General features: G+C 35.4%; 11 protein-coding genes across 19 annotated transcripts; 7 read left to right on the forward strand and 4 right to left on the reverse strand.

The window, feature by feature from the left end:
• Window positions 1-24,202: 24,202 nt before the first annotated feature.
• On the forward strand, window positions 24,203-26,641 carry LOC141815202 (uncharacterized). Its single transcript, XM_074703120.1, has 2 exons — window positions 24,203-25,040; window positions 25,644-26,641. Exons 1-2 carry the CDS (start codon window positions 24,203-24,205, stop codon window positions 26,639-26,641), a joined length of 1,836 nt encoding a protein of 611 aa, XP_074559221.1.
• A 25,864-nt stretch (window positions 26,642-52,505) lies between these two features.
• On the forward strand, window positions 52,506-56,109 carry LOC141814773 (VAN3-binding protein-like). Of its 2 annotated transcripts, none has more exons than XM_074702721.1 (7): window positions 52,506-52,829; window positions 53,015-53,128; window positions 54,552-54,945; window positions 55,034-55,285; window positions 55,367-55,416; window positions 55,496-55,553; window positions 55,631-56,109. In XM_074702721.1, the coding sequence occupies exons 1-7, from the start codon at window positions 52,557-52,559 to the stop codon at window positions 55,837-55,839; spliced, it is 1,350 nt and encodes a 449-aa protein (XP_074558822.1). In that variant the 5' UTR covers window positions 52,506-52,556; the 3' UTR covers window positions 55,840-56,109. The 2 variants fall into 2 exon arrangements, with proteins under 2 accessions (XP_074558822.1, XP_074558823.1); XM_074702722.1 differs by having other exon boundaries at window positions 54,561-54,945.
• A 152-nt stretch (window positions 56,110-56,261) lies between these two features.
• On the reverse strand, window positions 56,262-57,007 carry LOC141814430 (calmodulin-like). The gene is made up of 4 exons (XM_074702393.1): window positions 56,935-57,007; window positions 56,667-56,824; window positions 56,486-56,566; window positions 56,262-56,410 (listed from the first exon to the last, which is right to left on the reverse strand). The coding sequence occupies exons 1-4, from the start codon at window positions 57,005-57,007 to the stop codon at window positions 56,276-56,278; spliced, it is 447 nt and encodes a 148-aa protein (XP_074558494.1). The 3' UTR covers window positions 56,262-56,275.
• Window positions 57,008-65,863: 8,856 nt separating this feature from the next.
• Window positions 65,864-77,969, forward strand: LOC141815403 (uncharacterized). Of its 2 annotated transcripts, none has more exons than XM_074703352.1 (12): window positions 65,864-67,092; window positions 70,715-70,804; window positions 70,892-71,128; window positions 72,004-72,222; window positions 72,287-72,389; window positions 75,572-75,730; window positions 76,815-76,873; window positions 76,949-77,028; window positions 77,106-77,179; window positions 77,247-77,287; window positions 77,457-77,499; window positions 77,598-77,969. In XM_074703352.1, the coding sequence occupies exons 1-12, from the start codon at window positions 65,878-65,880 to the stop codon at window positions 77,609-77,611; spliced, it is 2,334 nt and encodes a 777-aa protein (XP_074559453.1). In that variant the 5' UTR covers window positions 65,864-65,877; the 3' UTR covers window positions 77,612-77,969. The 2 variants fall into 2 exon arrangements, with proteins under 2 accessions (XP_074559453.1, XP_074559454.1); XM_074703353.1 differs by having other exon boundaries at window positions 77,250-77,287.
• A 1,264-nt stretch (window positions 77,970-79,233) lies between these two features.
• LOC141814802 (E3 ubiquitin protein ligase DRIP2-like) lies at window positions 79,234-88,998 on the reverse strand. Of its 3 annotated transcripts, none has more exons than XM_074702751.1 (7): window positions 88,547-88,998; window positions 87,486-87,585; window positions 84,186-84,519; window positions 83,682-84,082; window positions 83,510-83,560; window positions 82,024-82,096; window positions 79,234-79,570 (listed from the first exon to the last, which is right to left on the reverse strand). In XM_074702751.1, the coding sequence occupies exons 1-7, from the start codon at window positions 88,686-88,688 to the stop codon at window positions 79,391-79,393; spliced, it is 1,281 nt and encodes a 426-aa protein (XP_074558852.1). In that variant the 5' UTR covers window positions 88,689-88,998; the 3' UTR covers window positions 79,234-79,390. The 3 variants fall into 3 exon arrangements, with proteins under 3 accessions (XP_074558852.1, XP_074558851.1, XP_074558850.1); XM_074702750.1 differs by having other exon boundaries at window positions 83,655-84,082; XM_074702749.1 differs by having other exon boundaries at window positions 83,649-84,082.
• A 455-nt stretch (window positions 88,999-89,453) lies between these two features.
• On the forward strand, window positions 89,454-93,550 carry LOC141815355 (uncharacterized). Of its 4 annotated transcripts, XM_074703301.1 has the most exons (6): window positions 89,454-89,758; window positions 89,929-90,051; window positions 90,392-90,514; window positions 91,972-92,124; window positions 92,207-92,251; window positions 93,205-93,550. In XM_074703301.1, the coding sequence occupies exons 4-6, from the start codon at window positions 92,005-92,007 to the stop codon at window positions 93,304-93,306; spliced, it is 267 nt and encodes an 88-aa protein (XP_074559402.1). In that variant the 5' UTR covers window positions 89,454-89,758; window positions 89,929-90,051; window positions 90,392-90,514; window positions 91,972-92,004; the 3' UTR covers window positions 93,307-93,550. The 4 variants fall into 4 exon arrangements, with proteins under 4 accessions (XP_074559402.1, XP_074559399.1, XP_074559400.1 ...); XM_074703298.1 differs by having other exon boundaries at window positions 91,972-92,251; XM_074703299.1 differs by lacking the exon at window positions 90,392-90,514 and having other exon boundaries at window positions 91,972-92,251.
• A 622-nt stretch (window positions 93,551-94,172) lies between these two features.
• On the forward strand, window positions 94,173-105,302 carry LOC141815049 (uncharacterized). Its single transcript, XM_074703013.1, has 6 exons — window positions 94,173-94,710; window positions 98,911-99,070; window positions 99,289-99,465; window positions 99,557-99,640; window positions 102,838-102,919; window positions 104,726-105,302. The coding sequence occupies exons 1-6, from the start codon at window positions 94,331-94,333 to the stop codon at window positions 105,154-105,156; spliced, it is 1,314 nt and encodes a 437-aa protein (XP_074559114.1). The 5' UTR covers window positions 94,173-94,330; the 3' UTR covers window positions 105,157-105,302.
• A 1,090-nt stretch (window positions 105,303-106,392) lies between these two features.
• On the forward strand, window positions 106,393-109,413 carry LOC141815466 (protein RTE1-HOMOLOG-like). 2 transcript variants are annotated; one of them, XM_074703409.1, is made up of 3 exons: window positions 106,393-106,489; window positions 106,751-107,033; window positions 108,848-109,413. In XM_074703409.1, exons 2-3 carry the CDS (start codon window positions 106,764-106,766, stop codon window positions 109,226-109,228), a joined length of 651 nt encoding a protein of 216 aa, XP_074559510.1. In that variant the 5' UTR covers window positions 106,393-106,489; window positions 106,751-106,763; the 3' UTR covers window positions 109,229-109,413. The 2 variants fall into 2 exon arrangements, with proteins under 2 accessions (XP_074559510.1, XP_074559512.1); XM_074703411.1 differs by lacking the exon at window positions 106,393-106,489 and adding an exon at window positions 106,522-106,607.
• Window positions 109,414-109,603: 190 nt separating this feature from the next.
• On the reverse strand, window positions 109,604-113,340 carry LOC141815327 (putative pyridoxal 5'-phosphate synthase subunit PDX2). The gene is made up of 7 exons (XM_074703265.1): window positions 113,157-113,340; window positions 112,936-113,063; window positions 111,390-111,477; window positions 111,240-111,313; window positions 110,947-111,138; window positions 109,973-110,067; window positions 109,604-109,894 (listed from the first exon to the last, which is right to left on the reverse strand). Exons 1-7 carry the CDS (start codon window positions 113,206-113,208, stop codon window positions 109,774-109,776), a joined length of 750 nt encoding a protein of 249 aa, XP_074559366.1. The 5' UTR covers window positions 113,209-113,340; the 3' UTR covers window positions 109,604-109,773.
• A 1,683-nt stretch (window positions 113,341-115,023) lies between these two features.
• Window positions 115,024-120,203, reverse strand: LOC141815703 (zinc finger AN1 and C2H2 domain-containing stress-associated protein 16-like). Its single transcript, XM_074703655.1, has 3 exons — window positions 119,983-120,203; window positions 117,450-118,207; window positions 115,024-115,399 (listed from the first exon to the last, which is right to left on the reverse strand). The coding sequence occupies exons 1-2, from the start codon at window positions 120,079-120,081 to the stop codon at window positions 117,452-117,454; spliced, it is 855 nt and encodes a 284-aa protein (XP_074559756.1). The 5' UTR covers window positions 120,082-120,203; the 3' UTR covers window positions 115,024-115,399; window positions 117,450-117,451.
• An 822-nt stretch (window positions 120,204-121,025) lies between these two features.
• On the forward strand, window positions 121,026-143,229 carry LOC141814935 (uncharacterized). The gene is made up of 11 exons (XM_074702895.1): window positions 121,026-121,287; window positions 123,685-123,715; window positions 123,812-123,825; window positions 123,924-123,974; window positions 125,784-125,853; window positions 127,340-127,406; window positions 127,498-127,565; window positions 137,289-137,412; window positions 140,484-140,523; window positions 142,621-142,688; window positions 143,001-143,229. Exons 1-11 carry the CDS (start codon window positions 121,099-121,101, stop codon window positions 143,005-143,007), a joined length of 729 nt encoding a protein of 242 aa, XP_074558996.1. The 5' UTR covers window positions 121,026-121,098; the 3' UTR covers window positions 143,008-143,229.
• The last annotated feature ends 950 nt before the right edge of the window (window positions 143,230-144,179 follow it).

The raw sequence follows: 144,179 nt of genomic DNA on the forward strand, positions 1-144,179 counted from the left end.
ATATATATATATCACAGTTACTTTTCACGTGTATTATTATTAGAGTAAATAATTAAGAGCATGCATGTATATATATCACAGTTACTTTTTAAAGTTATACTATAATAGCTCATACATCGTTTTTCTAATGTGACGCAGGGAGCATTTGGAGTCTATTTGATGATATTGCTAGAGGTCAATTATGTCAAGAAAAAGAATTTCTATCATGGTTTATAATCAAAATGGACGGTTTGAGAAAGGAAGCAGGATCTGAGTTGATAAATATATGAATTGTATTCATTATCATATATGCTTGATTTTTATGTATGCACCACAGATGTAGCTAGATCTGAGAGTTGATAAATGAATTGTATTCATTATCATGTATGCTTGATTTTTTTTCGGTGGATAATTGAGTTGGTTACGATAGAATAGAGTTATTGAAGTAGACAAGGGTTGAATCTCGACATTAATGCTCTTCTCCATCGTGGCCAACTGTAAATTTTTGATTTACTTTCTAGCTCACAATGGTCGTGGGGCCAACCGTGTGGAGCCGTTGGGATGGTGGAATCCACCTTTATTGCTGAAATGTATGCTTGATTTTCACGTATGCACCGTATATGTAGCTATAGTTGAAGGTATTCGACATCATTCTTTTTGTAGAAGATAGAGGTAGAATAACACAAAATTATGGGATTGCAATGGCATCATCTCAAAATAAAGAAAACATGGATTTTTTTTGGTGTGTCGACGGAAGTTGAGTTGAGTTATATATTTGAGTATAATGTATATTTATTCAATTGCAAGTCATATGAATGTGCCATAACAAAGAAGTCTTTAAAGATAGACTACTTGCATTAATACCCCGAAGTATTTAAAGATGTATATTTTTGAAAAAAAAATACATATAGTTACGTACACTCAATCAAACTTGAATTTCAATTAAACATCAATATTTTAAAAACAATTTTAAGAGAATATTTCTATAAGTTTTGAAAATCTTTTCAAAATCTATCTAATTAATTAATCTTATATCTCATCAATTTTATGTGTCTCATTACACAAAGTACACAGTAATTTTATGACTTCGTGTGAGATAATTTTTTTATTTTACGTGATTAATATTAAGTTTGATTTGGAAGGAGATTTGGCTTTGGATTAGATATATGTTTAGCTTTGGATCTATAAATAGATGATAAATTCTAGTTAGCCTCATTGACTATCTCTATATATAGCTTCATGATCTCTTTGATCCACAAAGTTACTCACCCCGTTTGCACAACTAAATAATCCATAAATAAATTTGCATTAACCAATAGTACAATAATCTCAAAGAAATTACAACGTTGACATTAAGACAAAAACACAATGCACAACAAAATAATCCATAAATAAATTTGCATTAACCAATGGTACGTCCGTACAACCTCAAGGGAATTACAACGTTGACATTAAGACAGAAACACAAACAAATAATTAATTAAAACCCCAACCAACAAACCACATAATGGCTGTTTATTTTTGAAAATCCAAATTATTAATTATTTAAAACCCCAACCAACAAACAACATATATAATTGTTGTTGTTTATTTTTGCAAATCCAAATTTATTAATTTAATTCCCTGAGACTACTACCGATTCTTTTTTGGTGGTGGTGGTGGTGGTGGTGGTAGTGGTGGTGGTGGCAGCGTCGGGGCAGGGAGGAGGGGTTTTGGTGGTAGTAGTGGTGGTGGGGAGTGTGGTTGGAGAGAGATTTGATGATAGATTCTTAACTGATTATATGTTAAGAGTCTCCATTCTCTCCAACCTGGACATGTGGTTTTGATATAAAAGAGTTTATTGACTACAATGACTTGTTTATTATTAATATCAGATGCATAGTCTTTGATTATTTGCTGATATTCAGATTCTAAATCCAATGCATTACTCATGATATATAGATACTTTGCTTATCAGTGTGGCTCTGATACTATTTGGTTCACGGCGATCTGCTCTGATATCACGGCGATCTCGAAGCTGTGTTCATTCAACACACATATATATAGTAGTTAAAGAAAAACAAGTTAGTAATTAAGAGCTTAATTGAATTAACTTCAGGCTTTCTGAATATATACATACTTGAGCAGCTGGAGGAGCTTGGAGGTACGTAGAAGCTGACTTCCTTCTAGCTAGAATGAGCTTTGATGATCCTTTTGGGATTGTTAGGGCTTCTGATCCTTGCTCTGGATATGATCTGCCTTCTTTTATAGCTGAGAGGCTCAGACTTTATTTATTATCGATCGGAGTCTTACGTGAGTGCTTACGTTTTCTCGTCTTTATTATTGAAGTTCTCGTCTTTATTAATTAGTGAAGTCCTCGTAGTCATGGCTGACACGATTCTTCCACGATTCTGGCATTTCGATCGGGCTTTGAGTTTGAGATGGCTGAAGTTGATAGCATGCCATTTGTTTCTTTCTTTCTTTGTTTTACAAAAATAAGAAACGCATGCACCATGTGTTGTCATAAACAAAACGTATTCTTCGGATCAAGTTTGCATGTGAAGCATTTTTTAGGACCGTTCAGTTGAACGTGCTGAGGGATGAATCACACATTTCAAATTTTATTTTATTTTTTGCTCTAGTCTGTTATATTCCTTTTTTTTCTATCAGATTAATTGCAATAGACATCTAATTAAAATAACACAGACAACAAAGAAAGAAAGAGGATATATTATTGGGATACAATCAAAGTCTCATATTAAAAATATATAAAAAAGATCATAAGTTAGTTTATAAGATGGAAAATATTTCTATTGCATTAAAAATATCTTCACAATGGTATGATATTGTCCACTTTGGGTCTAAACCCTCATGGCTTTGTTCTTATTTCTATTGCATTAAAAATATCTTCACAATGATATGATATTGTCCACTTTGGGTCTAAACCCTCATGGCTTTGTTCTTGGGCTCTCCCCAAAAGACCTCATGCCAATGGAGATATTTTTCATCCTTTTAACCCCATGATCTTTTCCATGTACTTTAGATGTGGGACTATGTTTGCACCCTTGCAACCCAACAATCTCCCCCTCAAACAAAGGACCACAGGCCCCCAACGTCGTTTTTGATGTCTGAATCCTCGACCCACCATGACTTTTTATCCCTCGGTCCACCCGACCTACTAGGACTTCCCACATAGCCGTAGCTAGGACTTTTTGTCCTTCGGTCCACCCGACCTATTAGGACTTCCCACCTAGTCGCAACTAGGACTTTTTGTCCCTCGGTCCACCCGACCTACTAGGACTTCTCACCTAGTGTCTGGTCCTCTTGATTCAGATATGGGAGTACCCACTTCCTTTGTTTTAAGGTTTAAACCACATGGTTAGATCTGGATCATGGCTCATCCGGCGGTTAGTCCGGTGAAGAGTGGTCTCGCTCTAATACCACTTATTAGTACCGATGGAATCAAAATATCTCCAATGGTATGATATTGTCCACTTTAGGCCTAAACCCTCATGGTTTTGTTCTTGGGCTCTCCTCAAAAGGTCTCATACCAATGAAGATACTTTCCATCCTTTTAACCTCATGATCTTTTTCATGTACTTTAGATGTGGGACTATATTTGCACCCTTGCAACCCAACAATCTTCTCCTCAAACAAAGGACCACAGGCCCTCCCTCAACGTCGTTTTTGATGTCTGAATCCTCAACCTACCAGGACTTTTTGCCCCTCGGTCCACCCGACCTACTAGGACTTCCCACCTAGTCGCAACTAGAACTTTTTGCCCCTCGGTTCACCCGACCTAGGACTTCCTACCTAGTCGCAGCTAGGACTTTTTGCCCCTCGGTTCACCCGACCTACTAGGACTTCCCACCTAGTCGCAACTAGGATTTTTTGCCCCTCGGTTCACCCGACCTACTAGGATTTCTCACCTGATGTCTGGTCCTCTTGATTCAGACACGAGAGCATCCACTTCCTTTATTTAAGCTAGGTTCAAACCACATGGTTAGATCTGGATCATGGCTCATCCGGTGATTAGTCCGGTGAAGAGCGGTCTCGCTCTGATACCACTTGTTAAAATCGATGGAATTAAAATATCTCCACAATGATATGATATTGTCCACTTTGGGTCTAAACCCTCATGATTTTGTTCTTGGGCTCTCCCCAAAAGGTCTCATACTAATAGAGATACTTTCCATCCTTTTAACTCCATAATCTTTTCCATGTACTTTAGATGTGGGACTGTGTTTGCACCCTTGCAACCCAACACTTGTTGCTTTAAATAGCCTTTTGACGATAGGAAATGACTTTGCCTCTAACCCTTCAAGAACTGATCACTTTAAATCTCCACAAAACCCTCTTTTAAAGGGTGTTCTTTGAGCTAATTAATTTTTGCCAATCAATCGATTAATCGATTATCATATCAAATCCAACTATTTAAACCTACAAAACTACTATTTTTGCCTGGTCAATTAATTCCAACACGTTCTGTTTGCTAACCAATAAGCTATTAATCAATTGTCCCAATAGATTACACTAATCGATTGCTCAAGCAGTAAATCTAGATTTTTGAATTTAGGATTTGTCAATTGTTAACTCTAATTTCAGCATTTTCAAAGTTGAATTTGCATCTTGTCTGGTATACAGTTGACCTCAACCTACCAAATCTTCTTTTGCCCAACATTTAGTCATCTATGACCCGCTGGAATTTCCCATTGCTTAAGTTAATTCTGATCAACCTTTATCTATTAGGACTTCTTTTGCCCAACATTCAATCATCAATAACATTATAGGACTTTTCGTTATCAAACATCTAGTCAACATTGACCTGTCGAGAGTACTTCCCTCATCACTAAGTGTCCGGTCCTCTATGACCTACTTGGACTTCCTGTCTCGTACCAAGTGTCCAGTTCTCCATGACTCACTTGGACTTTCCATTACATGTCAAATGTCCCGTCCTCAATGATCTACTTGGGCTTTTCTCTTACCAACTTTTCATTAGACTTCCTATCACCAAATATCCAATCAACTATAATCCACTTGAACTTTTCTCTTACCAACTTTCCGTTGGACTTCTGAAATCGTTAAATATCCAGTCAACCTTAACTTATCTGACTTCTTTCTAATATATTGATCAAACATATTCAAAATCCAAACTCGAGTCAATCCGAACTTGATCAACCTGATCAACTTTAATTTGAGATCGATTGCACAAGAGATACTTGAAGTACTTAAGGTCACGATCTCTACAAAAATTAAGGATCATCCGTCATTAATTTTGATCCCATGATCATTAATTAATTCCCGTTGTTTGTATCAATGTTAACTGTTCAAGTGTCTCTATTAGCGTGAAAGGAGTTAACTTATAAGTCTTCAAATATTCCTTCATTAATATTTTGTGCTTAAAAAAACCTCTCTAAATTATGTAATAATAAGAAGAATATAATTATCTCTTCGACCATTTCTTTCTATTTCTGTTGTAGAATCCTAATTTCACAACAATTTTTTTAAAAAAAATATTATAAATTGACATAATTAAGGTTATTAATGAAATTAGAAGGACCTGCCATTTAATTAATAAAAAATCAAGGGATGAAATTATAACGTTTGAGACATAGATTGTGTCATCCTCCTATCAATCTTTATGTTTCTTGATTCCCAAGTAGACTCACTCATATTGAGATATTGAGCTCATTTGAGTATGGTCATGCATTTCGTGGTTCTACTCAATCATGAAGTCTCAAGATATCACTCCCGTTATATGGGAAGGATATATCCTATTTACATCACTTACATTCCTATACATAATTTGTTACATACCCAGTGATTGTCTTTATAGTCCACTTTGTTAAGGATGACGTTTGACGATACCTAAGTACATAACTCCTTAGGTAGGGAATCGTAGTGACTTCAGGTCTAAGGACTATTCATACCAATAGTCACATAAGAAAGTTTATAACACTCATATAACAATCCATGAAATTTTCTCATGGCAGGTCAATTCAGTATACATTCTCTAATGTATACTCATGTGTCAACTCGATATCACATATCCATGACTTGTGAGATCAAGTCATCTAGTTAACCTACATGTTAGTCTCAATGTATTAATATCGTCCATGAATATTAATGCTTAACTAGGAATGATTAAGAGTAGTGTTCTCTATATCATCTCACTATCGACTCAAACAATCGATATGATATAGATTAGAACTAGCTACCCAAGGACATTATTATACTTAGTTATTTAACACAAACAAAAAGTAAGTATAATAACCAAAAACTTTATCTTTATTAATAATAGAATATGATACAAAATTCTTTAGTCAATCATCATATAATTGACTCTAGGGCTACTACTAACATAATCTTATAAGTCTATAAGATTCACTCTTTTAGAATTGTTTTCTTTATCAAGCATCTGATCTTCTTGACCTATTTGGACTTGCCATTTGTCAGACATTAAGACATCCTTGATTTACTTGAACTTTTCCTTTATCAAATATCTAATTCTATTTGGATCAATCCAAAACAAATATCTTATCAAACATCAAAATCTTAGAGGTTGATTGTATCAATAATTCTTGTTGCTGTTGAAAATCAACAACCTTGTTTCAAGCGTCCGAATTTTGTATTGTCCAGTAGGATAATAAATCCCTAAAATTGGTAGTATGTAGGTTAATTCGATTACCAGATATATAGGTTCCTTCCAGGGGCGGATGTATTAAGGGGCCCGGGGGGGTCATGGCCCCCCAGCCTAAGTTGAACCTTTAATGTATTTAGATTAAACCCTTAGGGTTACTGGTTAATAGATTTTAGGGTTAATGGGTTATTGATCTATTGGATCCTAAACCAACCCGATAAGCCGATAAGGAAACCTAGAAATCGCGAGTCTGCCTTCGTTGGGTCCCGATCGCGCCTCCGTCTTCTTCGTGTCTTCGTCGGGCGCGGCGGCAACAACTTCAACTTGGATTGCCGGTGATCTGCAAGGTGGCTGAGGACGCCGGTGAGTGAAGTGTGGATTGGGCAGTGCCGGTAACAGGGTCAATCGGCGGCGGCAGTGGCGTGAAGGGCAGACCGGAAGAGTCGAAGAGAAGAAGTAAATCGGGTGAGTTTCAGCCGAATATGTAAGTTTGTACTTAGGTCCTTGATATGTATCTTTGGGCAATTCTTTTGTTCAAATGAGTATATCGTTTTCATTATATGGCCCCCCCAAATATGAAATCCTGGATCCGCCCCTGGTTCCTTCAAGTTCTGTAAGCATACATTTTAAGACAAGTTTCCAAGTCTTAAAATATTGTACAACATGTTTTATTGCCTTTTTCATAGGCTCTGGTAGCAATTCCGCTTCTGGACCAAAAGTTGCTAAATATAGCATTTTTAAGTAACCAATTTGGAAATATCGTTGCACTAGTTTAGCGGAGCATCCTGTCCTAGGTAAGCTACTTCGTAATTATTCTTTCCTGTCGTCATATGTTGTAGGAAAGTATCTTGTTGTGGCTTTCTGGCCACTTGAAGCGCATAACCTAATTAACTAAATCAGTATGTTCTTCTACTTCTATTATAGAGAACCAGTCACTCTTAGTTCTAGATGGTTCTGCTGTAGAATCAACTATCGATCAGTTGTCAGCCATAAACGGATTGTTTGGCCTTTACCATGAGCCATTTGTTATGGGTTAACTAGTTCAATTTTAGAAGAAATAGTTCCCTTTTGTAGGATTTTTGGCAAAGAATATAAGAGGATAATCTGGAGTAAGAATAAGAAACCTATAAAATTTAGTGGCACCCCTCAAATTAAATGAAATCAAATGCCTCTGTAGAAAATACTAAAATTGGATGCGGAGATAAAGATGAAGAATGAGGTGGAGCTCCAGTTGCCTGCATTGAGATTGCTATAAGATTTTGTCACGATTTTAGCAAGGGGCGACAAGATTGGGTATTTATACTACTTCTAGTTCCTTTGGTCCTTGGTCCAAAAAAAATCAACCCTATCACGATCTAACACCTACCTCTAGACGTGATCGACTCATCATTGACCATTGGCTTCTACTACTGCAGAGACAAGGATGATTTTGAAGGTTTTTATTCACATTCCATCCAGTTAACCGACAAATCAAGTGGAGCATCATTATTCACAGTTATTACTGTCAAGTTGCACCCTCTTAGTCACTTGAAGACTTTTGATGTCTTTAATGCAAAGTATTTGACTCCTTTCCATGATGATTCTTCTGCTAATAATATGGCTAACAATTCGAAGATCGATGAATTTTCTCTATCATGGAGAGAATGATACAGGAAACAGAAGCAATTTTAATCTTTTTGACTATTTATCGAGTTAGGATTTTAGGAATATTTTCATTTTTCACAAGGTTAGGATTTGAGTCCATTTAAACTATATATTTAGTTGTTTTGAAAATAATTTTTATCAATAATATTTGTGATCGTGGCATTCCTCTTCAAACATCGAGTTTGATTGTCTATCTATTAGTATTCTATCAAATTAATAGATTATAAAAAATTATTTTATTCATATACAAATCAACAGATCCAGTAATTATCCGCTGCGTCTTCCAGCATTCCTCCATTAATGCTTAAAAGATCTTCTCTAAATTATGTAATAATAAGAAGATTATAATTTACCTATCTTCCTAGGTCTCTTTGACCTTCTTTGTAGACATCTTTTTGAAATAAAATCTTTATATGAGTCTATTTGTGTTGCATAAGATTTTAATTTCGCAATAATTTTTTTCTACAATATTATAATTAAATTTATAAATTGATGCAAGGTTGTTGGAATTAGAATGACCTGACATTTAATTAATAAAAAATCAAGGGATAAAATTATTCATGATCTCTTCCATAGAGTTGACTCACCCCATTTGCACAATAAAATAAGAGTTATGAATAATGTCAGCATGAATGCAGCATGACACTCACATTGGCAATGGATTCCACTGCATGTCAGTGGGACCCACTACATACAGTTGTGAGTGTCATGCTGCATTCATGCTGGCATTCTTCATGCTATGAATCATTACTCATAAAATAATCTATAAATAAATTTACATTAACTGCACAGAGTTGACCTCAAGGAAATTACAACAACATTAAGACAGCCACAGAGTTGACTAAATTCAACTGGTCGGGTTTCATATGCGTTTTTACGTAACGAAGACTTGGACCGGACCGGTCAGGAACCGGCTGATTTAGGATCAAAATTGCGTGGGGCGAAGAGCGGTCTAACCCAAACGCCGGGCGAGAATTATATATCGCGTCCATGCATAAAATCGTAACATCGACGGCAGAAATCTGTCGGGAAATATCGTGGATGGCCAAATGAACGAAGGATTAAATTAAATCTTAATATAATATATAAAAATGATATTTCAGGAGTTGAATTGGATTAATTAATTCAGCTACGATTATTTTTTTGCTCCCCTTGTGTCTTTCTACTTCGCGTGTACGGAAGGCGCCGCAGAGGAATTAAGGAGAATTTAATCGAGTCGTTTAAATTGTAAAAAAAAAAAAAAAAGAGAATGTATTCCACGGTGACTTTCCACGTGTATTTTTATTAGAGTCGATATTTTGACGATTTTTCTTAATAATATTAACGATTTGTATTAAAACTGAGTATTCATTAATGTTTTATTTAATCATCGTTAAAATAATGGCCTCATATTTATAATTTGCATTAATGCAATGTTACAAGAACAACTAAATGAATCTTTGTTTTCTGATATCCTAATTTCCTGGAGTTTGTTATTTCTTTCCCTAATTATATTATCAAACTCCCTGAAACCTCTCCTAGACATGCACGTTAACAACCAAATTAATGTTTAATTATTTTCTCTGATCATATTCATGGATTCAATATTTATTTTGTTGTTCATCTGAGGGGAGCGAAACAGTACACTTGTCACCAGGATTTTCATGAGTAGACTCATCCCGTTTGCACAACAATGTTGATAACTTCATGATCTCTAATTCGCGTCCATCAATGTTGATAACTTCATGATCTCTAATTCACAGGATTTTCATGGATTCTACTTCGCGTCCATCATTCATCAATGTTGATAACTTCATGATCTCTAATTCACAGGAGTTGACTCACCCCATTTACACAATAACAAAACAATCCATAAATAATTAAATTTGCATTAATTAACCAATATTACAGTCTCAAGGAAATTACAACGACATTAAGACAGAAACACAAATAATTAATTAATTAGTTAAAAATCCTAGCGACGAACAACAAATATAATATAATATTGATGTTTATTTTTGCAAATCCAAATTAATAATTCAATTCCTTGAGACTACGTACTCTTCCTAGCTAGCTAGTTCCTACTAATTGATATTCTCATGCAAATCCCATGCAACTTCTTCTTCGATGCATGTACTCCTTTAATTTAATAGATTAATTAATGTTTAATTGCTTTTGCTGGGTGGGGGTGGGCAAACGCCGCCGGGATTATCGGGAGTATTGGTGCAGCCCGATGACCCAGAGCCAGGCGTCGTGCTTTTCTTGAGCTCTAGTATCAGCACTCCACCAGCTGCTTCTCCAGGGGCAGGGAACGTCGCCAAGCGGCGACCATGGTTCGGTGACGGCGACATGGCAAGGAGGAGGAGGAGGAAGAGCATGAGCAAGCAGTAGTTCATCTTCATGATCTAATTTATCGACTGGATCGATCGGATCTCTCTCAATGCCTAATTGAAATATTATGGGTGTTGATGGCATGCAATGGAATGGAAGGAGGTTTAGGCGTTCATATTTATACACTAAAATTCAAACTGGTCGATCGATCGGGTTTCATGTGCCAGTTCTTTTACGTAACGATCGAAGACTTGGACCGGGACGGCTGACTACTAAACTATTTGGAGTCAAAATCGAACCCACGCACCCGTAATTAAAATCGTATGTGGAATCACATGGACGGTGGAAATCTGTCGGGAAATCTCGTGGATGGCTGAGATGAACGAACGGTCAAACTATAAAGCGAGTTTTCTCGTATCGAAGAATAATTCTCCCAAATGACGCGTGTAGAAGAAATGAGAAATTTTTAATATAATATAATTAATTTAACTACGATTATATTATTTTTGCTCCCCTTGTAGTATCTTTTCTACTTCTCATGTGCGTCAAGGCGATCGAGAAGAATTAAGGAGAATTTGAATCGAGCCACTTAAATTGTAATAAATTAAATAAGAGAATGTATATAACATAACGTGTATTAATTAAATAACGTCAATATATTACAACATATAGCCCTGCATAATTGATCAAACTATCCAAGAACAAAATGAACCTTAATTTGTTTTCTGATATCATAATTTTTGAACTTTATTATTTCTTTCCCTAATTATGTACCTAAAATTTCTTCCAACACGTCAATGACCAAATTAATGTTTAATTATTTTCTCTGTTTTTCATTCATTCGATATTTAATTTGTTGTAATTAGTCTGTGGGGTGAAGCATTTGGGATTATCATGAGTACTTGAACCTTTCTTGAGCTCGGGAGCGACATCGAACCACACCAAACAACTACCATGGCTCGAAGATGGAGACACTGCAAGGAGGAGGAGGAGGAGGAGGAGGAGGAGGAAGAAGAAGAAGAAGAAGAAGAAGGAGAAAAAGAAGAGCCCCTAGTTCTTTAATTTTTTATTCACTTGTCTCTTTGACCCTTTTTTCCAAAAAAAAACTTTTTGATATAAAATCTCTAATGAGTTTGAGTAACAAGAAAATAAATTATTTTTAATTTCTATTGTAGGATCCTATAATTTTATAGTAATTTTTTTCTAAAATAATATACGCTGAAGAATGATTTAAGGAGGTTGAAATAATTATAATGTTGATAACTTCATGATCTCTAGCTTACAGAGAGTTCACTCACCCCGGTGCATTTGCATAACAAAACAATCCATAAATAAATTTGCATTAACCAATATTACAACCTCAAGGAAATTACAACATTCATTAAGAAACAAACACAAAATTAAAACCCTACCAACAAACACCATATTGATCTTTATTTTTGCAAATCCAAATTAATTCCCTAGCTAAGACTACTCTTCTACTACGGACTCTCAAATCCCATGCAATTTCTTCAATGTCCTCCTTTAACTTACAGTTCGATAGTTGATTATGTTGTGAAATGGATCGATCAATGTTGTCTTTTGCTGGGTGAGGGTGGGCAAAAGCCACCACCTGAATTACCGGGAGCACCAGTGCAGTTTGATGATACAGATCCAGGCGTTGTACTTCTCTTGAGCTCCAGTATCAATCCACCAGCTGCTTGGCCGGCGACATTGAACCATGCCAAGCGGCAACCATGGCTCCGTGATGGCGACATTGCAAGGAGGAGGAAGAGCATGAGCAAGCAGTAGTTCATCTTCATGATCTTTCTTTATCGACTTATATCTTTCAATGCCTAATTGAGATGAGATGGTTGTGGATGGCAAGCAATGCAATGGAATCGAAGGAGCTGGCTTTCGTGACCAATTACAGTTTCTCGATTTACCTCCTCACAGATGGTCGTGGGACTGACCGTGTGGGGCCGCTAAGGTGGCGGATCCACCTTTTTGCAGAAGAAGGAGGTTTAGGCCTTTATATATACATCCAGATTCAATTGGACGGGTTTCATGTGTTTTAACGGAGACTTGGACCGGATCCGTCCGAACTGTTTGAAATCAAAATCGCGTGGGACAAGGAGAGGTCCAGCCCAAACGTCGGGCGTGAATAGTAAGCGACGTCACATGGACGGTGGAAATTGTCGCGCAATCCGATAGATGGCTGAGACGAACGGTCAGATTAAAGCGAGTTTTCTCATATGCAAGAATAATTCCCACAATTTCAAAATAATTCCCGTACGTGCAAAAAAATTTAAATATAATTTATATAAATTATATATATTTCAAGAGTTGAAAAAACTTAATTTCAAGGATTTGGATGTAGATTTTATTAATAAATTTAATCATCAAAATAAACGTAGATAATACAGTTCGAGCCGTTCCTTTAAATAATTTAGTTGTACTGTGATTTATTTTCTTCCCATGCACGAAGGCATACATACATGAATTAATTAAGGAGAATCTGAATCAACTTTTCACGTGTATTAATATAAACAATTAGTATTAAAACTCATCCGGTCCTTCATTAACTTGACGTTTATTCATGGTTAAAATGAATTGATGGCTAACCACATTTTTAATATATATTCTCTTCGTGGATTTGGCTCATGCATCATAATTAATTACCTTAAATAATCCATAAATAAATTTGTATTATTGATTAATTGCAATGCTACAATATCCAGAATATTACAACGCATAGCTGTGCCTGGCTAACAGAAACAGTATTAAAGAACAACCAAATGAATATTTGTTTTCTTTTCTGATATATATCCTAAATTACTCGAGTTTATTGTTCCCCCCTAATTAATTATATCATTAAACTCCTTAAAACTTCTTAATCTAAGCATCTCAACAACCAAATTAATGATTCAATATTTATTTTGTTGGTGGTTTGCTTGGCGGGGTGGGGCACACGCCATCGGGGTTATTTGGAGTACTGGTGCAGCCCGATGGAGTAGAGCCAGGACTAGGAGATGAGCCTTTCTTGAGCTCCATTACCAGCCCACCAGCTGCTTCTCCGGCGACATCGAACGGAACCAAAAGACGACCATGGCTCGGTGATGGGGACATCGCGAGGAGGAGGAGGAAGAGCATGAGCAAGCAGTAGCTCGTCTTCATTGTCTGCAGGAAGAAATTTTTGTAGTTGAGATCGTTGTTGATGGAATGCAATGCCTAGAAACTTCAAGAACTCCGATGTGCGGCCGGACAAACTGACGGCGGAGATGTGTTGAGCGACCTTGTTGATGGCTGAGATGAGCCGGCCGCTATAGCGGATGGATGTGGGCCATATGGCGTTGGCTCTGTGGTAATTAATAAGCAGCTTGGATTGGGTGGAATCAAGAATTGGAATTTGAAAATGAATTTGACTTGAAAAAACATTTTGACATTGAATTAGCAAGGTTAATTTCAAAGAAATTTCATTGTATTAAAAATATATTATGGATATTTATGATCTTATCTATTAATTTTGGATATATAATAATTGTATAATTAATTTTTATTTTTACAATTGATTGAAATTAAAATATATATTAAATTTTTTAATTTTAACTTTTAAAAATTAAATTAATGTCAATATTATAATTTCTGAAACAATGTCAAGTGATATCTTTGGGTAGCATATGTTGTCCCCGGAGCAATGGTGCCGCGGTAGGACATCCAAGTTGTCACCTAGACATCTGTCACAGGCATCTGTCATCTGTGGTTCGATCCCCAGCTATGGCGTATTTGTAGGAATTTTTCTCCAAATGGGAAGCGCAATTAAAGGATGCTAGACGTCTGGGTTGGTCGCTGCGTGCACTTCTCGATTTACTCTGGTGGCCGGTGGAAAACTTCCATGGGGCTGGGCCGATCACCCCCAGAGATAGTCAATGGGGTTAACTGAGATTTATCATTTTTTGGTAGCATATCTTGTTAGGACCGTATGAGTTAGAAGGAGGTTGAATAGCTTAAATCATTTAGTCTTGAACTAGGACAGTAGAAACTTTTTGCGAACCAATTACACCACATACACAACGCTAACTCGGATGATTTTATTTGGAGTCTGTCTCCTTGAGACGACTAATCTAAAGATCCACCATTATAAAAATAATCATATTTAACGATCAAAATTTCATTCACTAATTAGTTGTTAAACTCGTTTAGCGATCAAACAAGATCCGAAAAAAAGTTGTAAAAAATTTCATCATAATTCGACTATGTCTGATTGCGTTTGTATATTCTCTATTTTACTTCTAAGTCTAGGTTCCTGTAAAATTGTCATACAAACACAAACAAACATACATGTATAATCTGTAGGGAATCCTATGCGATAAATGACAAATCGTAGCAGAAAAAAGATCCCTTGAGCGATCCATGTGAAAAAAAAACTCATACAAGTTTAGCTCTACAAAATCCTATCTAATAGGGTATACCTTTGGAGCGTGCCCTTCGCTTATCCCGCTCATCCAAAGTTTGTCGGATCTCTTGCACGTTCAAGTGTCCATGCCTCTATACGTATCCACACGAACACTCATTTTTGTAGAAAATTTTGATTGTGCTAGCAACCCTTTGGTGGTGTGTTCGGCCAAGAAGAAGAGGAGGAAGAAGATGAACATCCAACATTGAGTTTTGGGAAGAAAAAACTCTTTTATACTCAAATCATGAACACCAAAGGTTTTTAAGTTTTTGGTATTCCCTCATCAATGCATGATTAATCTTTATTAATCATACATGATGAATTTAACTTCATCTTCTTCAATACATGATTAATCCACATTAATCATACATGATGAATTTAACTTCATCTTTTTCAATGCATGATTAATCCACATTAATCATGCATGATGAATCAAATTCATCAACTTGGTTTAATTTGAGTCTAACTCAAATTCAACTAACTTGAGTCTAACTCAAGTCTTGGTCATTCAATGAGTTTAATTGTTCCTTTAGTCAAAATAAAATGAACTCATCTCCAAAATAGAATGTTATTTATGTGTGACCCAATAGAAACATAAGCAATGAGTGACATTTAACAATGCATCATTGCTACCCAAGTGACAAGAATGTCGAGATCTGATATAATCTTTGTGACTATGATAATGTATGACTATGTCCTTCTATTCTCAATATCTAAATTGATCAATGAGACATTGTGTCATCCTCCTATCAATCTTTATATTTCTTGATTCCCAAGTAGACTCACTCAAGCAATTGAGATATTGAGCTCATTTGAGCATGGTCATGCATTTCGTGGTCTCAAGATATCACTCCCGTCATATGGGAGGGATAAATCCTATATATACATCACTTACAGCCCTATACATAATTTATTACATACACAGTGATCGTCTTTATAGTCTACTCTGTTACGAGTGATGTTTGACGATACCAAAGTACATAACTCCTTATGTAGGGAACCGTATAAGTGACTTCAGGTCTGAAGACTATTCATACCAATAGTCACATGAGAAAGTTTATGACACTCATATAATAATTCATGAAACTTTCTCATGGCAGGTCAATTTAGTATACATTCTCTAATGTATATTCACGTGTCAACTCGATATCACATATCTATGACTTGTGAGATCAAGTCATCCAGCTGACTTATATGCTAGGCTCAATGCATTAATATCGTCCCTGAATATTAATGATTAACTAGGAATGATTAAGAGTAGTGTTCTCTACATCATCTCACTGTCGACTCAAACAATTGATATGATGTATATTAGAACTAGCTATCCAAGGACATTATTATACTTAGTTATTTGACACAAACATAAAGTAAATATAATAACAAAAAATCTTATCTTTATTGATATAAAAATTCTTAGTCAATCATCATATAATTGACTCTAGGACTATTACTAACATAATCTTGTAAGTTTATAAAATTCACTCGTTTAGAATTTTTTTTCTTTATCAAGCATCCGATCTTCTTGACCTATTTGGACTTGCCATTTGTCAGACATTAAGTCATCCTTGATTTACTTGAACTTTTCCTTTGTCAAATATTTAGTTATATTTGGATCAATCCAAACACAAATATCTGGTTAAACATTAAAATCCTAGAGAATGATTATATCAATAATTTTTGTTTGCTGTTGCAAATCAACAACCTTGTTTCAAGCGTCCGGATTTTGTATTGTCCAGTAGGATAATAAATCCTTGAAATTGGTAGTATGTAGGTTAATTCGATTACCATATATATAGGTTTCTTCAAGTTCCGTAAGCATACATTTTAAGACAAGTTTTCAGGGATCTTAAAATATTGTACAACATGTTTTATTGCCTTTTTCATAGGCTCTGGTAGCAATTCTGCTTCTGGACCAAAAGCTGATAAATATAACATTTTTAAGTAACTAATTTGGAAATATCGTTGCACCATGGCAGAGCTTCCTATCCTAGGTAAGCTACTTCGTAATTATTCTTTCCTGTCATCATATGTTGTAGGAAAGTATCCTGTTGTGGCTTTCTAGCCACTTGAATTGCAGAACCTAATTAACTAAATCAGTATGTTCTTCTACTTCTATTATAGAGAACCAGTCACTACTCTTGGTTCCAGATGGTTCAACTGTAGAATCAACTATTGGTCAGTTGTCAGCCATCAACGAATTTGTTTGGTCTTTACCACGAGTCGTTTGTTGTGAGTTAACTATTTCAATTTTAGAAGAAATAGTTCCCTTTTGTAGGATTTTTGGCAAAGATTAAGAGGATAATCTGGAGTAAGAATAAGAAACCTTCTGCAAAATTCAGTGGCACCCCTCAAATTAAATGAAATCAAATGCCTCTGTAGAAAATACTAAAATTGGATGTGGTGATAAAGATGAAGAACGAGGTGGAGCTCCAATTGTCTGCATTGAGGTTGCTATAAGATTTTGTCATGATTTTAGCAAGGGGCAACAAGATTGGGCATTTATACTACTTCTAGTTCCCTTGGTCCTTAGTCTAAAAAAAATCAATCCCATCACGATCTAACACCTACCTCTAGACTCGATTGACTCATCATTGACCATTGGCTTCTACTACTGCAGAGACAAGGATGATTTTGAAGGTTTTTATTTACATTCCATCTAGTTAAGTGTTAACCGACAAATCAAGTGGAGCATCATTGTTCACAGTCATCGCTGTCAAGTTGCACCCTCTTAGTCACTTGAAGACTTTTGATGTCTTTAATGTGAAGTATTTGACTCCTTTCCATGATGATTCTTCTGCTAATAATATGGCTAACAATTCAAATTAAGATCGATGAATTTTCTCTATCATGGAGAGAATGATACAAGAAATAGAAGCAATTTTAATCTTTTTGACTATTTATCGAGTTAGAATTTTAGGAATATTTTCATGTTTCACAAGGTTAGGATTTGAGTCCATTTAAACTATATATTTAGTTGTTTTAGAAATAATTTTTATCAATAATACTTGTGATCATGTCATTTCTCTTCAAATGTCAATTTTGATGGTCTATCTACTAGTATTCTATCCAATTAATAGGTTATAAATGATTATTTTATTCAGGTGCAAATCAACAGATTCAGCGCCTTCAAACATTCCTCCATTAATATTTTAGGCTTAAAAGATCCTCTCTAATTAATTATATAATAATAAGAAGAATATAATTTACCTCTCTTCCTAGGTCTCTTTGACATTCTTTCTAGACATCTTTTTGAAACAAAATCTCTATATGAGTCTATTTGTGTTGCATAAAATTTTAATTTCGCAATAGTTTTTTCTATAATATTAATTATAAATTGATGTAATGTTGTTGAAATTAGAATGACCTGACATTTAATTAATAAAAAACCAAGGGATAAAATTATTCATGATCTCTTCCACAGAGTTTACTCACCCCATTTGCACAATAAAATAATCTATAAATAAATTTAGATTAACTGCACAGAGTTGACCGCAAGGAAATTACAACAACATTAAGACAGCCACAGAGTTGACTAAATTCAACTGGTCGGGTTTCATATGCGTTTTTACGTAACAAAGACTTGGACCGGACCGGTCAGGAACCGGCTGATTTAGGAGCAAAATTGCGTGGGGCGAAGAGCGGTCTAACCCAAACGCCGGGCGAGAATTATATAACGCGTCCATGCATAAAATCGTAACATCGACGGCGGAAATCTGTTGGGAAATATCGTAGATGGCCAAGATGAATTAAATTTTAATATAATATATAAAATGATATTTCAGGAGTTGACATTTTCAAGGAGTTGGATTAATTAATTTAGCTACGATTATTTTTTTTTTGCTCCCCTTCTACTTCTCGTGTACGGAAGGCGCAGAAGAATGTATACCACGGTGACTTTCCACTTGTTATTTCTTTCCCTAATTATATTATCAAACTCCCTGAAACCTCTCTTAGACATGCACGTTAACAACCAAATTAATGTTTAATTATTTTCTCTGATCATATTCATGGATTCGATATTTATTTTGTTGTTCATCTCAGAGGAGCGAAACAGTCCACTTGTCACACCCAGATTATCATGATCATGATAGTACTTGAACCTTTCTTGAGCTCGATCCAGTATCAATCCATCGATTGCTTCTCTGACGACATTGAACGGCAACCACCAAACTGCGGCCATGGCTCGACGACAGGGACACCGCGGGGAAGAGGGAGAGCACCTCTCTTTTTGTCATGACTTGTCTCTTTGAGCACCCTTTCTACCCTTTCTTAATTTTCAAACATTTTTGATATAATATCTCTAATGAGTTTGAGTCACAACAAACTAAATTATATATTTTTAATTTCTATTGTAGGATCCCATATGTAATCTTGTCGTAGTAATTTTTTTCTAAAATAATATGCTGAAGAATGATTTAAGGTTAATGTTGAAACAATTATATATAATGTTGATAACTTCATGATCTCTAATTCGCAGAGTTGACTCACACCATTTGCACAACAAAACAATCCATAAATAATTAAATTTGCATTAATTAACCAATTCTACAGCTAGCCTCAAGGAAATTACAACGACATTAAGACAGAAACACAAATAATTTTAATTAATTAGTTAAAAATCCTAGCGACAAACAACAAATATAATATAATATTGATGTTTCTTTTTGCAAATCCAAATTATTAATTCAATCCCCTGAGACTACGTACTCTTTCTAGCTATAGTTCCTACTAACTGATCTCATGCAAATCACATGCAACTTCTTCTTCGATGCATGTCCTCCTTAAATTTAATTTCTTTTGCTGGGTGGGGGTGGACAAACGCCGCCGGGATTACCGGGAGTATTGGTGCAGCCCGATGACCCAGAGCCAGGCGTCGTGCTTTGCTTGAGCTCAAGTATCAGCACTCCACCAGCTGCTTCTCCAGCGGCAGCGAACGTCGCCAAGCGGCGACCATGGTTCGGTGACGGCGACATGGCAAGGAGGAGGAGGAAGAGCATGAACAAGCAGTAGTTCATCTTCATGATCTAATTTATATATCGACTGGATGAGTCTGGATCGGATCTCTCTCAATGCCTAATTGATCGAAATGGGTGTGGATGACATGCAATGGAATGGAAGGAGGTTAATTCAGGCCTTCATATTTATACACCGAAATTCAAACTGGTCGATCGATCGGGTTTCATGTGCCAGTTCTTTTACGTAACAATCGAAGACTTGGACCGGACTGGCTGCCTACCAAACTATTTGGAGTCAAAATCGAACGGGGCGAAGAGCGGTCGAGCCCCAAACGCCGGGCGAGAATCAACGCACCCGTAAAATCGTATGTGGAATGACATGGACGGTGGAAATCTGTCGGGATATCTCGTGGATATGGCTGAGATCGATGAACGAACGGTCAAATTAATTAAATCGAGTTTTCTCGTATCCAAGAATAATTCCCAAATGACGCGTGGAGAAGAAAGGAGGAAATTTTAATATTGTTTGGGTCTCTGGGATCGTCTCAAAATGAGTCATCGAATAACTGACTTCGGTGTTGATAGAGTCGCTCGATATCCAAATGTAGTTGGACCAACTGAAGATCTTATAATGCTTCAAAAATAAAAAGAATTGAAATGGAGGTCAGGAGTACTCTGATTTAACTACCCGAATGCTCAAATATATTAGATCACAGGCCAGAGGTTAGGAAGAAGAATAGGAGAAGAGAGTAGATATACATATAGATGTAAAGAATAATGTGTGTGTACCTCGGTTAGAAAAGGTGGATTTCTTTGATATAGTGTAATAGGAGTGAGATATCACATCCGCTGTAAAGAAAATATCTCATCATTGTAGAGGAAGGTCCCATCACTCATAGTCATATCTCGCAATATAAAAGACTATGTTGTATTAATCACGCATTAGGTTACCATGTTGTTCTACGTGCTATGTCATCTTACGTGTTATGTCTATCCATGTATTATAACTATTAAGCAGGCTAAAGCGGTTGGGGTGGAGGGTTTGACATGTTAAGTGAGGGGTGTCGAGTCAGTGGAGCTGAGCCAACTGGGCAAGAGTGTTAATTCGGTAAGACTTAGAAGCCAATTGGAAAGTCAACTTTTGTCGGGACGATTGGTCAGTCGATCTTCGAGCTAGTCAGTCTTTGGGCCAGCCGATCTTCAAGTCAATCAGTCTTTGAGCTAGTCGGTCTTTGGGTCAGTCGGTCTTCAAGTCAGTTTGTCTTTGAATTAGTCGATCTTCAAGTCAGTTGGTCTTCAACTCAATCGGTCTTTAAGTCAGTTAGTCTTCAAGTTAGCCGGTGTTTGAGTCAGTTGGAAGGTTATTTCCATTTCTTTCGTTCGACGTGTCTCTTCCCCATAGATGAGCTTTGACTTTCTTGACCGGGGTAAGACCACCTATAACAAATAAAATATAAATAATTTAGCTACATACAAGAGGATTAAATTATGGATAATAAACTTAAATTAAGTCTGTGATGAAATTAATTAAAGTATGGGATCTTTAATTAAAACATCACTAATGCGGCCCATGAACATTTTGAATGTGACTGTCTTATCCGGACCGTTGATGTGGAGACATCTAGCTGGGGGCATTTATATATAATGAGATTATGTAAGACTTGGACCGATTTAATTAGAAATTTCATAATAAATTCCGTTATACTATGAAATTCAAATTAAATCATAAAGATGATCATATATGGATAGATCTTAATCCTGAAGTAATTATAAACTCCTATTTATTTCTATGTAATTCTTAATTTGCTTGTTTAAAGTTTGCAATTACGCATTCTCAACACTTGCATTTTAGATTTACATTTGAAATGAATGGCTGGGAATATAAATTTACAGATATGGAATCCATTCCTTCTTGCGGGAAGCAGAAAGATAATTCCCTTATTTGTTAATTCTGGAACTGAGTGTTGGGCCCAATCGATTTATAATGGAATTATAAATTGAACCACTCACTAGTGGATTAATGGTAAATGAGGTTTAAAAATAATTGGAGAGGTAAACGGAAAATTTCCTAGCTCCAATTATGAATTATCTATGGAGGATTAATCCGTATGTAATGATTATATCAATGGACGACTCTTTTCATAGAGTAAGATATTCTATAATAAAGAAGAGTGCAATTCCATATTTTTAGTGGAGTAATAATGGAATTAATAAATTGAATAAATTAATTAAAGAGTTTAATTATTTATCCAATTTATTGAAGCTTCTTATTATAGGTCCATGGTCCCCAGTACGCCTTCTTTATCAATGACGAGCTAAAAATGCAATTTAGAAATCAAAGGTGAAAATGGAAATTTGTTTCCATAATTCCAACGGCTTGGAAATAAATTAAATATGAGATTTAATTAAAATTATAATTATGTGATAATTATAATTTGTGAATTATTATGGTAATATCCAAAAGGATATTAATAATATCTTTAATATATTTGGAATATATTAAATATTATAAAATAAAAGGATATTAATAATATCTTTAATATATTTGAATATATTAAATATTATGAAAGGTCTTTTGATTTTACCGTGAAAAACCAATTAAAAGGGAAAAAGAATTTTGGAAATTCTTGAAATAAATCGGTAAAACAAAACGAAAAAGGAAGAAGAAAAATCTTTGATTGATCTTTCTTTTAATAAAGGATCTTCCCTTGTTTTCCATAGCCACTCTCTCCCTATATATGTTTTCATGAGTTGGAAACAAAAAAGAGAGAGAGAGGAGAGAAAGAAAAAAAAATAATTGATTTCTGAGATTTGTATTTTGGAGTGCCCACACACTACCGTCAATAGAAGGATCGTACTGGAAGGCTGTGGTTTCTACGCACCCAGAATTTACGAAAGAGGAAAACTACAAAGAGGTTAGTTTTCTATAAAACACTTTCTTTTTGTAAATTTAAATTCTTCATTGATTTATATTCATGTGTTGATTAATAATTTGTGAAATTATATAATCGCTTCCGCTATATTTCGATCGGATCGAGAATTGATAATCTGTATCACCGGAATAGTTTCGGAGGCTCACCGATTTTTCCTACAAAATGGTATCAGAGCCAGGTTATCATGTGAATATTAAATCATGAACCTTTGCTATTTACTGTCTTTGTCTTTGCAATTTACTGTTGATAGTCATTTACGTAATTCAATTGTTGATAAGGAATTATTTGATTAAAATTAGTTTTAATCTTGTGTGGCTTCTGTTAATTTTGTAAATGTTAAAAAGTGATTATTTGATTATGATTTGTTTTAATCAAATTAAAAGTCCTTTTTATGTGATCCAAATTTTAAGGAAATTAATTAATTAAAAATTTGTTTTAATCAAATCTCTTGTACGTGCTTTAATTTCAAGAGATTCCAAATTAATTTGAATTAAATAAAATTGTTTTATTTAATTTGTTAATTTTATACTTTCAATTAAAATGTGATTGAAAGGACACGGTTGAAATTATGACATTGTCTTTATGTCATTCCTATGTTTATTTTGTTATATCATGCATCATGTTTAAATTAGATTTAAAAATTGTGATGTTTAATTATGTGGTGTTTATTATGTGATACCATAATTACGAGAACCCAATGAGATTGAACTTTTAATAATTACTAAATCATAAGATGATATTAAATAATTAGGGTTTGAGAAATCTTAATTATATAATAATGAGTGGGAGAAGGATATATGACAATAAATCCTACGGCCTCCACTATTAACCAAAGCAACGTGAGATTCAAATGGCGCCTAGTGACGCATAGGACGTCCTCCCTAAGGAAGGTTTTCATTTGAATCAAAATTCAAGGCTTAGTTTCCGAAAGGATAAGATTTTTTAATTTGATTCATAATTTACCTACCCTAAGGCGGCGATTATGAATTGGGTTTTAAAATCGAAATAGTGGGTCACATTCATAAGGGTGCAATTAAATTGTTTAAGTGCATCTAGGCTAAATTAAATGGTAATCAATAAATAAAAGTGAAGATATGAGATATCTTAGTGTTTTATTTATTAATAAAGATTGTCTTAATTTAATCGTCATTTAATTTGTTCGACCCTAAGGCGGCATATTAAATGTGAGATTAAATTTCCATGGAATTGGTAGGATAAATAAATTTGTATCATGCACTTTGTTTATGATTCCTAAATTAATTTATTTGTTGCCTATGATATTCGTTCAATTAATTAAATGTTGCTTTGTGATATAATTTCAGCAATCATGTCTTCTGCTCCTATTCTTACTTTACTTAATGAGAAGTTGACTGGTGAAAATTTTATAAAATGGAAGAGTAACATTAACATTGCCCTCGTCTGTGAGAATCTCAAGTTTGTCTTGACGGAGGAATGTCCTTCTGAGCCTCCTTCGAGTGCTTCTCGTAGTGTACGAGAAATATATGACAAATGGGTCATTGCTAACAACAAAGCTAAAGGCTACATGTTGGCCGGTATGAGCGATGTGCTTAGGCTGAAGCACGAGCATGTGGAGAATGCTTATCAGATAATGGATTCCCTACAAGCTATGTTTGGTCAGCAGTCTAGTCAATCTAAGCATGAGGCCATTAAGAATGCCATGAATGCTAAGATGAAGAAAGGACAATCAGTTGGAGCACATGTTTTGAACATGGTTAACTACTTCACTGAAGCTGAGACCCATGGTGCGACCATAGATGATGGTACGCAAGTGAGTATGATTTTGGAATCATTGCCTCCAGCTTTCCTGCAATTCAAGAGCAACTATGTCATGAATAAGCTTAGCTATAACATGACACAGCTACTCAATGAGTTGCAAACCTTTGAGGCCATTTCCATTGGAAAGGTCCAAGAAGGTGAGGCAAATGTTGTCGAGAATAAGCCATCATCCTCCAAAGCTAGTTTGAAAAGGAAGAATAATGGGAAAGCAAAGGGAGCTCAGAAAAAGCAAAAGAAATGGAATTCTAATGGCAAAAAGAAGGTTGACACTGCAAAGCCTAAGGGAAAATGTTTCCACTGTGAGGTAGATGGTCACTGGAAGAGAAACTGTCCCAAGTATCTCGCTGACCTAAAGGAGAAGAAGAAAGGTAAATATGATTTACTTGTTCTAGAATCTTGTTTAGTAACTATTGATTCTTCTATATGGATAGTGGATTCGGGAGCTACTAATCATGTTTGTTCTTCTTTGCAGCTACTTAATTCTTATGAAGAACTTGCCGAGGGATCCGTCACGATGAGAGTTGGCAATGGAGCAGTGGTTTCGGCAAGAGCAGTGGGAGTCATTAAACTTAGTTTTAATAATAGACATTTGGTTTTGAACAATGTTTATTTTATTCCTAGTTTTCGTAGAAATTTGATTTCTGTTTCAAAGTTGCATGAACAATCTTATTCGCTTTCTTTTAATAATAATGAGATTGTTATTTTGAGAAATGGGCGTATTATTTGTACTGCGATGATGGAAAATGGACTATATATTCTAAGACCACATGAACAACCACTGCTTAATGCCGAAATGTTTAAAGTAGAACATCCAAAACCTAAAAGGCAAAAAGTTTCTCATGTAGATAAAACATATCTATGGCACCTAAGGTTAGGGCATATTTCCTTAGAAAGATTAAACAGACTTGTAAAGGATGGTCCTTTAGGAGAGCTAAATATTGGTACTCTCCCTGTTTGTGAATCTTGTCTAGAAGGAAAAATGACTAAGAGACCTTTCTCTGCAAAGGGCAATAGGGCCAAAGAACCACTAGAGCTTGTACATAGTGATGTATGTGGTCCTATGACTACACAAGCTAGAGGTGGTTATGAGTACTTCGTCACATTCATTGATGATTACTCAAGGTATGGATATGTTTATCTCATGCATAGAAAATCCGAGACTTTTGGAAAGTTCAAGGAGTTTCATGCAGAAGCCGAAAGGCAACTAGGTAAATCTTTGAAGTGCATTCGATCTGATCGAGGTGGCGAGTATCTTGATACTGAATTCAAAGATTATATGCTAGAGCATGGTATTTTGTACCAACTCACTGCACCTGGTACACCTCAGCAAAATGGTGTTGCTGAGAGGAGAAATCGCACTTTGCTTGATATGGTGAGGTCCATGATGAGCTACTCATCACTGCCAAACTCATTTTGGGGTTATGCAATAGAGACGGCCACTTACATTTTGAATGCAGTACCGTCGAAGTCAATCCAAAAGACACCCTTAGAGTTGTGGAAAGGGAGAAAACCTAGTTTATCTCATTTTCGTATATGGGGGTGCCCAGCACATGTGTTGGAAGGAAAGACTGGCAAATTGCATCCACGTTCAAAAGTGTGCTTGTTCGTGGGATACGCCAAGGGAACGAGAGGAGGTTGGTTTTATGATCCTCAAGATAAGAAGGTAATTGTTTCGACAAATGCCATTTTTCTTGAAGATGATTATATGACCGATTTCAAGCCTCGAAGTAAGATTGTACTCGAGGAGTTACTCAATGATGAGATCATTCCATGCTCAACAAGTGTTGTTAAAGAAACCATTAATGATACCACTGAACAAAGCCAAGATATTATGCCACCTCGACGTAGTGGGAGGGTAGTAAGACCACCTCTCCGCTATCGTCAAGACGAAGAGGCAAATGTTGTCGTCACCGATGGGGTGGAAGATGATCCATTGTCATTTCAAAATGCAATGGACAGATTCCGATAAAGAAAGGTGGCTTGAAGCTATGAAACAAGAAATGGAGTCAATGTATTCCAATTCTGTCTGGGTTCTTGTAGATCCACCTCAAGAGGTTAGACCTATTGGGTGTAAATGGATCTATAAGAGAAAGAGAGGTGTAGATGGGAAAGTGGAGACTTTCAAAGCAAGACTAGTGGCAAAGGGTTATACCCAAAAGGAGGGAGTCGACTATGAGGAGACTTTCTCGCCTGTAGCCATGCTTAAATCTATCCGCACCTTACTTTCAATTGCTGCTCATTTTGACTATGAGATATGGCAGATGGATGTCAAGACGGCTTTTTTGAATGGCCATCTAGATGAGGAAATCTACATGCAGCAACCAGAGGGTTTTATAGTGGAAGGCCAAGAGCAAAAAGTTTGCAAATTGCTTAGATCCATTTATGGACTAAAGCAAGCTTCTAGATCGTGGAATCATAGATTTGATGAAACAATCAAATCTTATGGCTTTGAGCAAAATGTTGATGAGCCTTGTGTCTACAAGCACATCAAGGATGGAAAAGTGGTATTCATAATGCTTTACGTAGATGACATTCTACTCATTGGGAATGATGTGGAAAAATTATCTACTATAAAGGGTTGGCTAGCCAAGCAATTCCAAATGAAAGATTTGGGAGAAGCAAATTCTATTCTTGGAATTCGAATCGTTCGAGATCGCAAGAATAAATTATTGGCATTGTCTCAAGCTACTTATATCGATAAGATGCTATTGCGTTATAGAATGCAAGATTCCAAGAAGGGTTACCTACCAACCCGACATGGAGTCATCCTCTCCAAGGAACAGTGTCCAAAGACACCACAAGAGGTTGAGGATATGAGACGCATTCCCTATGCCTCTGCAGTAGGCAGCCTTATGTACGCAATGTTGTGCACTAGGCCGGACATTTGTTATGCAGTGGGAATAGTCAGCCGTTTTCAGTCAAATCCGGGTATGGATCATTGGATAGCGGTAAAGAACATTCTCAAGTATCTTCGGAGAACGAGAGATTATATGCTTGTCTATTCGGGTGGAGATCTTAAAATAGACGGATACACTGATTCAGATTTTCAATCAGATAGAGATACTCGAAAATCAACATCTGGATCAGTGTTTACTCTTGGAGGCGGTGCCATAGTCTGGAGAAGCATCAAGCAATCTAGCACAGCCGATTCGACCATGGAGGCCGAATACATAGCTGCTTCCGAAGCTGCTAAAGAGGTTGTATGGCTTAAGAAGTTCCTAACTGAATTGGAAGTTGTTCCAAATATGGATAAACCACTCACTCTATGGTGTGACAATAGTGGGGCAGTGGCTAATTCAAAGGAACCTCGTAGTCACAAAAGATCGAAGCATATAGAAAGAAAGTATCACTTGATTCGAGAGATAGTACAGAGAGGTGACGCTTCAATTCTCAAGATTGCGTCTGCTGACAACCTCGCTGATCCATTCACCAAGACGCTGCCTGCAAAAGTGTTTGAGGGGCATATGTTAAATCTTGGACTTAGAGACATGTCCCACATGCTTTAGGGCAAGTGGGAGATTGTTGGGAATAGTGCCCTCAAAGCATTGTAATTGGATTATGTTTTTTTTAATAAAAGCGACATTTATCATTGAACATATTTTGTTTTGAATATCATAGTAAAATCCTTAGTTTATTGGATGTAACCATAATTTAGTATATATAAGAGTTATATATACAAGAGGATTAAATTATGGATAATAAACTTAAATTAAGTCTGTGATGAAATTAATTAAAGTATGGGATCTTTAATTAAAACATCACTAATGCGGCCCATGAACATTTTGAATGTGACTGTCTTATCCGGACCGTCGATGTGGAGACATCTAGCTGGGGGCATTTATATATAATGAGATTATGTAAGACTTGGACCGATTTAATTAGAAATTTCATAATAAATTCCGTTATACTATGAAATTCAAATTAAATCATAAAGATGATCATATATGGATAGATCTTAATCCTGAAGTAATTATAAACTCCTATTTATTTCTATGTAATTCTTAATTTGCTTGTTTAAAGTTTGCAATTACGCATTCTCAACACTTGCATTTTAGATTTACATTTGAAATGAATGGCTGGGAATATAAATTTACAGATATGGAATCCATTCCTTCTTGCGGGAAGCAGAAAGATAATTCCCTCATTTGTTAATTCTGGAACTGAGTGTTGGGCCCAATCGATTTATAATGGAATTATAAATTGAACCACTCACTAGTGGATTAATGGTAAATGAGGTTTAAAAATAATTGGAGAGGTAAACGGAAAATTTCCTAGCTCCAATTATGAATTATCTATGGAGGATTAATCCGTATGTAATGATTATATCAATGGACGACTCTTTTCATAGAGTAAGATATTCTATAATAAAGAAGAGTGCAATTCCATATTTTTAGTGGAGTAATAATGGAATTAATAAATTGAATAAATTAATTAAAGAGTTTAATTATTTATCCAATTTATTGAAGCTTCTTATTATAGGTCCATGGTCCCCAGTACGCCTTCTTTATCAATGACGAGCTAAAAATGCAATTTAGAAATCAAAGGTGAAAATGGAAATTTGTTTCCATAATTCCAACGGCTTGGAAATAAATTAAATATGAGATTTAATTAAAATTATAATTATGTGATAATTATAATTTGTGAATTATTATGGTAATATCCAAAAGGATATTAATAATATCTTTAATATATTTGGAATATATTAAATATTTATCCAAAAGGATATTAATAATATCTTTAATATATTTGGAATATATTAAATATTTGAAAGGTCTTTTGATTTTACCGTGAAAAACCAATTAAAAAGGAAAAAGAATTTTGGAAATTCTTGAAATAAATCGGTAAAACAAAACGAAAAAGGAAGAAGAAAAATCTTTGATTGATCTTTCTTTTAATAAAGGATCTTCCCTTGTTTTCCATAGCCACTCTCTCCCTATATATGTTTTCATGAGTTGGAGACAAGGAATAGAGAGAGAAAGAAAGAGAGAAAAATAATTGATTTCTGAGATTTGTATTTTGGAGTGCCCACACACTACCGTCAATAGAAGGATCGTACTGGAAGGCTGTGGTTTCTACGCACCCAGAATTTACGAAAGAGGAAAACTACAAAGAGGTTAGTTTTCTATAAAACACTTTCTTTTTGTAAATTTAAATTCTTCATTGATTTATATTCATGTGTTGATTAATAATTTGTGAAATTATATAATCGCTTCCGCTATATTTCGATCGGATCGAGAATTGATAATCTGTATCACCGGAATAGTTTCGGAGGCTCATCGTTTTTTCCTACACAAACACATGTATTATTATTAGTATAAATATATATAGCATAACGTGTATTAATTAAACAATGTTACACAATATCCAGAATATATTACAACGATACCCTTGCATAATTGAAACTATCGAAGAACAAACAAATGAATCTTAATTTGTTTTCTGATATCATAATTTTTGAACTTTATTATTTCTTTCCCTAATTATGTACCTAAAATTTCTTCCAACACGTCAATGACCAAATTAATGTTTAATTATTTTCTCTGTTATTCATGGATTCGATATTTATTTTGTTGTAATTAGTCGGTGGGGTGAAACATTTGGGATTATCATGAGTAACTTGAACTTTTCTTGAGCTCGGGTATCAATCCATCGGTTGCTTCTCCGGCGAAATCGAACCACACCAAACAACTGCCATGGCTCGAAGATGGAGACACCAGGAGGAGGAGAAGAGGAGGAAGAAGAAGAAGAAAAAAACCCCTCTTTATATTTTTTATCCACTTTGTCTCTTCGACCCTTTCTTTCCAAAAAAACTTTTTGATATAAAATCTCTAATGAGTTTAAGTAACAAGAAAATAAATTAATTATTTTTAATTTGTATTGTAGGATCCTATAATTTTATAGTTTTTTTTCTAAAATAATATACGCTGAAGAATGATTTAAGGAGTTTGAAATAATTATAATTTTGATAACCTCATGATCTCTAGCTTACAGAGTTCACTCACCCCGGTGCATTTGCGTAACAAAACAATTCAAAAGTAAATTTGCATTAACCAATATTACAACCTCAAGGAAATTACAACATTCATTAAGAAACAAACACAAAATTAATTAATTAAAAACCCTACCAACAAACAACATAATTGATCTTTATTTTTGCATATCCAAATTAATTCCCTGAGACTACTCTTTCTACGTACGAACTCTCAAATCCCATGCAATTTCTTCGATGCCCTCCTCAAACTTACGGTCCGATAGATTGATGACATTGTCAAATGGATCGATCAATGTTGTCTTTTGCTGGGTGACGGTGGGCAAACGCCACCACCTGAATTACCGGGAGTACCGGTGCAGTTTGATGGTACAGATCCCAGCTGGCGTTGTACAATTCTCTTGAGCTCCAGTATCAATCCACCAGCTGCTTGGCCGGCGACGTCTAACCGCACCAAGCGGCAACCATGGCTCTGTGATGGCGACATCGCAAGGGGAAGGAGGAAGAGCATGAGCAAGCAATAGTTCATCTTCAAATCTTTCAATGCCTAATTGAGATGAGATGGTTGTGGATGGCAAGCATGCAATGGAATCGGAGGAGGTTTAGGCCTTGTGGATGGCAATCATTATATATATATATATATATATATATATATATATATATATATATATATATATATATATATATATTATATATATATATATATATATATATATATATATATTGAAATGATACATTACATGAAAATGCAGCATGATATACTATAAACTTGGATCTCACATCCATACAGTGTAATGTATTATGTTGCGTTTTCACAGATGTCGGACGTGAATCGTAAGCCACGCAGGCCCGGCTCTGGGCATAGGCGGGTAAGGCCTATGCCTAGGGCCCAGGTTTAAAAGGGGCACAAAAAAAAAAATTAAATTATTAAATTATTTAGAGATAATAAATAATAAATGGTTAAAATCGGATCCAGGAAATCTCGCCGCTTCCCAATACCGATATCCCCTTTATCTCCCTCGCCTCGTTCGATGCGTCTCCTTCTCCCGTTCTCTTTCTCCTCGCCTCGTTCTCCGCGTTCTCCTTCTCCCGTTCTTTCATTCTCGTTCAACGCCAACGGCCAATCTCGCGACAGCCGACTGTCGACTCTTCATCTCCTGCCGACGCCGGCGAAACAACGATCTCCTGCCGACGCCGACGAAACAGCGATCCCCTGAGGGTTTTCCACTTTTCCTCACCGACGCCGGCGAAACAGCGATCTCCCCTGAGGGTTTTCCTCACCGACACCGACGAAACAGCGATCTCCTGCCGCCTCGCCCCTTGGACTGGCCGTCTTCCTCCGTTCCTCGTCGGCGAAACCGCGAGGCTTCAAGCTCGCCCCTCTTGCCGTCTTGGCGTCTTCCTCGCCGGCGAAATCGCGAGGCTCGCCGCTCGCCCTTCAACCGGTCAGCCCTCTGGCCCTCTTCTTCAATCTTCGACCGTCTTCCTCCCGGCGAAACCGCCTCGCCCCTCTGCCCTCTGGACCTCTGGTCGAGTGAAACCGAGAGGGCCTCGCCCCTCTGCCCTCTGGTCGAGTGGTCTGTGGTCGTCTTCTTCGGATTGCTGTTTACAGTTTGTCTGATTGCTGTTTACTCAAACAGTCAAGCCGATCCGGTAGTTTGTTTTACTTTTTCTAATATTATTGTTGTTTAGATTTAGCTTTTAAATAGTAATTTTTTGTGTTTGATTCAGCTGTTCTACGAGTCTTTTGACGAATCGGGCAGTGGATCGTTTGACGGACTACTAAGGTAAATTATTTCTGTTCTATTATTAATTGTTGATAGATAGTTCATTATTAGAGTAAATATTTATTTCTGTTCTATTATTAATTGTTAGTAGATAGTTCATTATCAAAGTAAATAAATATTTATTTCTGTTCTATTATTAATTGTTAGTAGATAGTTAATTATTAGAATAAATATTTATTATTAAAACTTGAATATGAAAATTTAATTAATAATTTTGCAACTAAAAAAGTAAGAAAATTTAATTTTATATAAAAAATTTATTTTTATAATTAAAATTTTAATTTATTTTAAAAAATTTTTAAATCCATCATTGTCGGTCTCAAGTCCAAATAAAAAAGGATGAGAGAAAATTTTTTAAAATAATAACCATCATTTTAAAAAAAAATTCGCCTAAGGTCCTCCGTGGACTTGAGCCGCCCCTGAAGCCACGTCCCAAAGATGGGGCGTGAATCGTAAGCAACGTCACATGGACGGTGGAAATCTGTCGTGCAATCCGATTGATGGCTGAGACGAACGGTCAGAGTAAAGCAATCAGTTTTCTCATATGCAAGAATAATTCCCGCGCAGCACTTGGAGAACAAAGACTTCAAAATAATTTCCACACGTGCAAATTTAAATATAAATTATATATATTTCAAGAGTTGAAAAAACTTAATTTCAAGGATTTGGATTAATCAATTTAATTATCAAATATAATAATTGTTTTAATCATCAAAATAAACGTAGATAATACATGCAGTTCCAGCCGTTCCTTTAAATAATTTAGTTGTACGATTATTTTCTTCCCAATTCCCATGCACGAAGGCATACATACATGAATTACTTAAGGAGAATCTGAATCAACTTTTCAGGTGTATTAATATAAACAATTAGTATTAAAACTCATCCGGTCCTTCATTAATTTGACGTTTACATCGTTAAAATGAATTGATGGCTAATCACATTTTTAATATATATTCTCTTCGTGGATTTGGCTCATGCATCACAATTAATTACCTTAAATAATCCATAAATAAATTTGTATTATTGATTAATCAATGTTACAATATCCAGAATATTACAACACATAGCTGTGCCTAGCTAACTCAAACAGTATCAAAGAACAACCAAATGAATATTTGTTTTCTTTTCTGATACATATCCTAAATTACTCAAGTTTATTGTTTTCCCCCCTAATTAATTATATCATTAAACTCCTTAAAACTTCTTAATCTAAGCATCTCAACAACCAAATTAATGATTCAATATTTATTTTGTTGGTGGTTTGCTTGGCGGGGTGGGGCACACGCCATCGGGGTTATTTGGAGTACTGGTGCAGCCCGATGGACCAGAGCCAGGAGATGAACCTTTCTTGAGCTCCATTACCAGCCCACCAGCTGCTTCTCCGGCGACATCGAATGGAACCAAAAGACGACCATGGCTTGATGATGGGGACATCGCGATGAGGAGGATGAGCATGAGCAAGCAGTAGCTCGTCTTCATTGTCTGCAGGAAGATATTTTGTAGTTGAGATCGTTACGTTGTTGATAGAATGCAATGCCTAGAAACTTCAAGAACTCCGATGTGCGGCCGGACAAACTGACGGCGGAGATGTGTTGAGTGACCTTGTTGATGGCTGAGATGAGCCGGCCGCTATAGCGGATGGATGTGGGCCATATTGTGGTAATTAATAAGCAGCTTGGATTGGGTGGAATCAAGAATTGGAATTTGAAAATAAATTTGACTCGAAAAAACATTTTGACATTGAATTAGCAAGGTTAATTTCAAAGAAATTTCATCGTATTAAAAATATATTATGGATATTTATGATCTTATCTATTAATTTTGGATATATAATAATTGTATAATTAATTTTTTTTTTACAATTGATTGAAATTAGAATATATATTAAATTTTTTAGTTTTAACTTTTGAAAATTAAATTAATGTCAATATTATAATTTCAGAAACAATGTCAAGTGATATCATGGGTAGCAAGCATATCTTATTAGGATCGTATGAGTTAGAAGGAGGTTGAATAGCTTAAATCGTTTAGTCTTGAACTAGGACAGTAGAAACTTTTTGCGAACCAGTTACACCACACACACAACGTTAACTCGGATAATTTTATTTGTAATCTGTCTCCTTGAGACGACTAATCTAAAGATCTACTATTATAAAAATAATCACATTTAACAATCAAAATTTCATTCACTAATTAGTTGTTAAACCCGTTTAGCAATCAAACAACATATGAAAAAAATCGTAAAAAATTTCATCATAATTCAACTATGTTTGATTGCGTTTGTATATTCTCTGTTTTACTTCTAAGTCTAGGTTCCTGTAAAATTGTCATACAAACACAAACAAACATACATATATAATCAGTAGGGAATCTTATGCGATAAATGACAAATCGTAGCAGAAAAAAGATCTCTTGAGCGATCCATGCGAAAAAAAACTCATACAAGTTTAGCTCTACAAAATCCTATCTAATAGGGTATACCTTTAGAGCGTGTCCTTCGCTTATCCCGCTAATCCAAAGTTTGTCGGATCTCTTGCACGTTCAAGTGTCCATGCCGCTATGCGTATCCACATGAACACTCATTTTTGTAGAAAATTTTGATTGTGCTAGCAACCCTTTGGTGGTGTGTTCGGCCAAGAAGAAGAGGGGGAAGAAGATGAACATCCAACATGAGTTTTGGGAAGAAAAAACTCTTTTATACTCAAATCATGAATACCAAAGATTTTTAAGCTTTTGATATTCCCTCATCAATGCATGATTAATCCTTATTAATCATGCATGATGAATTTAACTTCATCTTCTTCAATGCATAATTAATTCACATTAATCATGCATGATGAATCAAATTCATCAACTTGGTTTAATTTGAGTCTAACTCAAATTCAATCAACTTGAGTCTAACTCAAATCTTGACCATCCAATGAGTTTAATTATTCCTTTAGTCAAACTAAAATAAACCTATCTCCAAAATAGAATGTTATTTGTGTGTGACATAATAGAAACATAAGCAATGAGTGATATCTAGCAATGCATCATTGCTACCCAAGTGACAAGAATGTTGAGATCCGACATAATCTTTGTGACTATGATAATGTATGATCATGTCTTTCTATCCTCGATATCTAGATTGATCAATGAGACATAGATTGTGTCATCCTCCTATCAATCTTTATATTTTTTGATTCCCAAGTAGACTCATTCAAGCAAATGAGTTCAATATCTCAATATGAGATATTGAGCTCATTTGAGCATGGTCATGCATTTCATGGTCCTACTCAATCACGAGGTCTCAAGATATCACTCCCATCATATGGGAGGGATATTATATCACTTACATTCATGTACATAATTTGTTACATACCCAGTTATCGTCTTTATAGTTCATTCTGTTACGAGTGACGTTTGACGACACCAAAGTACATAACTCCTTATATAGAAAATCGTAGTGACTTCAGGTCTAAGGACTATTTATACCAATAGTCACATGAGAAAGTTTATGACACTCATATAACGATCCATGAAACTTTCTTATGACAGGTCAATTCAGTATACATTCTTTAATGTATACTCATGTGTCAACTCGATATCACATATCCATAACTTGTGAGATCAAGTCATTCAGCTGACCTATATGCTAGTCTCAATGCATTAATATCGTCCCTGAATATTAATGCTTAACTAGGAATAATTAAGAGTAATGTTCTCTACATCATCTCACTATTGACTCAAACAATCGATATGATATAAATTAGAACTAGCTACCCAAGGATATTATTATACTTAGTTATTTGGCACAAACATAAAGTAAGCATAATAATAAAAAATCTTGTCTTTATTAATAATAGAATATGATATTAAAGTTCTTAGTCAATCATCATATAATTGGTTCTAGGAGTATTACTAATATAATCTTGTAAGTTTATAAGATTCACTCTTTTAGAATTTTTCTCTTTATCAAGCATTTGATCTTCTTGACCTATTTGGACTTGCCATTTGTCAGACATTAAGTCATCCTTGATTTACTTGAACTTTTCCTTTGTCAAATATTTAGTTATATTTGGATCAATCCAAACACAAATATCTTGTCAAACATTAAAATCCTAGAGAATGATTATATCAATAATTTTTGTTTGCTGTTGCAAATCAACAACCTTGTTTCAAGCGTCCGGATTTTGTATTGTCCAGTAGGATAATAAATCCTTGAAATTGGTAGTATATAGGTTAATTCGATTACCATATATATAGGTTTCTTCAAGTTCCGTAAGCATACATTTTAAGACAAGTTTTTAGGTCTTAAAATATTGTACAACATGTTTTATTGCCTTTTTCATAGGCTCTGGTAGCAATTCCGCTTCTGGACCAAAAGCTGATAAATATAGCATTTTTAAGTAACCAATTTGGAAATATCGTTGCACCAGTTTAGCAGAGCTTCCTATCCTAGGTAAGCTACTTCATAATTATTCTTTCTTGCCGTCATATGTTGTAGGAAAGTATCCTGTTGTGGCTTTCTAGCCACTTGAATTGCAGAACCTAATTAACTAAATCAGTATGTTCTTCTACTTCTATTATAGAGAACCAGTCACTCTTGGTTCCAGATGGTTCAGCTGTAGAATCAACTACTGGTCAGTTGTTAGCCATCAACAAATTTGTTTGGCCTTTACCATGAGTCGTTTGTTGTGAGTTAACTATTAGAAGAAATAGTTCCCTTTTGTAGGATTTTTGGCAAAGAATAAGAGGATAATCTGGAGTAAGAATAAGAAACCTTCTGCAAAATGAGTTACATACCCAGTGATCGTCTTTATAGTCCACTCTATTACGGGTGACGTTTGACGACACCAAAGTACATAACTCCTTATGTAGGAAACCGTAGTGACTTCAGGTCTAAGGACTATTTATACCAATAGTCACATGAGAAAGTTTATGACACTCATATAACGATCCATGAAACTTTCTTATGGCAGGTCAATTCAGTATACATTCTTTAATGTATACTCATGTGTCAACTCGATATCACATATTCATAACTTGTGAGATCAAGTCATTCAGCTGACCTATATGCTAGTCTCAATGCATTAATATCGTCCCTGAATATTAATGCTTAACTAGGAATAATTAAGAGTAATGTTCTCTACATCATCTCACTATTGACTCAAACAATCGATATGATATAAATTAGAACTAGCTACCCAAGGATATTATTATACTTAGTTATTTGGCACAAACATAAAGTAAGTATAATAATAAAAAATTTTGTCTTTATTAATAATAGAATATGATATAAAAGTTCTTAGTCAATCATCATATAATTGGTTCTAGGAGTATTACTAATATAATCTTGTAAGTTTATAAGATTCACTCTTTTAGAATTTTTTTCTTTATCAAGCATCTGATCTTCTTGACCTATTTGGACTTGTCATTTGTCAGACATTAAGTCATCTTTGATTTACTTGAACTTTTCCTTTGTCAAATATTTAATTATATTTGGAGCAATCCAAACACAAATATCTTGTCAAACATTAAAATCCTAGAGAATGATTATATCAATAATTTTTGTTTGTTGTTGCAAATCAACAACCTTATTTCAAGCGTCCGGATTTTGTATTGTCCAGTAGGATAATAAATCCTTGAAATTGGTAGTATGTAGGCTAATTCGATTACCATATATATAGGTTTCTTCAAGTTCCGTAAGCATACTTTTTAAGACAAGTTTTCAGGTCTTAAAATATTGTACAACATATTTTATTGGCTTTTTCATAGGCTCTGGTAGCAATTCCGCTTCTGGACCAAAAGCTGATAAATATAGCATTTTTAAGTAACCAATTTGGAAATATCGTTGCACCAGTTTAGCAGAGCTTCCTGTCCTAGGTAAGCTACTTCATAATTATTCTTTCATGTCGTCATATGTTGTAGGAAAGTATCCTGTTCTGGCTTTCTAGCCACTTGAATCGCAGAACCTAATTAACTAAATCAGTATGTTCTTCTACTTCTATTATAGAGAACCAGTCACTCTTGGTTCCAGATGGTTCAGCTGTAGAATCAACTATTAGTCAGTTGTTAGCCATCAACGAATTTGTTTGGCTTTTACCACGAGTCGTTTGTTGTGAGTTAACTATTTCAATTTTAGAAGAAATAGTTCCCTTTTGTAGGATTTTTGACAAAGAATAAGAGGATAATCTGGAGTAAGAATAAGAAACCTTTTGCAAAATTCAGTGGCGCCCCTCAAATTAAATGAAATCAAATGCCTCTATAGAAAATACTAAAATTGGATGTGGTGATAAAGATGAAGAACGAGGTGGAGCTCCAGTTGTCTGCATTGAGGTTGCTATAAGATTTTGTCATGATTTTAGCAAGGGGCGACAAGATTGGGCATTTATACTACTTCTAGTTCCCTTGGTCCTTAGTCTAAAAAAAATCAATCCCATCACGATCTAACACCTACCTCTAGACGCGATTGACTCATCATTGACCATTGGCTTCTACTACTGCAAAGACAAGGATGATTTTGAAGGTTTTTATTCACATTCCATCCAGTTAACCGACAAATCAAGTGGAGCATCATTGTTCATAGTCATCGCTGTCAAGTTGTGCCCTCTTAGTCACTTGAAGACTTTTGATGTCTTTAATGTGAAGTATTTGACTCCTTTACATAGTGATTCTTTTGCTAATAATATGATTAACAATTCGAAGATCGATGAATTTTCTCTATCATGGAGAGAATGATACAGGAAATAGAAACAATTTTAATCTTTTTGACTATTTATCGAGTTAGAATTTTAAGAATATTTTCATCTTTCACAAGGTTAGGATTTAAGTCTATTTAAACTATTTATTTAGTTATTTTGGAGATAATTTTTATCAATGATATTTGTGATCGCATCATTTTTTTTTGAAACGTTGAGTTTGGTTACTTATATCGAATTAATAAGTTATAGAAAATTATTTTATTCACGTGCAAATCAACAGGTTCAGTGTCTTCAAACATTCCTCCATTAATATTTTATGTTTAAAAGATCCTCTCTAAATTATGTAATAATAAGAAGAATATAATTTACCTCTCTTCCTAGGTCTCTTTGACATTCTTTATAGGCATCTTTTTAAAATAAAATCTTTATATGAGTCTATTTGTGTCGCATATGATTTTAATTTCACGATAATTTTTTTCTATAATATTATTATAAATTGATGTAAGGTTGTTGAAATTAGAATGACTGACATTTAATTAATAAAAAACCAAGGGACATTCAATTCACCCCATTTGCACAATAAAATAATCTATAAATAAATTTACATTAACTGCATAGTACAACCTCAAGGAAATTACAACGACATACTAAGACAGAAATACGAATAATTAATTAATCAAAAACCAAGGGATGAAATTATAAAGTTGATAGCTTCATGATCTCTTCCACACAGTTGACTAGCTCACTCCATTTGCACAACAAAATAATCCATAAATAAATTTGCATTAACCAATAGGACAACCTCAAGGAAATTACAACAACATTAAGACAGCCACACAGTTGACAAAATTCAACTGGTCGGGTTTCATATGCGTTTTTACGTAACGAAGACTTGGACCGGACCGGTCAGGAACCGCGCCTGATTTAGGAGCTAGCAAAATTGCGTGGGCGAAGAGCGGTCTAACCCAAATTAAACGCCGGGCGAGAATGATATAACGCGTCCATGCATAAAATCGTAAATGATATAAAAATGAACGAAGGATTAACTTAAATTTTAATATAATATATAAAAATGATATTTCAGGAGTTGAATTGGATTAATTAATTTAGCTACGATTATTTTTTTGCTCCCCTTTTGTCTCCGCGTGTACGGAAGGCGCCGCAGGGGAATTAAGGAGAATTTGAATCGAGTCGTTTAAATTGTAAAAAAAATAAGAGAATGTATTCCACGGTGACTTTCCACGTGTATTTTTATTAGAGTCGATATTTTGAGTACGATTTTTCTTAATAATATTAACAATTTGTATTAAAACTGAGTATTCATCAATGTTTTATTTAATCATCGTTAAAATAATGGCATCATATTTATAATTTGCATTAAGGCAATGTTACAAGAACAACTAAATGAATCTTTGTTTTCTGATATCCTAATTTCCTGGAGTTTATTATTTCTTTCCGTAATTATATTATCAAACTCCCTGAAACCTCTCCTAGACATGCACGTTAACAACCAAATTAATGTTTAATTATTTTCTCTGATCATATTCATGGATTCAGTATTTTTTTGTTGTTCGTCTAAGGGGAGCGAAACAGTACACTTGTCACCAGGATTATCTTGAGTAGCACTTAGCTTGAACCTTTCTTGAGCTCGGGTTTCGGGTATCATATAGAATCGCTTCTCCGGCAACATTGAACGCAACCACCAAACTGCGGCCATGGCTCGACAACAGGGACACCGCGAGGAAGAGGGAGAGCACCTCTCTTTTTGTCATGACTTGTCTCTTTGAGCACCCTTTAGACCCTTTCTTAATTTTCAAAAAATTTTATATAAAATCTCTAATGAGTTTGAGTCACAAGAAATTAAATTATATATTTTAAATTTCTATTGTAGGATCCCATATATATATAATTCTTGTGAAGAAGTAATGATAACTTCATGATCTCTAATTCACAGAGTTGACTCACCCCGTTTACACAACAAAACAATCCATAAATAATTAAATTTGCATTAATTAACCTCAAGGAAATTACAACGACATTAAGACAGAAACACAAATAATTAATTAATTAAAAATCCTAGCGACAAACAACAAATATAATATATAATTGATGTTTATTTTTGCAAATCCAAATTAATAATTCAATTCCTTGAGACTACGTACTCTTCCTAGCTAGCTAGTTCCTACCAACTTATATTCTCATGCAAATCACATGCAACTTCTTCTTCGATGCATGTACTCCTTTAATTTAATAGATTAATTAATTAATGTTTAATTGCTTTTGCTGGGTGGGGGTGGACAAACGCCGCCGGGATTATCGGGAGTATTGGTGCAGCCTGATGACCCAGAGCCAGGCGTCGTGCTTTTCTTGAGCTCCAGTATCAGCACTCCACCATCTGCTTCTCCAGCGGCAGCGAACGTCGTCAAGCGGCGACCATGGTTCGGTGACGGCGACATGGCAAGGAGGAGGAGGAGGAAGAACATGAGCAAGCAGTAGTTCATCTTCATGATCTAATTTATCGACTGGATAGATCGGATCGGATCTCTCTCAATGCCTAATTGAAATATTATGGGTGTTGATGGCATGCAATGGAATGGAAGGAGGTTAATTCAGGCCTTCATATATATACACCAAAATTCAACTGGTCGATCGATCGGGTTTCATGTGCCAGTTCTTTTACGTAACGATCGAAGACTTGGACCGGACCGGCTGACTACTAAACTATTTGGAATCAAAATCGAACCAACGCACCCGTAATTAATATTAAAATCGTATGTGGAATCACATGGACGGTGGAAATCTGTCGGGAAATCTCGTGGATGGCTGAGATGAACGAACGGTCAAACTATAAAGCGAGTTTTCTCGTATCGAAGAATAATTCTCCCAAATGACGCGTGTAGAAGAAATGAGAAATTTTTAATATAATATAATTAATTTAACTACGATGATTTTTGCTCCCTTGTAGTATCTTTTCTACTTCTCATGTACGTCAAGGCGATCGAGAAGAATTATGGAGGATTTGAATCGAGCCACTTAAATTGTAATAAATAATTAAGAGAATGTATATAACACAACGTGTATTAATTAATTAAACAACGTTACACGATATACAGAATATATTTGTCGAGTGCCCCCGGGCCATAGCTGAGTTGTTGGTTACAACGCAGCAGATTTGCAGAAAAGGGCAAGGGTTCGAATTGGCGAAGCCAAGCAATACCCTCCTGCGTCGTGACCAACTGTAGTTTCTCGATTTACTTCTTCACAGATGGTCGTGGAGCCGACCGTGAGGGGGCCGTTACTTAGGTGGCGGATTCCACCTTTTTGCAGAACAGATCGAATATATTACAACATATAGCCCTGCATAATTGAAACTATCCAAGAACAATTAACCAAATGAATCTTAATTGGTTTTCTGATATCATAATTTCTTGAACTTTATTATTTCTTTCCCTAGTTATGTACCTAAAATTTCTTCCAACACGTCAATGACCAAATTAATGTTTAATTATTTACTCTGCATGCTATTCATGGATTCGATATTTAATTTGTTGTAATTAGTCTGTGGGGTGAAGCATTTGGGATTATCATGAGTACTTGAACCTTTCTTGAGCTCGGGAGCGACATCGAACCACACCAAACAACTACCATGGCTCAAAGATGGAGACACCACGAGGAGGCGGAGGAGGAGGAAGAAGAAGAAGAAGAAGAGCCCCTCTTTAATTTTTTATCCACTTGTCGCTTTGTCTCTTTGACCCTTTTTTCCAAAAAAATTGTTTGATATAAAATCTCTTATAATGAGTTTGTGTAACAAGAAAATAAATTATTTTTAATTTGTATTGTAGGATCCTATAATTTTATAGTAATTTTTTTTTCTAAAATAATATACACTGAAGAATGATTTGAGATTGAAATAATTATAATTTTGATAACTTCATGATCTCTAGCTTACAGAGTTGGCTCTCCCCGGACCATTTGCATAACAAAACAATTCATAAATAAATTTGCATTAACCAATATTACAACCTCAAGGATATTACAACATTCATTAAGACAGAAACACAAAATTAATTAATTAATTAAAAACCCTACCAACAATACAAAGACCATATATAATTGATATTTATTTTTGCAAATCCAAATTAATTCCCTAAGACTACTCTTTCTACGTACGGACTCTCAAATCCCATGCAATTTCTTCGATGTCCTCCCTAAACTTACATTCCGATAGATTGATTATGTTGTCAAATGGATCGATCAATGTTTTCTTTTGCTGGGTGAGGGTGGGCAAAAGCCACCACCTGAATTACCGGGAGTACCGGTGCAGTTTGATGGTACAGATCCAGGCGTTGTACTTCTCTTGAGCTCCAGTATCAATCCACCAGCTGCTTGGCCGGCAACATTGAACCGTGCCAAGCGGCAACCATGGCTCCGTGATGGTGACATCGCAAGGAGGAGGAGGAAGAGCATGAGCAAGCAGTAGTTCATCTTCATATCTTTCAATGCCTAATTGAGATGAGATGGTTGTGGATGGCAAGCAATGCAATGGAATCGGAGGTGGTTTAGGACTTTATATATACATCCAAATTCAATTGGCCGGGTTTCATGTGTTTTAACGGATACTTGGACCGGATCCGTCCGAACTGTTTGAAATCAAAATCGCGTGGGACAAGGAGCGGTCCAGCCCAAACGTCGGGCGTGAATCGTAAGCGACGTCACATGGACGGTGGAAATCTGTCGCGCAATCCGATTGATGGCTGAGACGAACGGTCAGATTAAAGCGAGTTTTCTCATAATTCCCGCACAGCTCTAGCTTAGAGAACAAAGAGTTCAAAATAATTGCCACAGAAAATTTAAATGTAATTTATATAAATTATATATATTACAAGAGTTGAAAAAATAATTTCAAGGAGTTAGATTTTATATAATAAATTTAATTATGATAAATAATTGTTTTAATCATCAAAATAAACGTAGAGAATTAATACAGTTCCAGCCGTTCCTTTAAATAATTTAGTTGTACGATTATTTTCTTGCATCCATGCATGCACGAAGGCATACATACATGAATTAATTAAGGAGAATCTGAATCAACTTTTCACGTGTATTAATATTAACAATCAGTATTAAAACTCATCCTATCCTTCATTAATTTGACGTTTATTCATCGTTAAAATGAATTGATGGCTAACCACATTTTTAATATATATTCTCTTCGTGGATTTGGCTCATGCATCATAATTAGTTACCTTAAATAATCCATAAATAAATTTGTATTATTGATTAAGCAATGTTACAATATCCAGAATATTACAACACATATATAGCTGTGCCTAGCTAACTCAAACAGTATCAAAGAACAACCAAATGAATAATATTTGTTTTCTTTTCCTAAATTACTCGACTTTATTGTTTTCCCCCTAATTAATTATATCATCAAAATAAACTCCTTAAAACTTCTTAATCTAATCTAAGCACCTCAACAACCAAATTAATGATTCAATATTTATTTTGTTGGTGGTTTGCTGGGCGGGGTGGGGCACACGCCATCGGGGTTATCTGGAGTATTGGTGCAGCCCGATGGACCAGAGCCAGGAGACGAACCTTTCTTGAGCTCCATTATCAGCCCACCAGCTGCTTCTCCGGCGACATCGAACGGAACCAAAAGACGACCATGGCTCGATGATGGGGACATCGCGAGGAGGAGGAAGAGCATGAGCAAGCAGTAGCTCGTCTTCATTGTCTGCAGGAAGATGTTTTTGTAGTTGAGATCAAATCGTTGGTGATGGTGATGGAATGCAAGGGGAGAGAGGGGTTTATGTAGAGTATTAGTCCATGCATGGAAACTTCAAGTCATTTGCAGGGGAGGTTCGGTTCGATTCAAACTTCAACCGGCGCCAATTGGTTCACGGAGAGAAGACTTGGACCGACCGGAATTACGTGAATTAATTAGCGAGTCGTTTAAAGTCCAAACCAAGTCAACCTCGTTGATGGAGGAGCGATCGAACCCAAACGACGGGTGAGTCAACTACGATGTACGGCCGGACAAACTGACGGCGGAGAAGTGTTGGAGAGACGTTGTTGATGGCTGAGATGAGCCGGCCGATAAAGCGGATGGATGTGGGCCATATGGCGTTGACTCTGCGCGTATCTGGTAATTAATAAACAAATCAAGAATTGGAATTTGAAAATGAATTTGACTGAAAAAACATTTTGACATTGAATTAGCAAGGTTAATTTCAAAGAAATTTCATCGTATCAAAAATATATTATGGATATTTATGATTTTATTTAATGATTCTTAAATTTTGAAAATATCTATTAATTTTGAGTATATTTTTTCTATAAAATATTAAAAATATTAATATTAGAGAACAATGATTAGTAAAAATAATATTTAAATTACTTTTAAAAATTTATGATAATAACAAATTTTCATTTCTTGATCTACATGTCTCCATGTTAGAATTAAAAACGCACTGTCATTTTTAAATTTTTAAAAAATATACACAGCAACACTTTGACCATTTGAAATAAAATTACATGGAAATATATATCATTGTTTATTATAAAAGGAAAAATAAATTTGAATTACTGATGATAACAATGCATATAACATCTCCCAATAATACTCAAAACAATTGATTAGTGTGTACTGATGGACTACCTAACATGATTATATCTGTAAAAACTAAACATATACAAAAAATAATAGTTTTCAACTCAAGATTTAATCGTCTTTATAATCTGAATCATTAACATTAACAATTTCTAATTTTTCATCGCTAGACTCTATTAACTCTTCACTGCTGGACATCTTTCCATCATCTATTTCTTCATAAGCGACAATTACATCTTTCAGTAATTGAGATGTAGATTAAATATCTGAATCAACTGAATGACTCTCCACTGTCTCATTCTGAAATGCATCATGATTTTGGGTCGTAATAGAGTTCAACATTTCTATGTTTAACTGAGGCTTGATTCAACAAACTGATACCATTTATTAGATCTCGCTCCTTCTCTTTGTCGGGTATTCAAGATAGAAAACTTATCCAGCTTGTACCGCAAAAATGAAGGGTTTAGACTTGGTGAATCTTTTATTTGCATAAATCTCAACTAAATTATAGTTTCTAGTTCTTATTTTTGAAGTCGGATCATACCAAGAACATTTGAATAACACACATCTTTTTATGGGTAAAGCAGGATATTCGACCTCAATGATTTCATCAAGTGTGTCATAGTAATCATATTTAGTATCTGTATCTGTGTTAATAGTAGATTCTTTTACGCATGCAAACACCTGAATTAGAAGTCATTGTATGTATATCGTGTTGTGTCACATGAAATTTCAAACCATTCATATAATAATCCGAAAAAACTCTTATATTACGGAGAGGTCCTGATGCAATATTTTTTATCCTTTCATCTTGCATTAAAATTCTATGGTCCTTCACCTAAAAAAATTTTATGATATAAATTTATTATAATATACACCGAAAAAAGATATATCTCAAACTAACATAGATTTCAAATCAAATTGTGAATTCCATCTTTATCTTTTTGTTTATCTCACTTGTACTTATTGATAAATTTTGGATTTATAATTGTTCTTCGTATAAGTTGTCAATATATTAAACAAACACATATCTTATGACCAGAAGGAATAACAAAAAAAAATATTTTAAATTGATTCTCTTTTATTTGCTAATTAGTCGACTGATGTGGTGAATCAGTCGAATTGATTCTCTTTTGTTTGCTTTCAAAATAGAATCAGTTGACTGATATGATGAATCAGTCGAATAGATACTCTTCTATTTACTTTCGAAATATAACAATCAATCGACTGATATTCCTTATCAGTCGAATTGATCCTCAAATCAATTCGACTAACATGGTTATCAGTCAATTGATATGTAGAATCTAAGTTGAAATGCAATATCAATAGATTGCTTATTATCTTCTAGTTGACTAAATATCATTATCAATGGATTGATGGAAGTTTTTATTGAATTCATCTAAATTACCTCCCGCGTATTTAATCTGTAATGCGCTCAATTTTTTTCTCTTGTCAAAAATCTAGTCATCAACCTTCTTGGACTTAATTTGACTCACATCCGACCTTCTGACTTGTAAGGACTTTCTCTCAACAAGAGTTCGCTTTTCAACTTTCTTGAACTTCTCTTTGCCTCGCATCTGACTTTCTTACCTGTAAGGACTTTCCTGCACACTTCATGCACAAGTAAGATTTCTTATACTTTGTTCTAAACTTTACTGATATCAACCATCAAAACTATAGCTCATGGGTACGATTGCATCAATAGATCAGTTAAGAGTTATTGTTGGATAAACGAGATAAATATATTTTCTTAAGACTTTTTTTTCTATTTGCACATCAAAATGAGGCTAAATTCTCAAGCATTTAATTCATATTTAACGTGACAAAATGACTCTCAATTTATAAAAATATAATGCAAGAACAATAAAAAGAAAGATAAAATATTTACAAGATATTAGGCCACATTTGGTTTCTAATAAGGCAAGTTAGTTAAGTTAGTGAATTCAATTTAGTTATAAAGATATGATTGTATGTGTTATTCAATCGAGTAAGATAGTATTGGAAAATTAGTTTTGGTAATCAATAAATTTGATAGGAATATAGAATGTTTATTTCTTGAGTAAATAGTTTCTCAAATGATTAAGAAATTAATTTCTAAAATTATATTCAAGTACGACCGAATGATTAATTCTGTATGATCAAATGAAAACTTATGACTGACATACCAATTGGGTTAATGGAAGTGAATACATGAATGTCAATTGAAGTATACGTGATTATCATTCCACTTAGAACCATCAAGGGATGAAGAAATTGAAATTAATTTCAAAGATGTGGCTACGAATTTATAGAAATTAATTAATTACTTAATTAAATAATCAAATTGAGATAAAAGAGACACTCCATTTTTAAATGGAGTTCTCTCACTCTTTTAATTAATTTTTATGAAATCTTTTCTGAACTCTTGTATCACTGCCTCCTCTCTTAAGAGTTTCATAGTTTCTAAAGTTTATCGGGATTTAAAATTTAGAGTGTTCGTTATATTTTGAAATGCAATTGTTGATAAATCAATAAACATATAAGCAGGACAATATCATCTTTTAACAAACAAAATTTTGCCTTCATCTCGATCTTAAAATTCTTATCCATAAAGATAAAAATAAACATTAATAATATTAATACAAAGAATTTTGATTATTTGGACGGATGTACCTCAGTTGCATGGAGCTGAAAAAACATACCCCCGTGGCAGAGTTAAGTTAGCTACTATGGGATAGATATTGCTACAATACGGCAAGAGTCAAATATCGATGAAGTTGAAAAAATACCTTTCTATATTGGTCAACTACAGTTTCTCGATTTATCTCTTTATAAATGATTATGGAGTTGCTGAGGTAGTGAATTCCATCTTTTTACTACAATAAAAAAATAATAATTTTATAAGTAAAATTTTTAGCACAACTAACAAAATATATAAAGGTGAAACTAAAAATAATATATAGGAGGTGATAATGTTAATAAGTATATATTTAATGAAAAAAAAGATAACTTAAGTCATTCTGCTAAAATAAAAAATTTTGCAATTAAATTAATGAATAAAAATTTCGTGCTAAGATGACATCACCGACCATAAAAAATGCGATGGCAATATTCTATCGTAAATCGATCGCTAATCAACTGTTAATGACCGATTAGCGATGGAATATTCCATCACTAATTAATTACTAACTTTTTTTTTTGTAGTGAGCCAATGTTACAATACCAAGAATATTACAAGACATAGATCTATATATATAATCGAAACCCTTCGACCAGATCAACTAAACTAATTAATGTTTATTTTCTAATATCTTAAACGCTCAAACACGTCATCCTTCAATATCTATTTTGGCGTGGACGAGTTAACTTCTTAATTGTGGTGAGTCAAAGTCAGGCTTGTAATTAAGGATCGATGAGGTCAACTACGTGCTTTACGTAATGAAGAAAAATGTGCCCGTGGAGAAGAATGTTTGGCATATCGAATGGAATTAAAAGACAAGTGCAGACTCATTAGTCATTAGCTGAGCTGATCCAATTGATCGAGTCAACGAGTCATTCAAACTGGTCGAGCAATTAAGTTGATTTGACTGTTGATTTTCTTGGGCAAACCTTTCATACTTATCATGACGTACAGAATGTGTTGGTAGTCAATTAAATTAAATAGTAGACGTCGAAATTGGAGTTTGAAACGATCGAGATGATGCATTTGCTATTCAATTCCTGGTTCCTGTTCATGCAGACCACGCACTGTTCATCTCTCTGCTTTGCTGGTGCATCAGTGCATGGAACTGCTGGATGGGTTCCGCATGACGTTCCTGCTGCATGCTCACGAGCCACAAATATTTTAATAAAAAATAAAATTTATTATCCCATCGAACTGTAACATCGATTTTATAATCATATATAAAAAAATAAATCAAAAATTTATAATTAATAATTATAAAAAAGACATTATCTTAATCTCATCGATATTCGATTTTGTCATTTTAATAAATTTATCTTACAACAACTAACTGAACCCTGTCTCAAAGGTAAAATTGATACATACAAAATAACATAAGATGATTAAAATACAAATTAATTGAATCGATCAGGTATTCAGGTGGTATAATATCATATGCATGTTAGTATCATAATATTATTATTATTATTATTATTATTATTTAAAAGATGAAATGATATTATATATATAAGAAAACACAAGAAATTAAAGCGGGTCCCAAGGTGCTGATCACATCGAACTCACGTGATCCTGCCTCGTTGAATGGCATAAGACAAATCCCTCATTAAATGATAATTCCAAACGATCACTGTAAACGATGTTTAAAATTTAACTAATTAGTACAAGATATATATATATATATATATATATATATATATATATATATATATATATATATATATATATATATATATATATCGATCGACACCAAAGGTGTTCTCAAAATTTGGATTTTATCCACTCCATTAGTGCCTTGTGAGCTAGTCTTTCCCACCACCTGAGCTAGCTCGATGGCAACAGGCTTGATTGGTGCCTGAGGTGGGGTACGTGGTTGTTGCATGTATGACCCTAATGTCACGTACGTGGCTAGATCGCAAGAACTCGATGTGAACTTCGCTAGCGGATTTTAATGCTACTACGCGAATATAATTAAGATTCAACGATGCTAGAAATGCATGGTTTCTTTCATAACCCAAAGTGTGTCTCTAATCCACTCAATATCGCAATCACGAGAAGAAGACAACATTAAATGAATCTACAAGCACACATTCTCAGTAAGGACCCTGGAGCATATTTTGCATCATGCATACTAAAAAGTGAAGATCGTTGGCATTATATATATTTATGCAAAACACTGACGTGCGTCACTATTGAATTGATGAACCAAATTAATTATAGATTGGACTGGACTGGACAATCACAGTGAGCCAAAAAAAAACTCTCCTACGTTTACATTCCGCATGCAAACAAAGTTGGCTGTTCCAATCACGATGAAAGGGGCCCTGACTCGGCCGGGACACATGCATGTCTCCTCACCTCACTGCCACAGAATGAGTCAATCTTCATTAGGCTGCATTATTCATTTGTCCCGTGCCACCTCAATTTACTTGTGAAGTGTCTAGCAGTGTTGGTGGTTCAGACGATTGTTTCCTTCTCAACTCCCAGTAGTGACTATAAAACAGAGAGAAAAAGGAACTGTGACTGTACGTAGTGACTATAAAACAGAGGAGAAAAAGGAACTACAGTATTCAGTATTCATTTTCTTGGCTGTTCATCTCAGAGTGCAGAGCTTAATTAAGAGAGTTTCAGCAATTCAGACCATATAATTATTAAAATCGATTCTATTTAATTGTTTATCAAAGATGGAGAGAGAGGAATTGGTAAAAATGCAAAACGTATAAATTCCTACGAGTGATCTGCAGTGGTGCAGTGTGGTCTAAGGCTGCTGTTGCTAGCACTGCCAAAACAGCAGTCTACGGCGCCTGCGAATCACCATCACATCACATAGAACACAGAGATGTATTGCGATTGCCTCCCATTCTCTTGTTCATTGGATTCGGTTAGCTTTGATTGATTGCACAAGTACGTTACTTACTGTAAGCTCTGCAAGGTAGCCATTCATGGCTTCATTGACTTGGGCAAGCTAGGGCTGCGTTTTGATCGAGGCACAGTACCAGGCGTCAAATACATTCATGTAAGTAGTAGAGCTGTTTAGATTTCTTTGTAAGAGAAATGCTATGCAGCGCAATTTATCCCGTGCGATCTTTGCATGACATCTTCGATTCATTACCGTTGCTATCGCCCTCGTCGTGCCGTTCGGCCATCGCTAGCCGCCACCTCGGGCACGATCGATGTGCTGCTCGCTGGCGCTCCTTCTGCCGGTGAATTTCGATCGGATAGTGATCGAAATCCGATGAATTTACTCAAAAACGCGACCCCTGCCTGCTCACCGCCATTGTCGGTCAAATCGCGGTCGGAGATCGGCCGAGGAAGGATCGGCATCACACGCCGATTCTTCCTCGATCAATCTCCAACCATGATTTGATTCTGATCGCGATTTGGTTGGAATCCGACCGCGATTTGGTCGGCAGTGTCGGGCATCGGATTTGGCCGGCAATTACGATCGAAGATCGGCTGAGCAAGGATTGGCGTGCGACGTCGGTCCAAATCGGTCGGTCTCCGATAACGATTTGATCAGAAAGCTGGTAGTGGCGGTGAGCGGGCACGGGTCGTGTTTTCAGACAAATTCGTCGGATTTTGATCACTATCCCGTCGGAATTCGCCGTAGGAAGGAGCGCCGACAAGTGACGCGTTGATCACAGTCGAGGCGGCCGACGGTAGTTGAGCGGGGCAGCGGGAGCAAAGATAGCTACAGTGGATTAGGGAGTCACGCACGGATCGCGCATGGATTTGTCACGTAGGATAGCAATCTCGTTCTTTGTAATAACCAAATTAAAAGGTAAAACTTGCTTGGCTTGTGCTCTTTATATTGGCCATAAATTGATATGAGAAATAAATTAAATAAATAGGGGCCGATGACTTAATAGTAGATCTCCATGATTGATTTTTCGTGTGATTTGTTTTTAAAATTATTACAATATTGTGAAGTAATTTTAATTAAATTATTTTAATATGTTTTAATTAAATTATAACGTTATTATTAAAAACGTTGAAAACTAACTCCACTCAGTCTCACCCACCTCCCTCGCCTCTTTCTTTACTGCTGCTATAAAAGCTCACCATCTCTTCCGCCTCGCTCACTGCTTCCCTCTGCCACTCCGTTGCTATTATAAGAACTCCGCCACCGAGGCCTCCCTCCACCGTCATGGACGACGACGCCAGGCCGCGCTGGGAAGCCGGCGGAATCCGCCTTCCGGAGCTCCCCAAGGACCCCATGGAGTTCCTCGCCCGCTCCTGGAGCGCCTCCGCGCTCGAGGTCTCCAAGGCCCTCGCGCCGATGCCCCCGCTACCGCCGACGCAGGAGACCATCCCCGAAGAGGAAGCCGAAGAGTTCTCGCCTGCCATCTCTGGGAACCCCTTCTCCTTCGCCTCCTCCGCCACCTCTCAGATGGTTTTGGAGCGAATAATGTCGCAGTTGGTGGGTTTTGGATGCCCTAAATCTGATATTTTCTACTGGTTCAAACTATCCAAAAAGGAGATTTTAGATTTCGTTTCTGTTTTTCAAAATTATGATCTTTTATGGGAACAATTTGTCCATTACATAGATCAGATTTCTTATTGCTCTTGCTCCGTTCTTAATCCCATGTTCTTGGACAATGGCAGGAAGTGTCTCCTCTGGCATCTGGCCGTCTTTCTCACAGCAGCGGCCCTCTCAACGGCGGAGGATCGCTCTCCGATAGCCCTCCAGTCTCCCCCTGCGAAATGGATGAGCTCAAGGTCCTTTCTTCTCTCCAACATTTACTACTCCATCCATCCTGTCGTTTTTTTCTATCATTTGTTTACTTTGTTTAAGAGACTTTTTGTTTGTTTTTGTTGTTTAAGAACAACGTATCACTATTTCAGATGTTATTTTAACCCTATCTGGTGTCTAGACTATAGAGATTACCATTCAGTTCTTAGCTCCCCAAGGACCAGTCTATGGTTAATTTACAGGCATCGAAGAAAAATGGATTCTTTGGAAGTCGGAGGAGCACAGGCCGCAGAAGGCAGTCACCAAGTTATCAAATGCCTACTGTTAATTTTGTTTAAGAGGGAAAAATCAGGGAAAGAAAGAAAACACTTTCTCTTCTTTCGATACAACACCTGATAAATTTATTAGCCTGATAGTTGTTAAATGGCTGTTTTCGTGTTCTTTAGTCAGGAACTGGGCCGAGGCCTTCGTCCTTTTTCTTGTTTGCAGATGTTGCTCCACTATTTTGTGCCATTTCTGGAATTCTAGTCCTCCACTTCTCACCTACTATACCTAAGATCCTTAAGTTTTCCAGGAGTTGGTAGCCAATATTTTCACCCAACATTGCCCCTAATATTTCTTTACAGTTTCTATTTAGTGATGGTTCTATCATTGCAATCCATGATTTGTCTTGGCATAATGAAGGTGAACTGTGGGTGGACATAATCAAAGAGCTTGAGAGGAAAATGTAGAAGAAAAGGTTGGTGTAGGCATGAGAGTGGATAAATAAGGTCATTTATTATGCTGTTTTGTACTGAGTGAAGCCAAATAATGCATCCTGATGAATAAAATAAGGCAATTTCTTTTGTCTTGTACTTGTTGCTCTCTGAGCAAGGTCTGCATTTGACTTACTTTAGGGTCAAAGAAGCCCTGTTCCCTTCAGTGCTTGCCTGGGTAAAGAAGCAACCCTTGTCAGTAAAAGCAAAACAGCTTCTCAGTTCTTTGCCTCCTCCATCTCTTTATTTACTGCGCTGTTGCATGCCTTGTCCTTGCTGACCTATTTGGTGTCTTTCATCCTACATGGAATAGGAAGCTTAACATTGTCATTTGAATTTTGTATCTGCTCTCCAATGATTCTATTCTCTGGCTAATACCATGCACAAACGGTTCAGCTAATCCTTCCCCACGCAAATGTTTCTTACTGCTACTGAACACAAGTCGTTGGCACATGCATTGCAAGGTAGATGTAAAAAATAAATTAAAAAAATTTATTTTGCTATAGCTTTTAGTATGTATCATATGGATGTGATGTGTTGGGTTTTCTGATTGAAAATAGTCCTCTTAATGCTCAGTTATGAAAGAAATCAGAGTCAGTACATTTAGTTGATTTTTATATTGTAGGCTTGTATGTGATCAGGTACTAATTAAAGAAATGAGATTTTTTGGTTTTGTGTCATGTAACCAATTCAGTCGCACCAGGGCAGTAACACTCCCAAGCCACAGCAGTATAGAGTAACCAGCAAGACCGTAGGAAGGTGGCTCAAGGACAGAAGGGAAAGGAAGAAAGAGGAGACCCGAGCACAGAATGCACAGCTTCATGCTGCAGTCTCAGTAGCCGGTGTTGCTGCAGCAGTTGCAGCTGTTGCGGCTGCAACAGCTGCTGCCTCTGGCTCTGGAAAAGATGACCGTGCCACCAGGATCGATATGGCAGTCGCATCAGCTGCCACTCTTGTGGCTGCCCAATGTGTGGAGGCTGCAGAGTTGATGGGCGCAGAGCGTGAACACCTGGCTTCTGTTGTCGGCTCTGCTGTTAATGTAAGGACTCCCGGAGACATTGTTACTCTCACTGCAGCTGCTGCCACCGGTAATGACAAGTTTAACTTAGTAAACATTTGAAATCAGAATTGGTTGTCCATTTGGATCGAGTTCATGAGAATTTAATGGATGGGCAGCACTGAGAGGGGCAGCAACCTTGAAGGCAAGGGCGCTCAAAGATGTGTGGAACATTGCCGCGGTGATACCTGTAGAGAAGGGAACACTGTGTAATCACAACCACCAACGCCAAAGCAATCGACCAAAGGAACTAGACAGCAATGGCAGTGATTTTAAAGATGAGCTTATTCCTTTGGAAGATAACTTCTTCGGCATTTGTAGTCAGGATTTCCTTGCTAAGGGGACCGATCTCCTAAAACGCACTCGAAAAGGTATAGACTTTCAGATGCAAAGCTCAAATTTTTAAAGAGAATTGATGTTTTCATTCCTTGTATGAATTGTTCAAATTGTAGGGGCACTTCACTGGAAGGTAGTCTCAGTTTACATCAACCGCTTGGGTCAGGTACATTGCTGTATGTTGTTGATCGATCAAAATGATCAATAAATGCTAATTCTGATGGATGAGGGTGCTCTTTCGGTAGGTGATGCTGAAGATGAAGAGTAGGCATGTTGCCGGTACTATTACCAAAAAGAAAAAGAGTAAGTTTCCTCCTCACGTTTGAAGACTTTCAATTTCTTCATGTGAGGCTAATTGGTATGGTCTCACTCAATTGCAGGTGTGATCATAGACGTCTGCAAAGACATCCAGGCGTGGCCGGGCCGGCACCTCATCGAAGGCGGCGAGCAGCGTCGGTACTTCGGCTTGAGGACAACAGAGCACCGCATCATTGAATTCGAGTGTTTGAGCAAGAGGGACCATGAGATGTGGACGTTAGGAGTGGCGCGCCTCCTCAGCACCGTTAATGAGAAGAAGAATATCATTTGACTGTGGCAGCTGCCGACACTCAACCAGATCCAACTCTAGATCTGAGGAGAGAAGGCTGTGCGTGACCCACATGAATTAATGGCGAAGCAGGAAAAAACATGATTGCCATCAGACAATCCATGAGAAGGAGATCATCTCCATTTGTAAAGTGTCAGAATATATAATCTTGATCGTAATCAAATTGGATACTTGCTCTACATTTGTTGAATGTTTGGGGTGTGTCCTTTCTGACGAGATCAAATTGGAGAATGAGATGGATCACTTGATCGATTCAACTGATATAACTTTGCTGACCAATTCATTATGAAAAATGATTGTATTCTGTATTTTCCATGTCTTAAAATACAGAAAAAAAGAAGAAAAAAAAGGTAGTATATGCCCTTTCAAAAATCTATCAAAACTATACAAACAACTCTGAAAATATTATCCCTTCTCTTTAAAAAGATGTCATCATCTTCACAAATTCCTCATAGTTTACTTGCCCATCTCCATCTAAATCTGCCTCCTTGATCATCTGATCCACCTCCTCGTCTGTTAATTTCTCACCCAAGCTCATCATCACATTCTTCAGCTAAGAAAGAATTAAATTAAAGATCGTCATTTTTAGTTCATAAATACACTAAATTAATATCAATGCAAATCTCACCTCATTCTTGGAGATGAAGCCATTTTGGTCCTTGTCGAAGACTTTAAATGCCTCCTTTAGTTCCTCTTCCGAATCAGATCCCTATATATTTCGCGAACCAATTATAATAGAAGGTCATGTGCATGATAATTGAAGATAGTCGAACAAGTCATTCGAAACTATTTGTTTCACTACTATTTACCTTCATTTTTCTAACCATCAAGTTCAAGAACTCCTCGAATTCGATTGCTCCGCTACCGTCTGCATCGACTTCGCTTATCATCTCTTGCAACTCATCCTCGGTAGGCCTCAGCCCTAGTGAGTTGATTATAGTCGAGAGCTCACCCAACGTGATGCAACCTAAGAACCCAAATGTGCATGATTTAGCTAGCATAATTGAGCCAAAGTCGATCGGAGATCAATTAGGGGACGATTAGAGGTAATTAATTAAGGAACGAAGAATAACAAACCGTCTCCATCTCTATCGAAGAGGCAAAAGGTTTCGAGGAATTCGACCATTTGTTCCTCGGTGAAGAGTCCCATCGAAAAGACAGATGTTTGAGTGTTTGAAAACTTTGAGGCGTGAGAAGCTTGCAACATTCATGGAGTTTATATAAGATCGATCGGTTTAGTTTGATCAATTCCCATTTGGCAGTCAACGTCTTCTCACGTAGTTGAAATTAAGATTGAGGGCGAAAAGGAGTGTTTTACCAATTCGAATTCTATTCCATTTGCTCATTTGATTGGAGAAAAAGTTACGATAGATTTGGTCCGGTCCACCAAACCGAGTCGGTTTGGCAACGATTTCTCATTGATTTCCGCGAGTCAATCGATACGCGCGTATTGAATTTTGAGAAAGTAGTAGCTATTTGGGAAAATAGGTGGTCAACGGTTCGTGGATTGACTTTTTGCCGAGCGGTTTGACAAATTGATCCGCAGATCTAACTTTTTTGACTTTCTTAATTTTTGTAATATGAAGATTGATATTTTTCTTCGCACGCAAAAAAAATTACTATAAAAAGAGAGGTGATTGGGTATGAACTCAGTATCTTTTCTTTCCCTCCTGTTTCTCGGGCTCAAAGGTCTTACCTCATAATTCTTCAAAGGTGAGCTTTTGAATCGATTAATTTTAGACGTGATCAATTCAATCTTACGGAAGTTTTTTCATCAGAATAAATTCAAAAAATACTCTAGTTATTGGACACCGATAGCCGACCTTTGTAAATCTTGAGTCTATTGTGAGTGTTAAGGTCTCTTGCTTTCCAACTTTGCTTTTGTTTTTATTAAAGTGATCAAAAGATTATCGACGTAATTGTCTTATACTTTGTTCTTAGAGCATCTGCAACGCAGAGGAGTTATAACGAGTAAAAATATATTAAAAAAGTATGTGAGACCCATTTTTACCCTATTATAACATCAAATAATAGAGGCTGGCCCACCACACTGCACATTAACGCGTTCAAAAGAATGAACGCGTTAACGTGCAGATGCTCTCTCTCTCTCAGCCATGTCAGTTTTTTTCTCTCTCTCAGCGTTATTAACGCCGATTAACGCACCAATGCAGATGCTCTTAGATATCCTAAAATTTGTAGGAATTAAATTTTGATTAAAGTTTAATTATATTACAATAGATTTATTACTTAGATTAGATGGATTATGGATGCATCTTATAATTATTAATTTAGGATTTCTATTTTGATTTCCTAAAATTATATGATATATTTTAGGAGTAAATGAAGATTTAGTCAAAAATTTAATTAAGTGACAATTAATATTTTTTTATAAGATCCTACTAATGTGCACTTGACGCTAGTTTGACTAATTCATTTGATCTAATCAATCTTTTTTTTCTAATCGATCTATCTAGTATATTTGACCCATCAAAGTCCTATCAATTTGTTCTAATCGATAAATATATTTTATTAGATTTATTTGACTCCTTAATTTGATTGATCTGTCCAATTCTATTATTATTTTTTTATAATTTAGATATTTCATTGTCTAATAAATTTTGAAAATAATTGATCTGATCCTATGAAAAGTTCTTATCAATTATTAGAGTAAATTGAAAAGCATAAGTAAATCCTGATAGACGATTCAACACTGTAGAATTTTTAAAATTTTCAAATATAATATGTCCTAAGTAAGTTTTTCGTCGTCTAAAGAACTCATTTCACTTCCTACCATCGCACCATAACTCTAGGGCAACTAGTAAACTCATTTATCCTGATCGAGATTATTGACCTATCTGATCCAATAGTTCAACTTGTCCCTCTAACCTAACAAACACATTCAATTGAGACGCATGCCAATATATAAAAAAATTAAAATTATTCCTTGAATAAAATTAGGAATAAGGATTCATTATGAATTAGATAATTCATGGAAACAAGAAATTGTTTACTTTAATTAGCATATCGGTGATTGATTATTGCATGCTGTTCTTGCTGCAAATTTTACCATGGCCTCCATTTCTGCAACAGAGTCAACAGCTTGGTCACCAAGCCAAACAATCATGCAAAAATTAGAGAAGAGTTGTATATAAAAGGAAACAAATTATTATTATTTTTAAACAGTAATTTAATTTAAACAATTTTAATGAGAAAGTTCGGTTGATTTGGTTTATCTAAAAACCTTCAATTTGTTCTATTTTAATTAATTAGATTGGGTCGGTTCGAATTTAACTGACTTATACATAAGTCTATATATCAATTTAATTAACTGAGTTAGACGAGTCATGTGAAATGATATATTATAGCAAAAGGTGATAACCCTTATCTCAAGACCCCTCCAAGACAGTCTCATGCGATCTAGAAGGAAGATAAATCACGGAAACTTAACTTTAGGGATCCGTGTGAACTAGAAGGGGGTGAATAACTTTAATTGCTTCTTGTCTTGATGTTGTGCTCATTGTTTGAATGCGCAGCGGAAACCTTGATTTAAACATGACTTTACATGCACAACTTTGAGATTTTACTTGATATCCGTCTTCTTGAGGTGACTAATCTAAGGGTTCATTTGAGCTCACTATCTCCACTATAAATTCCTTTTTTAGACACCTTTCGAAGACGGAGAAGTCTTTTATAAATTATTCTTACAAGAACACAATATTGCAACAAGAAACAAGAATGCAAATACAAATGAAAGCAAAAATGACTTTACAATGAAAACATTGCTTTGCTTACTCTTTTGTTACTTTAGTTTGCCTCTTAATGGTGGAAAATGCAACAACACTTTATATCCAAACCTTAAAAACCCAACAACTTCAAATCTCCACAAAACCCTTTTTTAAAGGGTGTTGTTTAGGCAGATTTTCACTAACCAATCGATTGGTCTTACTCACCAATCGATTACCACATCAGATCCGATCGTTTAAACATGTAGAATGACTATTTTTGCCTGGTCAATCAATTGCTTCAATGAATTGATAACTTCCAATCGATTTTAACACATTTTGTTCACTGGCCAATAAGCTGCTAATCGATTGGTCCAATCAATTGCCTTAATCTATTGCACCAATCAATTACCTAAGCAATAAATCCGAAATTTCAAGTTTAGAGTTTGCCAATCAATTAGTTAACCTCACCAATTAATTGCTAATTCTAATTTCAGGCTTTTTAAGGTTGAATTTGCGTCTTTCTTGTTATTCGATTAACCTCAACTTACTAAAAAAGGTTGAATTTCTATCTTTCCTATTATTCGGTTGATATCAACTTACCAGGACTTCCTTTGACCAACATCTAGTCATTCGTGACTTGTTAGGATTTTCCGTTGCCTAACATTCAGTTAACCTTAACCTGCAAAGGCTTCCTCTGCCCAACATTCGGTCAACCTTGACTTGCTAGAACTTTCATTATCACCAAGTTTTTGGTTCCCATGACCCATTTGGACTTCCATCTCGTGCCAAGTGTCCGATCCACCTTGACCCACTTGGATTTTTCTTTTGCCAATTTCTCGTTGGATTTTTGATCACCAAGTGTTCGGTCTACTTTGACCCATTTGAACTTTTCTCTTACCAACTTCCCGTTGGACCTTCGATCATCAAGTATCTGATCAATCTTAATTCACTTGGACTTTTCTCTTGCCAATTTTTTGTTAGACTTCTGATCATCAAGTGTCCAGTCAACTTTGACTCACTTGAACTTTCCTTTTGCCAACTTTCGTTGGACTTCCGATCATTAAGTGTCTAGTCAACCTTTACTCACTTGGACTTTTCTCTTGCCGTCAAGTATCCAGTAAACCTTAATCTAATTGACATCAAACTAATATATTAATCAAACATCGATATTCAACTCGAGTCAACTCAAACTTGGTCAATCTTGACTTGAGATCGATTGCACTAACAATCTCCCTCTTTTTGATGTTTGACAATATGTTTAAGTTAAACAAACTTATTAGCCCAACTTACTTTTTCATCCTTTGAATGAGGGTTTCCTAACTTAAACCCTATATTCTCCCTTTTTGGCACACATCAAAATTTTTTTTTATCTCAAGATTCATTCATCTTATCCAATCAAATTCTCTTAATTGAAGGTTACTTACCTTCTATTTGATCCAATACCTTGAGCATACATTCATTATCCTTCTCCTCAATCCTCAAAATTTCTCCTTTCTTACTTAAAACATGTCTTGAAGGTGAACCTCCCCTCAAAGCATGCTCTATCTTCAACTATTGCACCAATAATAATTTTAAGTTCCTAAACCTTTAAGAAACTTCAAAATCTAAATCATGAGGTTAAAAATTCAACCTTGAATCCTCTTCAAATCCTCATTCTTCTCCTTTTCCCATCCCTTTTTATATATTTTTTAAGAGAACCTCTTTGGATACTTATCCAAGTAAATTAGAGAATTAGAGGTAGTTAAAAACTCTAAAATGAGGTTTAATAACTAAAACAAACTCATTTGAGTAAAAAATACAACTATCAATCGATTGGTAACTGTTACTAATTGATTGGTACATGTATCAATCGATTGGTAACTTATACTAATCAATTGGTGTGTATGAATTTCTAATATTAATTTAAAAATTTATAAGTAATTTTATAATTTTTAAAAAATCATTAAATTTCATATAGGCATTACTGTTATCAGGGAAAAATAATTTTCTAAGAAAATACATCTTATTTTCAAAAAGAGGTACAGAGTTGGAAATCATTAAAAATTTTAATATTTCACTCTAACTTTGTATCAACTTAATTAATGACGATTCCTATTAATAAATAGATTTCACCAAGATTTTCTAAAATATTTTGAATTCATTTTCAAAACTAATTTTCAACTATGATCTATGGGCTAAATACGCTTGACTTGCACATTTGCTTTCCCCATGATTGGTCAACTCTAAATTTATTTAGTTTGATGAAACTAAAACTCATTTTAATACATCAATTATATCTTGAACTTATTTTATCATCCAATATCTCACTTATATATAATGCATCTCAATACACATACAAGTTAACCCTATGATTTTTGTAAGATGTAAAATATATTTTCTCTAAATCAAAAGATCATGCATCTCTATTTAAGCATTCTAAATTTGATCATCCTTCCTAGGATGTCAACTAATGTCATTTGTCCTTAATTACAAAGGATTGAAATAATGCATGTAAATGAGTATGTCATACATCAAAGGCATAACTTTTTAAAAAATCTATCGTAACTTAAATGATACATGTATGACAATATCATGACAAGATGTAAGAAATGATAATATGCCACACACAACATTAAAAAAATACTTACTTTTAATATAAGTTTTATCAATTAATCTTTATGTCAAATACAAGATTTGACATAGGCGACCATTTCTCCCTCAAATATGCCAAAATCCCAAACTTGACACACTCTTGAGTTATATCATATTTAATTTGCCAATTTGATTAACTTAAGAATTCAATTCTTATTGGCACATTATAAAAACTTTCCAAGATGAGATTTGAATTTTCAGTCTCAAGATATCATAATACCTTGAATATGTCCTAAAATATCAACTTTACCATGGTTGGGTTAACTACTCTTCCAATTAGGGTTGGCACACCCTATACACATCTAGTGTGAAAATATCTTCCTCTTAAAAACTCAATATCTATTGGAGCTTTTTGGGTGCACTAGGTACTCACTAGGGATAACTTTCTTAGATACTTTCTTAATGACTTTTCTAGGTTTGTTAGAAGCCTTAGTCATGCTAGTCTCTTCAAGGTCGACACTAGGGATAGCCTTCCTTGTAACCTAACTTGACTTCTAGACCTAGAGTTAGTTCCACAACTATATGGATACATTGTCCTTATACATAGGTTTGTAACCCAAACCTTTCTTGCTCTTGGATGGTTCTTGCCTATTCTAGTTTAGATCTTATTTCTTTTTTGAATATATATTTTCTAAGGTCTTTTCCAATTTATCAAGACTTGACCTCAAAACTTAATTTTCAATCATTAAATTCTTAAATTTTGATTTTTCATGATTGCTTTGGATATTTTTTTCTTCTAGACATAAATCTAATTTCCTTAGAATTCTTGCCTAGGGTATTCCTATCCTTAGATTTCATAACTCTACCATGAAATATCCTAAAGTTATTCTTAGGTCCATCGTATTTCATATTTTCATGATAATTAGCACTAAGATAATAAAATTAATTTCTAACATGCTCATTATCTTGAAATAAAGAAATACCATTAACTAATGGTACCTTGGATCTTGCCTTGGGTGCTCCCACTTGATTTGAGCTCCCTCCTTTGTTCTTACTGGAAAGTTTCCTTTTGGACATTGATTTTGATAGTGCCCATTTTGGTTGCAAGAGAAACATACAATGTGATCCTTGCCTTTTCGCACCAAGGGGCTAATTTCTATTGGCTTCTCCTTCATCTTGGATGTCACTTGAACTTTCTACTTCTTTAATTTGGGACACTTGCTGTTACTGCACCGCTCATGGTCCGGGTCTAGACTCCCCCTTATCGAGAGCCCCCTTACCATTTTTCCCATGGTCTGGGTCTCCCCTACCTCCTTCATTTTCATGAGGGTCCTCACATGGCTCTACATAGACCATGACTTTGATATCACTTGTTAGTACTGATGGAATCAAAATATCTCCACAATAGTATGATATTGTCTACTTTGGTCCTAAACTCTCATGGTTTTATTTTTGGGCTCTACCCAAAAGACCTTATACCAACGGAGATATCTTCCATCTTATAAACTTGTGATCTTTTTCATGTATTTTCAATGTGGAACTTTGATTGCATTCCAACACCTACATTTTAAGCAAATGATATGATCTTTATTTCTAAAAATTGAAATTATTGTACCTGTCCTCGTAGAGGTGGAGCATGCTTCTTCCTCATTGGCTCTGAAAGTTGAGGGTTTTTCTTGTTCTGGTATCAATGGCCTCTCCCCCTCAATCCATGAGGTGGATACTTCTTCAACTTCCTCTTCGGATGTTGAGCACCTCTAATGTATTCTTGATCCAAAGAGTCTCCCATTTGAATTTGTCTTCACTTTGCATTGAGATTGAATCTTCATGGAACTTGGCCAACTTGCTCCATAACTTCTTCTTGACATATTGATATATATCTATTTTACACAAAATCTGATTAGGCAAAATAAAAACTAGTAATTTAGTTACTTTTTCATTTGCCATGGACTTTTAAATTTGTTCCTCATTCCATTTGCTCCTTTGAAAAAATTTTCCTTTTGTATTTCTTGGAGCTTCAAACCCTATCATTAGAGCAAACTATTGATCTACATCCATCTTCAAGAAATACTCATCCTTGCCTTCCATGAAGCAAATCCTTTTAATCCGAAAGGCGGAGGTACTTGAGTGTCATCCAAATCCATCTCAGGGTTCCATCATAAAGTTGAGCTCCATCGATGACTAGTCCTTTGACTTGTGGATATTGAGAGTTCAAAATTTCAGCCTTTTCTTCTTTCTTTTAGCTCGTGCTTCTTCTAGTGATTAGTTTGATAAAGAGAGGTCTCACTCTGATACAATTTGTTAGGACCTATACGAGTTAGAAGGGGGGGGGTGAATAGCTTCAATCGCTTCTCATCTTGATGTTGTGCTTGTCGTTTAAATGTGCAGCGGAAACCTTGATTCAAACATGACTTCACATGTAAAACTCTGAGATTTTACTTGGTATCTGCTCCTTGAGACGACTAATTCAAGGGTTTACTGAAGCTCACTATCTTCACTATGAACTCTTCCTTTTCGAATACCTTCCGGAGGCAAAGAAGCCTCTTACAAGTTGTGTTTACAAGAACATAATACTATAATAAGAAATAAGAATGTAAATACAAATGAAAGCGAAAATGACTTTACAATAAAAACTTGCTTTGCTTGCTCTTTTGTTGCTTTGGTTTGTCTCTTGGTGGTGGAAAATGCAACAACACTTCGTCTCTAAACTCTCAAGAACTGACAACTTTAAATCTCCACAAAACCCTCTTTTAAAATGTGTTCTTTGGGTTGATTTTATCAACCAATTGATTGATCTTATCACCAATCAATTAACACGTCAGATCCGACCATTTAAACCTATAGAACAACTATTTTTTTATAGTCAATCAATTGATAGCTTCCATTTAATTGAACCAATCGATTCCAACACGTTCTGTTCACTGGGCAATAAGTTGTCAATCGATTGGTCTTGTGCAAGCAGCAAACCCATAATTTTGAGTTTAGGGTTTGTCAATCGATTGGTCTTGTGCAAGCAGCAAACCCATAATTTTGAGTTTAGGGTTTGTCAATCGATTGTTAACTCTAATTTCAGTCTTTTAAGACTGAATTCGTGTCTTTTGTTGATATTCAATTGACCTTAACTTATTAGTATTTCTTCTGCCCAACATTCAGTCATCCGTGACAGGACTTTCCATTGTCTAACATCCGATCAACCTTGATTTGTTAGGATTTTCTTTGCCCATATCCAATAAATATTGACCTGTTAAATGTTTTAGCAATATACGAGATTGAAAATTTTAAGTTTTTATTAGGTATAATTATTTAGACAACAATGCATTAGATTTTTTTTTAATTTTTTTATAAGATTTAGTAAATTTACATCTCAAAAAATCAAAAAAAAATTTATATAAAAATTTATTTTAAAAAATATAAATTCTTAAATATTTTCCCTATGCCTAAAAAATAGTTGAGATAACTCTTTTTTATATGACAATGTTTAACTGTTCAAGTATCGTATCGTGCCTGGGCGGTGACACAGCGCTGCTCGCTCCTTGACAGGACTGCTCCTTAACATCGGAAACCAGCTTCGGAAAAATTGGCAATTATATTACTTTATCATCTAAGTTAAGCGTTACCGTTGATTTCGTCTCTCCATTATTTCGTTGCCATTTAACAAGGGCACCTATAATTATCAACCTTTCTCCTCTTTTCGCCTCTGCGATCCCACCCAAACCCCAACGCGATGCCTCCCAAGAGGCGCGTCGTCAAAACCGCCCGCAAAGCCACCCCCAAATCCCGAACCAAAACCGTCGCCGTCGCCGCCGCCGAGAGTCCCACCACTCCCTCCGCCGATGCCCCAGCACTCGCCGCCCCGCCCCCCTCCGCCATCGCCTCCGAAACCGAAACACCCGTCTCCGAGCTCATCCAGCCTACCCCGGACCCCCCTGCCCCCGATGCCTCCGTCCTCCAGTCCCCCGAAACCCCCGCTGCCGCTGTCGAGGCCGTAGCGGAACCTTCGGAAACGTCCGCCGACGCCAACCCTTCGATCGCCGTCGCGGAACCGCAGGCGTCGGTGTCGGAGGATCCCGTCGAGGCGCCTCCGACGGAGTCCGCGGAGGCGTCTGGAGCTGGCAAGAAGGCAGCCGTCCGGGTGAGGAAGGTGATCAAGAAGAAAATCATCAAGAAAATCGTCCCAAAGGTGGTTTCTTTAGCGAAGAAAGATTCGGCTTCGTCGCAACAGCCAATAGAAACGGCCGACAAGGAAACCCTAGTTGCTGAAATCGGGCCTGATAACCCTAGTTCTGATGTTGCGGCAGGAGATGCCATGCTGGCCGAGAATAATGATCTTGGTAGGGAGAAAGATTCTCAGAGGGAACATAGTGACGAGAAAAAGGATGCTCATGCAGATCAGGACGCGAAGGATGATTTTGTGGAGCAGCAGGATAAGGAGAAGGGTGCTCAAAGGAAGCAGGATATGAAGGAACCTCACAATGAGGCAGTAGTGGCTGCTGAGGATGAGATGTCTGGGATGCCCAGACAGCAGGATAAGGAGAATGACGGTCAAAGGAAGCAGGATAAGGAGCAAGGTTACTATGAGGCAGTGGTGTCGGCCAGGGATGAGATGGCTGGGATGTCAGAGCAGCAGGATACGGAGAATGATGCCCAAAGGAAGCAGGATAAGGAGGAAGGTCACATTGAGTCTGTGGTGGCTGCTGCTGATGAGGTGGCTGGAACGTCTGAACGAAAGAACAGGAGAAAAACTGAGATTTTTATTGGAGGATTGAGTAGGATTGCGAAGGAGGAGGATTTAAGGAAGGTCTTTGGGAAGGTGGGAGAGATTGTGGAAGTAAGAATGATGATGGATGGTCAAACAGGGAAGAACAAGGGGTATGCTTTTTTGAGGTATAAGGATCCTGCACAAGCTAAAAAGGCTGTCTCTGAATTTCCTAAAGTTGAGGTAATTTCATTTTGAGCCCTGACATTACAATTGTCTGCTATAATACTTCCAGATGAATAGATAGCAAAGAAAGATAGAGACGCATATTGACATAAATATCATCCCTAAAATGCAAGCTAAGGATTTAAGGAGGTATTTTTTCTTCACGAGAATGAAAGTCATAGGTTATTTGTTTGTTTTGTTCATATTAACAGTTCAATCAATATATTCCAGAATTTCCAGAATGGAACATTAGCTGAGAAATGAAAAATTGATCCTGGTTGCTGTATATATTACTCTCATGCTCCTTCAAATAGTGCACAATCTATTATATGCAGGAAATCCTAGAAACTCATTGTTCACTATATTTGTAGGGATTCAAAACAGTTTCTAATTGATATTTCTTAGGGTTGAAGATACAATTAGTAAAACCACTTAAGTTGCTAAAACATGTTTGAACAGACTCTCAAGTTGTGTACTTATTATTTGAATGTATATAGTGATTGGCAATTGTAAGGTCATTTTTTCACATCAAATGTACCCATGGGTTTAGGAGCCGTTGTTCGTTTTGATACTTACACACAGAGTATTGGTTTATTCAGAAAGCAATCTGAACACTAGGGGTCACCATCATCCATATAGCAATTAAGGGTTTCTATCTCTAATCTAAGGGAGATAAAACTTTCCCTCATCAATGTGCTTAGGACTTGACAGCTTATATCTATTCTATGACTTCTATCTCTAGCCAATGTGAGATAAAAGCTCCCCTCATCAAGGTACCTTGGACTTACAACTTGAAAGTTTATATTTTTTCTTAATGCCATTTGATGACACATTAATGCACATTGACTTCTTTTACCTAAATTGTCATGCCTCGAGGCAGAGTATGTTTTCATTAACTGGAAGTTGCCTATACTGCATGACACTTTCATTCTTAATAAAATGACATTATTAAAAAAGGCTGATTACTTGTCTTATTGATTTGAAACACCAATTTTTGCCATCGTGAATATAGTTTCTCCAAAATATATATACACATCAAAAATTAAAACATTATTGCAATATTATTAGCAATATAAATATATAAATTAGTCTCTTCCCTAATGATATGATTTTTTGGACAACTTGTTAGCCAATCAACTTAATATGGTACATGAGTAAGGATTAGAAGTTCACCTATATCAAAAAAATCTAATCAATTCATGTGATCAGTTTGGGCCAATTAAGTCAAGTATCCACCCACACATGGAGTGTTACCAATATAAATATATAAATTGGTTCCTTTTCTAATATCTCAAACTTTTGGAATAAGTGATTAGCCAATCAACTTTAACAAATATCATGGCTTTAACTACTTTCATAAGCAATATTGCACTAACACAACTCACTATAAAATATGCGAACAAAGATAACATGGACATACTTAAAGAACAACAACATTAACCAATCAACTAATTAAAAGTGAGCACACGACTGGAATAATGATCAATCGTACACATAGAGCAAGCTGCATTAATTTCAACATAGTCCTTGAATAAACTTAACATGATAACCAACCTGAAGATATATATCTCATAATTTATTGTATGCATGATATAGTCAATAGTCATCAATAGAAAATAAAAATAATTGGGATGATCTAAAATGAATCAATACATAATAGTTATGAATATTAGCAACTCGTAAAGTTAATTAATTCAAGCAACTTGTTATTAGTTGTGTTTCAAAAGTCAATGTAGATCAATACAACATGCAATCAAGAGAAATCGTGATATGCTAGCTAGAGTTTAATGTATCGAGCTATGCCACCTAACACAGATGACACTTATTGTTCTGCTTTTGCACCAAGGCATGAAACATGGTATGGAGAGAGGAGTTGTTCACGATCAAGAATTGAAATTAGGGAGGGGAAGCGAAGATGAGGAAGAAATCATCAACGAAATTGAGATTTTGATGAGAAGGCATGTCTGTTAAGCGGTGGAGGAAGGTGCCCTAGGAGTAAGGCAAATGATTCACATGAAATTTGAGGAAGAGAAGAAAGCTAGAGGTGATTTTGACTTTTGCGGCTTTGCTAGCATTGAGATTCGACGATGGTGAGTAATGAGCTGTGAAGTCTCTTAATGTGTTATGGCGGAGTCGTGATCATGATTTCCCTGCTTTAGAGACCAGTTAGGTATTGGTATTAATTAATTATATATAATTAATTAGATTTAGTTATATGTAGTTAGTTAATTAATTACATATAGTTATATATAAAGGGCAACCCTGTGCACGAAGCTCCAGCCAATGCAGGGTTCCGGGGAAGAGTCTAGTGTACGCATTCTTACCCTGCTTTGCAAGAGGTTGTTTTCGAGACTTAAATATGTGACCTCCAAGTCACATGACAACAATTTTAGCGTTGCGCTAAGGCTCTCCTTCAATTACATATAGTTATATATAGTCAAGATATATAGAATTTATATGAGTGTCTATAATTGACATTAACTATATTCTATAGTTAATTATATAACTATTTCAATGTTTAATTAATTGAATATAGTATTATATATAGTTAATATCAATTAAATATAGCTAATTACATAAGTATATATAAGTAATTAATTATATTAATTGATGTTATATATTATTTGTATAGATTTATACTTTGAAGAAAATATGTGCCATTCTGGTTAGAGACCAAAACTTTAGTCTCTGGCATGACTTAACATAAATCTCAGCACAAGGAAAGCCTACAGACACAATGCAAATGGAAACAAGCCAAGAAAAAGGAACCAACAAAAGCACACTTAACCTCTTTTGTTATTTTCTTTTTGTTTAGTTCACAAAAGCTTTCTGTTTTTTTCTCTGTACCCTTTCACAACTTATCTCTATCTTTGCAATCCTTAGCATATTGTAGTATCTTCAGTTTGAGGGTGGTTAAAGATGAAGATTATGCACTCAAGGTTTTATTTTGAAGCTCATAACTTGCCAACTTCAGTCCATATTATTGCATTGTCAAAGTTTCTCAACGACTGTACTAGCATTGTGTCTTCATTATTTTTGTTGACCATCTAATCAATTTTTTTTAATCTGTGAGACTTTCTGTTTTATGTAACAAAATGGAATACTACTAATATCTATTCTCCATCTTGATGGCAGTGTTAGAGTTAATAGTTATATGATGTTTGAATGTATGGGCTTAGATGACAATAATGAGTCTCATATGGGGTATCTAGATAACATGTATTATAGGTGGAGTCCTCTGTATGTATGGGTTCAGTTGATCCTTTTTATCTGAATATTCTATTTTATCTCTGTCAACCGTGTCTTGTTTGCCTATTTATGCCTGACTTTGCTATGTTTGTTCACATGCTCTTGTACTTTTTGGTGTGTCTTGCAATTTATTCTTTCCTAATACTATCACATGAAATACATCAGTACACTTGATGATATCTTATTTTGTTCAACTTCTTATTCCTTCTTATTTCCCTATGCTTCTTCGTTCCCAATTTCCTTTATGCTGATGTTTAATATGTAAACTTGAGCCACCACACTTTTCATGTTTCTGTTTTAACTCTTGTGGAAGATAGTTTTAGATGTTTTTGCTCTGCATTATGTGGTTAGGTTGGTAGTACATCTAATTTTTGTATTGATGTAACTGAAGATCTGTGGAAAGCTTTGCGGAGCAGCAGCTCTTGAGGGGAATGATAGTATATATTTGGGAAACATTGATAAGAATTGGAAGAAAGAAGATGTAAGTTTTAGAATTTATTCTTATAAACTGGAGAATCCTTGGCCCTTCATGGTGATGATTTTCTCTGTCTGTTTGTATTATGAGCAGGTGCTGAAGGTTTTGCAAGATATCGGAATTGAAAAAATTGACACTGTCACTGTCATGCCTGATCCTCATAATGCAGATGCAAATCGTGGATTTGCGTTCCTTGAGCTTGAAACTAACAAAGATGCACATATTGCTTACAAAAAACTTCAGAAAAAGGATATTTTTGGAAAAGGTTGGAATATTTCTGTTTCTTGGGCTGAGCCGTTAAATGATCCTGATGATGAGAAATTGCAAAAGGTCTCTTTCTCTTTCTTGTAATGATATTCTATTGTTCGTTTCATGAGTATGTTCCTTAGGTTCTAATAATTACATGAAAACTGTTTAGGTATATTTAAAATATTTAGTAGGAGGGGAAGCTCTAAGGTGCCATATCTTGAGCTAGATATTTTTCCATATTTTGGTTCTAGTCCTCTGGTATTTCTGAAAGTAGTTTGTTCTTGGAGTATAACAATACTTTACGATGCATATGTCCATATGTGGTTCTTTTTGCAGAATAGCAACTCTGCTTGTGAAGATGCTGGATAGAATTGTGTACACAGTTTAACATTCAAAATTGCTACGGGTTCAAATCATTGTGTACTTGCTAATTGTCTATAAATAGTGATAGTCCTTCCTGAAATGTTTCTTTAGTTAGGTTAGAATCATCACAAAAGATGGATGATAACTGTCATATAATGTGCAATTGTATAACAAAATTCTTTGCACTTGTTCTTTGTGATCTAATTATGTTGTCAAATTGGCTTGAGTTCTTTGAAATCCATCTGTTCCATGTTATGGGTGGCCATTTGTTTTTGGATGTCATTCACCATATTAAATGACCAAGAATGTTTTAAGGCAAAGCAGAATATCTAATTGTTCATTGTATCTTGCCGATATGCTGGTCATGCACATAAGCATTTTTGTAAATAAACAAATTGGCCCTTCAAATTCTGTTTTCAATTGTCATAGAACAAGCATTGGCATGCACATACACAGTTATTGTTTCTAACATGTCATGGATGAGGTCTTAAAAACTGTAAATTCCTGGTTAAACTTGTTGTTCCTTAGTTGAGATTCCTTGTGAAATCTTTGTCATATTGTTATTGTGATATCTTATTATTATTTTGATTTAGGTGAAATCTGTTTATGTTGAGGGCATTCCATCTTCGTGGAATGAGACCAAGTTATTGGAGTTCTTTGGCAAGTTTGGGGAGATTGAGCGGGTTGTCCATTCACGCAATATTCACTCAGCTAAGAGAAAAGATTTTGCTTTTGTTAACTTCACTGCTCGAGAAGCAGCTCTTTCATGCATTGAGTTATTCAAGGAGGATGTAACTGAGAATGGCTTTAAGGTACAGTTCTTAGGATATTTTGTTTGTTTCGTTTTGAATTGTCTGGACTTTTTTTGGTTTATAGGTGCCTATTAAAGTATCACTGGCTAAACCTGTGCAAAAGAGCAAGCAGACTAAAGGGTCTTCAAAATCTTTTACAAACAAGGAAAAGACCCTGCCAGTGCAACGTAAGTTTTGATGTCCTAAGTTAAAATAGTTAAAGCATCCTTTATCTATACTATTTATATAAATAACAATATCTTTTACAAATATATTTTAGTTATGGGATTGTTTAGAAAGTTTTTGTCTCTATGTATGTTGTGATCGTCTCATTGTGTCATCTAATTATTAGTTTATTACTTAATTGTTTACATCGATTATCAATATTGATATTTTCAGTGTCTCATGATACAATTCTACATCAAAGCTCCATTTTCTAACATTTTTTTGTTATGTTTTTTAGATATAATTTGTTGTTCTATATGATACTTGTAATTAGGTAAGAATATTTTCGTATGCTGTATGCCTGTGTTTGAGCATGGGACAAGTTAATTAAATTATGCAACGTGCACACAAAGTTTTGTTAACGATGTGTTGGATATATATATGACATAATCAAAGAGGGCTAATTCTTGAAATCTCTGCTACAATAGCATATTGGTGGCTAGAATCCTGACCAAACAGCATTCTGGTAGTCAATTTTTATGTGTATTTTTGAACCAACAACTACAATGTATAAAATGGTAATAGAAAACTGCTATCAGATAATGATGAGTCACCCAAGGTTTGACCTTATCATGATCTGAGCTGCACAACTGCTCATCGTGAGTAAATAGTGACACAAACATCTTCTTGTTTGTATAGTTCTTGGCTAAGTGGTCAATCCTTTAACTCTTTGGATCAGTTACATTAGAAGAAAAAGGGCATATGCAACATTTGCTCCATGTGTGCTACTTTTTAGAACTTCTATCACATATGACATCTGCTGCATGCATGCTATATAATAGGGATCTAGCTGAAACTAGTCAGTTATCTTGCATTTCTATTAAGTGCTATGAACTTGGGATTAAAAGGTGGGGTTCCATAAGGTAGGTGATAGGCTCACCATCTAGCGCCGAGTGGCAGGCCCACTACCTAGCACCTAGGCGGCTGGTCCACTACATAACTCTTAGGCGATAGGCAAGGGCCTAAACGGTTGATATTAGAATAATATTAAAATAGGGGCAGAAGAATATTAAATTAAGAGTGATTAGTATTAATGTAAACATATAACAATTGTGTCCCTTGATCAATCAACGCATGTTTACTATCACAAATACAAAATAGATAATAACAATGAAAGATTTCATATTTCACATTGCAACCAACAAAAATAAACACAAAATCTCAGAAAAAAAGAAAAAAAATTAACAAGAAATATGGAAAAAGAGACAAGAAAAGAGAGAGAACACACCTAGGGAAGAGAAGAAAGAAAAGATGGTCAGAAAATGGCTGAAAATTAATGCAGGCCATCTACATTGGATTAAAAAAAAAGAGAGGCAGAAGTCGTGCAGGATAAGAGACTTAGGTGGATAATGATTGTCAATGGGCTAATTGGAAGAACTAGGATTATATTTTAATATCAAATCAACCAACAATTTATTTAAACAATGATTTTTTCCTCACTTAGGCCAGCTAGTAGGTCACTTTTTTAAGTTCACTGCCTGATAGAGATTGCCTAACAACTAGGGGAAGCAATCCCTTGTTGAAACCTCTAAGACAATCATCTTTAAAACAATGGATACGAATTTGAGAAATGTAGGGCTCAAGCATATGGTTCTTTTTTTTTTGCCGTGTTATTAGATAATCATGATCCTTGAATATCTCGGTTAAGCATAGGTATTAGAGAGTGATTAATATTTCAAAATTTGAAGGTTTATTTGTTCCTTGGTAGGAAAATTCATCTGAATGCTCTAACTTAGTGACACTTGTCCATATGTTGGCTTTTCTTTCCTACTTGTGGTTGTTATTTATTAATCAAATTCACTTATCCGTGATCTTTTTTTTCTGTGTGTGTTTTACTATATTGAGCTGCATTATTTGCATCTTGATTGATGCTATATATGATTTTGTGCAAACTTTTGACAGTGTAATGTTCACAAAATTCACATGTGATTCTCCTCTGATGGTGTGACTCATTAAGTCTATCCTCTGTAATTGATATAACTTTTGTTGATCCTTAATCATTACATCAATGTTTGTCTCGACTATTTAGGGTCAGTTTTGTGATTTTATCACTCCAATTAATTTTATGCAAGGATATCAAATTAGTAATATCCAAATCAATTAGATTAGTTTTCATTACATTTACTAGAGTGTTCCTTGCACTCCCTCTATCCCTTCTGCTTTTCTCTTTGACCAATTCAACTTGTTTACTTGTAGAACCAATTGGACTTTTGAATAATTTTTATTATATGAACCTTTTCCCCCCTTATTTTATCATCTATTAGAGCTCACTACTGGGCTGTATATGGAATCCTTCCATAGACCATCTATAGATGCTTTCCTCGAGGGGGCACTTAACATGTTATCTTAATTCTCAAAATTTTGTTGAATAACTTTGTTAACAAACCATGACCTTGTAGATTAATTTTAATATGGAAACAATACCTATACTTTTACCACCCTTTATTTTGTAAGAAGTTTTTGTAACCTCATTTGACCTATGCTATGAACCACTATATGACTCCTCAATCTCCAAATTTGAATTTTGTGTAAAATGTTCATTGAATAGTTTGTAATAATATTTTCATTTAGAAAGTGCCTACTATTTAGTTGTTAAGAATCTTGAAGCTGTTGTCTAGGTCCTTGTTTCAGAACTTTCCTTTACCAAATGGGAGCTCCCCTGTATATTTGTTTATATATATATATATATATGTTGCAGGCCGTTGAATTTCCCTTTAAGATAATGTACCTTTCAACCTTTCATTCATTTCTTATTGAGAATAAGAAGCTTTGGATCGTCTATTTCATGCAGATAATGTTACCTAAATGTTCACATTTCTTTTCTTCGGCACTAGCAATATGATAAATTTTCTCTCCTCATTCTTAGTTGTTAACTTGATTTATTATCCTTCTTTCTAAATATATGCAATATGCATTCTTTTGAAGTTTTCCAATTGGCATTAGAATGGAAAATTATTCTCTCTGTATGTTTCCAATCAAGTTTTTGTTAGTAAACTTTGATTAACAGGTAATTGCAAATTTTCCTGCCCCATAATTTTGGTGCTAATTTTGTCAGTGACTGTAACTTTACCAGTGAAGTTCTTGAAAAGATTTGTTTAGCTCAAATCCAATGATATATGATGCTAATCTTGAATCATTCTTATAGGTGAGGTGAAGACAATTGCTTCTTCATACAAGAGAAAAATTTTCAGGGGAGACAATAATATTACTGGTGGAGATAGGAAGGCTTCTACTTCCAATGAACTCCTTCAAGTTTTGAGAGAACAAGCTCATTGGGAACATGGACAAGGTGGTTATGGCAGAGGTATATCATGCGATGAAATTGTATTATGTTTCTTTTTGGAAAAAATTGGCTCCAGTGATATATTTTTAATCTAGACAGTTCACCCCCCTCCCCCTCCATTCTCCCATAAGTATTTATTTGGATATTCCTTTTAGCGATGTATTTAGATAAAACATCTTACATCTAATAATATGAATTCAAGTAATATACTAAATGATTATTTACTAACCATCTGAAAGATTTTGGTGTTTGATGATAAATATAAATATCCTAACCATTATGATATATGTGGGCGTGTTTGTTTTGAGACTGTCAAAACCTTATTTCATATTGGTTTTGAAGGTTAAAGTGGAGTATACCTATTAGAAGAGATTCAGAAATCATGCAGCTAATTGTGTCTGGTTGATCATCAAAGATTGTAACAAGCTGATGTTAATGGGGACATAAACATTTTACGGTACATAATAAGTAAAAATATCAAAAATGTTTCCCAGACATGTTTTATCATTGTGCCACTGTCGGGTTACGATTGATGTATTCTTACATGTTGAGCTAAAGGCCTACAACTATATGTTTGAGTTATGAAATAAATTTTACTAGCTTGCAAACTTCATTCCTAAAGCCATTTCCATGAATTCACTTGATATTTAGTTAGAATGTTGCAAATGTTGAGTTTTAGATGATAGGCGGAGTAAATTAATCATCAGAATTTCCCTCATTTGGAGATTTATTTTACCTTTTGGGCTTTTATTATGCACCTCTTTGATTTTGCTCTTTTATCCTTGAATTTTCTTTCATTGTCTTCTATAGTCCTGGCCTGGTAACCTGGCTTATCATTATTAGTTCCAATCACCCACTAATTACTACTGCTGGGAAGAGTTAGATAAATGGCGTTATCACTTTGTCTATTTCCCATATACACATCCTTTTGATGCCGTCTGTTTTCCTATTTTCTCAAACAAGTTGATCATTATGAACATTTTTTTACGTGACTACCTTTTAAAGATTCATGAGCTACAAGCTACTTGTTTTTTGGTATTGAATGTTTCACTATTATGTTACATAGGGGTTTATTTCTGTTTCACTTGTATTTTTGTATAACCAGGTCCTATGGTACAAGATTATCCCCATATGCCTGGAGGAAAACGTCCCTTCTCTTCTCTGGTAATTACTGTTTTATAGTGCAATGCCTTGTTGATCTCTCCTGATCATATCCTTGACATACTACTTTTGCTGCAGGGAGAAGATGCTTCATACTCTGACACTAGAGGATACCCTCATCCTCGTCTCGACAGATCTTTTCCAGTTTCCAGCTTAAGGTTTGTTCATCTAACCATAATAATATTATCAATTTGAGCAACCTATACTTTCTTTTAAATTTGATGTTTTGGTTTAGCTATGGAACATACCCTTCTGGAGCTGGGCCTTCTCTGCCATACTATCCACACTCAAATACTGGTTACTTAAGTGGTATGTGATTTCTTTGCTGATGCATGCACTTGGCTTTTCAGACACGATTTGATATGTTGAACTTCAGCAGGTTCTCATGCAGTACCCGAATATCGTCACAACTTTCAGGTAAATTTTAATTTCTTTTTTTTTTTGTTTTTTTTTTGAAAGATGTAAAAGCTCACTGCTTTACTTGTTTGTTGTTCGATTACTTTCATATCTACAAGAATTCGTTTAGCTGTAAAAACTGTATGTGTTTCATTACATCTGACGCTCATGAATCGTTCTGCTTCTACAGAATCAAGGAGCTCCGCCTAGTGGAAGCAGTATGTACTCTAGATGTAAGCTTGCTTTGCAAATTGTAATGCAATCATCTTTCCTTCAGCTTTGTGTGTATGACTTTTCGCCTTGTTCTTGATGATAAATTTACTTTCTGCAGATAGATATGGTTGACCATTTCCTAGCTTCAAAGATATTTTAGCCAACACAGCACTTCCAAGAGTTCCCCATCGATATTGATAAACTTGGAAGTTCTCCAGGCATTCATGATCGTGCACCACTTTTACTTGGACTCGCCAATGATTTCAGCACATTAAACTAATCTGTCTAATCAACAATGCTTTTGGTATCACAGGACTATCTAGGATGCTTTCCATGTCCCTAAAGCAGTCGTAGTGGTCAATCTACTTACTGAGTTTAATTAGGATTAACTATTTAATGCAATGCAATGTGCCTGAGCAACCTTGTGTGGTTTAATCTTTGCAGATGTTAACAATGTTAAATTAAATATCTAATCACAAAGTTTATTAAATAGTCTCGTACATTGTATACTTTTTACATCGTGGATTTGCGTCTATTATCATCTTAACTTCAGTCTTCACAAAGAATCATACATTGAATGGCGAGTTCGTGTTATAAAGTTTAAAAATTAACAAAAAAAGATTATCACGCGATTAATAGAACTAAAAGAGTTGGATCAAACTGAACGGTAAAGTCTAACTAAACGTCAACCCGAAATCTGCAAGATCACAATGGGAAACAGGGACTGGGAGGCCAAGTTAAACAGACGCTTAAATCAACCATTAGAAATCCATTGATCCTAAAATTAATCCCATGCCTTTAGATCCATAAATGAGTCAAGCCGAGTTAAGCTTTGGGTGTTTCAACTTGTTTAATAAGATAATCAAGGTGTTTCAACTTGTTTAATAAGATAATCAAATCAAATTAAATCGATTTATTATTGAATATATCATACAAGATAAATAATTTTTATAAATTCAATATTGAATTAATAAAGTGATAAAATAAGACGAGAGTTTAAATGAGAATAATAAATTTAATAAGTTAAAAATAGAATAGTCCTATATAAATAAGTTATAAAATTAATTTTAATAGGAAGTAGAATAATTTCATATCAAAGAATTTAAGATAAATAAATTGTAAAATTAATTTTAATAGAAATGTAGAATAGTCCAACGTCGAAAAATTTAAGATAAATAAATTATTAAATTTTCTTTAATGGGAAAGTAAAAAAATTAATTAATATTTAACCATACCATAAATATTACTAAAATATTATTAAATAAAAACTATGATTAAAAAATTTAAATAAAATAAAAAAATTAATGAATTGGCGGTTTAACCGCCAGTTTGCTGGTTCACTAGGGGCCCAACCCTTAACCAATCCATTGATTCGGTTATGGATCTAAAATGAACTAAGCGATTGAAATAATTGTTCAAGTTTGACTTAATTTCTTTTTTTATAAGTTTGAATTTGATTTAATTTTAATTTGAGTTTGATTTGTTTAGATGTTATTGAGCTTTTAATTCAAACTTAGATTGTTTAAAATTTTTATATTTTAAAATTTTTTTGATTGATTATTGATTTTGATAATATAAATTTATTTTATCATTTAATTTTATTTATCCCTAATTGGCCAAGAAAAGAACAATTAACTAAGATGTAATAGATAAGAAGTGCAGAAAATATATCATTCAATTGACAAAAACAAATATTTAATATTCCCAAAAGAATACACTCAACCGAGATTACAACAATGTTTTTTTGCCTGTAATGAAAAGCAACTTTGCAGCCCCATTTGGAGCACAAACATGTTCTTATCTGAGAAGACAATGGTATAAATGTTGGTGTGTATACATTAGAGACAAGATTGGATCAGAAGAAGAGAAAAAGAAGCAAAAAAGAAAATGTCTTTAAGTGCAATGAAATTGTTATAATTTGTTGTCTGAAACCTTGCTCCAACTGTAGGCCAACACCATCACAAACTCCTTGGCTGAGGATCCGATTGCCGCTGGAAGCCTTTGTGAAGACTTCTCTCTTAGCCACTGCTCTACTAGCTTGTTAATCGGCGTTGTAGGGCTCACTGGTTGTCCAAGGCAAGTGATTTGTACCTACGAATACCGCTTTTAAATCGTAACTATGCACATGCAAATTGTGTATTCCAGGTGATCATTTATCATAGATAACATAAACAGGTTTAAGTTACAGAATATATGTAAGAATATTGTCCGTAAATGGTACGATTGACATGTTGAGCAACAACACATTCAGAATTAAGACACTTAAATTTGCTATCGATAAATTATGTTACTGATACAACAAGAAGACCTCCTTGGCAAATTTATCGTGGCTGTCTTCTGATAAACTGAAATCTAAAAAGACATGAATCCATAAAACTCATTGCCTTGACCGACATGATTCTTAGGATGCAAGTACGAAGGAAGCTACAGTTGTTACTACAATAACTTATCATGATCGGGAACCACAGTGATATACTTAAAATTATATATTAATGACTGAAATCAACTTTCGCGAGCAATGTGAATCCTAACAAGGTGTATTTTTCATACTTAATCAGTTTATTCATTAGTGAGAAAGCGTATTGCTTTGAATTTCCTAGAAGTATTGTGGCAATGAGGTCATTCTACCTTTTGTAAGCAAGTCAACAAGTTTAACAGTCTAAACAACTTTAATTATGTAGACAATGTTAAAGGAAAATGTTAGTAGAAGAGAACAGACAATGATCCCCTCGAAAAAAGGAAGAAACCATGAGATGCTAGTCAATTCTGTGGATCTTACTGGTTACTTATTTTGGAACAAAATTAATAGATAAGAAAACAAAACTAATAAATAAGAAATCAACTCTGCGTAAATCAAGTAATAAGCTCGGACAGAATATGGAACTAGGAAATGTAGTGGATCAGCAGTTCTGGTAAGAATCATTCTGCATCAGGATCAAAACAATGAAGCTTTACCGAACTCTAAGTTAATGAAAATTTTAGCATGAATTGTGTAATGAAGTAAAATGCACAAACATGCAAATACAAAGTTTAAACTCATTTGCAGAAAAAACATATTATATGCAGAAAGAAGATAAATAAGCAAGACTGAAATGAGGTAGTGTGAGATTGATTTTAGGAGACATTAGTAGAAACTAAGGCTATGCTTACATGGATGGAAAGTCAGGAGGAAGAGAGAGAAAGGATGACAAAATTGCATCTTGAGCTCCATCATTCATATACACGTTTTGTTTCACCTTCTCTTCTCCTCCTCATATCTTCCATCCAAGGAAGCAAAGCCTATATGTTTTTGGAGAGAAGAGGCTCATTTTGAGACCCTTTCCCTTTCTTACTCATCCCAAAATGTTGCAGAAGGAGAGATCATGGCTTTTTGTAGATGTGTTTTGCACCATGCCAGCATCCACTCAAAGTTGGGTTGACGAGGCCAGATGGAAGGATACCAAATTTTGAGGAGACCTTCATAATCTGACTCTGGATAATTTTACATCTTATATGCATCTTCTTTCTCTTCCTCCTTTACATCTTCTCCTCCAGCATCTAATGCCCCATCAGAGCATTTGATTTCACCGCCAACTGTTTCAAGGAATGATGCTTGTTACTCAGTTTCAATTCTGGCCCAACACCATCACCATGTGCCTCGAATGGTAACGCTACAAGAACGTGGTCCTACTTTGTGGCCTCCTCCTCAACCCCAAATTCACCATTTCCTCCATGGGAATCCTCATGCAGACTACTTTCCTGATCTCAATTTCCCTTCCTCTCAACTTTGACGTCTCCACCCACATCGCCATTGAGCTCGGTGCCAAAAATCTCAACCAACCCCACCACACAGCTGCACTGTGGCACCATGCTCGGGCTCAGATTTGCTGTGGCAGTATGCTTAAATAGGCATGGGTGGGAGAGGAGCAGTGATGCTGTGAATTTGAGAGGGGATCACTTGAACATGAGATAGCTTCTCCTTACATACTACTCAAGTACATAACATTTTTGGGCTTTCCCTCCCTTTCCCTTCCTTCTCTTCCATTCAAATACACCCAGCCTAAAATTCTGGATTTTGGAAACTCCAGTAAGGATGGGTTCAATTCATATGATATTAAAAATTCTTTCTATTGACTGGGCAAGGGGTAGCATGTACAAATTTTGAAATTGAGAGGAACATCATATGTAACTTTACAAATTTAAGGGGGGGGGGGGGGGGGGGGGGGGTTAGCTCAATTTGACCTTAAGTAAATATTTTTTTTATGAACTTCATACATCTTAGCATTATTCATATGGATTAGATAATTCCATTCAATGCATATGATTTTTAAAATTTCACACTTGGAAATAAATTAAGTTGCATGTCTATCATTTATCGTGTTCATAGTCAAAATTTAGATTCAAGTTATGAGATATCATGTTATTCAGACAACAATGAAACAGAATTGATTCTATCCTTTTATGATTTTAACAAGTGTACTTTAAAAAAATTAGGAAGGAATAAAAGAAAATGGGTTTACTTCATTTGCATGACATGTACCGAAATGAAAGGGCAAACAACTCACCGAAGCTTCATTCTGAAGATTAAGCTTCTTTACAAGGTACTTGTGAATGAATAACACAGGCATGCTACCATCTCTATAAGCAAACAATACACTGGATATTAACAACCTCAAACAGAGACAAAAAAATGTTGAAAGGAAAAACAGCAATGTATGTGCATATTGATGCAAATTTATTTCCAATAAACCTAGAGGAAGAACCTACTAAAACTGCAAAAAATATATATATTACTTGTTGACTTATGCTTCTGAGAAATCAAATGAGGTAAAGTGAAAGAGAAAAAAAGTTCTTTTAACCAACTACCAACCAACGATATATACAACACAAGTTACTTGACAGGTCAATTCACTTCTTTTAGCAATCTTTGCAAAAATGGAAACATAGATGATCCAACTATCACAATGTATTGCTCTCAATTCATATCATTAAGTTTATATATCGAAATTTGCTCTACCAATTGCAGTGAGAAACATTATAACCATCATCGTACTTAATTATTAAGATACCATGTGTGAGTGAGAGAGGAACTAATCTGACATCCTTATACAGTTTGCTTTGTTTTCATTATTTGGTTTGTTACTATTTGAGCTTACCACTCATGCCTATTCTGAATGCCCTTGTTATTTATTATAGTTGAGATAAAGGTCCTTGCCACACCAAAAGGCACATAATGCAAGGCAAAATTTGAAGCAATCAGCTTGCTATTTTGATGTGACATGGGATATAGTTATTAATTATTCTAGGCCATGTTTGTGGAACAATGTATAAGACAACTAATTCCACACAATTGACTATTTAAACCATTCCATTTCCATACCTTATCTATCTGATTTCAATAAATATAGAATTTTGCTATGCTGATTGTTGTAGAGTTTATGCGGAAATGACTTTGCAGTAGGTAACAAAGCCCTAACTGACCAAAATGCCCAACCCATGTCTTAAGACAACCAATCTTTTATCTGAGTTTCAGTTATGGTATGAAAAAGAGCCCAAAAGAAAACCCAAAACAAGCCAAATTCAAAAACAATAAAAGTATCATGCAAACACATTCAACAAATCTATGCATTTTGTTTTTTTTTTTTTTGAAAAATAAACCCAAATCATAATCATTTGGTCAGAGACATTTCTAAATTAATTTAAACATGAAGAAAACTTAAAAACAAAAAGACTCTAAATAAAAGGAAAACTTTCAGACTTGATATGAGAAAAAAGAAACAGGGTTTCTAAAAAAGGGTTATGGTTTGCTTGACTTTTTCAAGTGCACAAGACTTTTTCAAGTCATGTTTCTCCTTGAGTCCAACCCAACATTGATCCATGCTCACCCCTACTTTCCAGGCCATTTTATTTTTCTTCACTAAAAAAATCTGAGGGAGGTTCATCTATCAGACAATTAAAATACCAGTAGGAAAAGTGGCTGACATTAGGGACATGGTTGAATAAAGAATCTATTGATTAAGTATGCATGAAACACATAATATTAAAACTCACTTGACTCTCAGATAGTTTGAAGAAATCTGTGGAAATTGTGGATCACCTATCCTGTAACAATTCACACCAGATGAAGCTACTCAGAAACATAAACACTTGTGAAGGTAGCATAATCAATATAAATCCACATGATAAGTACTGTAACTGTTCAACAGAAGGAACCAAGGAGAACCATATAGGATTAATCTTCCTAACAGATTGAGAACTTTGAGCATCATGGGATGATAGAGCTGATGCAGTAAGATCCTTGCTTCTCATGACTTTTTGCAACCTGCTTTCTTTCAGTGTTACTGGTTGCATTAGAATGCTATTAGTCTGTTCAAGACTTTTAGACTTATGCTGATGCACTTTAAGCCTTTCATTGCTAATATTTGTTTCACCATCACAGCCATCAAAATTTTCATCCTTAACAACAGGTCTCTGAGGAACAGAGCTAAAAGGCTTTGTCCTGTTTGCAGCTTCCACCAGACAATTTAAAGGGTTCCAAATATCAACTTTATCCTGAAATGACCGACCACCATTCTCTTTGCCCTCATAAAACATGTGGTTGGATGGCTCAACATTTGAATGAGTCTGGAGAACATGCAGAGATGATTGTATGATTAAAGGTCAGCAGTGTATTTGCTGCTAAACAAACAAGTTGGTGAACTAGGAAACTAAAATTCACTTCCATTACCTGTTTTCTCTTTAGAGAAACCTTCCTCATTTTCTCAATTGAGTTAGACTTTTCCACATACTTATCAACAATGTTGTCATCCTTTTCGGATGATTCATTGGTGGATCGCCTCAGATCTCGTGCATTGACTGCTCTTTTAGCAACTGCTTTTGTTCGCCTTCCTGTTGAACATGTCTGTGTTGCTATGTGAGAAGTGCTGACAACCAATGAAGAAAGGGATTTTTCTTTACGTTTAATGGGTATCATTGGGGTAGATATTTCCTCAAGAGCTTCAATTTTGCTTCGTTTCGGAGGAAAAATCTTTGTCTTGATATCTTGTAAATTGTGGTCTGGTCTGTAAAATGACTAACATTAAAGGTATGCTTTAAAAAATATAGATATTTGTAAAGGACTTTCCATGGCTCAATGAAAATAACTGGACACAAACAGTTGATCTTGGTGTTTCAAAACGAATTAGAGCTAAAATTTCCACTCTGTAACAAACATTTACACTTTGACAAGCATGACACATGAAACATGAAACTTGACAGATGCCACATCATAAGATGCAATGGCTAAACTAGGCAATGTAGAATCAAATTTAGCAAGAATTCTTGAACAGGATACCTCATGTAATCAGAAGACGGCAGACATGTGGGCTAACCTCATAGCACTCTCAATCTGTTAAAATGGTTTTTATAACCGAATATATTTTGGATACTTATGTTTCAATATATCCTAAACATTATCTTCAATATTAAATATTCAACAGGTTATTTCATTTAAAATATTCTATAAATTCATATTTCTCATTTATTATATTACATAATTTTATCTGTTGTCCTAGTGTTGCTTAAGATGGATCCATCTAAGCAAATGGTTTTAATATCCTTGTATATTGTTGCATATTTTTATTTATTTTACTTATTTCAATATCTATTATTAAGAAAAAAAATATTTATGAGATCATGATGATGTTATCATGCAATCATTGACATAAGTGATCAGGCTAGTTCAATAAATTGAATGAAAAAATAAATAACCAAAAGGGACAAATTTTAATTTCAAAAAATAAGATGAAGACTGGAGTCTTTTGATTTACTAAAATGACTTCCTCTTATCAATTGTAAGTCATGTTTCCGAACTTTAAGGTATTATTATTTTCAGCTTTTATAATCATTTTAACAAAATCTTCTCAATTTACCAATTCAGCTGAAAACATGTTCCTGAAGTAGTTTCTATGAAACAAAAGAAGTAAAAAAGTAAATATATTGGCTTATTAACAGGATGCCAAATACCTTCATCTGTTAGACTTCCATACCATGGAGTACAGGCTCATATGTTGAAGAATATCTTTACAAACCTATCAAGTAAATGGCAGAAAAAAAAATCCAACCTTGAGACTAAACCATGAGGAGCTACAGCTTCCAAACCAAAATTAGTCATTACTCACAAGCAAATGCAACCCCATCTATATGATCAAGGAGGATTAAGGAAATTGTTAACTGAAAATAGGAGTCCAATTGTTTCCTGAATAACATTATCTTTTGAATGCAAGGAACATCATTAGGATAGTCAAATGTGCAATAAGTGAGTTCCATAAGGCAGCATCTCTGTTCGCATTTCATGGACAATTTGTAAGACAAAAGTTATGTCATTTTCTTTGTCTCAACTCATAGAACTAATTCATTAACATTCAAGCTTCACCACTGAACCAAAATAGTTAAACCCAAGAACTCACCAGGCTAAGCTTATAAACCGCCTCAATTAGCTCACAAGTTACCATGTACAACTAAACTAGCATCATAACCTCTTACCAAATGAGATTCGATTTCCCTACCAAGGCCAAAACCAACTCATAGCCTGATATCATCTCTTACCAGCATGTGAGGTGTGAGGTGCAATGGTGGCTCCACCATCACACAAACAACCCTTTCCGATATGTTAGCACGCTGCTTATGGTTAAGCCTGCTGTAATACCAATTATAACTGATGTATTAACTTGTTAAGCTTAACCAATAATTCAAAATGTTTAAGCCCAAAGTAATAATAGATCGTTCATCTAAGCTTATAAACCACTCCATCATGTTACAAGTCATCATATAGAAGTAAAGAGGATGAGAACTGAACTAGGATATCACATTGTAGACAATCTATAAGCATGAAAATAATTTTAAATAAAAATATTTTTAAAAAACTCAGATTCACATACAAACAAATGCGTGGGAAGGGATCATCATTCCTCATATTCAATTCAGGTATGTTTGTTTTATTAATGGTAACTCTAAATATATGATTTTGTAATTCCATTTGTAAGAAATTTTGATCCAATATATGATCCCCTACATTATAATTCATACATCACAAATATCTATCATATAATTGAGCTAAATAGCATTACCACCATCTTAGTTTAGTTAATGGATTCTCTCAGTAGGAAGTGAAATAACTTTTACGAATCCAAAGGACAAAAATATTACATTTCAATGGTTTATCTCAGAGTTAATTTTCAAGTTGATGGTGATGCTATTCAGTTTCATGTCCAGAGAAAGAGTCTTGGAGGACAGGGTCGTGTAATGCCTAATAAATGTGCTCAAAGAACTTAACTAATTGTGGTTGTTTAAAAGGCCTAATGCCTCTTTTTCCAAAACAATGTGTGAACAATCAACTTATTTTAGAAATTACAAAAAGAAAAAGTAGCACATTTTTAGACCACTTTTATATGAGTAATGATGTTGAAATTGTAATGATGATGTCATAGTCTTAAATCACTGTAGTAATAATGCATGCGCCACCAAAGATTTTCAGGGATGTACTGATTTCCTTCGACTTAAAGAAATGGTTAGACTAAAGCATACGGATCCAATTAATGAAATCACCATTCTAGCTCACAATAGATATTTATTAGGAAATTAGAAATTAAATGCAGTAAAATGACTAAATTGATGCCCTAGAATATCACCAAAAAAAAACAATAATAGTCAAGCTGAAAACTATAAAGGATAGAATACTGTTGGGAATCCTGTTCTTGATAGGAAAGTTCAACATTCTATATTCCCAATTTGAATTGCTCCCTTTTCTTTATTGTATTCACACGTGGATTACTTTTGTAAGTAGCATATTCATTTGCAGGGATGAAGCTACTCTCCTTCTTTTCCTGATTTAAGTCATTGTATTTCTTTTCCTTTAGTTTTTTAAGATTCATGGCAAGAACTAATTTTGAACTTCATAGAGAAAGAGAATTGATGAAAACAATTTTACATATGTAAGAAACACTGAGGAAGAGAAAAGAAACTAACTTTACAATGAAAAGAAATTAACCTGAGTTTCTCCATTGGAATAACTCCCAAACAAATATTGCATACAGGGCATCGATCTGTCTCCTCATCATTGAGTTTCTCAGTTATGCATTTCCTACAAACTGATCAAGTGGACAAACATCAAGAAGCTGTATGTCTCATATGAAAAATACAAAATGATTTAGTAGTCCTCGATCTAAATCATTTGTATAGCCTAAATAATTTTAAATTACACAGAAATTTCAAAGAAAGAAATATCAAAATATGTTAATAAACATCTTAGCATGTGTCATGTTATACTTTATGAACAAAAGAATCAAATGAAGTTCCAATCTGAAGTGAAAAGATGTGGAGCACTTTACCTGAGGATGCGCAAAGAGTGAAAGCTGAGGAAGACTAACATCATCCACAAGTCTAATCTAAGATTTCACATTACAATTTTCCTTATAGGCACTTCATCTATGATAAAAATCTATTTACTAAAGATGTAGGAACTATGCACTGTGAATAAAATTCTCAAATCCTCACGTAGATATGGAAGCATGGTTTAACATTGTACTAAATTGGTAACAATTGAAGGTTATGCAAAAATTCAAATTTGATTCCAGTTAATCAATGTGTGCACGAATTCTGCAATCTAAAATGATTCTATCCTTAATTTATTAGTTTCTCCAGCGACAAAGAACGAAATTAGTGAAGAATAATCTTACATCGTAGAAGCATGGGCAGAAAGAACAGCACGTAAACGTAATTGAAAGCATTGCATGCGGTCGCATACCCTTACACTAAGGATTTAAACGTCTTAAGAAAACTATATTCTTTCGGTCTTTTACTTCACTACACAAACTCGCACTATCATAAGAATATCAAGAGAAAGAAAGAACTAAACCGAGAGAAAAACTAGATTTTTTTCCCCACGAGCGCACATCATGAAAAAAAGGAGGAAATTTACGTAAGCGGAGGGAACCCTGCATTCAATCACGCCACAAAATTTTTGCAGGCGAAATCGTGGTACAAGGAAAACGAAGAGCGAGAGCTTTCGACCGAAAGGGAAACGGTAGGTGGAGGGAAGAGGGAACTCACACGTGTGAAGGCATTCGGGGATGGTGGTGGCGTCCCGGAGGAGCTTGTGGCAGAGAGGGCAGGTCATGCAAGCGACCATGACCTCCCTCCTCACTTTCACAACCATCGACGGCCCCCTCGCCGCTGCGCCTGCGTCCGCCATGGGTCACGCCCCAAGTGCCAGCTCACGCAGGGCACTCCAGGGAATCCAGCGCATGCAATCTCCCAGATCCGCTGGTCTAGCTCACAGTTGGCAAGGCTTCGAATTTTATCGACGAATCACGTAGCGGCAGGCGGTCAGGCGGCGGGGATCCGGCCGCGGGGAACACGAAAGATGAGATTTTGACGGCAGGTGAGGACGAAGAACGAATCCCAAGCGCGGATTGAGAGAAAGGGAGGAGGAGTCGCAGGAAGGATCCGGAAGGGCGGAGAGATTGCTGGGCGACGACGACGACGAGGAGCAGAGGCGAAGCGAGAAGGGGACGAGGAGGCTGGACAAGAGAGCAAACAATATGTTAATGTATAAATAGAACAATAATAATCGAGAAGAGGGTAAAATAAAATAGAGAAAAGGAAACGAGCCAGTTAAAATGAAGGAAAATCTTCATTTCTACTGTTCGTTTGAATTCATTCATAAGAAAAATAATCAAAAATAGAAATTTTATTTGAACTTTCTAAAAACTACGATTACCTTTCTTCATTTAGCCAGTACGACTGCCATATCGAAACTGTAACACTTGCCTCAAATGGAAATTATCAGCTTGTGAGATTTAAATACGTAGATTTTCATTAATTCAGCCTCAACAATTTAATAATATTCATCCTAATTAATAAATAAATTTAATAATTAATACGGCGACTCTGACGTGGCCAAATCGCGATTTCGGGATCTCTCACGCGTAAGGCGTAACCAAACAGAAATCCCCGCCCTAACTCTCCTCTCCCTCCGCTTGCCCTCTGCTCTGCGTCGGCGACTCTCCCTCTCGTCACCTCTCCCCGTCGCCGCCTCTCCCGCTCAGCGTCGCCACCGTCGCCTCAGCGTCGCCACCGTCGCCACCTCTCCCGCTCAGCGTCGCCACGACGCCGTCACCTCTCCTCGTCCTAAGAGAGATCGTCAGTCGCTTCACTGTCCCGATCGCCGCCGTCGCCTTCAATCTGGGTTTTTAGGGTTTGGTAACCCTAAAACCCCCAAAATTGCCTCTCTATCCCAAAATTGCGGCCGCCGGAAACTCTGTATGTGCTAATAACAATATAGGTGTTGGCTTTCATCATCTAATTCTAAAATTATTAGCTGATACCTATATTGAATTTTGACCATGATTGTTTCTTACCTCTGTGTATACTCATGTGAAGATAAATTTTTCCAACAACTTCATACAATCACATTTCTTGTTTATTTGCAGCAAGTTCAGAATTTTGGAGAGCCTTTCTTCTTAGTTATTCGATCGGCGAGGTGGTTGTCCTCCTCCCCGGAACCGACGCGGTGGTGCTTCACAAGCGAGTAGGCATCCCTCCTTCTCCGCGGGGTAACTTGTGCCTGCTTTTGCTTAGTTACATCTTCCTGCAATTTTTTTTTAATGTAAATGGTCGTGGTTTCTTTTATTTGATTGTATATTGCTGAACTCAATTTTGTGCTTGCTTGTTCTATATCTTTCTGTGATTTTATGTTAAGTGTTTTCATCCCCAAGTCGATATTGTTTAAACTATTTGTGTTCTCATTAGTAAACAGAATATTCAACCACACTCTTGTTGTAGTTATCTTCTTAAATTACAAAAGACATGGCATCCAGGCACTGAAAGAAAATAGGAGTTAACTTTAAAATGAGAACTCCAACTTGAGCTTACCATAATTGCTTCTTTATATAGGAAACTAAATTCTCAGGCCATATAATATTGGAGGGACAATATTAAACCTCACAACAGACTATTTCTGAAGATCTTGCAGGCTGCAGCTGCAGTCACCAGAGAATGAGCTCGTGTATAAAAAATGTAAGTATTTTTTTTGCTATTGAGAGTAAATCTGTTTCCCACTAAGAAATTAATAATTAAACCAAAAACATGAGGTCTAAGTAGTAGGCATCCCTCCCTCTCCCTCCAATTTCTTGCAAGTGGGTATCTTATGTGCTGATCTCAACTCATGTTACAGGATAACTTGTGGCTGCTTTTACTATTGTTAATCTTGTCTGTAATTTTTTATGTAAATGGTCGTGGTTTCTTTTATTTCATTGTATCTTAGGCGGGGGAGGGGAGATGTTAATTGCTAAACTCAGCTCCAGCCTATCACAGGTGGTGGAGCAATACTTGTGCTTGCTTGTTCTATATCTTCCTGCAATTTTATGTTAAGTGTTTTCATCCCAAATATTATTTAATATATTTGTGCTCTCATTTGTTAACACATTATCATCTCCCAATAATATTCACAAAAGATGTAATGATAGGAAATTTCGACCACACTCTTATTGGAATTGTCTTCTTGACATAGCATCCAGGTGCTGAAAAGAAAATAGGAGTTAACTTTAAAATGAAAACCCCAGCTTGAGTTTACCATGATTGCTTCTTTCCATAGGAAGCTAAATTCTTTGGCCATATAATCTTGGAGGGACAATATTAAGTCTTACAACAGACTATTTCTGAAGATCTCTCAGGCTGCAACTGCAGTCACCAGAGAATGAGCTTGTGTATAAAAATGTCTTAAGTATTTTTTTGCCATTGAGAGTAAATCTTTTTCCCACTAAGACAATAATCCTTTGAAGGAGCTCAATCATTTCTAAGAGAGGAAAAAAATATACTTTCATAATCTTTGCAATTCTTGGGATGAACACTTTTGGTCTAAAGCCCAAAACTTAGGAGCCTACCACTAATGTTGGAGCTAGGCTTCAACGAGTCATTGGCCTGAAGGAATTTGACCTAATACGCCGCTCTCATGAAAATGGGATGAGCATGAATCTTAACTCTCTGTCATATAAGGCTAAGATAATATAGCTTTGTATAGAGCTCCATGAAGGGATACAATTCATGTAGCTGGTCCCAAATACTTGCAACATACATAATTATGATGATGATGCTGACAACGACTACAATGATGATGACTCCTACATTTCCTATTTTTATTACTTCAGATTGTTTTTGTTTGCTATAAATGGATAGTCCTCTGATATGAGAGATAAAATTGCTGAGAGTACCACTTCCATTTGTGTAGATGATGTATTTGCCACGTGCAATTACTATCTGCTAAATTATTCTTTTTATTTGACTTCATAAAATGGGCCATTACATAGTGCAGATTTTTCGAATGTAAATAATAGATTCTGTTGCTGCATTGTCTTATTTTGCTTCCTAAAGAAGGCAGCTATTATATTCTTGTTGTCTGTATCATTGTAGGTTTATATTGGAATGACAGACAAGTTGTTCTTATTCATTTCTTATTTGTTTTGTTCTTTTTGTAGATTATATTTGATCACTCCATCTAATTCGTGATCATGGCAAGTGAAGAATCTAAAGATGTGCTGAAGGATATGGATTGGAAGACAGCAAGCAATGCTGCTAGTGATTCAAGTGGGCCAGTTACTAAAAAGCGACTTCCAAAGAAGATTAGACAGGTGCCTGACTACTATTTTCTTCCACGAAGGTCCTTACCTGCTACAGTCGCAATTTATGGTGCTTTTTGTGCTGCTGGAGTAGGAGCAGGAATGCTGCTTGAGGTTTGGATTAAGAAAAAGATTAAAGGTATTAATTGTGGTCCAGTAAAGATGCATGCTTTTATCATATAAACATTACAATTTCTATGTGCATTTAGATACAGTATGCGCATTTAGATACAGTTTCCAAACTGTGTTGACCATTCTTTTTGAACTGTTGGTTGTGGTTTAGTCTAAACTCTGGTCCACTTGTTGTAGAAAACTAAGAAAACAGAACACTAGTCAAGCACTGGGAAATTAGGAATATGGAAAAGTTCTATGAATTAGTTATGTTTTATTTTTTGCCCCATATTGTCATTCTATGGTTCCAGAAATCTCTGAGTGTTAAGCTCAGAGGTATCCATGAAATAAAGATTTTATTTATTTCACCTCATTGGCTGCACTCATCTGAAACCAATAAGTTCACCTCCTGGAGTGACTAAAATAACATTGCTTGTAGCAGGCTGAATTTAATAATCTATTCTATCTCTGTAGATTCATCCTCTGATCTAAATAATGCTTGATTGTCATATTAGGGAATGCCCTCTATCCGTAATTCTCTTCTTGAATTTTCTGCTCACATTTTGTCATTATAAATTTATAATGTATATTTATTATCATAACATTACAAAGTACACTTTTTTTGTATAGTTTTGTTTTTCTTTTCCATCTTTAATTTCCACTATGAAACATTGAATGATTGGGCATTTTTGTATAGTCTTTTGTTGTCCGTCTTTAATTTCCAGTGTATGCTCGGGCATTTGTAAACATTATGTTTTTATTTCAAATCCATTATTCTCTACTCTTGGAATCTTTAGACTAAAAGAGTTCAGCCAAGTATTTGGTCGTACTTGATTTGAAGTTGGACTGTTTAAGTTTAGGGATTTGTTGCCAAGGTCTTCGGTTGTAAACGTGCCTTCATAAAAAAAAAAAAACTAGTCAGAAATTCAGTACTATTTCTTTATTGTAGCATTATCTAACTCAGCTAATTCTCAATGGCAGAGGATAGTGGAGTCATTTGGGAATTTGACTGACACTGAGAGCCATTCATATGGATGCAGCAATTCAAGACACCTAGAATCGTCAGAGTTCCTCATTTCGTAGAATTGTTTGCAGTCTGCTTCTTGTTGGTTATTATCCATCTTTATTTGTAGGCACCCATTTTCCAGGAGTATTGCGTCTTCATCAAATGGAGGAGAAGTTGTAACCTTCGAATAAAAGGAATGACAATCCTCGTGAAGGTTGATCTTCTCTCTCCGTCTTGGTTGTGATATCGCAGCAAACATTGACTGCGAAATTTTATTTCAGAATTATTGCAGATGCAGCTATCCTTAGTTCCATTCTTTCACGAGCATGTTTCTTGTTTTTTGATTTTTTTGGTTTATTTGTTCCTCGTACCCAGATCGCATTCAGTTTTGTGATCAGCTTTTGTTTTAACAGAAGTATAAAATTTTAATAAAAAGACCATTAATTCACGTTTTAAGCCAGATTTCGTCATTTTCGTGTTATCCAAAAGCATTTTTATTTTTCCTTGCTGAAAAATTCTTTTAAAAAATGAATTTAGATTTATACAATAGTAATAGCATTCCTTTAAAAAAATTGTTATTAAGTTTTTAATTTTTTAAATTTATTTGATTGATTATTAAAATTAATAATATAAAATTATTTATTAATATATATATATATATATATATATATATATTTGTTAATTTATTTATTTAATTTAATAAATTATATGTATATTAAATGATGATTGAATATCAAACTTATTAACAAAATTATCCTACACAATTAAAAAAAGTTATTAAAACCATTAAGAGCAATCGCGCCTCGTTGGGTCAACGTGACTAGCTGAACTAACGCTGCAATTTCCTAAATTTCTCGGTCGCTATCTTGATTTGCTTTACGATTCGTGCCTGGTCATCCCATAAATTCCTACCCGCCACCAACCCAGGATTCCCTCTTTTGCCGTGGCATCGCCGGAGTCGGTAGATCGGCTCCCGAAGGTCGCCTCCTCATTTTGGAATTTCTAACCTCCTTTTCCCCCTTTATTTTTCTTGCTCCTCTGGTTTGGTATTTGATTCGCGAGCTCAAGGTAGAGTGAGGAACTTTCCGAGGTGGTTAAAAGATGGGGGATTTGTACTCTGGCCTCGTCGATTTGATGAGGAAGCCGGTGGTGGCGGAGACTCTTCTCGACATTCTTCTGTGTGCGGTCCCGATATGGATGGCGGTGATGATCGGGCTGGTCATCGGCTGGTCGTGGCGCCCGCGGTGGACAGGGTTGCTCTTCTTGGGATGCCGGAGCAAACTGCGGTTCCTCTGGACGGCGCCGCCTGGATTCGGCGCTCGCCGCCTCTGGATTGCCTTCACGGCACTTTCAGCTTTCTCCGTGTGCCGAAAGCTGTGGTCTTCGTGGAGCTTGAAGGGGAAGGGCGAGCTGTCCCAGGATAAACAGTTGGCGTCGGAGAAGAATATGATGGCAGTCGAAGCGGATGGAAGCAAGTCCAGGTGTTAGTTGATTCCTCATCTTTTTCATAGGGGTTTTCCTTTTTTTTTTGTTCAACCCCAAATGAATGCTGCAACTTCATGAATGGGAGGTGTAGAATTATGTGGGTTACGTAAATACTTTGTTAATGCTTGTAGTTTGAGGCAGTCCAATCCAACCAATGTTCTGCGTATTCTACCTTCGTATTGTGGTAAAAGGTGATACTGTACCTCAGGACCCCTCCGGTTCCTCTGGTACTGCCCCAAGCGATCTTGAAGGGAGGTGAATCATAGGAAATTTCATCTTGGTCCATTAGCCCGCTGCATGAGGGGGTTAGGCAACCAACAAGGCATTCCGCACCCGTTGGGAATGGACCCTTAGACCTTATTGTGGCAGTTCCCATGCAAGAACCATATGAGCCAAGTCATGGGGGCATGTATTCAACCTTAGTAGCCACTAAGGAAAGCAGTTTGAGTGCCCCCAGGGCGTAGCACAGTTAGTTCCCAAGAGGCAGACTTGTTTCCTTGGGCACAGGTTCAATTCGCGGGGTTGATAGTCGTGGAATGCCCTCCCTCCTGGGGGCTTGTTGCGTACTTGATTTACTTGTCTGCATTTCGCTGTGGGGCCGGCGATACTGGGCTGCTTAGGATGAGCGAAATCACCTTTTGCTTCCAAGGAAAGTGATTTGAGTGGGTCAGTGGTTCAATGTGCCACTGGAGAGAGATTTGGTTTGCAAGCGTATGATCCAGCAACCTTTAATGAGAAAATAAAGGATTGTTAAGTAATTGAAAAAAAAAACATTTATTTAGGCTGATGTCGCAACCTACCTAACTTTTTGTAGGCTTTGCGTTGTACGTACAAAGAATGCCTACTCCATCCTCGTCCAACCCAAGTGTTAAGTCTGAGGTGACCCATCGTATTTAATGTGTCTAATGTATGTACTCATGGTCGTAGGTCTCTTGCTTGTTGAAGTGGTCTTAGTTGATGCTCTTGGGAAAATAGTATTTTCTCTATAGGTCGAAAGGGAGAGTGAGAGAGTCCGGGGTCCCATTGACCATCTAGTTGCACATTTCCTCTGACCGAGTTCTCATGATCTGAGGCCATGGCTTGGCTCGAGCACTCCTTTAGCAACTCAAATGAAGTAACCCAAATAGATATCAAGATACTCAAGGATAAAAAAGATAAACTAATCAAAAGAAGGTGACTTTATGGTTTTGTTATGTAGTACATATTACTAGTTGAGTAGCAGGAATACCGTACAAGGGATATTTAATTCCTTTACTAATACTCACAACTTGGATGGAATTATGCTAAATATCTCAGTGGGATGGTGTGCCTACATATTTTTTCAAATAGTTCGCATATTTATATAGATAGGATGTTTTATCTTGTTATATTGAAATGAATTTTTTCTCTCTTTTACCCTCTATTTGATAAATTAAATTGGATAGAGGAGTTGGTGTAACAAGTAGAGTAAGACCATTGAAACCTCTTGTTAATGTAAGAAAAAGTGATTTTGTTTGTTTGAAGACAAAACTAACAAGATTGTTTTGCAAGTTCAATGGGCAGATAAGATCCATGTAGCATACTCAAACTAGTTGGTAGTTACATGGCTTGATGGTGATGACCCTTTAGACTTAGGAATGAAGATGTTTTCCAGCATCTGAACTAACTCATGTATGTTAATGGAACAGGATTATCAGAGAACTCAAAATTGCACTATACACCAGCATTTTAGAGGCAAACAAATGAAATTTGATTCAGATTCAGAAAGGTTTATGATAATTAAGGAAAGCTGCTATGGTAGATTTTGAATTTAGAGTTGACACAGTGGGAAGGGGTATAGGATTTAGGGTCGACATTAAATTTTTTGTTGTTTTGTTAGTTTTGTTGCTAGTTTAATATAGTGACCAATGTTAAGCTTGAACACTTTTTATGAACATTCTTTTACAGGAGTAGGATATTCATCATCTTGATTTGTTTTTTTTACCACATCAGACTATTAGAAGAATAATCTTTAATAATGTATGCTTTATGAAGAATTAAGATTGAGAATTGAATAAACCACATTTCATTGGATTGACCATTAAATATCATATGTTCTTCACTTAAGATTGATACTGACCTATGAAAAGTAGTCCTACACTAGATGGCAGATGCTGTTCTATTTGCATAAACATTTAAATGATAATTTTACTTTAGTGTATGCTTATAAAATTGTGACAAATGCGTCTATTCTGTTATACTGTTGTTTTCTATTTTAATTTTGTTTGAATGTTTATTCCAAATTTTTGTGTTTCAACTCTATAGTTGTATCTTGTTCAAACCGATGGCAATGATTATTTTAGTTTATCCAAAAATGATAAATTATTATCATGATTTAGTTCCTTAGTTCAGTAAGTTTTGAATTCAATTAGATAAAACTTTCCAGATATTAGTGTTGAAGGTGTATGTTACCATCAATCCTCCACCTCATAGTTGGCTAAGTGTGGGGGTCCATGTTGAAGTGGGATGAAGCTCATTCCAAAATAACATGACTAGCCACTTGGAAATTAGCATCCCAGAATATATTCACACTTAAGATGCCCACACATGATTACATGGGACTATGAAATGGAGAACCCTCTATATTGTTGGTTTATGGTTTTAAAAAAGTGGTTGTCTAGGGTCCAAATTGCATTTCCTAGGTGGAACCATATGGTGGCTACACATGACATATACTGCCAGGATATGGAGTTCAAAAAAAAAAAATCCCATTTGGTTCATTTATATCTGCTTTACATTGAATCAAATCCCGATTTGTAGCTTTTGTCTTGTAACATTTGCTTCACAGGCTTTAAACAATTTATATATTAATTAAATGCATGCTACTTAATTGTCACATTTTTTGTGCATATATATGCTAGTCATTTTATCAATGTGTTTTATACTTACTAATTCATCACCATTATTAGGTTTATTTTGACCATTTGAATTCAGCTACATGAATTTTGTCTCTCCATTAAACTCTATGCATTACTTTATCACTAATAATATTCAAATTAATTAAATAATTTTTATTACATTAATATTATATTGACCATATGAGCCCCTTTGTATACCCTCTTCTGCATATGGCTATATATTGTGGATTGACCACGTATTACCGCTATATGCTTTTTGAAATGCTGGTTGATCGTGAAGGAATACCCTACAGATCTCACAAAAGTTAAAACTCAAAGGTACAAGTTGATGCACTGACCCATATTGAAGCAATGCAGAACCAATTCCATCCGAAAGAATTAGCCGCCTAGGACAGGGTGACATCTTAAAATAAGCACTGGCTCTAGCACGTGGAGATATGAGGTGATAATGCACTCTTTGCATTGATCTATGTGAAGCACCCCAATAAGCACTCTTTGCACTAATACTATAACGAGAGGGGTGAATCCCTATGCAACCCAACAACAACAACAACCAACCCAAAATGACTAAATTTGTTTATTTGGGATACTTAATTCACATAATTGCTAAGACACTTACCCACACTTTTCGATGTGAGACTATGGACTCAGAGCCCCATTGCTTCAAGATTCCCCTTCACTTCAACCTGAGGTACATCAAGATTCTTGTACCATTTTTAAGAGGAACACTCTCCAGAGGTGCAACCAAATGCTATACTATCTTGAAGGAGCAGTTCAAATCCTAACCCAAATGATTTGCCACTTTGGAAGGCAGCACCTTTCACATAGGCTTGTAGAAGATCATTGTGCTCCCTATCGTCTGGGGGACTATAGGATGGAGAACTCATGCTCCAACACACCACTCATGTCCATCTCATGGTGAGAGCTCACTTTGATAATACTGAAGTGGTTAGGGCTTAAATTATTCTAAATTGAATAGCCATTTGGGAGGCAATCACTCTCCAAACATATGTCTCAGTAGATTTCTGCTCTCCCCATGCAAGACGATGGCGAAGAACAATCAGGCTTCAACATAACTTATGACCATGGAATACCCTAGCTTCATTAAATGACGTCAATCAGAACATAAATCTGGAGATGGTGATCATCTTTCCATAATATCATTAAATAATTTATGAACCTGACCTACCACATCACTTTTTATTTATCATCTTTTGCTTATTGGTTAACATATTCTGCTTTGCAGTCTTTTTAACAAAAAACATAATATGTTTTTAAGTGGAAAAAGTTCTTAACACATTAATTTCTGTTCATTTCCAGCTTTGGCCTATCTTTGAGTGAGCATGACATTGTGGCAGAGAAAGATCTAGAACATCTGTTGCATCTTCTGGATGGTGATGTTGGAGATTCATGTTGGAATAAACAAATGGAGCGCACTACACCAAACATGGTCTACCAAGCATGGTGTCATGAACCTGAGGTACAATGTAGCATCATAGAAAGTCTTGCTTCATGACTTGGATTAATGCCTGACTATATATGGCACCAGCCACCAAACCTAGTGTATAACAGTGGCTTCTTCTATTTCCTCTTCATTTGGTTGTCATGTTTAGCTTGTTATCAGATTTTACACTCATTGAATGCCAGTATCATTTTTGTAGAAATTAGTCATCGATTCTAGCTTTTTAACATCCTCAGGTTGGCCCTATCATTTACCGTAGCAGAACTATTTTCGAAGATGCATCTCCTGAAGTGGTCAGAGATTTCTTTTGGGATGATGATTTCCGATTTAAATGGGATCCCATGTTTGCATATTCTACTGTACTGGAGGAATTCCATCAGAGTGGGACAATGATCACTCACTGGATCAAAAAGGTAAGAAGCTATATTATAGTCTTATAGTTACAGTTCTTATTCTACTAATAGCTGAACATAAATAATATAGGAGCATTTTTGTTGTTTACAGTTCCCATTCTTCTGCAGTGACCGAGAATATATAATTGGTCGGCGGATATGGGAATCTGGAAAGGATTATTACTGTGTGACGAAGGTAGTATGTCCTTTCTAAAATTGATCATGAACATCTCTTTTTCAATGTTTTATGTTGTAGATCAATGCAAGTGCCTTATCGAACCATAGTTTCTTTGGGACAAATACTAGTGAATCAATGGAACGCTCTACTTATCATTGTTAAATCATTTTCAAAATGAATGACTTGAGAAATACCTTAACTTGGCTTGCCAATTTATCTTTAGGCTATCATTTACTTGGATATTACCTTGTTTATTTTTCTTGGGTATACTATCTGCCCCAAGGACAGCATATTACTTATGATGCAAATATTCCCTTCTGCTTTCATGATCTCTTTATCTCCATGAACAAGTATTCTCATTGGTTTTAGCAAAACTTAGTTTGTTTTGGGCTGAGTTATATTTTAGGACAAGAAGATTATTTACAAGCTTAGAATCAGAGAACTTAATCTTCTTGTTCTAAAATATTTCTTAAGACGAATTATTAACTATCTACAATTAAACAAGTTATTATATGCTCCTTTGATATAGAAGATTGTAAGTTTATCTATCACTTTGACAAATTTCAATAACACAATACGAGCTAAAAAAGCATGACTAACAAAAATTTAATCACAATGACAAGTGCTACCAGTTCCCTTTTTTATAAAACAAACCTCCCTTCTTTATTAAATTTTCAATAAAGCAATGATTTGTTTAGCTTTTTACAAAAAAAATCTTTTTCTAAATTTTTGTTAGAACACACTTAATTTAGATTAAATAATTAAATTTTCCCCACAAATTATGGTAGGGCATGTGCCCAAATGTTGATCCGCCCTTGATTGTGGTTGCCTCTTCATTGGGGAGGATAGGTGGGGCATGCAATGGAGGCAATAGGTGGGGTGTGGAGGCAATATATTAACTCTCATGGAACCAGATCAAGTGTCAAGCTGCGAGACAGTGGGGTGGCCAATAGGATGAAGCTTGTTAATTGTTAGAGATGTTGAAAGGAGTTGTTGTCATCAGGGTTAGTTACTAAGAAGGTCACCAAGAGGGTTAGCGTGGGAGAAGTTGTAAGTTAAAAGGGACCTATGTTGCTTAATGGGAGAATTAGATTGCATGGGTGGCACCAAGCATCAATAGAACAAAAATATTGAACTAAACAAGAATTCATCTCTGATACCACTTTATGTAGAAACAAAAATGTTGGAGGCAATCTGTGTAATCTCACATAGAGGTAAAGGAAAATTTTATTAAGCCAAAGAATGAATTACACTAGGATCCATTCACTTTTATAAACTAAAAATAATGGTCAATTCTCCTAAAGGAGGCTAACTTGCCCACTAAAATATTTTTAAAAAAAAAACTTAAAACAACTGTTAAAAATTTGAAAATAGAAGGCTGAAATTGGTTTTTTTTTTTTTTTTTTTTTTTTTTGCAAATTTGCTTACGCCCACATTTGAGTGAAAAAGAAGTTTGCATCCAAAAGACTATCTCCCTGTAACCTTTAATAAATTGTCTTTATAGCCAAATAAAGGGTAGTTGTGTCTTTTGCATAAGTTTATAAACTTTGTCCTTCTAAACTTTAAAATAGTTTTCCTTCTTCCAAGTAAACAAGGAAATTGAATCATTGAATCCTGTTACGGGTTTGGATATGTAAAGCTTCTATGGGAAAATATGGAAGGGCAAACGACCTACTTGTGATATTCCTTATGTAGAGGGGACTAGAGATTACATAAGGAATAATTCTCCATAGTAGCAGATCCAGAATTCCTTTTTGATCTCCAATCTCATCATTTCCTCTTTAAGATCATGTGAGTTTGTTCCTCTACCTAGTTGCGTGCTACTGAGCTACTGCTCTTGTGATTATCCCTGCCGATGCCCCTCATCCTTTCCCTGTTGCATGTCACTGCTCTTGTGACTCTCCTTTCCCATCCCCACTCTCATTGTCTGTTGTATTCCTGTCATCCGTATGAGCACCAATTTCCAGAGTCATGAGTCCCCGGCACACAATGCCTGCAACAACACCCACTGCTATTGCCTCCCTCTGTCTTCAGCAACCAGTCTGGCCCCTTTGTCCTGTGGTGTCTCTTGTGGCAGCTAAGAGTAGCCACTGCTTCTCATTTTTGCTGGTGTGACAACCATGTCTCGTGACTCCATGATAAGGGAAGACGTTGCCCTTGAGCATGGACTTGCTTGCATCCCTATCGAAGCAATCTCCATCAAATCAGTAATCCTTGGCCCGAAAAATTGGTAGTGTGGCTTCCTTTGGCAATTCTTATGGCTGTTAGACTGATATCTGTGCCCTTCCAGCTGTGCTTCGTGGTGCATATCTGGATCTGGATTTGTTCCAGATATCTCTGTTAGCAGATTGTTGTCCTTATAGTTGGTCCATCCTAGAATCAACAGTACAGGTTCCTCTCTTCCTTTTTTGGGCTTGATTCCAAATAGGGCCTCTCTACCACTGTAATTTCAGCAAGTGATGTGTTTACATTCTTGAAATGTCTGATTCTCAAGGAGACTGACGAAGAGATCAAGGAGGATGTTTTGGTGGACAAGACAGGCTCAAATCCTATTCTCCTAATATGCATATAGCTCAATGAGATACTTCCGTGGACAAGACAGGCTCAAATCCTATTCTCCTACTATGCATATAGCTCAATGAGATACTTCCTCACTAGCTCAGTTTAGCACCATGGTTGTTCTAGCAGAGGAATACTCAAGGCTCCTTTGGCTCAATATTAGTGCTTCATCTCAGTTGATCACCTCATATGCCCATGGAGATATTTCTGCTGTTTGTCTATTCTGTGCCTCTGGGTTGTCTCCATGAATCCTAAACTCAGATCTCCTTGAACATATCTATGCTAATATATTCTCTTTCTTAGCTCTCACACAACGTTGATACTGTATGGCACTGGTGAAATGACTGACCAAGAAAAGGCACTACATTAGTTCTTCTTGTAGGTGAATGCCTATGTATTTGCTAGCATGGGCATCCCTCCTAGAGGCTCTGTCTGTGCTATCAATTACAATTATTCTATTGTAGGTGACTCTTGACATATTGTCTACTATATCCATGTTTATATAAGGCTCTTGCCAAGTGCTTAGGCATGTTTTGCTTTCAGTTATAACATTGATTTTGCAAGAAATGCATTTCCTTTGAAGTGAATTATCATTTTAATTTGTGGCACTAGAGCTAAAAATGGTATATATCTGATGGATTCTAAAACATCTGCAGGGAGTCCCATACCCATCTTTACCTAAGAACATAAAGCCACGACGTGTTGAATTGTATTTCTCTAGTTGGCGCATCAGGGCTGGTATTTTTTCCTTTCTCATCTTTATTAGGTTACAGTCTCTTTATTTGACATCTCTGCCTTTTAATAATGTTGCAATCCTATCAAATATATCGAGTCCATTTCATTACACTGTTTTTTTTTTCCTTCTGGAGTACTAAGTCATGGTGAGTTGCATTATTCACAAGTGTTGATTCGTCACAGTGTGTGTGATGTGCCATGTCCATGATCAAATGAAATATATATTTGAAATTTATAGTTTTGTTTCAATCAATATGTATATTTCTAACATTATTATTCATATTACAATAAAATTATTAATATGAAATATAAATAAAATTATTCATATTGTAAATATATGAAAAATACAATATAATTTTTTTTATTCCATATTTATACAACAGGTAACAACTTCTATAAAATGAATTATAATTATAAGACGAATAATAATAACAACAATTAAAAGAAATTTCCTACTTAGGAGTCAATGGAAATCTTATATTTTTAAAAACTTTCTCAAAGGATATGGCACAAAAATAATTATTTTATAGTAATTGTCAATTGTTAAAATGTCTAATTGAATACAAATATATTCTAATTAAGAATGTTGGGATGAAAGATATAGGAATACTAAGTAGATATTGGATCAGATCATAGGATTGTAACTCAATTCAGATCATACTTGGAATTTAAATCTTTTAGGTCATTTTTATCCTGAAGTACATATTGCATTTTCGCCTCCATGACATTCAACATGAAAATACATACCAAAGGTAGACTTTGCACTGATAAAAAGACTGAGTTTTCAAAACAAACAAAAGTAGTCAGCAATATAGGAAATGCGAAATTTGTAGGGGTCACTATCAGCATGCTAAAGTGTTAGCTACGGAGAAGTCTTTTAAAAGTGGGCTAAGTTCAAACTTAATACTTTTGATAAAGCTGCTACCCCCTAGCGTAAAAACACCATCAATTTAGCCCCAACTTTATACGTGTGATTAATTATTATAAAATGCATAGATATTGAGAGCCATCAAGGGTAATATTGGAGGCTAGAAGCTCTATCTCTCACAACATGGTTGCATTTGCTAAACCAAACATGATTCTTATGCCACAAAAAGTATATTTTTAAGAATCTAGTATATGGGGAGCTTTTCATCAAGAATCTAACATCACACATAGTTGAAGCTTCTGGAAAAAATTTGTACTATTCCTCTTCTACGCAAACACTAAAAATATTTATGGCTCATGAAAGCCTCACATAGGCCACTTAATTCTTGAAAAATCTTCACCCTAATAGAAGATTTGTTGGGAAATAATTTGAGTGTCTTTCTAGTTCAGTATTGAATAGGAAATAAAAGAACGTGCTTTAGTTATTTGGTATGCTAATCAACTTGTATTTCTCGAAGATTGTATGTTTTGGCAAATCATCTGTGATGCATTTTTAACTTAGCTGTTGGATGGTTATATTTTGAACAAATGCACCACAAACTCAGCCAAAATGTTGAAGCACCTCTTAACTTCATACTGTAAATTTCACTCGAGGTTAATCAATTGAATTCTCTTTCTTCTAGTTATCTTTTCCTGTCTGAGAGTTCCTTATGGAAAATTTTCTATTTTTATCTTTTATATTTTCAAAAATGTGACTTGAAAAGAGCAATAAAGCAATATTTGGCATTTATGGTTTGACACTTGAATTTATTAGAGTGAATGGTTTTATAACTATTGATTTTTTCAGTGAGTTTGCTTTATTTTCTACAATTACAAATTGAAAAAAAGAAATTGTCACAAACAATACTTATATATTTTCTATTTTTTGTTCTTCTTAAACAGTTGAATCCCGCAAACAAGACGGTCAGCTATCAGCCTGTGAGGTAACTCTCGTCCACTATGAGGATATGGGCATCCCAAAGGATGTAGCCAAGGTTGGAGTTCGTCATGGGATGTGGGGAGCAGTCAAGAAGTTGCAATCTGGAATGCGAGCATATCAAGCAATGAGGAGAACAGGGACGTCTCTATCTAAATTTGCACTTGCGGCACAAATCACAACGAAGGTGCCAAACGATGGAACCGTCACTCCCATTGGCACGAAGATTCTGGACTCTTCAGAAGTAGCCAAGGCTAGTGAGGGTGCTACGGGTCATCGTGGTATTGATTGGAAATTGGTGGTTATTGGTGGAGTTGCTGTCGTCTGTGGGCTTCAAGCTGGTCTGGTCGGAAAGGCACTGTTATTTGGTGCTGCAAGGAGGCTTGCTAGGAAGTGAATCTCTCTTCAGCGAAGGTCTGCCTTGTTTTAATGTTGTGGCTTTTAGAACCACGGTGGGATAAATTTTTTGAAGAGTACTGTCTATACAGAATCATATTTAAGTTTTCATCATAACCAGTCATCGATCCTTCCATGGTTTCCTCATTTATCCATCTTGATTTGAAGTGCTTGCATATGGAAAATTGAGTTCCATAACATGGAATGGTGTGGTTAATTATGATGAAAAGTTCATATTATTCTATATAAATGATCCTCTCTATACAGAATTATCTGTCGACCATGCAATATTTCGTAAAATTATTATGTGCATACATTGTAGCACAAGCCTTCAACAACAGGATGGCCACTTCAGCTGTTGCTATAACGATAGTTTCCTTTCACATTGATTTTAAGAAAGTGATCTATGAGGCTGCCTAATATTATTTAGAGAAATGATATACAGCATGAAAAAATACAGTATGAAATCAATATAACACATTCAACTGTATGACTGTGGATACAACCATACAGTTGAGTGTGTCATATTGATTTTATATTGCATATCATTGCTCTATTATTTAATTTTATGTTATTTTTTGATATTGTGTGTATGTTATCCATAGAGTTGTGTACATTCATCTAACCCTCGATTAATATTTTTTTTTGTCTTAGGCAAAAATTTTCTTCCAATACATTCACCAACACTCGATTAATCATGTGAATGTTTCCAAATCTAGTGAATATCAAACTCTTATAATTTGATTAATTTTGGAGATAATCAATTTGATCTCATAAAAAAATTTTCATTTGTCATATAAATTGAAATACATAGATGAGTTTTAATGGATAATTTAATATTATAAATTTTTTAAACTTTTTAATGTAATATGTTCGAAATGAAATTTGAATCCGTAAACAAAATCTCATGCTGAACAAGTTGCAGAAATACCTCATTGAAACCATTTTTCATGTTATTGTTTTTTTAAAAAACAATTAAACTATGTATTTAGAAATATAAAAATATTTTCTTACAAAGGAATTCAATAATGTATTATTAATTATATGCAAGTTATTTTATTTTGGTCTGAATTTTAACCATTGAAGTATATCATATAATTCAAAATATAATTTTACAACGTCAGAACGAAGGGGTTTTAATGAAAATAAAAAAACTACGGGTTAAATATGCAAATATGAAACAACAAGGGCTTTTAAAAAAAATGGCCGTCTCCTCCCCCTTCCCCCTATGAACTTTTCTGGCGTCGACTGGTTATCATCTGATCCAGTCGCATCGAAGGGCAGGCGTCGCTCTTAGGTCAGCAGCGCCAGCGCCGGAAGGCGGTTGCTTACAGGTTCTTCCTCTTCTTCTCATTGTTCCGCGATTCGGACTGACCTTTGAAATCCATGATGGATTTGGGGAACTAGGTCTTCATGCCTATACGGACTTCCAGCCGGCGGTTCCGCTTTTCCGTATAGATCTTATCGATCAAATTTCAACCTTGATTCTTTTTAAGTTTGTTTTGCTTTTGTGCTACAACACCCTCACTTTGAAATTTAGATTTGTTTTTATGCCTCATGGTTCATCATCAGTTTATCAATGCTTGGTTTCTCAGAATTTAGATCATAATGGATTCCGGAGCAGCCTTCGAGGACGAGCGGATGCTGAGCGATAACTCTTGGAAACTGGGGGAAATTGATCCAAAACGAGCTCGCTTTCCTTGTTGTATAGTTTGGACTCCTCTTCCTCTGATCTCTTGGTTTATTCCCTTCATTGGTCATATCGGCATCTGTAGAGAGGATGGGGTGATCCTGGACTTCGCTGGACCCAACTTTGTTAGCGTCGACAACTTTGCTTTTGGGGCAGTGGCACGCTACATACCAGTTCACAGAGATGAGGTGTGTGCTCATTCCATGCTTTCAAATTTTAATGCATTGCAGTTTTGCCACAAAAAACAGAGAACATGAATACTTGTTGTTAACTGAGTGCGCTCTAATGCATAAGATGGGGGATATTTCTCTCCTCAGCATCAGGTGTTTGCTTTAATTACAGCTCATCTAGCTTTCTTCATTCCTTGAACAAGATTTCTTTAAGAAAAATCCAAATTAAACATTCTGGCACCGAATGCTCCTACCAATGCCTGGCTTACTCCTGTAAATGGATGAAGTGTTTACATGAATTGTTATGAAACAATCTCATTGTTTTGCCTGGGGATGACAATTACTTGAAAACCTAACCGATATCCAAATAAATGGAAAAAAATACTCGTAATTTAATGAAAGTCCAGTAAGTTGAACATGATATCTTGGTTGAAAAGAACCTGCCAGTTTCATAATGACTAATAGCATATAGCTCTCTTCAAGCTGTTGCAACCCCTTACATTTTTCTTCATCAAACAAACTCTCCAAATTAATGGTTTTGTAAATAGCTCATTAATTTGCATAGGCAAATTTTGTTTTGCTATATGTTGTTATGAACTTCATATTTGCTGAAGTGAAGTTTTATTTTGATTGTTCAACTTGATTGCTTCTTCTTCTAGGTGAAAAGAGAACCTGATTGCATCATGAAAACATAACATGTACCAGATTTGTAGTTTGGTGGTCAATTGAATTGCAGTTGAGCTCAATCCATTTAATCAATTTCATGATTCAGTTTATACAGCATTCAATGCAAACTTAGAAAAGAGGTTAGTGGCTTGAAAAATGTCAAGCTTATTATCTGGAAGGGGAAACACACAAGTTAAGCTCCTACATACATAAGGATTTACTCCTTCGGTTTGGTCATCCATAAAAAAGAAAATTTCTCCAATAACTACATTCTTAACAAAAATAGCAAGAGATATTGCAAGGTTGTGTTGTTTGGTATGGAGAGTTTAAATTAACCTACAAGCTATTGGTTTGCACAGAATTTTAGATTCACTGGCACTCAAGGTTATATTTGTAGATCATAGATCATTTAGATTAAATAACTCTCACAAAGAAGCTTCTGAGTACTAGTAGGTGCCAGTGCTGTGTTATGGAAAGGATGTTTTCATACAAAAGACATGTCACGCTTCAAAAGATTTCTAATGATACAATGTGGTCTAGAGTACCACACTCCCAATAGTTCACATTTTCATAATTGTTCTCAACATATGTTACAGATTCTTCTTGGATGCTGGACTTTATTCTCAGAAAATTCAACACCCTTAAGATAAATTATTCTCAAGCTGTTTACAATATTGGCATGAATGATGTGCTTCCCTCAGAAGCTTTTTGTTGAACTGCAATTGCTTTGGTACCAGTTCTCTAATGCATCCTATGCATCTTTTTTAGTTTTATTCTGGAACAATTGAAGGAGCAAATCATCATACATCTGGCCGTGATGAATTATTACTTTCCATTTACCTTGATTAGTACTGAATATCAGCTAGGGTACTTAAATTTAGCAAATCACAACTGACATGAAAGATGGAAATTCAACATACAAGGTGTGAACCAAGGAGCAAATTAAACCCTAAATGATTATACATTCTATTCAACCGTGACACCACGTTTACATGAATCTGATGAATTACGTGAAGTACTGGCATACCATTATCTGATGAGTCTGTCCTCTATGACCACACCTGCTAGTATCTGTATTAACCACTGAACATGCTGGTGTACTATGCCTTCTGAATATTTTAACCATCCTAGTAAAACTGATTGACTATGTATGTCTGACCTGGCAGTGTAAGAAGCTGACAGAGCCAGGTGGAGGAATGACTTGGGATGATGCACTCCGAAAAAGCACACAGGAGTTTCAGCACAGATCCTACAGCTTGTTTACCTGCAATTGCCACTCTTTTGTTGCAAACAATCTAAACAGATTGATGTACTGCGGCCACGAAGGATGGAATGTGGTAAACATAGCAGCTTTCATTTTCCTGAAGGGCACTTGGGTGAGGAGAGCATCCCTATTGCAAACCTACATACCTTTCCTAGTAGTCTTTGGCATTGGGGTGTTCCTGGGCACCACAAAGTTCTTGTTGGGTGTTTTCGCTTTCGCAGTTGCACTTATCGGTTGGTTCCTCATTGGGACATATTGCTTCAAGAATCTTATCCAGTTGTAAGCTCATAGTATTTTTGAACTGAATAGTTTAGGTTCATATTGTATGTGTTGGATCACTTGTCTTTCAAGTGTTTGAATTTATATATATATTTTTTTGACATGAATAGTTAAATGAGTTGTGTGATCCTGTCTTGAGCTAAATTAATCTTGTCATCCCAGGTTAAAGATGACATTATTGGTTGTTAATTGGCCAACTTATGTTTTCCCCTTTTTTCAGAATAAAAATCTAGTAATTTGACTGGTGTGAAAACAATTTAGCTCATAACTTCTTATCATCATAAAAGTCTGGAATTATATCCCGATATTCTTCATAAAAGTCTGGAAGACGTCTCGACAGACGATGCATCACCGATAGAAACTCCAAAACAACTGATTATTTTTCTCATTATGCATACAATGATTTTGTTACACTGCATGCTAATATATGTCATTACTTGAATGGTCTCAAAAGAACAAGACCTTCGAAATATGAAGGTATATAAATTACAAATATTTGTAAGTTGCTTGGGAATGACCTAGACATAGCCAATTAAGTTTTATGCAACATTATTCATATATAGGGAGGTCATATGGCTTCTTTTCTTGAAGGGCATCTGTCTCGGATGTGGAGGTGCATTGCAATATCTTGCCACCATTGTCTTTCTTCATTTTCAGGAAGAAGCTGTGCCTGATGAAGAACAGCATGCCTTTAACACAAACTGAAAATATACTGAATAACCCATAGTTCTCATCAAACGATGCTTACCATCGCGAGTCGGAAGTCAATTCGGGGTGAAAAGCAGTTGCAAGTAAGTTCCCTTGCCTAACTGCAACAATTACTCTATCACTTGAAGCCATCCCCTGAAGCACAATTGAATATAAGCTATTAGAGCAATACTTGTTATACAATTGTTAGTCACTGAGTTGGTTCCATCATTCATTTGTCTGTGTGATAAGATTTCATAAACTAAAGTTTCTCTGCTTAGAATTTAGTAAATATAACATAAACAATCTACACAAACTTTGATGACAAGCAAACAAGAAACTCAGTCAGCAGTTTGGCAAAGTTTTTGAGTTGTCTGATAAGGAATATAAACATTAGATTAAAACAAAGTAACTGCAATGAAAAAGAAACGAATGTATGTCAAATTAACAATTGGCCTGTGCTAACATAAATTCTGGACCTGATACATCAACAACAATTATAGCTATAACACAAATGTATAACCGAATTAAAGAGCAAAATAAAACACACACATATACATATGAACCTAGCTAGACACTTCTTATGCGAATTTAACCTCATAAAAATTTACTTGGAGAAGCGTTCGATTAAAAAAACTGTACAGAAAATGAAGCTAGGCAACATATAGAACAAAACAAAAGAGGAATGAGAAAGTCCAAAAGGATGCAATGAACTTAATCATATTTATGATCAGATCAAATTGACCTATTAAACAGAATAAGGAACTGAACCCCAAGTTGACCTTGTTTTCCCCGTTTTTGTAGATTTGATTTTTTTTTTAATTCCCTATATGGAGAGAGTGGTTCAAATAAATGCTGTCTGACCAATTTCCTTTGCAGGAAAATGAAGGCTTTAATGAAGTGTCCCTATTACAGTTTTTTCTGTGGTGTAAATACCACTAATCGTAGTGTAAATCAACCATGGACCAAAATATAAACTTCAAGAGTAGATGTTCTATGATAAACTAATTAAGAGGTAAGTTAATGAAGACAAACCTTCTGATCATTCTCAACAAGCATCAAATTCTTCCTAGTCTCTGGAGGAACAGGACAGTCTGCTAATACCTCTACTTCAGGCCCAACTTCTAAGATGGCTGGTGCACGTATAAAGACTCCACGGAAGCTACTAGGCCCCCCTTCTTCCTCTGCAAGTTTAGTCACTGAAAGTTGTATTTCAAAGCTTTGGACCTGCAACATAAATGGGTATGAATTGTATTTTGAAATTAAAAAGAGCCAAAGAGAATAATATTAAAAATTGACAATGACAAAGTGATAATTATGGTGAACACCTGACTGCCAAAAAAATTTCGATGAACCATGCAATCTAGTCCCCCAATAAACTCCTGTCCTCCCGATTTCTGACCTGAGTAGATGTTCAGCTAATTGCATTTAAATGATTGCATACTGCAATAGTATAATTTTGTAGTGTGCTGGCTCACCAATTGCGTTGTTTGCCAAGAATATGAGCCCTGCACAGGTTCCCCACACAGGCTTTCCAGTTTTTACGAATTCTCTTAAAGCAGGAAACTGGTGATTAAGAAAATATGATCCGTATAACTTTGCATTCAACTAAAATCAAAGGAAAGGCATATAAAAAATAATTTTTGAGAGCAGTAGGGAGACTCTAAGGCTGCAGACAATCCTCACAAAGCCAGACAGTCAAAAGAAGATTCTGTTTGATAGCCAAAAATAAAGGAATAGATGCAGTGATTTATTATGAATTTTGAATACAAAAGCATAAGTAAATGACCAACTTCTTCATAGTGGAATGCAAAGATGAAAGATCTACATTTGATTAAACAGATACATTTACAGAACTCATTCAAAGAAAGAAGTTGAGTATAAGCCATATTAGAAGGATGTAACATCTACAATAATTTTGGCATTGCTCAGCTCTACCAGTACAAAGAACAGTCATGTGAACCTGAATCTGAAGTTAGGAGAAAAGAGATATTCATTAAGCTGGCCACTTTACACTGACTATAAATTTACACTCAGAGTCAGAGTGTATCAATCCCCATCAAGCACACTTGCTTTCTCTCAAGTATATGTAGGAATATAGATGTGACGAAACTGAACTCGGAGTGCAGTGTATAAATTATAGCGTTGAGCTATGTTAATCAATTAACAAGCCTTCAAGCATAATAAGTTACACTGAGCAGTATTTTTGATGTACGGCAGATGCAAAACTCACACTTAAGAACTAATATTGGAGAGAGGAACGGAAAAGAAGTGAGTATCAATTACAGTCAGTTAATGGACAAGAAAAAAATATGCTAATTTTTTTCCTCATGAACTATCTCTCAGAGTTAGTGAGCTATGGTGGGACACTCAAACAAAACCAGATAGATATGTTGAAATATGACTTCCATTTCAGAATTTGGTTTGAAGCAATGTCACTTTTTTTCTCAGCTTCTCCAAGAACAAGCCCGAGAAAAGGAACCTGAAAACACTGCTGACTATTCTAACACTACCAGAGTTCTTAACAGTGAGTGGTATATGATGAAAGATTCATCATGTAGGATAATTGCAAATCTGCAATGAAGCTCAAACATCTAATACCAATCACTACTACTTCTACGTGAAGCTTCAACAATCACATTAGTGTAATTTTCTCAAAAAGGCAAAGGAAATGTGAGAACTAAGAACAAGCTAGAGATTTTCTTTCAACATATCCCTCTTCTCCATTCTGTTCTTGCTTAAGCCATATCCTCCTTCCCTCTTTAAGTGTTCTACACTAGGAACTTTGAATCTACAAATTTAAGAGACAAATTTGCTTTTCTACTTTTGAATCTTCTCTAGGCACTTTTTGACCTCGTTCTGATACCCCCTGTACATACGAAACAACGTTCTCCATCTCCAATTTGAGAACCTCCAGGAGACCCAAACAGCCAGTTGCAAAATCCAAACTTGTTCACAGTATATGCAAACACACCTACTTCTATGACAGCATATATAACAATCAAAATGAGGGAAAGGGCTAACAAGATTGTGGTAGTGGGCGAGCTTGGCCATGGTGGTGCTCTCGCCGCCAGGGATAATGAGGGCATCGACGGCCTCCAACTGCTCCGCTTTCCGAATCTCCACACCCTTCTCTCCTATCCTTCGCAGTGCTGCCAGCGCCAAACCAATCCGTAAGGATCAAAGAAAAGCGAAGAACCAAAAATAATAATAACAACCCCCCAAAAATGAGCAATCCGGAATACCCGTCAGGTGTTCGTTAAACGAGCCCTGTAGCGCAAGCACACCGACCGTCATAGTAACAACTCAAGAAGAAGAAAAAAGGATGCAGGGGAGGGAGCGGCAGCGGTGGCGGCGGCGACCGGAGAAAGATCGCTCTCAGAAGAATCTCAACGATGGAAAGTTGAATCGACACGGATTCCGCCGCCGATTTGCAGATGGTTTGTTTTCCTCCTCACATAATATAAGGTGGGCAATTTATTCCCTGGAGGTTTACAGAAACTTTACGTACTAAACTTTTGTTACAACAAAATCTACCTGGATATCTACTGGATGCTTTTATGGGACAAAGGACGAAAGTTGTAGCTAGATAACTGAGACTTGTCAGGAGTTGAAAAATACGCGACCCGATGATATGAGATATCTGTTCCAAGCCCCGGGATATGACCGAGTTGGTTACGACGTAGCAGACTTGTAGAAAAGGACAAGGATTCGAATCCTGACGAAATCAGGCAATACCCTGTTGCGTCGTGACCAACTATAGTTTTTCGATTTACCTCCTCACATATGGTCGTGGGGCCGCCGCTAAGGTGGTAGATTCCACCTTTATGCAGAAAAGAGACATCTGTTCCAACATAAATGATATTCTGTGCGACCCTGTGTGCGATTTGGTCGGAAACGCTGTGTGCCACTATCGGTCGCGTTCCGACCAAATTGCGTTGGATTCCGATCACAATCCGGCTGGAATCCGACGCCGATCGATGCGCCAGCGAGTGGCGCGTCGATCGGGCCCGGGCCGATGGCCGGCAGTGTCGGACAGCGAGGTGAGGGCGGCCGGAAGCGGCGGGGGTCGGGCGGGCGGATCATTGTGCATTCCCACATTTGGACAGTCAGATCTGGCTCCCGATCGCATGATGGACGGTGGATTGCGAGTCGTGCACGAGCGCGCACGAGGCAGTCGCGCAGAATATCAAAATCGTCTATTCCAATATAAATAGATGTACACATTAACATTATTAGATCTACACATTAAGTTTATTTTGATTTTATTTACCAAATATATATGTTTAAATCTTAAATCAGATATAAATATATAGAATAAAGTACTAATTAATCTGAACTGACTTGATTCAATTATATAAATTTGTAAATAATTTAAATTTTAATTATATAGAAATGTCACGTATTAACCATCCCTTTGTCAGTGTCACTAATTAATAATTATATAAATTGTTCGGTTACTATATATATATATACACACTAGTATTGTGCAGTATGTCTATTCATAAAAAAATTTATTGAGATACTCTAATTTATATATTATTCTATATAGTAAAAATTATTGAGTACAAAATAAATGTTGCAGAAATGAGAATGTGATATGTGATTATATAAGAATGAATAGAATAAAAAATGAAAACATTATAAAGAAAGTCGAAATTGTATCTATTGTGGAAAACTTTCAAAAGACACGTTTAAGATGATACGGACATGTACTTAGATAATTAATAAATATTCTAGTTAAACGATGTAAAACTATCATAAATATATCATCAAACGAAGAAGAGAAATATCAAAAAAAAGACTTAGTTATAATAATAAAATATGATAAAATTTATTTAAATATAGATAATGATATAATAAGGAATAGAGTCCAATGACATAGAAAGATTCATATAGCCAATCCCTATCTAGTAAGATAAAATTTGATTGTTGTTGTTGTACAATAAAAATCATAAAAAAATTATTCCAAACTTCGTGATGTTAAAGACAATTCACCTTTTAATTACAAGTTAGACCAAAAAGATCTCTATTGGAGCATGGGTTATCTATATAGAAGAAAGACTGAGACAATCCAAGGACATAGGAGATGTCACAACGCTCTACAGATCATTTAAGGCCAATGTACAACTATCAACACAATCAAACACATTTTTCTGAAAATCAATTTGAATTTGAATGTTTTTGTATCTCTATATGTAACAACATCAACCAATTTACAAATAAACCAATTACAGAGACAACTCCTCCCTTTAATCACATTACATAAGTGAGGTAAAGGAAGACAAAGAGTACATGTGCTCTCAGGAATTCATGGAACTTGAAGGGCGAGGAGAGAGGAAGGAAACGTTTTGTTTAATGTTCTTTACATGCTTTTGTCATCCACCCAAATCATGTGTTCGAATTAAGGGAACTGATCAAGCATTTGTGAAATTTATCTGTATGATCTTAATCATGCCTCCCATGAAAACCTTAAAAATACATTCCCCTGCAAAAGGATAAAAAAGAAGACATGAGTTCCTAGTCGAGACTCTCAAAGAAGAATATATAAATTAGCATGAATGATTGACTAGCACATGAGCTTAAAGGCATAACCCATTCAGTAAGACAGTAAAAGAACTTAGATATTAAAACATATTTAATTACTTTAAATATTACAAGTGGTATTGTTATAAAGAACTAAAATTATCAAACAAGCTTTTGTTAATGAAAAAGATTTAATATGCAACTGCGAGTCTGAGACATGAGAGGGAAAGGAAATATTAGAACTCCAACAAGTATTTTCAAAACCAGATCATTGCCTATGCAGCTGTGCAGATAGTGATGGATGTATATATGTTTCTTGTAATGAGGCACTTTGGAGACCGTCAGTTCATCATTCTTATTTTAAGAATTCTGATAGGAGAGTGGCGATTCTGGATCCACCTTGGCCTTTCGTATAGAAAAATATTTGGCACGTGAGGGATTTTTATCATGCTAAGATTTTGGTGTAGGCTTCTAAATCTTAGAATTTACCTCTCTGGAACACTAGATGTTTCAGTGCTATGGTACTCAAGTAGCACATGCCACTATATTTTCATTGTGTAGTCAAGGCATTATGATCCAGTATCTTGATCACTCTTTACATTCACTAGGTTTATTGTTCGATCGGCCAGTGATGTCTGGTGATTTGCTTGAGCTTCCTAGAGTAGTTGAGCGGCAGGATGGAAATTCTGCTGATACTACTATGTGGAGACGGAGCAATAATGAAGGCTTTTCTGTTGGTCAGCTTACCGGCAGCTACTAGGTAAGAGATGCAAACTAAATTCCACAGCTAATTTGAGGAAAAGGTGGGTGCCGATGCTAGACTTTCCTTGTGTAATGTGTGAGGGGCTTGTGCAGGAGGGGTCAACTGGACATCTGTTTTTCACTTGCCCATCCTGTTGTCTTCGGCTGGGAATTTCTGCTAACTTCCATCTCTGTTAGCTAGGCAGCTAATCCTGTCAACCAGACAGTGGCTGAATTGGTGCAGTAGGCTTCATCAATTCCTTGATGCAGACTTCAGGTCATCAACACCTTTGTTTCTGCTTGGTTGTTCCTGATCCGGACTGCTCGGTGCTCTGAAATTTTCTAGGGCTCTAAAGAGGATGTTGAGAGATTGGTGCTCAAATGGAAATAAATGCTGCCACCAGGGAGAGTGCAGGTTCCAATATTTTCACATAAAGCATACTGAAAGTATTTCATTTTCTGTTTAGATATGACTGACTCTCTACTCCAAATGCAGTCAACTTTTATATGAACATTGTCTAATAAAGTAGGCTAATACTAATTATACATGTGGTCATAATCTCGACCTCATAAAATTTAGTGACACATCGTCGCTTAAATCCTTTTTTCAAACAAAAATTATGAAAAGAACTATAAGATACAAAATTGTAGGATAACTTTTTTCAGTCTTTTGGTTCTGATTCTTTACTTGGCTAATCATAAATTTAGTAATATCCAAACTGGACTTAACAGATACTACGTACAACTACAGTTGACTAAGCCAGGTTGGTCCTGATGTTGAAAAGACTTGGTCGAACCATATAAAACTGAACTTTCTTCAAAAAAAAAAAATTCAGACACAGAAAGTCAATGGTACAAATTACTGAAGCTCCCATGTCGATATCACAGAGAGAGTATTACAACTTAAAAGTACTTCGTAATATGACACCAAAAAAGAAAGTATCAAACTAGCTGGACATGAGCTAGAAAGATAAACGCCACTATCAAAATAGACAAGGAAGAAACAGTATGCATGTTCTATGACAAAGAAAGAAAGAGAATTTAAAACAGAATTATGAGGTATCTCCACTTGGATACATTGCTTATTCTATCAGAAAGTATTCATCTAAAGTGGGAGTGTATAGTAACCTACTGAACCATGCATCTGGAGTATATATTCTAAAACATCTTGAAGGATCCAACATTAAAGAACAATTATCATGTTTGTAAAATAATAATCAAGGAACATAAACATAACAGAATTGTCTTGAATGCAAATAATTCAGACTTACTATTATGCAAGTGAAGTTCCTCCATGGTCTCTTTCAACATGCTCTACTAATGCTACAGGATCCCTAAATCCTCTGCTACATTTTGGGCAAACATCAATTGTCACCCTGTTGGGTGCTGGTTTAGAACTTTGATGATGAGACCTCTCAACATGGTCGATCAGAGCAGAAACAGTTGAAAACCTTGCTCGGCATTGAACACATTGTTCTGCAAGCTCACCAGTGCTGCTGCTTTCTGCAATTCCATTTTTTGCCTTTTGTATCGCTTCGGTAGCTGCATTACTAAATTTCTGTATACCTGATTCAGCAGAGGCACGGAAATTTGAAACTGAATTCATTAAGCCAGAACCCCACCATGAAGAAGTAGACCTGCTACTTTGTGGTGACTTTTGGCTCTTACTGAACAAACCACCAAAAGGGAAACCAGAATCAGTTTTTTTTGGCCCAGAGCAACTGTGAGCAAGCCCAAATCTATGCTTCAAGCAGTGCTCTTTACTGCAATCTCTGCATCTGATAGAGTTGGACAAATTTAACACTTCTTTGCATCCAGGAACAGGACAACGCCTTTTCTTGGTTGCTTTCTGGTAGTTTGAAGGATCGCAATCAGTATTAACATGTGAATCCCAAGTAATGTTTGGGTCTTGATCAGGAACTAGACGAACTCCCTTGGCACATAGAGGGCATATCAAAACTGTCACATCCTTTTGATTGGCATTAGGGCATTTATGATTGATGTAACTTCTATGTTGCAGACAAAACACCTTGCAATATATTAGCATGATTATAAGAATGCTAATACAGAAGAGTGGAATGAAGAAAAATTGCATATATTAAAAATGTAATGAAAGAACTTGTCCACATGACAGACAGCATAGCCTTTTTTGGTCAAAATAATATGAATTTGGTACAATCTGTCTGGACAAAAATAAAAATATTTGAACTCAGATATTATGTGTACTCTCAAGCATGATTTTGCATCTTGTATCTTACAGGCTAAAGCTGCAGTAGCTGCTCATCAAATAAGGTAGCTTTAGTCCCACAGTGATAGGAAGTGAAGAATCCAAATGTCTTGGTTATGATTCTTGAAAACTCTCCACTCATTAAGACACCTTTTAAGGAAAAAAGTGAACTTCTCACTTTCAGAGTAGACAATATTTTGACAGACCGACTAACCAGGATGTATGTGCAAAAGAAATCCTCATTAGATGCAACTGTTGGGAAAAACTTTCATCATTAAATGATTATCATATCTAATTTTTCCATCAGGAGCAGTATGTACTGGTAACTACATCAGCACCATATTAAGGGTCCCCAGTGACAGTCTTTAAACCCACATTGGAAATAAGTGATGAGCCTAAATACATTATATTAGAATGCTCAAAGAGATCTTCGGCTTATTCTCACCTTCTAAGAAAGGATAAAACTATGAGGGTTCACTACCAAAGCAGAAAATAGCTCAGTAGGGCAATGGACCCAGATCAAGTGAAACAAAATTTTTTTTAAAAAAAGAAGAAACAAAAAAACTCGCCAGTGGCATATACAGTAACTGTAGGTTCCTTAATTTTAATTCGTGCAGTATGTCTGATGTACGTCAGTAAAACAGTGTATTTATCACAATCAAGACATGTTTTTTTTTGTTATAATTGACAAAAAAATGATAGGAACCCTAAACCATCCTGATTGCAGTTTTTCATTTAAATGAAAGATAAGCACAATAGTTTTAGGTAGCTGATTCCCAAAGCCTGTATACTTAGTTCTACCATTAAATAAGCTTGGAATGGCATACGTATGGCAGACAAGTTCTTCATTCCACATAAATTTGTCAAGTGCTAGAATCAACAGTGTTTAGCATATGAGCTTATCATCTATTATCTTTAACCGTGGCAATGACAAATAGAGGTCTTTATAAACAATGACAGGGAATAATGGCCAAGAAGTATGGAATTTGGAAGGTTTTAAATATACAAAGGAAGTTTCAGCTTGAATTAACCATTATTCATACAGGAGAACTTGAAACAAGCTTACTGCGAGAAACTGAGGCATGACAACAGAAATGTATGATCAAAATCCCTAACACGATGATAATTTCCCGTCACTAATTGGTTGGTTGAGGAAGGAAACCTCAAGGCATTATCGAAATCATGAGACCACCCGAAAAGGAGCAATGTGGTCGAATTGAACGGATTGGAAACTACCACGAATTGTTTGGCTAAGGACAAGAGATGATGGTCTCGAATGAAGATCAGGTGTGGAACTGCAGCCATAGGTTTGATTAGCTAGAGCGGATGATTTACTACATCAAGACAATTTTGAAAGAAAGGTACATGGAGGACCAAATATACTTTTCCAAACTCAGCATTGAGAATATCAAATCCATCTTCCTTCCTTGGGAAATATATATCTTTTTATAATCATAGAAGCACCAAAAACTTTTTATATAATTCATCAATTCAACGCAACGTTGGGAGAGAAAAAAAAAGACCTGACAGAGGAAAGAGAGAAATCGACGAGGCAGAACAACCAAAAAACTGATTACCTGATTGCATCGGTCGCAGGTGAATGGCAAGAAATCAAGCTGCCGGCAGTCTCCGACGCTACAATGCTTCCCTAGATTAGGAAATGCCGGCGTTCCCATATCGTCCACCCACCAGGAGAGGATCAATTGCCTAGGGATGTTCAATCGAAAGGAGGGGTTAGATCACCTCCCGTCTTCTCGCGAAGAGGCGAAGCTGTTCCCCAATCTCTGCTCCGCGTCGCCTCGCGAAGAATTCAACGTGTTCTTCGAAAGAGGCCAAAAATGGTGTGCCGTGTACAACGGTGGAGCTCGACGGCGTGGCTTCGCGGTTTGGTTTGACCAGAGCGTGACCTTGGCGTGCGAAATATGTTTGTTTATTTGTTTACGCGTCTAGTGGTGGAGATCCGCTGCAATCGCCACTTCGAATGGGACCGTTTCAGAACGGTGATAGCCGTCCACGTATTATGTCGGACCGGGCGATGCCTGCTTAGTTAAATCCATTTTTGGAAAAAAAGTATCCTCGCCTAATTTTTTTAAATACTTTTTGAGAGATATAATATTTGCAAATAAATCGAAAAAGTATAGGGAGTCATGATAGAAAGACGATATTATTTCAATTTTATTAAAAATTTGATTTTTATCTATTTTAATAAATTTATTCTATTATAACTAACTTTGCTCTGAAGATAATGTTTGCATGCTAAAGATCATAACACTTATGCCCAATAATATTTCATTTTATTATGGAATAAGTTTGTTTAAAAACTCTTTTTTTATTTTATTGTGGAATAAATTTGTTTAGAAATATATTAAAATATGATAAAGACATCTAAAAGGAAAACATTGACTAAAAATTTAAACTAGAATATAATTTATTATATAACAAAGCCGCTAAAATATATTTTTTATAAAAAATTAAATCAGAGACCCCTAAAGCATATATTCTTTTCATTTAATTATTTTTAATTAAAAATTCATGTGCCTATATATATAAATATATATAATTATAATTTGATAATTAAAGGAGAAAGGGTCTAAAAACGGTTGTTTGGGGAATCGGCCAAAAAGGGTTTTGCCAAAGCTAAAGGGGAAGAAGGGCTTGAGTTTTACTACGCTGTGCGCCTGTGCCCGATCGCTATGCAGATCGCACGGAGGCGGTTCTTGCAGACTCTTCTCTCCTTCTGCCCTTCTCCATCGTTCTCCTCCGCTGGTATAACAACGCTCGCTCGAAGACGTGATGGAGTGACCCTTTCGCTGCATCGCGCCACCCTGGCTGTACCATGGGCAGCACTGCAGTACCGAGGCGCTAAAGTACTCGGCACCGATGTAATTCATACGCCCTCCATCACTCTCTTTCTGGTCCTTTCTCCTCGTTTTTTTTCTTCCTAGAAAATAAATCAATGCACGTACCTGATTCCAGATTTTTTTTTATATTCACGATGGCATGCTATGCCATTTTACGTGAAAATAAAGGAAAGGCCTGACCTTCGTGGCCTCGTTACAACTTTTTTTTGGTTTCTGAATTATGATGGTAACATTTAGAGCATTCTGATCAGTTAATGGATGATCAATTGGAACAGAAGCTATTTTTTGGTTCAATACGGTGTGAAACTGTTTCGAATTTTGCAGTTTTTTTAATGAATTCTGGCAAACAATATCGCCATCAAATTAGCATCTCCTACTTTTTGATTTAAAATGAGCCATGCAAATTTGCTCACTGAAAATTTTAGCATTTCCCTAACAGAGTAATCTTTTGCACTTAGGGCACAATTCTCATGCTCATTCATACGGAAATACTTTTGAATTTATCATTTAAGACAACTGTTTGAATTTGTATTGCATTTTTTTCTTGTTGTTGCCTAAATTTATATCTACCATAATCACATGTCTCTAAAAGTTTTGACTTTAATGATTATGACTGGTATGATGCTGTCACTTTATTTTAAGTGCAATAAAAAAAAATCTGAATCTGTGGTTTGGAGCTAATTAAAATCAAGGCAGTTTTAGAATACTAGCATTGGAATGAATTTTATTAATAATATGCCTGGAAAACTGCCAAAGGTTGTCAAGCCTTTTCATGGATTAGAAAGTTGTTGCTAGTTATCTTTTATTCTCTCCTTTGTCTAATTTTACATAGTTCCTTCTTTATCTTATTTTAAGAGATTTTTGTTGTTTTAGTATAACCAATTATAGTTTTAATGCCAAATTAAATCTGTCTAAATGTTTTGTCTGACTAATGCTACTTGTATGATGTGTCATCGTTATCATTATCTCATCTAGCTATGTTGTCCTGGATTGGAGTTGACTATAGTGATAAGATTATGTTTGACTCTATTGAAGGCTGTTAGTAGTAGTATTCAAATCAATCAATTAATATTTTTATTTTATTTCGTTATCTATAGTTTTCTTTTGCTTCCCTTCATCTCCTATACCTTCCACTCTAATTGACTTTGCTAACCAGATCTATTGGTTGCCTTTGAACAAGTCCATTCCATTTCAACCTTTATTTTTATTTTATCATTTATTAGAGTTAGATCTAATTGCTCTCTGATATTGTTATGCCCCTTATGCCTAATTGTTCAGACATGAAAATATCATCACAACAACTTGCTGGATTACTTTGATTTTTCTCTTCTTATCTACCTTTCTCATTTTATCTCAATGTTCCACCTGCATTCCTTAATAATTCCCTACTTTAGTTTGGACTCTTAGTTTCATAGTTCATCATGTCATCTTGGTTCCAGAATTCTAATATATTTCACCTTTGCTGCCACTGAAACTATCTCCCCCTTATTGTGCCTGCCAATGCATCTATATTAATGAGGTGAACTCCTTTGAGGGCTTTTCTTGCGAAGCATGTTAGAGGTGCCAATATTTTTTGCTTCTCAAAACGTTTCTTCTTTCTTTCATTATTCTCTTTGTGTGTTTTGAAGATTTTTTTCTCCTGTTTTGTGTAATGTATTGTACTTTTCTCATAGTCAATATCAACATACTACCTTGTTCACACATTAATCTAATTGCTTTAGATAATTGCACGAGAATAGGATTCTTCAAATCTATCTTCTGGCTAATCTGTAGAATTCTTATGATATCTCAGCATACATTTCCAAAGTTTTCTACCATGTTAGTATTAGGGGGCATGGGGCAACTTATCTAAGTGGTTGTGTACCATGCTTTCTGTTGATTTTTATGGCTTTGTCCTCTCCTTCGATGTTTCAGCTATGGCTTGTTGCATACTAGTATTACAGTTGCACCTTGGGTGATCAATAGTATATTCTGCTTGAAATAACTTCCAACAGGAGATGCTTCAACTGTCTGTTTTGTATAAAGTCAAAACTCAGTGGAAATTATAAGCCTTCTATTAAATCTTTTCCTTCACTAAATTACTTGAAAAAAAAACATTCATAGCATACTACTGTAGTTGTTTAACTTTAAAATTCAAGATAAACTGATAATTTTATATCTGTTACTCTCTTTGGTGAAGCAAGACAATTGAACTGGTTCATTTAATTTCTTGATTTTCTGAGGTATGAAAATTACAAATTTAACCTTAGTTTTGATTATCTTTTCTTAGTCTTTATGATTGTAAATGACATAGCTGTAGTTGGATGGATTTTTTTTATCGAATTTATACCTTTTATAAATATAAATATAATTTAAATATTTAGGAAAATCTTTTTATTATCAAGGTGCCGCTCTGACATATTGTAATGTGGTGTTCAGGTAAGGCCTGGAAAGATTGTGCAAAGAAAAGGTTTGCAGTTAGATCCATATCTTTTCTCAATTAGAAGTTTCTTGTTATCATCTTGCTAATCAGGAGGTTCTCATTTCCCATATTCCACCAAAAAAGATCGTATTTATCAGGTACCGTTGGTAGCTAATCTGCTAGATATTTGATCTAGATGGTGTTTCTATTTTGGTCTTTAACTTACGTCTACATCTTCTCTTATATGATATTATAGGTTCTAAAAGCACAACATACACAACATGGAAGAGGAGGAGCGACTATACAGGTATTGAAGATGGGATTCTTTGTTAATTTTGGTCCTTGACAATAATGATTCATCTCTGCAGTAATTTCATGTTGTGCTCTGAATATTGTGTTTAATGGTGTTCCTTGAAATCACAATGAATTGACTCTTGGGTGCTAGGCACCACCGACACTCCCTAGTTGCCAAGGAGAGTCATCAAATCACTTCTCTCTCAGCATCTTTTATGATTTTCAGATATTCGTTTGGCTTCCCAATTCCTTGTGGAGTACTTAGAAGCATTCTGCATTGAACTGTTTTTTCGTTTCCACACATTGAACATTATTTCTAGTCTGTCCTAACATAATTATAAGCCAATTAGATGACCTTAGTACTCCTGACTGATATTTTTGAAGTATTGGATAAGTGGTGATATAGTAGATGTGTAGTTGCTATGGATGAGTGCTTTTGTGATCAATGAAATGAAATTGCTTGTATAGTCAATGCTCTTGTTTATGGCAAATCACACTATGGAAGAATAAAATGATGGGGCAAACGTTCTCCAGAGAATTAGAATTTGGGATAAGTGAGCAACTAGCTCACAGTTAATACAAATACAAGAAAAAAAGGACAGTGAAGAATTTAAGATAGAAATTTGCCAAGGACTCATCTACATGACTTCCTCCTTGCAATATTGTTCACACCCTTGAAGTTGTTACTTGACAACTTGCATTATCCCTGGAGCAATATTCCAAAGATAGAACCCACAACTTTCACAAGAAAAAATATGCAAGGGCTCAAGTCTAACAACACCTATTAGCTTGAGGTCCTGGCACAAATTGGGTATTGGAGGACTTATGTGTAGCTTCACAACACTTACATGAAGGTAACAGGTTCAAAATAAGGGCATGTGCTTGGAGTCCTATACAACCATTTTTCTAGGTTACGGAGAAAAAATAAATATTTAGTAATTATGTTGGTATGATAAAAGAAGAGGAAGAGGAGAGGTGGAGAGGGGTTGATGGCGGAAGATGATGATTGGCGATGTCATTGTGCAAAGGTGAGAGGTTTCGTGCATGCGGAAAAGAGGAGACTGAATATAACTCCTCAAAAAAATTCCTAACCCAATTGAACTAGGATATTCCCACTTAAAATTTAGTTCGGCCATAAATTGGCCAAAACAAATCCAAATTGACCCTACCTGATAGATTTAATCCGAACCTAAGTCGACTTCAACTCGATGCCCAAATTAAATTTATTTGTCCAGTTCAACTTAATTTATTGTTTATTTTAAAAAAATAAATTAAGATGTGGAAAGATTTTAGATAAAAATTCAGTAGTTAACACTGCTTGTCCTTGTTAAACACTTTTATATCACTTTTGCTACTTCAGTCATTGTCTTGATTTCACTAACCTTTTTGGTGTCTTCCTAGATGTTTACATTGGACAGTGAAACGGGGTTAAAAAAAGATGTATTATCATGTTAGAATGCTCAAACATCTGTTTTCCATTTTGAATGATGCTTAAGAAATTTGCACTTGAAGCTAACATACAAGTAAATTTAAGTCCATTATGCATGAATATGATTTGAGTTCATGTGGTTTAGTCTTTCATGCACCATTTCAAATTTTTGTTACTTTAAGATTGATTGATACCATGAGTAGAAAATAGGAAATCAAGATATAACCTATTTTTTAAAGAAATTAATATCAATATTGTGTTGATTCAAAGTTTAACCAATTTACTCTTTCATCAGTTGTAGCTTGATCATCTTTGGTTCTGTTGACTTGCTGATTAATCCATAATTGTCACTGACTTATTTCCGTTCTGATTTGAACCATCAATATTTTACAGGTGGAACTTCGAGATGTTGATACTGGGAACAAAGTAACAGAAAGATTTCGCACTGATGAGGCAATTGAGAGTATGCATTCAACGTTTCCTAAACAGTCAGCATATCAGTGTAGATGATTATTGATCTTTTGATTTAGTACTCTTATGCATCTTCTATGTGGTGCAACACATGCATCTTGCAACACAAGAAGAGAGATTGATTGTTCATATGTTTGTGGAATAGGAATTTAAAAAGAGAGCTTGATTGTTTGTAGAGTAGGAATTTGAAAATTGGGGTAAAAAGTGTAGAAAGGTTATAGAAACTTAGGCATCACATCGTACGGGATTGCATCACATGATCTGGGAAAATTATTAAAACTCACTTTGTATATCATATTCCAGCAATATAGCAACACATTTTTATGCTATTAGATGGACTCTTTAATATAGAAAACATAAAGGACTCAAAGATTTTTAAAGACTCATAATTGACGCTTCAATTTCCCAAACATTGGAAATTGAAAAAAATTGGAATGGCTGGTCTTTATAGCTAGCTCACTCTTCAACTTTCAAACTTTAACGATTTTACATTATTTTCCAAATAAGCTTGTTATTTTTCAAAGTATGCCAAATTAAAAATTGGGCTTTGGAACCATTATTTCTGCTCTATAAAACAAGGTTGTCTCCATCACTATGTTTCCTTCAATAAGCTTTCTCCACAAGGATTGATCTACACATCCTACTATTCATAGTTTTTCTCTCAAAAGCGGAAAGGCTGTTATGGTATTGGCTGCAGTAAAGATTTGGATGACTTAATGGTCTGCTTGATACCTGAATATAGAATATCAAGGAAAATATTTATTGTCTTTTGCGAATGTCTAATATGAAGTTATGGATTGAAGTTGAATGTTGAGCACCTGCCCTGTGTATATATGCCTTGTAGGCATGCAGAACTCGTTTAATTTCATTTTCTTAGCGTGCCTAATAATTATTGTCAGATCAAGAAAGGTCATCATTGGCTGATTTTTATGGGGATTTTAACCAAATAAGTTGGAAAGTGCACCTGCTCTGTGTATAAGCCATTTAATACACTTAATGCCCATTTATAGGATATCTGCTGATGGCAGGTAGTTCTAGATCAGCATGGATCAACTGTGTTGAAGATGGTATTATTTTCTTAAGTGGAGAAGGCAATTTTAATTTATTGGTGAACTTGTTGTAGACTGTTGCTACATAATAATTACTTATTATCTTGTTTAAATCTAAGTTATTATCATAAATGATCGATGTAGCAAACATTTATCTACTTTAATTAAATAAGAATAATTAGATTGTAATAAAATTTTGGAATTTAAAATAGTATAGATATCTAATATTGTCTGAAGCAGCAGAAATATGTCACAATTGAATTTTGTAGCCATATCAGTACTAACAATATCTGCATATTATGAGCTTAGCAAAGTCATTTTTTGCTTTTATTGTTTATAGAAAGGGAATATTCATCTTACTGATAATTTGACAATGTTGCACAAAATTCTACATCCAAAATTAGTTTCTACACTTCTCATGTTGCACAGCTGTCTTTGTTGAGGAAAAGTCATTCACATACTTGTATCAAGAAGGCAATTTAGTAACGCTTATGGAGTGAGTCATTGTTGTTGTGCATTTGTTTCATGAATTATTATTTATTAAACATAATGAACTTGTATTTAAGCTGTGGACTTTTATGTATTAGGCCAAGCACATTTGAGCAAGTGGAAGTGCAGAAAGAATTGTTTGGCAAAGCTGTTGCCTATCTTAAAGGTAATACAACAAATCATCAAAACAAACCAAATTAACATTGTCATATCCTGCAAGTGCATTCTCTTTTTGATATTATTCCTCCTATCTTCTTTTTCTTTATATAAACGAAGTGTCTTTATCATCTACACCTAATTTCATCTGAGCCTTCAGGAGCAAAAATTTCTTGTATGTTTCCTATTCTAGGTCAGTGTGACTGTACTCACCCATGCAAAATTGGTAATCAGTTTTGCCTCTGTTAGATGCGATGTACAAATTAGGAATCAGAATATTGACCAAATGAGTGAAAAACTGTAAAAGGAATCTTGGAACGTAATCTTAAGCTGACCATAATCTTAAGCTGCATGTCCTAGGAGATTATTCTAATCACTTTTCCATTGATCTGATATTCAAGGTCTAATGCCTCAATGCTTGCCAAAATTGCTGGTGTTCCTTGAGAGGTAATGTATCTTCTCTTGGGCATGAAATAAATAATCTGTCTCTTGTGTGTGAAACAAGAATTAACAGCGTAACCTTTTGGAAGCTAAATTACTCCGCCTAATTGTAGTTGTCTAGTAATTGATAAGTTTTTTATTAATGTATTATTAAACATATTTCAAGAAGAATTTTGTGGCTAAGCTCTATAGAAATTTCAATTAACAATAAAAAATGTTGGAAATTAATGAGGTCAAGAATTACTTTCTCGAGTTTAATGAGGTTGCATTACTCTAGCAATTAATACCTAGTTGAAGAGAAACTTTCCTAAGCTAATCTAATCTTAGAGCTTTGGAACTTCTGGATTGGCTAACAATAAAAAACATCAAAGACGTATTCTATAAATAAAGAAACTGAGATGGTTAATATTTTAAAGATGGATTGCAAACGATTGTTTTAACGTTTAAAATTTTGAGCCGTGCCGAAATTTTTATCCTGGACTAGAACTATACGGTTTTGGCACCATATTGTGCCGTGTCGATATGATTTCGATATTTTTTAAATATAAAATATATCAATTAAAAATAAAAATTAATCTAAATATTTAAAAATATAAAATAAAATAATTATTTTAATATATATATATATATATATATATATGTTAAATTAATGTGATAGTTTTATTAGGGTTTAATTAAGTCTATTTAAATTATCTCAACTATAGTTAAGAGTTGTTGAAATTATTAACCAAAATTATTTAATTAAAAGCTTTCCCTCGTCCTGTTCTTACTCTTCCGCGTGACTTCCTCCTTGTTTCGCGTTGTGTGATTGTCTTGTTCTTCCTCTACTGCGTGACTTCCTCCTTGTTCCCCGTGACTTCCTACTTCCTGTTTCACGTTACGCAATTGCGAGGCTCGGGCGAGGAGTGCTGTGGCCAGGAGTGGGAAGCAAGCGGTGGCAGAGAGAATGGATGTAGCGAGGTGGCGACAGAGCTAGAGGGAGTAGAGTGGCAGGAAGCCGTTGGCGACGGAGAGTTGAGTGAGACGGTGGCGGCATGCAGGGGAGGACGCCTGAGAGGAGCATGACTGAGATGGGGGCAAATGAGGAGCGTGTGGGCGGTCATGAAAGGGGATGGATCGGCGTAGATGATCCGCATGGTCTCGCGCAGGATGCCGAGAGTACTCATCGACAATGGTGCCCCATCCTCGCCTCTCCTACTATGTGCGACAGCCACGATACCTCGGGCGTGCCAATGCTAGTGTCGGTTTCAATCAACGAGTGGAGCAAAATATTTCGCCCGTATTAGATGGGACGACATGAGATTTTAAATTAACTACTAGTCAAGGATTGAAATCTCGAGCTATGCACGATACCGGTGAAAAATTTCGTTCCGCCAGTGGATCAGCACCGGCACAAGGTGTTCCGGCCAGGATACCATTCAAAGGTGTTGCGCGTGGCTCGTCGCGGTCGAAGTTTTTTTTTTTTAACTTAGGTTTTAATAATCAACTTTTAACTATAGTTGATGATAATTTAAATAGGCTTAATTAAAGCCTCGTAAAATTATCCTATTATTTTCTTAAAAATATTTTATTTTTAAATATTTAGATTAATTTTTTTATTTTAGTTAATATATTTTATATTTTAAAAATACTGAAACTATACCAGCACAGTATGATACGATACCAAAATTGTATTGTTTCGGTCCGGGATCGAAACCTTGGCACGGCTCGATATTTTAAACCTTGCTACTAGTAGATGTAAGGTACCATTTATCCAAATGACAATATTACTTCAACCAAAAAGTCTTACTCTATTGTGTTTGGTGAACAAGGAGAGACTACTTACTTGATGTGGAGATGGAGTCATTTTATTTTATGACTAGGAGAATTTCTATAGGGAACAAATTTTGCATGACAATAATTATAACTTTTTGCACATTGCTTCAAGACTCCCAGGTTTGGTCTCAGACTCTTTAATTGTGAAATGCTAAGTGAAATCTTATATGGTGCAATGACTGTTATTTTAGGATTTATGTTTCACTAGGTAGGTTTAATTAGTTATTTTATTTGCAAGGATCTTGAATATTAACATGCCGCATGATCTGTAGATACTAATGCCTCAATGGATCTATGTTCCATAGAAGCATTTTGGTAGTTTTTTTTAATGTGTGATGTTAAATTATGTTTGGAATATAATTGGAATTCTTTTTTCCTCTTTCTCTAATTTTCCGCTCCTTCCTCAGAGCTAAAGTGCCCCTTCTCCTTCCTCTTTATTCCTTCACACTTATGTCTCTATCAATTCTCATAAAGAGAAAATAAGGGTTGTAATTGTGGTCGGGGAAGCCATTCAAAATTAAGTTTGTTACTAGGGAAAAATAATAGATTAGGGTTATTCCCATAAGTCAGTGTTTGCTATCTTTATTTATGTTACTGTATTGCATTTTACATTTGCATCCTTGAGTTTGCTATATTACATATAATCCTATCTTTTTACAATTAGGTCCTCTATGCCTCCCTTATTAGCTAATTCAAAAATATTGTAAAACCTAAACTTGCTTCAAATGTATTCAATAGGATCTTTTAAGGACCTAATAGCAAATCTACCGATTTGAACTAACAAAATGACTTGATGATCTCTTTGGTAAGTGACAACATATAGAAATTTAATTATCATAATATAACTTCATTTGATTCAGTAGGAGTATTTTCTAACTCAATCATCAACTGACTAAGTAGGGGTGAACAAGTTGCCACGATCCATTTTATACAATCCAACTTGACCCATATTTTTGTTGATTTGGATTTGTGCTCAGGTCATGAATGGGCTGACCCACTTATGATCTGCTAATAAGGGATTGGATCATAAACAAGTAAATGCATTTATGACCCATTTGTAAACATATATTTTATTATTTGTAGTTATTCTATATAAGTTAGTTACATATATATAATATAATAACATATATAAATTATGATTTATGTTTTTATATCATTAAAAATAATTAGAATTGTATTTTGTTTTATATAATTTAAAATAATTAGTATGCAGTTTGTATTTAAAATTATATACATTTTAATCGGGTTCTGTTATATAACCCATTGAATGGGTTGTGCCACATGACCTGATTATGACTTGTCAAATTAGTTTAATTAAACGATTCAACTTGTTTATAAACTGGTCATTTGCAGGTTGAAGCTTTTAACTTGTTTATTAAATGGGTTGGTTTCATATTCAGATTAAACAATCGCTGGCAAATGGGACATGATTCGTTTATGACCCGCCAACTAGAGTTGCCACCCGTGTCTGAGCCAATAAGTTTACATGTGGCTGTATTCTGCCTCTGCACATTATGTGACCAACTATTTAGATCACTTGTGCTTTTCTAAGATATCAAATTGCTCCCTAATAGAAGACATTAGTCAAATATAGATCACTCAGTCGGATCATCTACACACACTGCATTACTATATCTCATAACTTAAGTTGGCTTGGGTCATAAGATATAAGAGTTTTTATTGGAGCATTTTTGATATATGTATAATCTTAAGAGTTGTCACCTGATGATCTTGACACCGACTAAAATGTTAGATAAGTTTGGTGATTGTAAAGTAGGCTGTTTCCAATCATCTTATGTATTTCCCTAGATCACATACCAACTTCTCGTTTATTAGAATCAATTTGACAAAGGGATCCATGAGAATCTCGATGACCTTTTCTTCTGGCAAAATGGCCTTCAAGCACATCCAACACATATTTAGCTTGAGAGATATAAAGATGTGTCCCTAAATGAGCAACTTCTATGCTGAAGGGCTTAGGCCAATTAGCTCCTTATTTGAAAGTGCAAATAAAGTTATGCTTTCAACCATGTGATTCAAATAATAATATCATCGATATGAACAATAAGAAGAATATGTTTTCTAACTCAAGAGGTAAGATGAAACATTGTGTGACCTGTTAAAATTATAATCATCCCAAATTGAAGAAGAGGTGAACTGGAATTTACAAATTCATGCCTAAGGCATTGCTATTCAGTGAGACCTGACCACGGGCCGGGTCCAGCCCGGACCCGGCCCGGACCCGGACCGGGTCAAACCCGGACCCGGCCCGTTGACCCGGTTAGCCGGGCCAAACCGTAACCGGCCCGGCAGGCTGCCGGGCCGGTTAAGGTTCAAGGCCTCTTGAACCGGCGGTTCAGCCGGTTAACCGGCGGTTTGAACCGCCGGTTCAAGCGTTTTAATTTTTTTTTTTTTTTTATGGTATAGCCGTTGGAACCGGCGGTTCCAACGGCTCTGAACCGCCGGTTAACCGGCGGTTAACCGGCGGTTTGGAGCCGTTGGAGGCTTTTTTTTTTTTTTTTTGATTTTTTTTTTCAACGGATGAGATCATTTGACCGTTTTTTGATCAATGGCTATGATTTAGTGTCCGTTATGATCCAAATTCTATAAATAGGGAGCTCATTTCATCATTTTTCACACACTTCTCTACTCTCTAACTCTCATTCTCAATTTCGTAAGTTCGCGTTCATTCGTTTCCGAGCTCCGACTCCGTCTTTCGACTACAATGGAAGGAGGCCGCGGTGGAAGTTCTTCACATCGATCTCGGAGGGGGAAAGAAATAGCGCACGAGGATCCCATCATCCAATCCACCGACGATGAGATCGAGGCCGCCCAACACCTTCCGACGCCCGAAACACAAGGAAGTAATGATGCAATTACTTCTAAGGTTCGGGAACCTCCTCCTCTTAAATCTACTATTTTTACAAAACATTTTGAGAAAGTCACTCTTCCGTCGGGAGAAATGCGTGCAAAATGCAAGCATTGTAATGCTTCCTACAAATTCCAAGCCGGCGGCGGCTATGGGTCGTTAAAACGACATGTAGAAACGAAGCACCCGACAGAATATGGACTTGACTTATCTCAAACACAATTATCTAGATTTTCTACCGGTAGTAGTACTGATTCTGGTTTATTTTTATATTCTGATAATAAATTAAGAGAATCATTAGCTAAATTTGTTTCCGTAGAACATTTGTCTTTTAGTTTTGGATCTAAATGTACTTTTGAAGATTTTTGTAAAGAATCCCTTAATCCTAGTGCTAAACGTGTTCCTAGGACTACTCTTACCCGTACAATTAAAAAATTAGTAAAACAAGGAAAAAAGAATTTAATTGATGAATTTAGTAAATTAAATAATAAAGTTTCTTTATGTGCCGATATTTGGAGCGATCATTGGCAAACTCATTCCTATATGGGTGTGACTTGCCATTGGATTGATAGCTCTTGGATCCTCCAAAAACGGTTAATAGCTTATAGAGTTTTTGATGAATCACATTCTGCTCATAATATTGCACAGTTATTATGTTTAATTTTAGAAGAATATGGATTAACTCATAAAATATTTTCAATATCATTAGATAATGCTAGTTCTAATACCGCTTCTATAGACGAATTAAAATTTATTTGTCAACCTGTTATTGGTGGTTTATTTTTTCATATTCGTTGTGTTTGCCATGTTTTAAATTTATGTGTTCAAGATGGATTAAGGCTTTTAGAAAATTATATTAAACCAATTAGAATAGCAATTTCTTATTTATGGTCTCATCCATCTATGATGAAACAATGGGGTAGATTTTGTAGAGCTAATGGAATGAGACCTAAAAAATTTCCACGTGATGTACCAACACGTTGGAATTCTACATATCAATTATTACAAGATTCATTTCAATATAAAGATTTATTATGTTTATTTTTTGCAGAAAATAGTAATACTAATATATATTTATTTTCACAACAATGGAATATTTGTAGTAGTATTTGTGAAATTTTAAAAGTTTTTAATGATGCAACCGAACAACTTTCCGGTGTTTATTATCCTACTGCTCATTTAATTTTAGTGAATTTTTGTAGTATAGTATTAATTTTAAATGAACATATTAATAATGAAGCTTTAACTTCTTGTATAGTAGCTATGAAAACAAAATGGGAAAAATATTTTTATTTAATTCCTGAACTTTATTTAGTTGCATTTGCTTTAGATCCTAGATTTAAATTAGAAGTTTTACAAGAAATGCTTACTTTATATTATGACGCTTTAATTCCTGTTAAAGATTCTTCTTCTCCTAATCCTGCTAATATTATATATATTATTAGAAATTATTTATCTGATATTTATAATCAATATTATGTTAAATATGGAACACAAACTAATATTTCTGAAACACAACAACAAACTACTAATGTTAATTTAAAACTTTCAAAAGCACAACTTTTATTAAAAGAACGGACGAAACGTCCACGAGGATCCTCAAGTTCCACACAGGAACTTGAGAATTATTTTACCACTTCTTTTGATTTTAATGAAGCAGACAGCGAAGATTTCGATATTTTGAAGTGGTGGTCACAGAAGGCTTCAAGTTTTCCCGTTCTCTCGGTAATTGCCAAAGAAATTTTAGCATGTCCAGTGTCAACTGTTGCTGTGGAGCAGACATTCAGTGCCGGCGGCAACATATTAGATGAACGGCGATCAACTATGTCTCCCGACTCATTGGAAGCCCAAGCACTACTCGACGATTGGACCAGAGCCGAGAAGAGAATCCAAGGAATGCAACTTTCAGAAGACGAAGCCGAAGAATTTGATACGGAAGGAACGAATACGACGGGAGGAACGGGAGGAAATGGAAGTGAGTGAATGAGTGATGTAAAAGGGTAAAAATGTAAAAGAACTACGTGGGCTTTGATTCCCCTATACCCTAAGGGGATACGTAGGCAACTTAATAAGTGCAAGCCCTTTTTTCAATAAATTTTAAGTTTTAAATTTAATAAATTTTAAATTTTAATTTTTTTAATATAATAATCTCGAACCGTCACGAACCGTGGCGAACCGTGAACCGAACCGTGAACCGGCGGTTCCGAACCGTGAACCGTAACCGTCTTGGGCGGTTAAGGTTAAGGGTCGACCTCCCACGAACCGTCGAACCGGCGGTTCCGAACCGTCGAACCGGCGGTTCCGAACCGTGGTCGGGTCTACATTTGAATGATGATATCATTGACATAAATAGTAAGAAAAACATGTTTTCTAAATCGAGAGGTAAGATAAAACATTAAGCTTCTGATAAAGTTCTAATCATCTCAAATTGAAGAAGAGTGAACTGAATTTACAAAACCATGGCTAAGGGATTGCCATGCAAAGATTTCTTCAACCTACACATAAAGCCATACTTCCACTAAGCAACAGGTGCAGCAGAGTACGCAACAATGGTAGAGTTAATATATTCACAAATAGGTTCTCAATAAAGACCGTGCAAACAAATTTAAAGATTCTACTTGCTCACACTAATTCCTTGGTATGCCATTTTTCAATTAAAACCCAAACCAAACTGAACCTAAACAGTTTTTGGGTTAAACTGTGTTTCATATGAGCCAAGGTTTAATATCTTGACTTGAATCAAGGTTTTGGTCTTTGACCACAATGAAACACTTTTGTGCCATTTTGTCCCATGCTGACAAAGGGTGTCTGCCAATCATTTTGATGAGGAGTAAGTGGGGAATGAAGTAGTGCAAGGGAAAGAAGAGGAAGAGTAGCACTTACCTGGAAGAGGTGTCACTGATGCTAAAGAGAGTTTTGGGATGTAGGACTAAAGAAGGACCTTTTTGAAGCTCAGGTGACTACATAGTGTTATTGACTTAAGGGAGAAAGAATGTGTCTTGGTGTTTGCACTTTTGAGCCAAGCATTAAAATCATGACCTGAGTTGACGTTTCAATCCCAAGACAGAATTAAACACTTTCGTGTCATTTTGTCCCGTGGTGACAAAGGGGTGCTAGTCACTCTATTGTGGAGCAAGAGGAGGGGAGAGAAGAAAAAGAACAGGGCAAAGAAGAAGAGTAGCACTTACTTAAGGGACATATTGTTGATGATAGAGAGAGTCCTGAGATGTGGGATTTAAGTAGAAACTTTTTTGAATGGGTGGCTTGGTGCTCACTGAAGATGATCGTGAGCGAAGGATGAGCTCACAAAAGAAGGAAGAGCTTGTGATGAAAGATGTGTGCATACCTAGGGTTTCTTGATGAAGGATGAGCTCATGGTTTGCTTGCAAATGAAGAATGAGCTTTGCATATTAGCGGTTTCCCTTTGAAGGATGAACTCGTGGCTCTCTTGCAGATGAAGAATGAGCTCGGACAAAGGATCAATTCACATTTCGACAGTTTTGGGATGATCTTTGTGTGTTGTTGATTGGTGGAATGAAATATTTTGCTCCGACCAGGATTTTAAATGCCGATATGGACAAACTTAGGTTGTTTTAACTTTTGATAGAGAAAAATTCATACAAAATTTCAGTTTAATTTGACATGGAGCAATTGCATATCTAAGAGAACCAAACTAATAGAATTTTATATTATTAAATAATTCAATAATTGTCGTTATTTGTGTAATATTTCCATAGATTCGGCCTATCTTCTTTTAGATAGTGGTAGGAAAAAAATTACTATTGAATTTATATATGTTTTATTTATATCAAATGAATCAAATTAATCTGAACTGATTGGCTTGATTTCAAACTCCAATTCGGTTTGGCTCCAAAGCCTTCTAATAAAATAATTGGTTTATGACTTTATTCAATTTAGTTTGTTGATTGAACTGATTTAATCCTGGGTACCCATGAAACTTAAGCGTATAAAAAAAATTGGAAGATGATAATTTGTTATATTTTTAAAAGATTGTTCATTCCCATTATGCGTCCATCAAACTTCAATTGTATAACAGGTTTTTTTAGCACAAATATCAATTATGCACAACAAATGAGATTGATTGTGTTATGAGCTGTTCATTTTTAATATTGACAGCGTTGCTTCTGCTGGGAGGCTGTATATGCTTGTTAAAAACGCACTGAAAAAAAATGTTAAAGAATAATGTTTGCAAGACATTCAAGTTTGGTTGCTAATTTATAAATTTTTATGACCAATATAACAGCATTCTCTTATATTTATGCTTAGAAAAAAAAAATCTAGTTTTTGTGAGGAATTGATTTTTTCGGTTAATGATTATTTTTGTGGAACCAACCTCTATATTTGAAGAATATAGCTGCATGCATTTAACAATCACTTGTTGTTATTTCCTTATTAGTTTCTCTCTTGTAAGCACTTCATTTTTTTATTCAAGACATTTTTTTTTTCAATTTCTTCAGATGGTAAGTAAATTTGGTTCTCTTTATCTGCATGTTCAGTTTCTTGGTTCTATTTGTTTTTCTCATGTGCTTATAAGCATTTCTATGCATAATTTCTGATGTTGGTTATTTCTCTTCTCCAAACGAGCAGAAGACATGGCGGTAACACTGCAGTATTATGATAATAAATTAATGTCTGCATCAATTCCTCATCGTGTAAAATGCAAAGTTGTCGAAGCACAGCCTAATGCTAAAGGGATAACAGCTGCTCCTCAGTAAGTTGTTCATATGTGCCATAAGCTTTTATTCCATCATCCTCAACTTGAATTTCTCTATTCAAAGTTCTCGTGTTTGTTTTTTTAACTTTCAACATGTGTTTGTTATATTTATATTCAAGCCACAAGTATGACTTTCTTTATTTGATTGAAAATTCATTATTTTTATTTTTTTAATTATATTTATTTTGTTGTCATGCTCGAATATTTGTGTGTCTTTACCTCTTTTATATTATCATTTTTGGGGTAATAGAAAAGAATTATGAACTTGGTTGATGAGGAAGGTGAAATTAATATAAGAGGATAAAAAAGGTTGGATGAACAACCACAAGAAAAATTAGAAAAAAAAAGGCAGGAGCAAAGAAAGGTAGAATGAGAAAAGTCACTATGTTCACAAGAGTGAAGAAAGCCACTGCCAATAAACTAAAAATCATTAATCTTTAAAGATGAGAATTTAGTGGAGCTGATTGAAGTAAAATACTACATCATTTCAAATAATGGTTGCTAATATGTGTGTTTTAGAGTCTGTAATTTTTCTTGTACATATCGCTGAGTACTAGGATAGCAGCATTGGCAAAACAGTCCTAGTTGGGAGGGTATATAAATGTTAGTCGAGGGCTTAAAATTAGTTTAAGTTGGTATTTTGATCTGGTTATAATTAAAATGAAACTAATTGCCTCCAGCCCTCTAAGCACACTGCTACATTTTAGCAAAGAATTCTATGATGCAGTATAAGGTAAGTTGGATGGAGAAACAGAATACAAATGTTGGCCAAGGGCTTAAAAATCACTTTAAGTTGGGGTGTTGATCTAACTAGAGTTACATGAAACTAATTGCCTTAAGGTTCTCTGCTTCATATTAGTAAAGTAGGCTGAGATTACTATAATGTAAGTTGGATAGCGAAACAGAATCTTTAGTTTGGTTTTTTTAACACTCTAATCCAAATGACAGAAAGGGTTTTAATATATCTATATATTTTTCATTCTTACTTATCTTATGTTGCTTCTCTAGATTCATGAGCCACCTTTGATTTTATACCCTTGGTTGCAAGTTGTTCTTGACCTTTTATGGCTTGCCATCATTTTGAGGTTTTAACATGACAACTCTTATTCGTTGAAATGATCCATATGCTCTCTGTGACATACAGTCCAACAACTTCATCTTCCCTCCTGCTATTTGACAACAGTTCTTTATCTATTTGCTTTCTTTTAAATACATTAGAACATGCCTTTGTCTTTGATTCATGATGTATATTGGTCCTTGTTCTCCTTTCTCTTTGATTGTTAAACAATGAACTATGCTTGCTTCTATAAAACAACCTGACCTGAATCATATTTCTTAACCTTTTCTTGCTTTGGCCACACAAAACTATTTGATTAACTAGTGCTGCATGAATATACGATGGAGGATTTGAAGCAATTTCAAGTTTATTTTAAAATTTGAGCTCAATGTTCAAGGCTTAGATCATAAACCTTTTGGTCCATACTTTGTGCACACCTCTTCTAGTTTTTGTTTTGTAGTTTACTATGTAGTGGGTTCCCAAATTCAATCTTAATGAAATCATAGCACTCTTAGTCCAAAATTTTGTCCTAACAATTTTAGCAACATACTTCTGTGCATCACATCCTAACAAAATTCACATACACTGAACAATGTTATATATAAGTATTTTATATTTGCGCTCCGTAATAGATTTTCACTAACCACTACTTGTTATGCTCTTCTCTGTTTACTGTATGCTTTTCTTCTCTCAAGCCTATTTTTCCAAAGGATTATTTTTACGCAAAAGTTTTATTTTGCCTCCTCATGGTCTCAATATTATCAATTTGTCCACAAGAGGTTACTGTTGTTTTGCAGAATATCTCTTAGGGTGTGTTTCATATGAGGAAGGTAAAACAATTAAATGATAGATTTTTCCCGCTGCACTTTCCCCTCCATTTCCTTTGGCAGAAAAACTAGAGGGAAGAGGAAAATGCTGGAAAAATGTTCTCTCAGTTTTTCTCTATATTGCTTCCATAGGACTCGGGCAGAATTTGACGTGCAATGAAGCTCAAATCTGAGTCTAAAAGATTCAAAAAGAAAATTCCTTTTCAAATCTATATTTGATTTATGCTTTTTTATCTTTGACAAATAAATAAAGGGGAGCCTTGGCGCAACGGTAAAGTTATTGTCATGTGACCTTGAAGTCACGAATTCGAGAAATCTCTTGCAAAATGCAAGGTAAGATTGTGTACAATTAACCCAATGTGGTCCGATCCTTTCTCGGGACTCCGCATTGGCAAGAGCTTCGTGCACTGGACTGTCCTTTATCTTTGATAAATAAATAGTTTGATGGATCCATTAATAGAACATTCTTGTTTAATACTGATTGACAATCTAACACAACACAACCTATAAGTACGGGCATGTACTTAGACGACCGATAAATGTGTCAGTTAAGCGATGTGAAACTATGACAAATACACGCATTAAATGAGGAAGAGGAAGAACAAAAAAGACTTAATTAGTAACAATAAAACATGATAAATTTTTTTTTTTTTTACATATAGACAATGATATAGTAGGGGATAGAGTCCAATGACATAAAAGAATCTATATAGCCGATCCCATCTAGTGGGATAAGGCTTGATTGCTATTGTTGTTGTATCTTTGACAAATAAAGTTTTGTTACTTCTTGCTTTCCTTCCATCAATGAAAATGATTGGATGGAAAATAAATCTTTTTTTTCTGTAAGGTTTTTTTGTTGCCCTCTTTCTTTGTCTAGGCATTTCCTCCTTTACAGGAAACAAAGTTTAAGAGTTAAATGTTGTCATACTGCACCCAACACTTCACAAATCCTAGTCCCTTTAGCCCTATACTTTACCAAGCCTGGTTAGAGTGTGGATTAAACTAAGATTTGTAAATTCTTGGGTCATTTTGACAATATTGAAACTGCAGGAGCCATTTTGACAGAAATAATAAAACTTGAGGCATTATGATAATTGAAATTCTGGGGCAATCAGTGTCTCCTAACTTTTAACATATTTACTTTCTGGATGTCTGACAAGTTCCTAAATTGCTTTTAAATACAGGTACAAAAGGGTTGTAATAGATAATGGCCTTACAGTTCTTGTGAGTTTGTTATTTTACTTGAAGAGTTTATGTACCTCTATCATGTTCTTGATTCTCTTATAGCTCTCATGCATCTTTGATATGCAATTCTTAATTATTATTATATTTAAGATCGATCTGATTATAGAAGCTGTTTTCTTTTTACTGTATAAACTTTGGAGCTGATGATAATATATTTACAAGACTTAGCTTGTTTTATAGGTGAAAGTGAAAAGGAGCGTTGTTTTTTCTTTGGATGAGTACAATGTAACTTGTCAAATTGCTATGAATGTATTTGGCATGTTTAACTGACAACTAGATATCCTTTAATAACCAAATGATGATGATGCAAGTACAAGAATGTTCTATGGAGTAAAGCAGTTGTTGTGAATTTGTGGATCACTGGATACTAGTTGCTAAATTCTAGATTAAAATATGGAACAAAGGGCAGCTCATTTTGAAACAAATTAACATTAAAACCAATGTTAAGTCGGTGTCATAGCATCTGAACCATCAATCCTTGTGCTTGAGCTACTGTCAGTTTGTACTTTCCTATTTAAATTCCAAAGGACCAAGGAAGCAGCAGTGTTCTGCCACCAAAACTCCAAAATGATCACCTCAAATTCTTACTAGTAATGCACCAGGTAGTTTTGCACTTTTTGCTATCAAAGGCACTAGGCTAAGCACCTAGGTTCTGAAACTCAACAATCAACTTGTGTTTTTCATCATTTGATATGATATAATTTTTATTGTTTCACCCATAATTGTAAATATCTTAATTAATCCACCAATGTTACTCTGATTTGTGCACAAGTATCTAACATGAATATGGATATAGATGTCATGTGATTTCTGAAATCTGGGAACATGAAATTTTTGACACGATATAAGGACTAAATATACCTTATCTAACAGGTGTATTATTACCTACTGTATGATAATACATCATCTCTATTCCCACTACCAAAAAAACATTTAAGGTAAGAGAGAAAGTTGGCTTTTCCTCTTCCTTCTTTCCTTTTCCCTCTTCTTATTATCCAACCCATAACTTTTTCCCTCTTCATATTCTCTACCCCATCTTTTCGTACTTACTGTCATTTGAACTCCACGAACTTAGAAGAGATTTAAATTGGCCCTAGCCTCTCCTTCCAGTTCTCTCCTATGATAGACCAGCAGGAGATTTGGAAAGTTGTGGTGTCTTCAAGGTTCAAAATCTCGAGTTGTGTTGGAGTTTTGGTCTTTAGTTGGAACAATACTGTTTTGGTATCGTGACAACGTTTCGATGTATAGTGTCAGTGATGGATTGAAGGTTGAAGGAAGAATGAGATGAAGTATAGAAATGAGACATTGTTTGTGCCGAGTGGTATTGAGTTTTGGTAATTTACCAGAATGATTGTTTCGATTGTTTCGTGCGTTGTTATTCACAATGCTACAATGTAATTCCCGTCCTCTGCCTCTACGTCTTTTCTTCCTATTTTACTTCTTCCCCTCCTTTTCTCAGCTTGTCTAAGGAAATAGATGAGTTCGTCATGCTGGACTTGTATTTCATACTTGTTCGCTTGTCTTGTGATGCCAATATGTGTAACAGAAAGAGGAGGGGGAATGCTGAGTCTGATTAACATAAGTATACACCTTGAATTTAGGACATTACTTCATTTTATTATTGCATATTCTTTGCAAATGTTGAAGTAAAACTTAAACATTGATGTATCTTAGCTCACCACTTGACTGCCAAATCACCTATTAAAATCCGTCAAAATTATTGATGAAAAACAACTTAATTGTAGACTATTTATTCCCGGAACCATTTTTAGTTCTCAGTTAGAATTTAGAGATATCATGCGAGTATGTTATTCTTTAATGTTTTCCTTCTTAAGATTTGGCAAAAAACATTTAGGATTTAAAATGAGGACCATATCAGGTTCAATCTTGGCACAATTAATTGCTATCTATAAGACGTCTGTTACACTGGAACATTTTCAATTGCTTGATTATGATTGATGGCCATTTTCTAAGGTTGACGAATAGTTGCTTTATAATTCTCTTATATTTTTCACTCAGCAACAAATCCATTTACTTTTTAGCGTAGTAACATTGGTCTTCTATTGAAATTCCTAGGCACCTCCCTTCATTGAAATTGGCCATGAGATCATGGTTAATACCACTGATGACTCATACATTACCAGGTTAGTTTAATTCTTTCTTTAGATACCCATATACCTTTTCCTTGTTAATGAGGCACTTTTACTGGCCATGCAATTGAAATCATTTGAAGATGTAAACCAAAAATATTCAATCAACTATTGTGATATTGGAAATACAATTCAGAATACTAATCTTGAGAAGAAATATTGGTAATAATCATTTCTGATGACCTCACTAAAGTCACTGTTAGGATGCCTAATTTTACATCTTTCCTACTTGAAAGCATTCCAGTTGTATTGTAACTCTTTTGATCATGATCTTCTTCTTCGTCTTATCATTATTATTATTTCCAGGGCATAAGAGTAGAGCATCTCTAGGTGGAACTCTGCACCTGAGCCTTTTTGTTTAGTATTGTAACACTAGCTACTGCAAATATCTTAATTATTTGTCATTGGACGAGTTTGTTATTTTTCCTTTAGAGTTCCATGTAATTTGACCAAGTGTGTTGATATTGCTGATTAAAAACGCTTCAATAAATAATGTAATCTGCCCATTACTCCACATCATTATGGAGGAGGTTGAAGTCTTATGAGGGGTGCCTTTTAGTCCACACCATTATGCTTTCAATCGGTTTATATATATCACATATATAATTGGGTATCATCCAGTCGGGTATAAATCATTTTACTACATTTCCATATCTATATCCATTTTTGAAAATCTGTCATATTTTCGGGTTGGATCGGGTATTCGAATCCTCCATCGGCGATAGAATCATTTCAGGAAGTTAATGCAATATTAAGGAGATGAGTTGGGTTTTCATGTTTCTCTCCATACTTGCACTATTGAAATAGTGTTCAATTAACCTATTGCAAACAATGAGAAGGGGAAAAAACACATATTGATTTCTAAAATTTATATCAGTCATGATAAGTTGCACAATATTTTTTTCTTCAAAAAAAAAACCAGAAACAACTCGTCAAGTACTTAATTTTGCACTCAGAAGGAAACAAATTTTATTCTCAGTCAATGGGTTTGCAATATGTTTCTTTTTCTCTTCTTTTTTACCCATTCACAAATCAAACCTGAAACAATCTGGACATGTTCTTTCCTTCTGCTTGCACTCTGACATGGAGAAGAATGAAGAAGGCCAAACTCATCGCCAATGTTAATTTGGAACTCCTCTTGTTGTTTCTGCTGCTGTTCGCACCGGCAGCAGAAACAACAAGAGGAGAGGCGCCGGAGATGACCGGTGATGATGTTGATCAATGGAAGGCACACACACACACACACATATATATATATATATATATATATATATATATATATATAAAAGAATTTATTTTCTTTTATCTTTTTCTTTGATTTTTAATTATTTTTTTGTTAATTAATTAATTCATGAAAGTTTGGGGCAATTAATATTTGAACAAATTAAAGTGGTTGCATTTAAGAGGGTTAAAGGATTAATGTTGCCTTGTGATAGGGTAAATGAACACTACTAATTCAAAATTATCAAATTTTATAACTAAGCG

The sequence above is a fragment of the Curcuma longa genome, chromosome 21 (assembly GCF_044706935.1).
Source record: "Curcuma longa cultivar G26 ecotype Majalengka, Jawa Barat chromosome 21, ITB_CL_G26_1.1, whole genome shotgun sequence".
NCBI lineage: Eukaryota > Viridiplantae > Streptophyta > Magnoliopsida > Zingiberales > Zingiberaceae > Curcuma > Curcuma longa.

Excerpts from the sequence above, each read along its gene's own strand:
- LOC141814802 (XM_074702749.1), bottom strand. The coding sequence starts at position 88,688 with ATGGCGGACGCAGGCGCAGCGGCGAGGGGGCCGTCGATGGTTGTGAAA. Across the intron at positions 82,097-83,509 it reads TCAAACTATCTGAGAGTCAA|AGATGGTAGCATGCCTGTGT; the intron begins GTGAGTTTTAAT and ends GTTTGCTTATAG. Across the intron at positions 79,571-82,023 it reads ATCTTCAGAATGAAGCTTCG|GTACAAATCACTTGCCTTGG; the intron begins GTGAGTTGTTTG and ends CGGTATTCGTAG.
- LOC141815703 (XM_074703655.1), bottom strand. The coding sequence starts at position 120,081 with ATGGGAACGCCGGCATTTCCTAATCTAGGGAAGCATTGTAGCGTCGGA. Across the intron at positions 118,208-119,982 it reads CCTGCGACCGATGCAATCAG|GTGTTTTGTCTGCAACATAG; the intron begins GTAATCAGTTTT and ends ATATATTGCAAG.
- LOC141815202 (XM_074703120.1), top strand. The coding sequence starts at position 24,203 with ATGTCTTCTGCTCCTATTCTTACTTTACTTAATGAGAAGTTGACTGGT. Across the intron at positions 25,041-25,643 it reads CCTAAAGGAGAAGAAGAAAG|AAGGAAAAATGACTAAGAGA; the intron begins GTAAATATGATT and ends AATCTTGTCTAG.
- LOC141815403 (XM_074703352.1), top strand. The coding sequence starts at position 65,878 with ATGCCTCCCAAGAGGCGCGTCGTCAAAACCGCCCGCAAAGCCACCCCC. Across the intron at positions 67,093-70,714 it reads CTGAATTTCCTAAAGTTGAG|ATCTGTGGAAAGCTTTGCGG; the intron begins GTAATTTCATTT and ends ATGTAACTGAAG. Across the intron at positions 76,874-76,948 it reads AACGTCCCTTCTCTTCTCTG|GGAGAAGATGCTTCATACTC; the intron begins GTAATTACTGTT and ends CTTTTGCTGCAG.
- LOC141815466 (XM_074703409.1), top strand. The coding sequence starts at position 106,764 with ATGGATTCCGGAGCAGCCTTCGAGGACGAGCGGATGCTGAGCGATAAC. Across the intron at positions 107,034-108,847 it reads TACCAGTTCACAGAGATGAG|TGTAAGAAGCTGACAGAGCC; the intron begins GTGTGTGCTCAT and ends CTGACCTGGCAG.
- LOC141814935 (XM_074702895.1), top strand. The coding sequence starts at position 121,099 with ATGCAGATCGCACGGAGGCGGTTCTTGCAGACTCTTCTCTCCTTCTGC. Across the intron at positions 121,288-123,684 it reads CTAAAGTACTCGGCACCGAT|GTAAGGCCTGGAAAGATTGT; the intron begins GTAATTCATACG and ends TGTGGTGTTCAG. Across the intron at positions 137,413-140,483 it reads GGGATAACAGCTGCTCCTCA|GTACAAAAGGGTTGTAATAG; the intron begins GTAAGTTGTTCA and ends TTTTAAATACAG.
- LOC141814430 (XM_074702393.1), bottom strand. The coding sequence starts at position 57,007 with ATGGGACTCTTCACCGAGGAACAAATGGTCGAATTCCTCGAAACCTTT. Across the intron at positions 56,825-56,934 it reads CTTCGATAGAGATGGAGACG|GTTGCATCACGTTGGGTGAG; the intron begins GTTTGTTATTCT and ends TTGGGTTCTTAG. Across the intron at positions 56,411-56,485 it reads GCTTCATCTCCAAGAATGAG|CTGAAGAATGTGATGATGAG; the intron begins GTGAGATTTGCA and ends ATTCTTTCTTAG.
- LOC141815355 (XM_074703298.1), top strand. The coding sequence starts at position 92,005 with ATGGCAAGTGAAGAATCTAAAGATGTGCTGAAGGATATGGATTGGAAG. Across the intron at positions 92,252-93,204 it reads GATTAAGAAAAAGATTAAAG|AGGATAGTGGAGTCATTTGG; the intron begins GTATTAATTGTG and ends TCTCAATGGCAG.
- LOC141814773 (XM_074702721.1), top strand. The coding sequence starts at position 52,557 with ATGGACGACGACGCCAGGCCGCGCTGGGAAGCCGGCGGAATCCGCCTT. Across the intron at positions 53,129-54,551 it reads GCGAAATGGATGAGCTCAAG|TCGCACCAGGGCAGTAACAC; the intron begins GTCCTTTCTTCT and ends TAACCAATTCAG. Across the intron at positions 55,554-55,630 it reads TATTACCAAAAAGAAAAAGA|GTGTGATCATAGACGTCTGC; the intron begins GTAAGTTTCCTC and ends ACTCAATTGCAG.
- LOC141815327 (XM_074703265.1), bottom strand. The coding sequence starts at position 113,208 with ATGACGGTCGGTGTGCTTGCGCTACAGGGCTCGTTTAACGAACACCTG. Across the intron at positions 113,064-113,156 it reads GTTTAACGAACACCTGACGG|CACTGCGAAGGATAGGAGAG; the intron begins GTATTCCGGATT and ends TGGCGCTGGCAG. Across the intron at positions 111,139-111,239 it reads GAAATTTTTTTGGCAGTCAG|GTCCAAAGCTTTGAAATACA; the intron begins GTGTTCACCATA and ends TTTATGTTGCAG.
- LOC141815049 (XM_074703013.1), top strand. The coding sequence starts at position 94,331 with ATGGGGGATTTGTACTCTGGCCTCGTCGATTTGATGAGGAAGCCGGTG. Across the intron at positions 94,711-98,910 it reads GCGGATGGAAGCAAGTCCAG|CTTTGGCCTATCTTTGAGTG; the intron begins GTGTTAGTTGAT and ends GTTCATTTCCAG. Across the intron at positions 99,071-99,288 it reads CATGGTGTCATGAACCTGAG|GTTGGCCCTATCATTTACCG; the intron begins GTACAATGTAGC and ends TAACATCCTCAG.